This window comes from Cynocephalus volans, chromosome Y (assembly GCF_027409185.1).
Source record: "Cynocephalus volans isolate mCynVol1 chromosome Y, mCynVol1.pri, whole genome shotgun sequence".
NCBI lineage: Eukaryota > Metazoa > Chordata > Mammalia > Dermoptera > Cynocephalidae > Cynocephalus > Cynocephalus volans.
The window spans coordinates 2,019,409-2,130,114 of NC_084479.1; the positions used below are offsets into that span (position 1 = coordinate 2,019,409).

The following is a 110,706-nucleotide window of genomic DNA, read 5'->3' on the forward strand; positions in this document are numbered from 1 at the left end:
TATCGAATTTAACATAGGGAAGGATACAGCTCTCCATTAAAGCTCAAAGCATGAGTTCCGTGTAAATATTTTTCCGTTTCTGTCTTAGAGAAGCCATCCCTCCCTGTAATAAGGCCTTGGAACCTTTGGGAAGAAATGTCAAATGACAAAACGTAGCATGGAACAATTTGTGGCATCCGCCTGTTCCTTTTCTCAGTCAACAAACCCTCAGAGCTCCGTCTGTGAACCCAGTCAGATGTGTGCTGGGCTGGGAGGCCAGGGGGTGCCGGATCCTCACTCTCGAGGGGTTCACCATCGAAGGCTGTTCGGCCTTCCCGGCTGAAAGTTCAGACCAAGAGCCTGCAATTGACCAAGTGGCTGGCTTTCTTCCACTCAGAAACACATTGGAAAGTGGATATTCTAGAGGAGTTATCCAACAACCATTTCTTGGAATCGTAAATGTCTGAGGGTTGCTGCAATACTTGAGATTATCTTGTTTTCTTTATCCACTGAAGCCAAGATTTTAATGCTACATCTGTGTGAGTCTCTTTGGTTAATAAGAACCAAATGTTGTTGGTGGAAATGACTGGAAATTACACTTAGGATCAGAATGTGGGGTTTTAGATTCCCTCTTGGAAGGCAGCACTGAGAAACAAACACACAAGACATTCTCCCTGTAAATCACCCCAGATGTTGCAGCACCCACTCTCCTGCCTCCTCCCCTCCCCTCGTCTCCTGCCTCCTTCCGGCTTCAGGAAGACTGTTATGGAGCATCCTGGGAACAGGCTTCCACCGGTTGGTAGTAAATATCCCATAGTTCAAATTAAACCTCCAACCCCGTCTCTCCTCTGCACTTCTTTTTCTGCTACTAGAAATCTACACCTGTGTGTCCTACAGGCACATGCAAACTGCATTCATTTTTCCCTAAAGCTGCTCTTCTATCTGCAGACAGCATGTTGACATAAGTCACCACCTGGTCCTTGGTGAGAAAACTGGGAATCGTTTCTGATCCACCCGCCCCCCCATGCTGCCCCCACGTCCATCAAGTGCTGACCCTTCTCTCTCTGATTTGGTTCCCCCTTCCTCATCTACTTGCTCCTGTCCTGGTTTGGGATCCCCCTGTGGACCATTGCAGCAGGCTCCTCTTGCAATCCCCCAACAGTCTGTCTCCCACCCCTTCAATCCCACCCAGATCCCACCTGGCCATGGCTCTTTTTCAGAACTGAATTGGAACCTGAATCCATTGGTTTCCTCCACTTGAACTCCACCTTTGAAGAAAAATATAAATGACATCAATATAAACTCATATCTAGAAGTTAGTGAAATGGGGGCCCTTCCAGGAACTGACCAGGACTCTCAGGAAGCAGATGCTCTTCTTTCCTCCTGTCCATCATGTCCTGGATAATGGAACTGATGGTCTGGTGGCAGGGTCTGGCACCTGTGCTGAGCAGGTCCCTGAAGGACATGGAGGTGACTCAGAGGCAGTCCCTGCCAGTGAGGGGCTCTGAGGATGGGTAGAGAATGACTGAAAGGAATGTTTCCAAAAGGGACCAGAAAGGGGCAGACCCAGCTTGAGGAAGACTTTGGAAGGCAGGCCAAAAGTTGGACTGATGCCCATGGGCTGGGGTGTTGGCAGAGCATCAGCAGAACAGTGGATGAGCAGTGCTGGGCTTTCAGGAGAGAAGGCTGCCGGCCACAAATTCTCCCACACCCCTTTTCCAAATCTTACCAGCCTCTCACTTGGGCTTTGCACTCGAGAATCAGGAGGGGGATAGAGACCACCCTGGGCCCCACCATCCCTCACCTAGAATTGGCTTCTTGGGTCTGGGCCAGCATCTCCACAGTGCTGGGAGTCCTGCCTGTTGCACCCTCAAGAGATTCTGATTAATAACAGACTTGTATGCATTTGCTTGGTTTTGCTTTGTTTTTCGAAGGTGGCCAGGAAATAAATATTTGCTGGGTGATTGAATGGCCCCCGTTTCTCTAACAAAGCTCCCCTCCCAGTCTGCCCTGAGATTTCCAAAGGGCAAAGCTAAGAAGAGCTAGATGTGGGTTTTGTCAGCTTGGTGATATCTCTAGTAGAACAATACTAATAACCAATTCTTGCTGAGCCCCTACTATGTTCTAAGCATTTTGCTTGGATTATTTCATGTCATGCAGACAGCGACCTGTGAGCTCCACACTCTGGTGATTCCCCTTTGCAGGTGAGAAATCAGGGCCCTAGTCAGCTAGGTCATAGGCCCAAAGTCACATGGTCAGTGAGGGTTTGAACCCAGGTGGTCTCACTCCAGAAAGCATGCTGTGAAGTATTATGCCGTGCTGCCTGGGCTCCCTGCTCTAGCACGGCACATTCGTACTGCTCATTTTCTTTCTCTCCTCTCCCCTGCTAGATCAAAGACCTGAGCCGCCAAACCCTCTAAGCCTGTGAGCAACTGGAGCGCAGAGTCTAAGGGAACCATGTTGCATAGAACCCGGAGCACAGCTGGAACCAAGCCGGCACTCAACAGATGTTGGCAGAAAGAGTGCAGGGGTGCCTCACCTACTCAGACACCAAGCAGCCCCCACCTCGCCAAAGCCAGGGCTCCCCCATGCTGCACCCCTTGTTTTGCTTTGCTTGTTTTTCTCTGGTTATACCAATACCAGTACCCCTTGGGCAGCTGTAAATTGATATCTGAGAGGGGAAGTCCTCGCTTATCTGTTCATTTAATATAAACAACCCATCACCCTTTCCAAATGGCTGGATGGACTGCTGCTCCCTACCAGCAGTCAGCTCCATGGTCGACAACATTTGTTGAACACCCATGAAACATTCAAATGCTGCAGTGAATTCATCATAAATCAGTGTGTGGTTTTGCTTTGGGAAAGCAGGCGTGGGCTTTGGGCACAGGAGGGTCCCAGAACTGATGGTGTGGTGGCCCCCGCAAAGGAGGCCATCCTGAAGGGCCTGCTTCCAGCCAGCCCTACTGCAGTCACTGCCTTCTCCATGGGGCACTGAGTAATTGGTTCTGCATGGTGTTTGTTACAGTTTATGTTGAAACCAAAAAGGAGCAACTCGGTGGGGAAGGCCCTTGTCAGAGACCACATGGTTGACTCCCTCCTGGCGTCTCCGCTAACCTGTTCCCAATTAGGGGACTGGGGGGCTCAGGGCCTGGCGTTTGTTTGTGAAACTCTTTGACCAAATTCTGCCTCCAAGGACCCTTTTTGGAGACGTCTTTTCTTTTTAAAATGCAGACTAAAAAAGCCCCATGGAAGTGAGAAAGAGCAAGATCTTGCAGTCCCTCTGTACCAAGCTGTGCCAAGTGCCAAGTTTATGGGCTGACATTCCTCCAGCTGGATGCTTTCAGACATCACTGGCCACCGGATTCAGAAAGAGCTAAATGGAAATTTGGTTTTTTTTTTTTTTTTTTTTTTTTTTGTCGTTTTGTCGTGACCGGCACTCAGCCAGTGAGTGCACTGGTCAGTCCTATATAGGATCCGAACCCGCAGCGGGAGCGTTGCCACGCTCCCAGCGCAGCACTCTACCAAGTGCGCCACGGGCTCGGCCCCTAAATGGAAATTTGGGAAGAAGCACTGTTTTCTTCCAGGGCTTGGGCACCATTTTTGCCATCTACAAAAATACACTTTTCTATATTTAGGCAATGCTATTCACAGGCCTCTCTCCCTTTTTAAAAAACTCAGGAATGTTTCTCAGTTTGTTTTTGCCATTTAATATTTTCCCCTACCACCTGGAGAAACTGTCAAGCACTCACATCCCTGAATCAACTTTTCCCACAGCTTGCTAATTAAAATAAACCTCTGGCCACATTACGATGCTCTGGCATAATTTAGGGGTCAGTGGAAAATATTTGTGTGTGTTTTCACCACCTCGGTAGCTCATTGCTGGCATGGATGGGCACCTGCTCCGTGCTAGGCACTGGGTTAGTTGCCACACACACACACATATTTGCTCATTACAGTCTCTGGTCCGCTGTGTGTGCTGGGAAATGTGATCATCACAGATGAGAAAACTGTGTTCCAGGGAATCAGCCACTTGCTTAGGATTCCATAGCCACGAGGCAAGGGGAGACAGAGACCTGAATCCAGGATTGTTTGACTCTAAGTGTACACGGTACTCAGCTTGGAGCTGGGGAAGAGACACGTTTGGGATAGTCACTCCTGAAGTTCAGCAGATATTATTTGAACTTACAATTCCATGAGTGTCTGACAAAATCCTCCTGGAAATGTGTTCCATGGAAAACGCTCTGACCTGGGAGCTTGAGGGTGTGGTCCTCTCTCCTAAGACACTCCCTGCCGCCACCAACACACTCTGAGAAGTCTGCTTTTAGCCTCCAGCCCTCACTCCAAAGTGAAGATGACAGTGAAGTCCCTTCACTGCTCCCAGAGGCCCCAGCACTTCAGGTGTGAGTTAGGAAAAGCGCCCCCTTGACCGCACCTGCCCTGGTGCAGGCTCTCTGGGTGGGTGCGGCGCCATGCCCAGGCATGCAGTTGGCCCACTCACAGCAGGTGGCATCCGGGTGCCAGTCGCTCCTTGGCCTGGCATCTGAGTGCAGGAAACAAGCTTCTCACCATGCCAGCTCTGGCTCCTCTGCTGGGAGCTCATCAGTCTTGCAGGTTATGTCTTCCCGAACCTGCCATTCAGCCTCTGGGCCTGACAAAAGTGATGACAACACAGTGACACTTTCAGTTGATGTAATAGTCAGGGTTCTCCAGAGAGAGAGAGAACCAGTAGGAGATGTATAGACATACATATTGGTATAGGTGTAGGTATAGATATAGGTATAGGTATAGATATAAATATAGATGTAGATATAGATACAGACATAGACACAGACACAGATACATGAGAGGGGGTTTCTTAGGGGAACCGGCTCACGCGAGGATGAAGGCTGAGCAGTCCCATGACAGGCCATCTGCCAGCTGGGAGGCCGCCTGGGAGGCTGGTAGTGTGGCTCAGTCCAAGTCCAAAGGCCTCAGAACTGGGAAGGTGATGGTGTGACTCAGTCCGAGGCTGAAGGCCTGAGAGCCCGGGGGCCGCTTGTGTCAGTCCTGGAGTCCACAGGCTGGAGAGCCTGGAGTTCTGACGTTGAAGGCGGGAGAAGAGTGTCCCCCAGCCCCCAGAGAGACCACTTCGCCTTCTCTCTGTTCTTGTTCTATCTGGCCCCCAGGTGGCTGGGTGCTGCCCACCCACACTGAGGGCAGATCTTCCCCACTAATCCACTCAGATTCACATGCTAGTCTCTGCCGGAAACACCCTCACTCTAGGCATTCCTTAATCTCGTCAAGTTGACATCCAAAATTAACCATCACAGTTGTATTAACTTGTATAATCTGCACAACAATCCCATGAGGTAGGTTCTATCTTTATCCCCATTTAACAGATGAGGAGGCTGAGGCTCCCATCTGAGAATGCAGGGACTGTGGGGCCAAGCTTCTGACCACATCACTCTCCTACCCTTCTGTGTATCCCTCAGTATAAGGTGTGGCCTCCAAAGCCCCTAAGGTCCTATACCCACTCTGCTCCAGACACACTCCAAAAGCCCCCTGGGCCTTTGCACTGGCCATCTGTCCCCCCCTGAATTGTCCTTTCCTACCTGGACTGCCTGGCAAACACCTCTTCTTCATCTTTCAGTATTTACTGGAGCATCTGTGGTTGGGGCTCTTTTCAAGAGCAGTTCCTTTCTTCCTTCCTCTGTGTCCTGCTGTCAGGCCACATTCATCTGTCACAGGACACATTGCAGCTTTTCCATGTTCACAGCCCACCTCCTGTAGTCAGCAATGGGTCCTGGGGGACAGGGGCCAGTCTGCTGTGGGAATCTTGTGTCCTTGGCATCCTGCACAGAGTCTGGTCCATGCTAACTTCTTAGTGAGCGCTTGGGCAGGGCCCAGCTCCCCAACCCCATGCCCAGGCCAGCCTCATCTCAGGGCTCTGGCTCCTCACCCGATTCCCATGCCACCCCATAGTAGGTTCCTCATTGGTAATTCAAACCACAAACTGAATATTTGCTGAAACTAGAATCGCATCTTTCTAGATATGAATTCTGGATGATGTAAGCCAGCTGTTCTTTTCTCACACTTATTTGGTGCCTCTGGTTTACTGGTGTCCTGGGTGTGTGAAGTGGCCCTGCAGAGGCCTGGGGAGAAAGCACATGGACACACAAATCTTACAGACATTGCCATTCATTTTGATAAACTCAGAGCCTGTGTTCTCAGTGAAGCACCAGGAAACAGCCGGCTGGGGATGTGTGGTGAGCATGGGTCCTCGGTCTCCTGCTCCTCCAGGGAGATGTGCTGGGAGTAACAATGACAGCATTCTGTCAGTCCAGGCTGAGGTCTTTCCGAGCTGAGAGAAGTGCTAAGTAGGGACCTCTTACCCCCTGAACACCTCTCTCTTGAATTGCAGCCAACTGCCTTGCGTGGCTGCTGAAGGTGCCTCGAGTAAGCCACGTCGACTGAGTCTAACGCCCAGCTCCCACTGCAATTTCTCAGGGCTGCAGCTCTGCGGTATCTTGGCACATGGTCCACAGGCCACATAGTAATGTCTGGGTGGCACCCGCACGCAGGCCCCATGTAGCCATGAGATGGTGACCCACCTGTGGCCACACCTGGCTGTGTGCACTGGGGTTACAGGTCCTGCAAAATGCTGAGCTTGGCAGTTCTGCCTGCTGGGTGGTCAGTCAGCCTTGGGGTGGGGTGGGAGCTGTAGGGATGGAAGGAAATGAACGGATTTAAGAGCGATGTAGGAAGCCCAGTTGCCTGAATGTGGCATGATGACGGTGGGTGGTAAGAGAGTGGAGGAGGCAGCATGAATCTCGAGGTCTTTCTGGCTTGGGCAGCTAGCTAGGTGGTGGTGTCATTCATCCTGCTAGAGGCAGGAAACACTGGAGGTGAGACAGGTTTGGGGTGAGGGTATGCATATTAGTTTGCTCAGGCTGCAAACAAAATGTCACAGACCGGGCAGCTTAAACAACAGAGATTCATTTCCTTATGGTTAAGTCCAAGATCGAGGTGTCAGCAGGGGTGGTTTCATCTGAGGCCTCTCTCCTAGGCTTGTAGATGCCATCTTCTCCCTGTGTCCTCATGTGGTTGTCCCTCTGTGTGTGTCTGTGTTCTAATCTCCTCTTCTTACATGGACACCAGTCATGTTGGTATTAGGGTCCACCCTAAGATACCACTTTACCTTAGCAACCTCCCTAAAGACCTTTACTCCAAGAATAGTCACAGTCTGGGGATTAGGACTTCAAGATATGGATTTTGGGGGGACACGATCCAGCCCATAACAGAATGCACGTGGTTTTGAACAGGCTGAGTTCTGAGAACCCTGGGACGTCCAGGAGGCGATGCTGGATGTGTGTATGTCAGAGGGAAGGCTTGGCTTGGGCTGTGAATTTGGTTGTGGGTGGCAAAGAGACAGTGATTGAAGCCACAGGGGAGGAAGAGTTGAGCCAAGACAGAGAGTGGAGCAGGAGAGGGACCCAGCACCAGGCATCCGGGAACCCAATACGGAAAGGGCAAGGGCGGGTGGAAGCTGTGACCAGCGGGGTGGGAGGAAACCCAGGGGAGGGGGAGTCAGAAAGGGACCCAAGGAAGGAAGGGATTGCTTCAAGAAAGAGGGGTGGTCGCCACGTTGAATTGGCCTCTGTGGGAGGTGGGACCTCTCTGCCTCTGGTATTCCTGTTTCATGTTTTCCACAAGACAGTGGACAACTTGGGGCAGGAGCTTGGGTTCATCCAAGTCCCCAGCACTCACCTTGGGGGCCTGGTTCAGGAACAGAATAAAAATTGGAATATGAAAATATCTGTTTTCCTTAAGCAGGTGTGAATTTCTGTTTTCATAAAATCATCCTTCTTTCTGGGACTTAAAGAATGAGTAAATATGTCCTTTGATCATAAGAGGCTCACGCCCTCCCCAGCAAATGATTCTGAGCTGACATGAAACACCCAGATGGGCTGTGCTATTTGGAAGTTAAAAAAAAGAAAAAAAACAGCCTGTGTTCCTTGTGGCTTTGTTTGGCCTTTAAACATTGATTGGTCAAAGTGAGTGATGCTTTCCAGATGCTTCCCCCTCCTCTAGCCTGGGGTCCCTGGCCAGCTGGGCTCCCCCCTCGGGCCTTTCCTTCAGCCCAGCCTCCTGTGCAGCTGGCCGGCCTGCCTCGGCCCAGCTTCCATCCCTCCCGCTCCAGCTGTGTGGCCATGGCCTGGCTTCCTGCTGCAGAGGAGGGCTGGGCACATGGTCCCCGTGGACCCTTCCGTCTCTAGCAGTCTACAGTCGTGTGCCTCCTGGGCTTGAGACTGCCTCAGGATGAAAGTCAGCTTTTAACCCAGGAGGTTAGCAGTCACGATGCCCTTTTATTTGAAAAGTAATCCTCAGAGATACCCCCGCATTTGGGTGTCCCGAGCTGCCTGCCCAGCGCCCCCCGACCCCCACCCGGTGCTGCCAATGCGGTTCACGGTCCCACTGCCTTGATAAGCCCACTGCTGGTGACGTGAGCCCCACACCGGCTCTGCCACCGAGGGCTGTCCTGGGACCCCTCCGCCTCTTGGCATTTGTCACACACTGACTCGCATCGATGGACACCTTTCTTCTCTTGGAATATCTTTCTTGTATCCTGATACTTGAGCAAATTAGTGAGACACCAATATTAGAATTTCTTTTGAACTTTTTATTTTGAAGTAATTATAGACTCATGGGAAGTTGCCAAAACAGCACAGAGAGACCTCTACTTCTGAGAAGATGGAGTAGACATACTTTCCCTATCCCTCCTACTAAATACAAATAAAAACCCTAGACGTAATTCGTAAAACAAGTATAAGGAAACCTTAAAAGGTGGAGAGAGGAAGGCAAGCCCATCAGAGACTTTGGGAACCGAGGGACAACAGGGTGGAGGACTCCCTGGCCTTGACTTTTGCCTCATATATTGTTGTGGAAGAAACTGGCATCTGGAAATGCCAACAGATGCAGACAAAAAAATGTCCTGACAAATGTCTCTGTAGCCAAAAGACTAGGGAAGGGGCAGCCTAGCAAGACAGAAACCTTTTAGATAATAACGGCACTACTTTAGCAAAGTGCCACAGAAGAGAATGCGGCCCCATCCATACCCATGTCAGGCCGTAAGAAGGTGCCCCAACCTCCCCACTGGGCGGGTATCAGAGAAGGCTGAGTAGTGAGCCAGGACTTTCATCCGCGCCACCTGGTAATGAGGCCCCTCTCCCTTGCTGTCAGTGGGGACACTTGGGGAGTCTGGACCTCCACCCCCACCTTGTGCTAACAAGGTGCTCCTCCTTTTCCTCACTAGGGTGGTGCCCAAGGAGGCCTAGCAGAGAGTCAGGGCTTTGACCATGGCCCAATCAGGGAGGTACCGGTGGAGGCTCACTGAGGAGCTGGAACTGCCACCCCTACCCAGCAGTAATGAGGACCCCCCCCACTCAGGTGTCAACAAAGGCTGAGTGGGAAATTCGGAGTTCTACCTCCACTGGGTGGTCATGAGACAGTGCCACTCATGTCCCTGGCAGATCACTGTCAGAGAACACCAGCTAAAACAGAAGGTTTGAGTAAGATCCAGAGTCTCGTGTATAATAGGAGGGTGTCCAGGTTTCAAGAGAAAATCACTCATCACACTAATAACCAGAAAGGTCTCAAACTGGATGAAAAAAGATAATAAATAGATATCCACCCAAAGATGACAGAGATGTTAGGTTATCTGACAAAGATTTCAAAGCAGCCGTGATAAAAAATGCTTCAATAAGCAATTACGAATCTCCTCGAAACAAATGAAAAAAAAAGGCGAAAGATTTATGCGATCTGAAGAGAAACCAGAGTATGAAACAAATGAAAAAAGAGAAAGCCTCAACAAAGAAACAGAAGATGTAAAAAGGAAACAGTTTGTGAACAGGAAGATAGAACGACAGGGATTAGTCAGTATGAACAGCAGAGAGAGAACACCCTTAAAACAAATGTGAACAGAGACTTAAGGACCCATGAGATTATGACACAGGATCTAACATTCATGACATCAGAGTCTCAGAAAGAGAGGGAAAGAGAGTAGAGCTCAAATGACAACTGAAAACTTCCCAAATTTGTCAAGAGAAACAAACCTATAGATTCAAGAAGCTTAGCAACCTCCAGACGGGATCAACCTAAAGAAATCCACACCAAGACACATAGTCAAACTTCCAAAAACAAAAGACAAAGGAAAGAATCCTGAAAGAAGCAAGAGAGAAATGACACCTCACCTATAGGAGAAACAATTTGAATTACAGAAGATTTCTCATCAAAACCACGGAGGTCAGAAAAAGAGCCATGACATTTCTATAAGACCAAAAGAAAAAATTCAGAATCCTATACCCAGAGAAAATATTCTTTAGAAACTAAGGGAAAACCAATACATTATCAGATAAATGAAAGCTAAGTGAACTTATTACCAGCAGACCTGTCCTAAAGAATGGCTAAAAGAAGTTTTCTAAACTAAAAGGAAATGAATAATAAAATAGGGAATCTTAAAACATCAGGAAGATAAGCAAAAAGGAGAAAAAATACCATAAGTTTCACTTTTCCTCTTGAGTTTTCTAAATTATGTTTGACAGTTGAAACAAATATTATTACACTGTTTAATGTGGTTTAAATACATGTGGAGGAAATATTTAAGACAATTATATTATAAATGGAAGAAGATAAATGAACCTAAATGGAGATCAGATTTCTATACTCTGTCTTGTAAATGACAACTCCAATGGACTGTGATAAGTCATGTATACATAATGCAAAAAAAAAAAAAGAGAGAGAGAGAGAGAATATGCAAATTACCAATATCTGGAATGAAACAGGGACTATCACTACAGACCCTGCAGAAATCTAAGGAATAATAAGGAAATACTATGAGCAACTCTATAGACATAAATTTAGCACATTAGATTAAATGAACCAATTTCTGAAAAACTCATACTATCACACCTCACCCGATATGAAATAGATCACTTGAAGAGCCCTATAACTATCAGTGAAATTGAATTCATAATTAAACTCCCAAAAAGGAAGCCTCCAGGCCCACATGGTTTTACTGAAAAATTCTACCAAATGTTTTAAGAAGAATTAATTCTACACAATATTTTCCAGAAAATCGAAGAAGGAATACTTTCCAATTCATTTTATGAACAGAGTATTATCCTGATACTAAAACCAGAGAAATAATACAATAAACAAACAAATAAAAACTACAGGACATTATCCCTCATACATATTCACATAAAGATTAAAAAAATCCTTAACAAAATACTAGTGAGTAGAATTTAGCAATGTATAAAAAGAATTACATCATGACCACGTGGAGCTTATTCCACAGATAAAAAGCTGGTTCAATATTTGAAAATCAACCTACCGTATTAATCATATGATAATATCAATTGGTGCAGAAAAAGCATTGAACAACACTTAACCCCATGCATGATAAAAACTCTCAGATAATAGGAATAGAGGGGAAATTCCTCAACTTGATAAGGAGCATCTACAAAAAACCTACAGCTAACCTTATACTTAATGATAGAAGATTGGATGCTGTCCCCATAAAATCAGGAACAAGGTAAGGCTGTCCAATCTCACCATTGTTATTCAAAATAGTGCTGGAAGTTGTAACCAGTGCAATAAGACGAGAAGAGAAGAGGAAATAAAAGGCTAAAAGGCATACTGATTAAAAAGGAATAAAACTGTCTTCATTTGCAAATGACATAATGTTCTATGTAGAAGATCCCAAGGAATCAACAAAAAACTCCTAGAACTAATAACTGAGTTCACCAAGATCACAGCATACAAAATAAACCTACAGAAGTCTGCTTTATTTCTACATGCTAGCAACGAACATGTGGACATCAAAATTAAAAATACAGTATCATTTAAAATTGCTCAAAAAAATGAAATATTTAGGTGTAAATAAAACATGTACAGAAATTGTGCATTGAAAACTATGCAATGCTGATGAAGGAAGTTAAAGGAGATGTAAGTAAATAAAGAGACATACCTTGTCCGTGGATTGGAAGACACAACACAGTAGTTATGTCAATTCTTTCTACATTGATATACAATATTTAATGCAATTCCTATCAAAATGCCAGTAAGATACAGAAAATATATAGATATAGACAAGGCTATTCTAAAATTTATATGGAAAGGCAAGGGAACTAGAATAGCTAAAACAACTTTGAAAAGGAAGAATTAGCTAGAAGGAATCAATCCACCCAACTTGAAGACTTATTGCATAGCTACAGTAATCAAGACTATGTGATACTGGCAGAGGAACAGACACATAGATCAATGGGACAGAACAGAGAACCTAGAGAGCTTATACAAATGTACCTGCGTTGGATCAAATGTCTCCCAAAACTTAATCCCCACTGTAACTGTTGAGGTGGGAAATCCTATTATTGAAAGAATGAGGCCTTGAAGAGGTGATTGGATTGTGAGGACTGCACTCTCGTGAGTGGATTGATTCATTCTTGGAATAATGACCGTGCTTCTGGTGGCTTTAAGAGGAGAGTGAATGAGGAGGTTACTCTCTCTCTCTGCTCTGCCATCCACCATGTGACACCTCTACATCACTGTCACCACCAACAAGGCCTTCACCAGATGTGTTCCCTGGACTTTGGACTTCCCAGCCTCCAAAACTGTAAGCAACAAATATTGCTTCTTTATAAACTACACAGTTTCAGGCATTTCTGTTATAAGCAACAGAAATGGACTAAAACAGTGCCCAACTGACTTTTTTTTTTTTTTTAAATAGATGACCGATAAGGGGATCCTAACCCCTGACTTGGTGTTGGCAGCACCATGCTCTCCAAAGTGAGCCACGGGCCGGCCCCTCCAGCTGACGTTTGACAAACGTGCAAAAGCGATTCAATGGGGGAAAGACAGCTTTTTCTACAAATGGTGCTGGTGCAGTTGGACATTCATTGGCAAAAAAATAAACCTTAATGTGGGTCTCACACCTTATAAAAAACTAACTCAAAATGGATCACAAACTTAAATGTAAAACATAAAGCTACAAAACTTTAAGAAAAAAATAGGAGAAAGTCTTTGGGATCTGGTACTAGGCAAAGAATTCTCAGAATTGACACTGAAACCATATTTATAAAAGGAGAAAATTGATAAATTTGACTCATCAAATTTTTTTGCTCTCTGAAGAACCTTGTTATGAGGATAAAAAGACAAGCTACAGTCTGAAAGAAAATATTTGCAAACTACATCTCCACCAAAGGTCTGGTACCTAGACTATATCAAAAACTCTCAAAACTCAACAGTAAGAAAATGAAAAACAGCAACCCAATTAGAAAATGGACAAAAGACATGAAGTGACATTTTACCGAACAGAATATAGAGATAACAAATAAGCACATGAAAAGATTAGCCATCAGGGAAATGCAAACTAAAACCACAGTGGGATGGTTTATGACACACCAATCGGAATGGCTAAAAAAAAAAAGCATTGACACCAAATGCTGGTGAGGATGTGGGGAAACTGGATCACTCAAACACTGCTGACGGAAGTGTAAAATGGTACAGCCACTCTGGAAAACAATGCACTAGTTTCCTTAAAAAGGTAAATATTCTACTGCCACATGTCCTAGGTATTGTCCTCCTGGGCATTTATCTCAAAGAAAGGAAGACTATGTTCACACAAAAACCTGGACATGAATGTTTATTGCACCTTTATTCTTAATGTCCCAGAACCAGGAACAAGCCAGCTCTTCCCCATTCACTGAGCACGTCTGCTGTCTGTTTACGTGGATGACTTGTATCGGATCGAAGAGTTGCTTTCTATTCCTTGCGTGCTGAGACTTTTATCCTGAATGGATGTTGAATTTTGTCAAATGCTTTTTTTGTGTCTAATGAAATGAGTGTATGACTGATGTCATTGTGGTCGATTACATCAATGGATTTCAAATGTTAAAGCTACCGTGAATTTCTGTGATCACTCCCACTTGGTCATGGATGTATTGTCCTTTTTATATATTGCTGGATTTTACTTGATAATATCTCAGTAAGGTTTTTTGTGTCTATATCCATGAGGAAAATTGGACTGCAACTTCCTTTTCTGGTAGAGTCCTTGTTTGATTTTGGTAAGAAGGTAGTGCTAACCTTTAAAGGGGTTGGGATATATTCTCTCTTCTTCTATTTTCTGAAAGAGTTTCTGTAAAATTGGTGTTATTTTTCCCTTACATGTTTGATATGATTCACTTATTAATCTTTGAATCTTCCTTCTAACCCTCAGTCCCTCTCCCAACACAATGGGAACTCAGTACACGTGGAATGAATGAGTTTGAGCTTCTGGACCAAGAGATGCAAATTTGAATGGCTTCAGGGCTGAGCCAGTAATGTAATAGGTGAAATGGTTGAGTCTGACAATAGGGAGTGGTGGGGCCTGTGGCTAGAGAGCAAAGCATTTGCATTAGTCTGTTTCTGTTGCTTAACACAAGTACCTGGAGTTGCATGCTCCCAATAAAGCATTAAAAACAGGGGGGAAGGGCATTATGGCATCGTACAGCCATTGTCCAGAAAAGGGACAGATCCTCATCCAAAGGTTTAGTCAGGTGGGAAATGCCTGGCTCTGTTCTTCTTGCTGGCCCAGGCCCAGCTGGGATTCTTGCTGGCAGAGCACAGCATTTCTCAGCTAGCAGGCCAGACACGTGCACAAGTTGGAATTCACTCTCTGGGTTGTCCTAATGCCTTCATCATACTCCCTAGTGTTTGGGGTGCAGATTCATTGAGAAAGGGTCACAGAAATAAAGACCTTTTAGCCATTTGTCCTAGACTGCTGGAGTCCTTCTCACATCTCTTTATCCTCCACGTTTCACTCATGCAAAAGGGTCCACCAGCAGACCTTTCCTGTATGTCTGTCCTGGGCTGGGCTGAGTGCTCGGTGCTGAGAGAGGAGTCAGACACAGACCTGCCCTTGAAGGCTCCAGACTGCGTACCACCAACATAATGACCAGAAACCATCAAAGGAAAAAAAAGAAAGAAAAGGAAATGTAATAATCCCATACTTTGTTTCTAAAGGCAAGAGAAGTCGCTCTATATTTTGGAAATTTTTCCACTCAAAGTTGTCAAAAAGAAAAAAATAAAGGCTTGTCACTGGAGGGGTAAGTTTCAATCCTGGGGAAACATTGCTCATGGGGAACTGGCTGTTTTCCGCAAACCCTCGATCAATGAGTTGTTACTAGGTGGTGTTTTGAAAGGGTGGTTGAAATGTTCTATTGCTATAGTGCAGAAGGACACAGGCAACATATTCTCTTGTTTTAAGTCTTAGTGGTGACTTCAGTGTTTAAAAACAATTGTTTTTGGATCAGTTCTAAGGTATTACGAATTCTACGCAACTACGAACAAATTCTTACTTGTCTCTCTAAAGAGATCTCATATCTTTATGGTCTGTTTCGTTTTCCATTAAAGTTTTAAAAATATATTTTGAATTTTCCCTGGCATCAAAATGAAATCATAAGACCTGAGAATTGCCAACAACTGCTCTCTTTCTAGAATGTGAGTATGTGGGGAAGTTTTATTAAAGTGATCTTCGTGTGCAAAAAGAGATTAGGCGTGTATGAAGCCTGCCATAAAAAATACACATTCTCTGGGGAATGTTTCAGTTTTGATTTCAGGGTTCAGTCTTGGTTAGATAATGACAGTCTTTTAATAAATACACATTTTTTTTCTTTTCCAGTTTGGGCTTGCTTTTGGTTTGTTTGGCCTAAGTCCCCATTGTCACTCTAACTTGCCAAAATTTAAACCTGGAAAACTGGCATTTGGGATTAGGCATAAAATTTTGAGATTACATATACCTCCAAATTACTTCATGCACTTTGGATAGTCTCAATTCCAATGTTCTTTTATGCCAATAATGAGCATTTGCTGAGATGCAGTGCATGTTGTTAGAAGTACTAGCCAGACACACTTCTAAAGCTAACCCCATTAGGGCAAGAAAAAGAAATAGCATTACAGCACATTGGCTCAAGAGCCATTTCTAATGGTTGGCCCTCAAATGTCTCTCATTAAGAATCTTCCTTTTCTAAGGGCAGGCCTGGGACTCATTTGCTCTTCAGCTTTCAGCTCCTAGTTCAGTGCTGGGCGGTGTCGGGTGGTGTGAAGTGTTTAACTGAGGTCAGCTAAATGGATTCTTTGAAAATGTTTGCCCCTAAGAGGTTTGTTAGATGAATGAGTTCCAAGAAGTCAGATGTGTGCCTCAGGACAAAGAATGCTGAACTGGACTTTTACTTTCAAAATGGACTTTTGAAACTATGAGCAGAGACATTGCCTTGAAATCCAAGAAGATGCTTGGCCTGCAGGAAAAGATTTCTGAGAAGGGAGGAAGCGAGCTGTGAGTTCCCGGGGAGGGTCTGCACCATGCTCTCCCCACCTCCCTGAGAACAGCTGGTCCCGCACCACAGTGGGGCGAGCTCTGTGGGGCGGAGGTCAATGCAGAGAGGACCTGCTGGTGTCTTCTTGCTGGAACATCCTTCTCTCTTCCCTAGGTAATTCTTACCTGTTCTTCTGGACTCTGGTCAGATATTCCCTCTCCGGAATGACTTGAGCCCCAGTCTGGGTTACCTGTCTCCTCTCCTCTGGGTTTCCTTGTTCCCCTGCGTGTCCATCTGTCACAAGTAATCACACAGTATTTCAGTCCTCTATTTCCTCCCTAGCCTGTGAGTTCCTTTGAAAAGGACCACGTGTGGTGCATTTTTGTGTCTCTGTGGTCGGTGCAGGATGCTCCTGTGTTCCTCAGTGTCGCTCCCTCTGCCACCCCAATTTACCAATGTTTTTTGAAGATAATGTGCCTTCCCCACCCCCACCTCCATCTGCAGTTGCTATTGAGATTTTTTCTTTGTGTTTGTTTCCCAGCAGTTTGACTGTGCTATGTTTAGAATGGGGCTTTCTTTGTACTTATCCTGTCTGGAATGAATTGAGCGTCTTGAATCTGTGGGTTGACTTCTTTTATTGTCTTCAGGACATTCTTGGCCCTAGTCTGAGTATCGCTACTGTCGCTTTTTCTCTCTCCTCTTTTTCTGGGGCTATAATTACATGTATTTAGACCTTTTGACTATGTCCGTTCGTCTTCTCATCTTCTGTTTTGTTTTATCCATTCTTCTTTCTATGCTTCAATTCATGTATTTTCTATCGGCTTCTCTCTGAGTTCACTTTTCTCATGTCCTGCTATATCTAACCTGTTGTTAACCCTTCCATTAAGTTCTTAATTTTCAGTTGTAGAATGTTAATATGGTTCTTTTTCTTCAAAGATTCTAATTTCCCATCGAATATCTACCGTTTACTGTTCTGCCTGCATTTCCCTCTATTTTCTTTGACATATGAATCATTATTATTTTAAAGTCCCTGTCTGCTAACTTCAATATCTGCATCCACTCTGGTTCTGCATCATTTGCCTGTCTTTTCTCTTCGTTACTTGTCATATTTTCTTGACTCTTTTCATGTCTAGTAATTTTAATTCAATGTTGGACATTGTGTATCAAAAGCGAGGAGGATCCAGGTGATGTCATTCTCTCTAGGGATGTTGCCTCCTCATCTTCTAAAAATATTCATGCTTAAGTGACAAAAGCTAAATACAAACGATCCCTATTGAACAAACAGTATGAGAGGATTTTCCCCTCAATCCAGTCAGAAATTGAGTGGGAAAGGGCTGTCTGGCTTGCAGTTTTAGTCATACTCAACCTATCTCTGGGGTGTCCCTGTTCCCAGATGATGTCCTCATAGGCTTCTTATTGAGCACCAGGTGGGACTTTGTCTCCTCAGCCCTGCAAGACTACAAGACAGCCAGTTCTGTCCTTCAGGGGTTCCAGCTGAGCTCTCCCACTTCTACCCAAGTAGCTTTAACACCTGGCAAATGTCTGCAGCAGGGACACTGGCAGTGTGCTTGAGGCAGGTGTCCTCCCAGTTTGGTCTGTAGTTCCCTAACTAAGTTCTGCCCTTTGGAAGATTTCCTTCCAGTTCCCCAGCTTCCTGAAGAGCACTAGAACTTAGCAAATGTGCCCCAGGAAAAGCAGGCTATGCATCTGAATCCCCTCACGTTTCCTTGGCACACTCTCTTAGTGACAACTCAAATATTTGCTGGTTTCTCTTTCCCCTTACAGAGAAGCTCTATCCTCAGCCCTCAAAAATAAGCAATGGCTGGAGATTATCAGCTCACCTCAGGGTCTCCCAACACTAGAATTTAATCTAATCTAAGCCTCATTGTTTCCACAGCTCTTTGATGCCTTTCAAAGTAGGATTTTTGTAATTTATTTAGCTTTTTCCAATTGCTGCAGTGGGAGCACTGGCCTGTGCTGATCTACTATTTACTCCCAATTAAAAAGTAAAAAAAGTCTCCTACATAGCTTAGCCACATACTTGTTTTAAAAACATGCTTATGCCCTAAATGGACAGCTGTGTCTACACTGTGATTACAACCCTAGAACTTTTCAATGCGAGTGAAGAAAAGCTAGGGAGAAATGTGGAAAATTAAGCCTGGTGGGTTGGGGTAGTGAAAATGTGGGCCAGTTTTCCTCTGTGCTTTTGATTTACTTTAATATGAATATAATGCAGTTTATGGAATTTTCCAAAGTATCATTTTGGAAATCCAGGCTCGGCTCTTGTTCTACCTGAGGTCTGCTTGCAAGACTGTGTCCCAGGTTCCCATAAATGGGCCACTGCCCTGCCACTCTACCTATCTGAGTCACCCCAGGTGATTCTCCCCACATCTCATCTGGCTCCTGTCTTCTCCTGATCAGGACTCTTAGAAAGGTGAAGTCTGGGGAGAATTAACCACATTGATCCATTTGAGTCTCCTGTCCACCCTCTGGTGCTTTAGTGGCTCAAGCTCTAGACTTGGAGCCAGATGTGCTGGAGAGAGGAGAGCACCAGGCTCAGCTTCTCACTGGCCATGTGATACCTGGAAAGCCACTGGCCTCTCTGAGCCCCAGCTTCTTCATCTGCAAAATGGGCATGATACACCTACCTCTCAGGGTTGTGGGAGGACCCAGGGCCATGCCGTGTGCAGCTTGCTGGGTCTTGGCTGAGTCTGCATTAGAACCTTGGAGTCCAGCTGAATGGCAGCTTCTCATGGCTCGTGGGCGGGAGCACATGGCAGCTGCGCAGCTCAGGGCCACTGCTGGAGGGGTGCACGTGGCCCGGGGGATGCTGGGATGATCTGATCAGGTACATTCACAAGTCAGGCCCTTCCACACTCAAACAGAACACTCAGTGTGGGCAAATGCAGGACGAATGTGCACTTTCTCTGGGCGAGCCCAGACCTGGGGACCCTGAGATGAACAAAGGGCATCCCCCCAGCAGTGAGAGATGGGTAAACCATCAATGCCAGCACGGGCTGGCATGTGCTGGGACCCAGGGGAGGGCTGACAGGAGAGGAAGCACGCATGCCACATGCTCCCACAGACCACCCAACCTGCATCCCACGTCCACACACTGGTGCACATCGCACCTGCAAACCCCGGAATTCCGGAGGGAGTTTAAGGCATTTGGTGGTCTGAAACCCAAGAGCACATGAAATATGGTCATAAATGAAGTCAGCCTTGTAAATTGTGAAACCCAAGAAACAGGCTGACGTTTTCCTGTATCAGAGTAAACACTGCATGCTGTACATTAAGAAGGAAACTGAAACCAAAGATAAAGTAGGAGCCCGATTCTGTGTTGAGATCTACCACCCTGTATCAGGTGTGCCTCTCAGATCTGGCAGCTTCTGTTTGAGATGGGGGTGGGGTGCAATGCTGAGATGTCCCTCCCCTGACATTGCACTGCTCCTGAGATAGTCGGGAATACTTGGGGGTACCTTCTGGAAGGCAAGCACGGGTTTCCTGTGAAAGGAAGGGCCTGACAGGTGAGGAAAAGGCAGCTGTAGGTGAGGGGAGGGTGGTGAGAGAGGATATTTCATGTCTCACATGGAAAACCTGACCCCCATAGTGTAGCTCCATGGAGGCAGGATTTCTGTCTGGTTTCCTTCTGCACCTAGAACAGTGCCTGGCACACAGTAGGTGCTCAATAAAATACTTGATGGGTGAGTGAATGAATGCATGAATGAGCCATTCACTGGGTATGCAAAGAGAAAAGGCTGAAGATGAAACCGAAGAGGAGAGACAGGGGAGAGTGTCCCAAGGGCCTTCTGTGGCAGTCTGAGGCCCTGGACATAGTCCTGCAGACAGTGGAGAGTCGGCCGCAACGCAGCAAGGCCATTTGCTATTGCCCAACTGTCTCAGGTGCTATGAGAGGGAGGGGCGGGTGTGGGGCTGGCTGGATCTGGACAGTGCCAAGGCCACAACCGCAAACACGCAGCCTTCCAGGACAGCCCAGGGGCTTGTCGGAGCTTCTTGATGTAAAGCTTCTTCTTGGGGTGCCTGTAAGGCTCATCCTGGCCACACCGACCCGCAAGGCCAGGAGGCCAGAGGAAGCGGGAAACAAACAAGATCAAAGCCAAGCAGCAGGAGGGAAGGCGAGGAGCAAGCCTGGGCAGAAGAAGCCAAGCCCAGCTGACAAGGTTTGTGACATCAAGAGGAAGCCGCCATGGCACCCCAGGCAAAGCATGCATCTGGACGCAGGGGGACAGACTCACTGCCTGATGCCCTGGAGATATGGGACCCCTAGTGCCTCCCTCTGTACAATGGCACAGATTTCCAGTGCATGGGCTATATGAGAACCAAGTGACTGACAACGTGCTAACACATGGCTCCATGAAGACATATCTGTACGTACATAGCTGAAACCAGCGATGGAAACGCCTGGCCCACCTGCAGAGGCCAAGGCATCCCTCCCAACCTTTGCTTTCTTTCTGCTGCAGGCACCTCTCCCCTCCCATCTCTGCCCAGTCAACCCTTCACACTATTTCCAGCTCAAGTTTCAGGCTGTCGGGGAACACTTCCAAGGTCAGCTCTCCCCACCACATCCCCCTCCCACATCTGCTGCCTCCTCTTCCTCATCCGTCATAGCTAACACTTATCAAACATGCCAAGCACAGGGCTAGAAGCTTCACATGTATTATCTAATTTAATCCTCCCAACACCAGCATGAACCTGACGTCATTATTTCTTTTTTACAAAGAAGCCACTGCAGCTCAGAGCAGGTAAGTGACTTGCTGAAGGTCATCCAGCCAGTGAGAGGTGGTGGCCATGTCCAAATGCAGGTCTGAGAGAGCAAAGCTGACTGTTAACAATCGGAACACATTTGCCAGCTGGATGAGCCAGTGGATGTGGCCTCCCACATCATCCCTTGGCACTCTGTCCTGAGCCTTTTCCTTTAGCATTTGTTTTACACACTTGTCTCCACCCGGGAAACAGGAGATGAGTTTCTTGATGGCCAGGGCTATGCCCACCTGCCCCAGTGCACCCACGCCCTCCTCTCGTGCTCTCCAGCCCTGTCCCCCTGGCAAACTCCTGCTGGCTCCAGGCACACATGAGCTCCTTTGAGGGACTTCCCTGCTCCCCACAGGCAGTTCTCCTTGGGGTTCCCACAGTTCTCCCTGGTCCTGACATGGCTTGAGCAGGAATCTGTCTCTCCCAGACTGTGAGCTCCTTGAGGGAGCTGGGCCTGACACCTCAGGTTTCCAGCGCCCAGCGGAGAACCTGGCACAGTTTTTTGCTCAGCGTTTGTTGAAGGAATGAATCTAATCCAACGTGGATTGATTCTGAAGTGGCCCTGGAGTTGGAGGGATGAGACCCAGTATTGGTTTTGCTACTTAATAATTGTGTGACTTCAGGCAAGTCCTTTCACCCATTTCAGTTTTCTCATTGGGAGAATGGGGACAATTTGAGACAAAGAGAATTGAAGCACTTCATAAACTCTGAGCTGCTGCATAGCTATGAGGTGAGAAGACCAAGGATCCCTAGCCCAGGGTCCAGGGAGGGACTCTCGCCTGCTCCTTGTTAAGAAAAACAGGCGATTTTTAATGCTCACAGCAATCATAGATTTTCCTAAAACATGAGTCAATGCAAAAGACTGTTGATTTCCTCTAGAAAAACACTCTAATGAAGACTCCCTGCACCGACAATTTAGCTTAGCAAGTTTGCTCTGGTTGTACAGGCCCCAGGGACTCCCCTGTACCTGCAGCTGGAAACCATGGGGAAACTTTGGGGCTTTAATGAGAACCATTTGTCCTTCCAGTGAATGGCGGGTGGCTGGGTCAACCTAGACAGAGATGCTTTTGAAAGCAGTATGTGCCCTTTGACCCATTCATCTGACTTCTGGGAATCTGTCCTAAAGAAATAATCCCAAATATGGAAAAGCTTATGAACGAATAAACGGTCTTTGCAATATTTCTTATCACAGCAAAGAAACTGAAATTGACCTGAATATCTAATACAGGAATAAGTTGATGATGTTTCTCCAACTTGATGGCATTTTATTGCTGACTGGGAAGGAATGGCTGGGAAAGTTTTGTAGCAACACAGAGCATTTTTATGATAGAACGTTAATTAAAGAAATCAGGTTACAAAACTACGTACCCTGAGACGCGCTATGTGAACTATGCATATAAAATACTGGAAATGAATACACCACTATTCCACTTGTGTCAAGAGGATGGGGCCATGGGAAATTTTTCTCTCCATTTTCTCAGTTTTCTGCAACGTGGTTATAGTTAAAAGTATATCATAAACTTAAAAACAAACAAACAAACAAATAAAACACACCAAAGAAACAGTGGCTAGTAGTCCTAAGATGGAGACAGAGCTTCTGAGTTTGTGAAAACAAGTTCTGCAGAGCCACTGGGGTGGCCATTTTAGGTATTTTTTCCCTTTAATGAGAAAATAATACATGTGCAGGGTAAAAAATATTCACTGAAGAAAGATATACAAACATCACCATCCTTTTTCTCCTAATATTCTCCTAATATTTTATCCATATTTATACATATTTTAACAAAGCCTGGTATATGCGAGGGGTCTTCAAAAAGTTCATGGAAAGATTATTATTATCTGTTAATTCCATTTTTCCATGAACTTTTGAAGTATCCTCATACACAATTTTAAGTTCTACTTTCATTTTTGTTTTATAAAAAAAAAAAAAGTACCTTGGTCACAACAGTCTTCATATTTATAAATGTAAAGGGTCACATGATATTCCACAGTGGGGATATATTGTATATACTGAACTATTCCTCTATATGACACATTAATTATGTTTCTATTATAAATCGCATTGCAATACATATAATTGTACATAATAAATAGGTAAAATCTTACAGCTTTCCTTTATATCCGCAATAACCAATTGGAAAACATGATGGAAAAAAATATACCACTCAGAATGACAATAAAAAATATAAAGTGCTTAGAACTAAAGAACTAAGGTGCCCAGGACATGGATGAACCTGGAGGACACTGTACTAAGTGAAATAAGCAGAACATAGAAAGAAAAATGCTGCACGATCTCTTCTATACGTAGAATTTTTTAAAAAGTCAAATATATAGAAACAGAATTAAATGGTAGCTACCGGGGCAGGAGCAGGGGAGAAAACTGGGAGATATAGGTCAGAGGATACAAAGTAGCAAATATGCAGGATGAACGAGTCTAGAGATCTAATGTACAACATGAACACTATAGTTAACAACACAAGGGTGCTTCAAAAAGTTCATGGAAAGATTTATATTATCTTTTAATTCTATCTCTCCATGAAGTTTTTGAAGTACCCTCATGTTGTACTATATTTGGGATTTTTGCTGTGGAGCAGATTTTAGGTGTCTTGCCACACACCCAAAAAGATAACTATGTGAGATGATGGATGTATTCGTTTGCTTGACTGTAGTAACCACTTCACTATGTGCAAGTACTATGTTGAAAACATCATCATATACACCTTAAATATATACAATAAAAATAAAATCAATGAATAAAAAAAGAGTAAGGTGCAAGATCTATGCTTTAAAAAATTGCAAAATTTTGGTAAACATATATAAAAAAAGATTTCAATAATTGGAGAGAATTTTATCATTGATAGGAAAAAAATCAATATTGAAAAGATGCTATCTCAGTCAAATCTCTTGGTTGCAATGAGCAAAAACCTACCTTAAGCAAAAAGGGGATTAATGGAAGGTTTCTAAAGAGCTTGGAGCGGTGCGTAGTAGAATTACCTGACGCTCACTGCTGGAGATTCTGACTTAATCGGTTAGGCTACAGCTGAGCATCAGGAATTTTGAAAGCTCCCTACATTATTCTAAGGTACAACAGCCAGGTTTGAGAACCACTGGATTCGAGGATCTCACAGAGTCCAGGAATTCAATTAGCTAGGGCTGGGGTGGGGGCAGGAGCCACAGAGGTCATGGAATATAAACACTTCTTCCAGGAACCAACCCTGTGGTCAGTGAGAAGAGTGCAGTTCTCAGAGAAGAGGAAGTCATGGGCTGGGCAACCAAAGTCATGTCCAGCTATTACATCCGAGGCAGTGAAATTGGGACACTGTTCTCGGTGTCCACCGTCTTTAAGGGTGTCCATTCCTTTTCTAGTTCTGTAACCATCCCAGTGTCAATCAGGACTCTTAGCTGCAAGCAATGGAAACCCACTCTGGCTGATGTAAATAGAATTTATTGAGATGACATTTGGCAGCTCATACAACCATCAGGAGCACTGCAGACCGAGCCTAGGAGCCGGGCCAAAATAAGGACATTTGGAGTAAAGCCAGGGCTACAGGGCCAGTTGGTAATGACACGGCCACCGTGCCACACCTACTTGATGCTGGATGCCACATCTTACGCCACTGCCAGTGCTGGCCTTGGAAAGTCCATGTCCTTGCTGCTGCTGCTGCCACCGCCCAACAAAGCATCTTTTCCACCAGCCCAGCTTCTCCCCATCACCGGCTCCCAAGTCAGAGTCCAGGGCGGCTCCATCCCATGGGCTGGCCTCGGTCACAGGGCCAGCACCTCAGCGTTACAGGAGGCTGGTGGGGGAGAAGTGAGATTTTTGTGTCTGTAGTGGCAAGGAAGCAGGGCCTCCCAATGAAGCTTTTAAGTAGGGAATTCCTCAAACTTAGGGGAAAAAGGCTGTTATGATTCCACTTCACTATTCTGCAACACGGACTGATCAGAACCCTAAAGATCATTATTCCTAAGCAGGAGATACAGCCAGTGACAGAAGAAATGAAATCTGTCCTGAGACAAACAAAAGCCCATGGCCTCAGCCACACGATGGTTTTGTTTTCCGTTTTTTGTTTTTACCCCAGCAGCACCAATGCTTTACTCTTTTTGACACTGGCTTTTTCCAGTTCCACGTAACTACTACTAGGACGGCCCAAATATCATGCTGCTTTCCCCCAGCACTATGATCTCATCCAGCTTTTCTGCTTTCTGGGCTGCTGTCCCTGTGGCATAGGAGCTTGAGTCTTCAAAGCAGAGTGCAACACCTCAAGAGCTATGTTGTAACATGCAAATGAATGACGGTGGTTTTATTGAACTTGCCCTGATAATTCTTCTGATCCATAGAGTCCCAGAGCAGCCGACGTTCTGGAATGCCCTCGAATGCTGTGCTCTCCCCTCGTCCTTTCTTCCCTGGTTCCAATGTCTATTCACAATGTCCCAGATCCCAGACACATAATATCTCTCTCTCACCTCTAAATTTCTAACTGCATCAGTTTCCTAGCACTGCCACAAGGAAGTACCACAACCTAGCAACTTAGCACAACTTTACTTCTCACAGTGCTGGATGCCAGAAGTCCAAGATCAAGGTGTCGGCAGTGCTGGTTTCTTCTGGGGTCTCTCTCCTTGATTTGTAGATGCTGTCTTCTCCCCAAGTCCTCACATGGTCTTCCCTCTATGTGTGTCTGTGTCCTGATCTCCTTTCCTTATAAAGACACCAGTCCTATTGGATTAGGGCCCACCCACTGACCTCATTTTGCCTTAACTACCTTTGTAAAGGCCCTATCTCCAAACACAGTCACATTCTGAGGTACCGGGGTAAGGACTTCAGCATATGAATTTGGGGATGGGGGGACACAGTCCAATTTATAGCACTAAGCAATTACTTGGCACTGTGCTGGATGGGCACTGTGGGGTGGTGAGAAACGGCTTAGGACCCAGACATGCCTGGGTTGCATCCTGGCCCTGCCACTGGTCCACGTGAAACTGGCAGTTTCCTCCAAGATCTGCCTCCCTGGCTGTGAAACAGGGAGACAGACAGGCCTTCCTCATGGGCTGGCTGTGTGAGGAAAATGAGACCAAAGACCTGGCACACGTGGGGTCCAGGACACATGGAAATCCACATTCTCAGACAGAAGTGTAAGACGGGCCCCCGGTCAGGGAGCTGAGTGCAGCTGGCTTCTGCCAAATTCTTAAGCCCTCTTCAAGGCTTTAGGAGAAGTAGCACCCTGTCCACCATCCATCCTTCCTGTGGCACCTCTGCTCACCTCCCAGCCCCTCCTCTGACCACCTCTGTCCCCACCCCTGCTGAACAACACAACAACTTGAATTCAAAACTCCTTGTCCAGACCTGTACACTGTCTGCTCCCTTATCTGGGATGTCTGTCACACTCCCTGATGCCCGGTACCCTGGCCCTGAACCTGGTTCACTCCTATTCACCCTCAAGACAGTTCTGGTGCCAGTGTCAGGGCACCTCCTCCAGGAAGCCTTCTTTGACCACTGCCTCAGTGCTTCCTCAGCCCCCAGGGTTTCCCCTGTCACTGTCTGCTCCGATGACAGCAGTGGGTTGTCACTAGATGTGGAGGAGCCCCATGAAGTCTAAGAGCATGTCTGAGGTGCCCATCATGGGCCCGTCACAGAGGGTTCACTCTGTGCCCTCTTCCCATGAGAATGAACAAGACATTCAGGAGAGCCTTGAACTGGGTGCAGCGCTGTGTGGGAGGCATGGGTGCGAGAGCATGGGAATTTGAGGAGGGAGCATCTGCTGGTGGTTTGGGAGAGCCCAGTAGTTCTACATATTTTGTGAATATGGAATAACTTGGAATCCCTAATGTTTGGAATTCTCTGCATGGATTGCCCTAGGACCTGCCCAGCAAGGAAAAGACCCTCGTGGAGGAGCAGAGGAGGGACTCAGAAGGGACTGTGAGTGGACCCAGGAGTGGAAGAGGATAGCCCACAGCATGGGGCAGGCTGCCCTGCCAGCAGGGACACTGTCTGGGCAGCCACACTGGGGACCAGGACGTCTGTGCCCTCCCTCAACCACAGTCTCCTCAGCATCATCTCAGAGGTGGCTGTGAGGTCACGCATGGCTCTGTCTCAGAGCTGTATTTCTTACACTCTGCGCAGCCAGCTGCTAGGAACGCACCTTGCTCCATTCACCCACGGAACAAGGGCTTAGTGAGCATCAAAGGTATGCACCATAAATGAGGGGGCCGCAGCACACCCGCAGCCCAGCCCTGTCCTCGGGGGCCAGAGACTGGAGCAGAGAAAAAAATCAACATGTTAGCAAAGAGGTAAAGGAATATGAAGCGGATAAGAGTCATAAAGGAGGCAGGTCACTGCAGGGCAGGGGACATCAAGGTGGGGGGACTTGGTTAGCATGATGGGCAGGAAAGGCTCTCTGCAGAGGTGGCTTCTTGGCTGAGACCTGAAGGACAGGGAAGATCTGGCTGAGCAAAGAGGCAGGGAAAGCAGGCAGGTGCTTGGGGGCTCTAAGAACCGTGCAAAGGCCGGGGGCTGCCGCCAGTGAGTGAGGGTAGCATGGCTGAGATGTGCCTGCAGGGGTAGACAGAGGCCAGCACAGCAGGTGCTCTCAGGAAACCACGAGGAAGGGGACAGGCGGGGAGTACCAGCACCATGTGCAAAAGTTGCAGGAAGCTCGTGCTCCAGAGGTGGGCAGTGTCAAAGCCATCTGTCTCTTAACTTGGGAGAAAAACAGTCTGTGTGTGCCAACAGTGATCTTTCAAACAAATGGAGAACTATTCATCAGGGACAGTGACCTGTTGCTCTGGTCCTCTGAGATGGGAAAAAGCTGGACTGTCACAGCAAGACATAATGAATGACTTCCTGCTTGGAGGAGATTCTGCCGGTGTGTGTCATCTTGCCCAAGACCCGTGGGGTCAGAGGGTGAGGGCCTCCCCGGCCCCCATTTCCCAATGGAACCTCTCCAAAGACCAGTTTCATTTTTTGCAAACTACAAGCAAATGTGCTGCTCATCAAGTTTCTTGACTCTTACATAAAGACTCCGAAGGAGAATGATTGGAATTTAGGGCCAGAAACAACCCTGTCTCTTCTGATAAAGTTATCAGAAAACAAAAACCATATAAGTGGTCATAATTTGAATTTTGCTTTGGTTGCCAGGAAACTCAGGGTCAAGCTGAGGTGTAGTAATTATATCACTCCAGGTTTCTGGCACAATTTTTCCTCCCTGTTTCAATCGTTTCCTAAAACAAAAACAAAACAAAAAGTTTCACTATTCAAACAAACCATCCGCTTTTGTGTGGTTTTCTTTTGATCTTTAGCCACATGAATGTGGCTTCCACGTAGTCAGAACTGCACATTCAGGCTTGCTTCTGTTTTCTGTTTTTTCACATAGTATTAGTTCACAAATACCATATTTCTACTTGGATATCCTTAAAAAAATTTTTTTTTAATTGAAACATAATTGATTATACATGTCTTGGGGTACAGCATTGAATATCAATACCCGTGTGCAATATATGTGATGCTCAAATCAGGATAATTAGCGTATTCAACATTATACAATGTAATCATTTTTCGTGGCCCTTCACCAATTCCTCCCTTACCCCCCCCACTTGGGTGGTCTCTTCTGCCTTTTCAACAACCGCACAATATTCCATTAACTCACTGAGTATTGATATAGTTCAATCCGATTGCTCTACCACAAATGGGCTAGTATTGGAGATCGCATTTTTTTCTAGATTTTCACTGTTATAAATAATACTGCTATTACAAAAATAAATGAGTAAAGATTATGAAAGGAAGTCATGAAAAGAGAAATACAAAGGGCTAAGACACCCATGAAAAGTGTTCAAGCTGTCTGATGATTAGAGACATACACTGAAACAAGACAGCTGTTTCTTTTGCCTGTGGAAATAGCCCAGACTAAACAACAATGTTCCTCAATGCTGGGGAGGAGGCAGAGAGACCCACAGCTCCTGTGTCTCTCTTCCTGACTGTGAACTTGTCAATTTCTAGGTCCAGCGATGACTCTTCTGGGCCATCCATGCTAGAAGCCCTGGAGACACAACTGAGCCTACAGCCTACCAGTCTCACTGCAGCATGATTTATAAGCCTGCAAAATGTAAATGACAGAAAAGTCCCATAATAGGAGAGTGGTTAAGTAAATGTGTATACAGCTTTCCTACTATCCACTCACTAGGTGTGTAATGAAGATTTCTAAGAAGACAGGGATATGTTTATGCTACAGTATTCAGTGAAAAATAGAACCCTAAGTACAAAGTCGCTTTCAGATGAACATGGGACCGGGAGTCAGATGACCTCAATGCAGATCCCAGCACTGTCAATCTCTGTCTGTGAGACTCCTGGGTCAGAGACCAGGGACTTCACTATTCATGGGAAAATAGCAGCCAGAGCTCAGCATGATGGTCACACAAGTTCCCTGTGTCACCTGAGTCCTGGGGTGGGGGAGGCCAAGGGCCCATCATGGATGCCTACACACACAATGGACTGCATTACACAGGGGACACTGAACTTGGGGAATTTACCTCTTTCACAGTAAAGTTATCTGGAGGAAGATGTTCCTTCCTCCCTCAAGGCTGCTTGCTGACAATACTACCCTGAGACATGGATACCTCTGAGCGGCCAGGGCTTTGCATTTTTGGCATACTTGGCAAGAATGTGCAGGGATGCCTGGGACCCATCCTGGATTGCTTCCCATGACATTGAAGTGTAGTTGACAAGAATCTCAGGCCTTTAATCTTCCAGTTGGTCTCTGAAAGCCGAGATCTATCCAGAAATGGAGAAGGGGACTGTTTTAGTCTGTTTCTTTTGCTTATAACAAAATACCTGGAACTGGATAATTTGTAAAGAAACAATATTTATAGCTTACAGTTTCAGAATCTGGGAAGTCCAAAGTCGAGGGAACACATCTGGTGACAGCCTTGCTGGTGGTGATGGTGACACGCAGGGGTCTCACATGACAGAATGGCAGAACACAGAGAGAGATAGCACTCATTCATTTTCCTTTTAACGTGCTCAGAACCACACCCATGACCACCATTAAATCATCAATTTATCAATCCATTCACTAGGGCACGGTCCTCACAATCTAATCATCTCTTTAAGACCCCACCTTTCAATAACCATATAGGATTTCTCACCCTCTTAACACTGTCACAGTAGGGGCCAAGTTTCTAATACTTGGTGGGGGACACATTTAGCTTCAGTGAGTTGGAAGGGATATTCAATCCACAGCAGGAGCCTAGAATCAGCCTGGGATTTGGGGACTGAAGTATTCTCGGAAGCAGCCTGACCCATCTCCTTCTCCTTTTTTTTTTGGCAGCCACGGCTGGTAGGAGGACCCGAACCCATGACCTCAGTGTTATAAGGCTGCATTCTTACCACCTGAGCTAACCAGCCAGCCCCATCTTCATTTTGCAGACAGGGAAATTGAGGCCCAGAGAGAGACTTGCCCAAGGTCAGGCAGAGAGCAAGTAGGAGGTCAGGACTGATGCTTCCCTGCTCAGTTCCTGAGGGTACATCACTGTTACCACCATCGCATGTCACTTGGTGGGGCCACTCCACAGATGTATGTCCCTCGATTCTCACAATCATATGAAATCCTATCACGGGCCCCATTTGACAGATGAGGAAATAGGGCACCAAGGGGGTAAGTAACTTGCTCAAGGCCACAGAGCCAGGACATGGCGGAGCCTGGATTGGAACATGGGTGGTCTGGGCTCAAAGCCCATCGCTTCCTCGACTCTCAGTCACGACCTCTAAGGGGTCCTGGGGGTTCTCACATTGGGTCCTAATTTCCTGACACCTCTTGGCTGACTTTCCAAGTCACTAACCACAGGGACAAGAAGATCTGGAGAGGCTGCGGAGGACAATCCTGGGACAAGGACTGGAGTGAGGGCCGAAAATGGGGGGAGGCTTAGAACCAGAGTAAGCTCCTGGAGGTTTGGGAGAGGCTGACGAAGGTCTCCCTCCCGGCTGCTGCAGGCCTGGCTCAAGCCTTCCCTGCCCAGTGAGTCCCTCCGAGTGTCAAGGGCAGTGCCGATGCCCAGCTGTTTGAATGACAGTCACCCACCCCTACTGTCCTTGCTTCCTCACCCCCTCCCCACTCCATTCTCAGCCACCCATATCCAGGTCACTCCCTCCTCTTCCTCAGAAAGGACCCAGGACACATCAACAGTGGCCACCCTGCTCTAACCCTGGCAGTTCTCAGTCCTGACCTCCCTGGCCACTAGGCTGCACTTGGTACTCCCAGCCAGAATCACGCACTGAACCCTTCTGGGGCGTCTCTTTTTCCTGGCTTCCTCCTCCTCTCTGGGTCCCCCTTCCCCTCAGCCACCTTCTCTTGGTCCTCTCAACTATATCCACGGCATGCTTATTCTCCCATGGCTTAAAAGAATCAAATGAATACCAAAGTCCTAATAAGTCTCCAATCTGTCCCCTGCTCAAAGTTCCCCCCACCACACCCACCTTGCTATCTGGCTCCCCACACCATCTTGGGTCAGAAGGGAACAGATCATCTTGCTGAGCTGCCCAGGACCTCTGGTGCCTCAAGGCCTTTGCAGAGGCTATTCCCTCTGCCCAGGAAACACCTCGCATCCTCTGCTCATCTTCCATGGCCTGTGTTCCCTCTTGTGAGAGGAGGCCTCCTAACCTCGGAAGCAGCCAGCAAGTGGGCCTCTTTCATGAGCTTTCCTAGGATCTTGGCAGAGCTTAAACGCAGGAGGTATCCTGTGCAGAAATGAATCTCCTGTCTTTTCGGTTTTGATTTTTAAATTTAACATTCATTCAGAAGGCACATATCATAAGTGAACAGCTGGATACATTTTCACACACTGAACCCAACCTCGGAACCAAGACCCATATTAAGAGAACAGATCCTAACTGGTCCCCAGAAAGCCCCTCATGCTCCCTGCCGTCACTAGCCCACCCCAGGGTCCTCTCTCTGCTGACTTCTGAGCTGCTCTTGTCCTTTACATAACTGGAATCACGTCCGGCTGGCTCTCTTGCTCTGGCCGTGTGTGTGAGAGCCATCCCTGTTTCATGCCTCACTCACTCTTGTTTACAGGACTCCAGGGTGTGATTACTCCACAATGTGTCCATCCTGCTGTTGACGTTGGGTAGTGCTCAATTAGAAGCCATTGGACAGTGCTGCAATGAGCACCTTCTACCTGTCTTTTTGCCCTTTGGTGAACACGTGCATGAATTTCTGCTGGGTGTAAACCTGGGAATGGAATTGCTGGGTCACAGATCCACCCATCAGTTAAATGGCGTGCCCATGGGTGCCGTCCCATTGCTCTGCACCTTTACCTGCACTAGGTTTTGGGGGGTTTTTTTCATTTAAAAATAAATCTATTCGTGGTTCCAACAGACCAACTCATCCTCAGTAACCACTGACCAGTTGCAGCCTGAATTCCTGCACAAAGACGTGTCTCCCGCAGGCCCAGCTCAAAGGCTGCCTCCTCTGCGGCCTCCATGACTTTCCACATCAAAAGGAATCTGTTTTCCTCTGGGCCTTGGTGTCCCTGACGATCCCACCATATTTTACCTCTACTGGGATGTTGGTTCAGTCGGTCGGCCCCGCGTGACTGGCAGCCCCTGAGCACAGGGCCGGGTCCCAGCCAGGGACATCTCAGGCGTCAGCGACGGGCCTGCAGACCCAGGGCGACGCGCGCGGGCGGGGGGCGCGGGGAGCCCCGAGTGGGCCCCGCAGCTGTTCCCCCTCCAAGGAGCCCGTTCGCTGCCCGCGTCCGGGTCCCGTCCCTTCCCGCGGAGTCGGGCGGGGCTAACCTTTGATCCAGAGCCCGCCCCACCCGTGGGGAGGGGATCGGGTTTCACGGACGCGAGGAGGGGAGCTGGGGTGGGGGTGTATCCGGCCGGAAGGCGCCCCCGCCTACGCCCCCCAGGGGGTTCCCACTCCCGCTCCCGCTCCCCGCCCCGGGCAGCGCGTTCCCCGGAAGTCTGGGGTCCCCGCTCCCGACCCCGCCCCGGGGGTGTCACGCGGGGAGGGGTCCGGGCCGCCGGGGCGGGCGGGCGGGGGCGGCCTGGGGGCGGGCGGCCCGGCAGCCCCGCCTCCGCCGCGCCCTCCTCCCGGGCGGGATAATTGAACGGCGCGGCCCGGGCGCGGTGTTGGCTGCCGAGGCCCGGCCCGAGCGTGGAGCCCGCGCCGCCCGCCGCGCCGGCCGAGCCGAGGAGCCGCGCTCTGCCGCCCGCCGCCCGCCCGCCCGCCGGCCTCATGGAGAGTGCCGCGCCGTCGCGCCGGGTCCCGCTGCTGCTGCTCGGCGGCCTCTCGCTGCTGGCGGCCCGAGGTAGGGGCGCCCAGGGCCCACGGCAACCCCGAGTGTCCCCAGCCCTTCGGGCCCCGCACTCCCGGGAAGTTTTGGAGCCAAGGGGACCCGGAGCCCGTGCGCCGCCCCGCGCGGCGCCCCTGGGGCAGTCGTCGTCCGTCCCCTGAGCTGCGTGGCCGCCGAGGCCCAGGCGACGTCCTCCGTCCCCTCCCCCCGCCACCAGCTGGCTGCGGTCCAGATACCTCCCTCGCTCGGAGGACTTGCTTGAGAGACGGGACACCGCTCCCTCCTGACCTCCCAACACGTCCTCCAGCCCGCCCTCTCGCATCCACCCTCCTGCCCCTGTCCCGGCAAACCGAGCCAGCCCCCATGGGGGGTGGGGAGCGCTGGCCGGGGTGGTCGAGCCCCCTCGGGGCCAGGAACTTGGCACCGGAAGCGCTCTCGGTGTGTCCTTTCTCACTGCCCCCACCGCCACCCCCAGGGAGGGGCTGTTGTACCAGCTTGCTGATGAGACAACTGAGAAGCGTGGGGACCGGGAGACACACGAGGCATAGGGTAGGGGTGGACGGAAGGAAACCAGAACATAAGGGGGGTTTTCAGGGTGCTAGCTGGCGGGGACGGGAAGATGCAAACGCGGCCACCGCCTCCCTGACTGGCCTCCTGGGCCCAGGCAGTGGTTCTGCCAGACTTGGTGCTCAGCTGGGACTGGGGGCACGTCCAAACCTACCCACCCGGTGGCAAGGGGGATGGAGTCTCCACTAGCAGATCCGTCGCCCAGACACAGGACAGATAGCACTGCGATGGTGCCCACCCAGCCCTGGTACTGACAGCACCAGGATAGCGCCTGCCCAGGCTACACCCTTCTCTCTCCCTAATCCTCAAGGCCTGGCTCCTGGGGTGCAACCACAGGCCGTGTGGATCAAAGCAGCTGCGGGGCAGCAGAGCTGTGACCTCTGATTTCTGTGCTGCCCCCGTGGCTTCTCAGGGCCATTAGTCAGGCCCTTCCCCTGGAGTCTTTGTTTTTCCAGGGGCCCAGGTCCAGTGAGTGCCCCAGACCACCCTCGGAATCCCAGATGCTTTATACCTTGTTGAGTTTAGTTTTCTGTAAATTCTCTTGTGACCACCCTCCTCCTCCTCGGTCAAAAGGTCACTCGTCCCAGCTAATGCTCGCCAGGGGATGCAAGGAGAGGCTGTGTACGTGGGGTGCATGGTGGGGGCAGGGGTAGTTCTGCAGAGGCTTCTTGACTTGCTCGCTGCAGCAGACCTCCGAGGAGCTCTGGTTGTTCTGGGCACTGGGCAGGACCTGAGTCACTTTGGGTTGGAGACAGTGTGGGGAGGTCCAGGGCTTAGTGTTGACACCAAGAGCTATCTCGGCCCCTGGAAGATCACAGAAGGATTCCTGGAGGAGATGGTGCTTGGGCAGGGGCTGCTAAGGTGGGCATGGGAGGAAGGGCATTCCAGGCAGCAGTGGGCACTTAAGTGACTGCTGGCTGGAGGGAAAACCCAGAGGAGGTTTTGGAGTCAGGGGCACCAAAGACTCCTGTTGGAAATGGAAGGGACCTCAGAGTCCCCTTCACATTTTTTACAGATGAGGAAACTGAGGTCCAGAGAGAAGGCATAGTTCAACTCTCATGAGCCTGGGAATCCCCACATCCTCCATTACTGTTCTTTTCTGCCTGCTGTTCGAGAAAAATGTTCCCCTGTGCATGTTTAACTTTGAATGAACACCCCGGGACTTGCTAGCCTGGAGTGGCACACTACCCCAGCATTCTTTCTCCATAGAGACACTTCTAACTTATAGGATAAAAAAAAAAAAGCCTCTTAATTGCATGCTTCATACTTCGATGAGAACAGCTGGATTGTCCTGTGGCCCTTTTCGTTTCTGCCTCTGCTCTGCACAAGGCTGTGGGGCCCACAAAGAGACGTGCAATTTAAAAGCGAGTGTGGAAACGGCAATCAGATGGTGAGCCCTTTAGCTGATCTGCTGAAACTCATTTGGCGATGGGCCACCTGGCGACTGAAATGCAGAAGGATACCGATCTTTCTTGCCAAAGAGCAGAGACGGAATCGCCTGTCTGTCCTGTGTCTGTCTGTCCTGCTGGACTTCACTGAGAGCTGGGGTGGGAGGCAGTGGAGAGGAGGAGGGTGTTGGGAAAGAAGATTGTGTTTTCTCCAAGGCTTTCTTGGCCTCTGGCTCCAGCCGGGCAGCGTTTCCGACTGATTAAAAGCAAGTCGTGTCGGGAGGCAGAACAAAGGCGAGAGAGGACTTGGCTGAAGAACATGTGGCCTGTGCCGCTGCGGCTCCTGGGACTTTCCCAGTCAGGCTGTAGGGGCTGGAGTGCCGAATGCATGGAGATGAGACTGGGGTGCCTGGGGGGCAACACTGGGGCCTCTCCTGGGGCGCCCACAGCTCCTGCTCCTGCCACCCTGCTGACACTGCCCGAGGCCCCCCAACTCAGGGCTGCGTTTGCCACGGCGCTTGTGGGCTGGAAGAGGTTTGCATGTCATCCCTCAGAAACGGCCATGGGATGGTTTGGTAGTTATCTCATTTGTGAAATGGAGATAACAAAACCTACTTCTTCAGTTGCCTTGAGGACTGAGGGAGAGAACATAGAGGAAGCTGCCGTGGTAGCTAGATTATTATTACTGTCTGTCATTCGTCATGTCCCCTTTCCTAGGGTAGGACAGTGTCATTTTTCCTAAGACTGCTCTGATAGTTCTGCTAATACTGAATTTCCCCATCCACAAGCCCAGCAGTGCCACAGAACCGGCAGCTGTCAGTGCCAAGCCTGCACTGGTGAAGATCACACAGAGTGGCATCCTTAGGCATTCAGTCATTCATTACTAAATATCGGCAGAGGGACAGCTTGGTGTCAGACACTGTTCTAGGTCTTGGGGATATAGCAGGGAAGGAGAGAGACCTGGTCCTTCTCCCCATGCGGCTCCCATCCTCCAGGGGATCCAGAAAATTGAACGATTACAAGCCAAGCACTACTGCCAGAGTCAGAAAAGACTTCCTGGAGTAAGCAGCGTGCAGACTGGGACCTGAGGAAGGAAAGTGTTGGCTAAGTTCGTGGGCAGGCAGGGAGGATGGTGGGAGGGGTGTTACAGGCAGGGGGAATGGCAGGGCAAAGGCCCAGAAGACAAGAGAAAACATGAGACTTTGAGGTGCTTGCTCGGAGTTCTGCCCCTTCCTCACGACTGGGGATGACTGCAGTGCTGAGAGTCTTCTCCAGCAGCTTCCCCAGCCCTGCGTGTGACTCCCTGAAGGCTGGGCTCTGGGAGCTGTGGGCAAGGTGGGCAGGACAGTTTTGCAGGTAACATCTTATGAAAATCGTCCTAACGAGGCGCATAATTATTTTGCTTGCATATTTTATACAACAGATTTCCTTTTGCAAAATATCAAATCATAACAATTTGATTAATAAATGCTTTTGCAAGCCTCATTTAGTTCCAGTTTCCTTGTAATGATCTCAAATGTGGCCACATAACAAAACAGGGTGGGAGGGGTAAACCCACTGCATCAACTTCCCTGGGATCAGAGACCCCATACGTCGCAGGGGAGCTCAAGCAGTGGCCCTAAGCTGGTTAAGTCACCTGTCCCAAGTCACCTAGCTTCAAGCAGGCATGGCAGGACCAGAAGCTGGACTGGCTCCCTCTCGGTTAACTCCTAGGCTGGTCCTAACTAGAGGCTGGGTCAGGAGGGATCGGGGTGCCTGTCGCTCCAGCTGCCTGCAGGTTACCAGGAGGGTCCTCCACTGTGGAGCCAGCTCTAGAAGGGGGTTAGGACACTGCGCTCTAGTCCCAATTCCAAAAGTGCCTCGAGAGAGCTCAACCTACTCCTGTAACCTCTCTGTGTCTACTTCCTTCACCATGAAAGAGTGCACTCTGCTCTGGGTCGTTATTATAAACAAAGTGTTTTACGTTTAGTAACTAATGTATTCCTCTCAACAGCCCTACCAAGTAGGTGATCCAGTATTGTTCTTGAGCTCAGTTTTCCTTTTAGATCCTGTCACCTGCAGGAGTAAAAATTTAGTATAAGTTTCGCTATCTACATATAAAGTTTTGCTCCTCATTTTGGCCTAAACTTCTCTCCAGACCCACTCAGTGCCGTTCCTGAGAGTCGCTGATGCCCATGGTTGGGTCGAGGGTCGAGGTGCTGTCATTATCGCCACCGTGCATGGGAGGACATAGAGGCACAGCGAGGCCAAGTAGCACGCCTGTGGACACACAGCTGCTAAGTGCAGCACCAGGATTCGAACCTGAAGCTTAGCTGTAGCGTCACCCTAAACAGGACGCTCATTGGCCTCACTTCACTTTTGGAGAGTCTCAATTCTTTAAGTCCAGCTTCAGGGGAAGCCGCTGTTTCCTTTAGAGTTTTATAGTGGGGCGTGTGTGAACTTTAGAGTCCAAGCTGGATTTTAAGCCCACCTCTGAGTTTGCCATGTGGTCTCCGGCAACTTGCTGAATCTCTCCTTGTCCGTCCCCCCCACCCCATGTAGAATTGCTAGTATTACAGAGGTCAATTGCTCATTCATTTGTTCACAGACGTTACTGAGTGACGGGGGCAGGCATGGGTGGGGTGCAGTGGGAGACAGAGCCTGTGCCAGCCCTTGTGGCGCTAACTACAGAGTTAATTATTTGTTTTAAATGCTGGGAAGTTCAGGGAACAAAGAGACCATGCAGGAAAGGAAACAGATGTGTGTGTGCATGTGTGCGTGTGCGTTTGGGAGCTGTCAGGGAGGACTTCTCAGAGGAAGGGACCTTTGAGCTGGTGGCTGGTGTGACATGAATGAGCTGGCCCGAGAGGAGTGGACCAAGGACCACCCAGCTTGTGGAGCTCCAGCTTCCAGAGACCAGGTGCAGAGGATGCGTGACAGGTGGCAAAGAGGCGAGAGGAAAACCAGGGGCCCAGGAGGCCCTTGGAACAGTGGCATACTGCAGAGATGTTGGGGCGGGGGTCATGGGGTGAGGACAGCACATGAAGGTCGCTACCTGGGTCAGAGCCACCTGGAGGGAGTGATTGGGAAGATTCTTCTCTCTGCTTTCCAGAGGTGTGCCTTCCACTCCTCTCTTGCTTCCTCCTTCTGGCCTGTTCTCAACCCAAGACCCCTGTTGTCTCCATGACCGATGCTGGGGTTATGCTCAGGAATGGCACACAAGAGGAATGGGATCACAGCAGCTTTTGTGCTGGGGACAGGGCATGGAGTTCTAAGAGCAGACTAAGGCATGCCCTGCTTCCTCCTGAGGAGGCCAGGTGGACTTGAAGAGGGGACATGGGTCTCTCCTCATCCTGGCCCTACAAGGGTGCAGAGGCACTGGGTTAGCCTGGCTGGACCCCTGCTGGCTTCCCAGCTCTGGGCAGGGGCAGCGCCCCAGCATGGGGTGGGCTGGGTCTTGTCCAGTTCTGTCTGGTTGGAATTTCAGGGTCTCCGTGGTTGGCATCTCAGGCTTCTCAGTTACTTGATCCTGGACACCACGGTTGGGTGGGGTTCCCCTCCAACTTTTTGCTGCAGCTGTAGACAATACTATGGAGATGTGGGGCATGAACCTTGCAGGGTGGCGAGCTCAGGAGACCAGTGTGCATACACAGAGGAGAGCCTGGAAAGCCTGCTCTCAACTGCAGGCAGGCCAAATCCTCTCTCCAGTTTACAGATGAAGGAACTGAGGCCTGGGCATGCAGGTGGAAAAACCCTCAGCTGTGGAGTTAGAACCAGATTCCAGGCCTCAGAGGTCCCAGCCCTGGGTCTCCCTGCTGGGACACTCTGATCAAGGAGCAGCCTGGATGTTGGATTCTCATGGCTCACAGGCCTCTGGAGAACGTGATCAGACAGTGCCCAAAGCCCTGTGATGTTTGTAGCTAGCAGGCTGACATTCTGGAAGCTTCTTCCCGAGGAGTGGTACAGAGCTCCTCAGACTGCCAGCCCAGCATCTGTAGTTTGGGAAAGAACATGTGGCCATATCCCTACTATATGTCAGAGGCATGGCCTCTGTGGGCCATGTTACCTGTGTCCCTCTAAACCATGAGCCTCCACGTGCCTCAGAACATGTAGCGTGCATTGCCACCGATCATAATTACCACAATCCACAGTCTGCACCTGAATCTTTACAAAGGTTTCATTCACCTGGAAGAAACTTAGTTTTAGCTGCTGTCTCAGGTGACAAATAGTATCTGATGCCTGTGAACTAAGCTACCTATCCAGTTGCCCACCAGTTACTATTGTGTCTCTCTCCTCAAGAGACCTGAGGGACATGGTGGGGTGTGGGCAGTCTGGCACCATGTCAACTGCAGCAGTGTGTGATTCTTATGTAAAAGAATGTTCTCCTGATCCTGGTGCAATCCCTTCTCTGTTTAATTTTGGAGATTCTGGTTTTTCCTGCGGTCAAGGTAGCAATTTAGGCACTTTTCCTCGATGGTCTCATTGGCCTTCCTGGCCCTGCCCAGCAGGTGCTGTGACCACACCCATTCTGTGGAGGAAGAAGGTGAGGCTCAGTCAGGTGTCATAAGAGGGGGAGCCGGGTTCGAGGCTGGGCAGTTTTAACCCACAGTGTTGCCTTCCCTCAGAATGTGTGACTCGAAGGTTAACGAGATTTTTGCAAGAGAGTTTATTCTTAGTTTATATTGAGTGTTAATCTTTGCATATCTAATCCACACAGTCAGATGACGAGAATCAGAGATTAAAACTGTGTAGTTGATTGAAATTTATTAGGTAAAAAGGGAAATGATCTGTGAGAGAAGGTTCCAGATCAGCCTGAGGCCCACTGCTCTCGAGAGCACCCACAGCCCAGCTACAGGCATGAAGTGACCAGCGAGTGCATGGTGGGCTTGGGGGGTGTCCAGCATGGGGTTTACCGGAAGTTGTTTTTAGATCTTGGTGCCACTCACAGCTGTCGGGGTGGGTGGGGTGGGTAGACAAAGCACTCATGGCTTTGTTTGCTCCAAATTCCACTCCTGACACACGATATACGGGAGCTGCTCAGATGCAGTGGAGTTTGGGTGCGAGCTGTTTGGATTTCATGCCCCTCTGAAGGTGTTGCCAGTGGGTGTGTGGCTGATTGGATGGTTGTTCAGATGCTGTTAACCACCGTGCAGCTCTTGGGACCCATGAGGTCTGGGGTGGGGGTGGGGGTCTGTTATCCCCAATGCTCATCTTGCCCCAACATGGCCATGAGTGCTGGGCCAGCCCTGAGCAGACACCATGTGTGGGTTTGACAGGAAGGAGCAGGCAGGTGGGGGTGGGGGAGGAGAGTGCCTCTGTGGGCCCCAGACAGTCCTCAGCTTTTGTGACGGGGCAGGAATGCTCAGATAACCACAAGGTGCCTTGACCCCCAGGCCGATGAGCAGGTGGGAGCACAGGCAGTGGTCTGAGCATCAGGCTTTCTGTATCCTCCTCTTCCCTCCCTCCCAAGACACTTTGGGGTAGTGTGATCCCCAGGGTATTTTTTATTTGTTTCTTAAAAATTCTAAAGTCACCTTTATTTTGGTTGCAAAGTTACAATTTACTTTGTTACTGAATATTTTATCTGTTCCCATTTGAAGTCAGATAGCTCGCCGTGTAAACCATAGCATCTGCTATCACACTGGTCTACAAGAACATTCTAAAATACAACTGAGAACGTTAATCCTCTTGCTGTACTCAGGTGAGTGTGTTAAAACAACAGCAAATGAAAGAGGGGTAGGCGAAAGATCCAGTTCCTTATCTATTGAAGGATGGGACGAAACGGCCCATAAATGCTACATTTTCTAATGTATTTTTTTTTATTGTGATGAAATATACATGACGTAAAATTTACCGTTCTAACAATTTTTAAGTGCACATTCAGCGGCATTAAGTGCATTCACACTATTGTGCTGCCATTGTCACCATCTTTCTCCGGAGCTTTCCCTTCTTCCCAAACAGAAACTCCGTACCCATTGAACGCTAGCTCCTCTTCTCCTCCAGCCCCTGGCAGCACCTGCCCTGCTGTCTGTCTGTAAACTTGCCTCCTCCAGCGCCTCGTAGGTAGTTTTGTCTCGGGCCAGCATACCTGTCTTGTTGACCTTATTTGATTGTCATAACCGGAGTAAAGCTTGTTTATTTAAAAGGGCAGAAACCTGAAAACAGCAAAGACACTCTTTTTTTCCTTTCTAACTGCAATGTTTCTTGGAAGAGATGCGTCCAGGGGGGTGGGAGCAGCATGGACTTTTGTGCTTCAGAGAGCCTGGCCTGCCCCATCTTGAGGAAATGCTGGTCAACACTGGGGTGGCTTTACTTATTTTGGAACACAGGTTAGTAACAGACCTGTTCTTGTGTGGGATGCCCACATCTGTTAAAGACCAACGTGCTACAGAATGTGCCTTCATTGGCATCTTGAGGCATGACACCAGGGAGCTCTGCGGGTGCCCCTTGTTCCACCAGACTCCTCTCTCTGCAGCTCAGTTTTCCTCTGATGGGTTGGGGGCAGCCGGTACTGAGACTACCAGGGACATGAAGGCCCATCTCCAAGGTAAGAAAGTGGCAGTTCTGTAGCCTCAGACATTTCTCCTATCTCCACACCCAGCATGTCCCTTCCTTTTGTTGAAATTCTAACTAGCCCTGAACTTTGCTGTGGTGGGCTCCAGCCTGGGGACCTTCCCTCCCTTGGGGTCACTCCCTTCACTCCCTGGGATGCCTGAGGAAGAGGCCTGGGTGCAGGCAGGGCAGCCTGCCCAAGCAGCCTCTGCATTTCAGGGTGGTCGTGCTTATCAGTCCCCAGTACTGTTTAGTTCATACATAACTGAGCCTTGATATTTGTGCTGGGCATGAGCAGGTACTGCAGGGACAGCAAGAGGAGAAATACACCATCCCTGGCCCCAAAGGAGTTTTTAACGCAGGGGGAGCAGAATAGAACAGCTTTGGAGGCTGTCAGAGCCATGCCCAGTCCCAGAACTCCAGGCCCAGGAGTGGCGGGATGAGAGCAGGAGGCTGAAGGTGCCGGGGGCCTTGAGTGTCAGCTGAGCGTTGTGCAGAGCTGGCCACGTGCTGGTTTTGGGTGGGTGTAGTATGGTCGGGGTGGGGACCGGGACACGTTCACAACTCATGGTCACATCACTGGTGACCTGACTCCATTCAGCTTCTTCTGTTCTTAATTCCGCTGGAAGTCCAGGGTCCACGCAGTCGCTGAGGTGACAGTTGGGTGGGGGCAATTATGGTATGCTTTTTTGAAAGGGAGCGGGAATGGGGAAGGGGAAGAAAGGCAGCAGGAAGATTCCTGCCTGCCTTCTGTGCACGCTGCAATTTGGTGGTGGGAGCTGAGGCTTAGATGGGGCAGTGGGCGGACAGGAGCGCAAACCCAGCTCTGCCTGCTCCTACCCGCACCTCCAGCCTCCTCACTGCTGTGTCCCCGGAGCAGCTCCAGCGCTTCCAGAGTGCAGGATAAACACCAGGCGGCATTCTCCCTCTGGGCCCTCTCACTACAGGCTGGAGCTCCCAGTACATCCCCAGACAAATACCTCAGCCTGGACCAGGAGCCCATGAGCATGGGCCAGTCAGCCCTGGCTCCAGCTGGCCGCTGGTCAGCCACAGGTCCTCCCTGGAGACCCTTGAGCCCCTGCTCCACTTGGAGCCACAAGGCTGTGCAAACAGGGCAGCTCCCGGGCAGTCTGCTGTATGTAGCAAGAGTTCTGAAAATGTCCCTGCCTTTGAATGGACACCCCTCCTCCCGGACCTCTGGCCCAAGCAAAGCATCGTGACTTTAGGAATTAAGACTTACGAATCAAGATGTTCCAGCCAGAGCTGTTTGTTCCTTCCTGATAGTGAAAAATTGGAAGCAGCCTATATCCCAAGACAGTGGAAATGGGCTAGGAAAATGTACCACTTCTGCTCAATGGAGTGACCACCGCGTGCTGGGCATGTGATACAGAACAGAGTAAAAAGGGCTTTAGAGGGAGCAGGTGAATGAACGGGTCCCTGTCTGCAGGTCCCTTGTGGGCCAGGGGCCTAGTAATGGGTGATTGTTTGCTGCAGTGAAGCTAATGATGCCTTTCCTGGGTCTGCTCCCCACACCCCTTCCCTGGCACCACCCAGCCTGGCCATGGTCCCTGCTGGGCTCTTCACGGTCTCTCTGATGGGGCCATGCAGGAACTTTCCCTTGGCTGGTGCGGACGGGCATCTTACGCCCAAGGAGGGTGAGCTGAGCCTAGGCAGTTGGGAGGCTCCCAGCTCCACCCAGACGCAGCCCCAGACAGCTTGGCTGTGCACAGGTTCCAGCTCTGGGGCTGCTAAGAACATTTGAGCTGCATTCCAGGGGCATTCCAAGTTTCCAGACTGACTGGAGGACTTAACATTTGATTGTCCTGCTGAGAATAAGGTTCAAAGTGCTCAAGGCTTCCCAGCAGGAATCACTTCCAAACTGTTTCTCCAGGGCCGAGCCCGTGACGCACTCGGTAGCGTGCTGCGCTGGGAGCGCGGCAACGCTCCCGCCACGGGTTCGGATCCTATATAGGAATGACCAGTGCACTCACTGGCTGAGTGCCGGTCATGAAAAAAAAAAAAAAAAAAAAAAGACAAACTGTTTCTCCAGCTTGGGGCACAGAGGCCCTGCCCTGCTGAGCCACTGTGGGGGTCTGTGCTTTACCTGTAATTGCTTTTCTCAGAGTGCAGGGAGGTTTTGGGGCTGCGGCTCATCTGTGGGGGGTTCCACACACCAAGACCGCGCCCTAGCACCCCCATTTCTCACAGGCAACAGCAAGTGAATCCCCTTCCAGCATTTCGCACGTAACCAAGACACTTTTATTAAGAGCTTACTCTGTGCTTGGAACCTTCATAAGCTTTATCCATCCTTTCAGCAGCTCTGGAAGGTATTGTGGGCCCCGTTTTTCTGCTGAGGAAGCTGTGGCTCAGAGAGGTGGAGTAGCTTGCCCAGGGTCACAGAGCAGGACAGTGCTGGAGCTGGGGTTGGAGCCCTCGTCTGTCTCTAAAGCTTAAGCTCTTCCTACTCAACTCTGTAGCTGCTACAAACTGGCTTTTGTGCCGAGGTATAAGAGGACGGGAGGTAGACCCTGCTCTCAAGACATTTGTGGTTGGGAGGGTAAGGTGGACACACAGGATACTAGAAAATGGTGAGATGTGTGCCCTGCACACAGTGGGGAGGTGGAAGCAGAGGGGCACCTGTGCCAGGCTGGGTGGGGAAAGTGGGCCAGGACCGTAGGCAGGGAGCTGAGTGACCCGGCTGGACGGTGGGGTGAAGTTTTGGGGGGGTGGGGGTGGGAGCCGGGGTGGCTGCATAGGGGAGAGCATCCTCAGTGTCAGGCCATGTAGCTGGGTCACGTCACAGTCATCCGGGGAATGAACTGTAGCAGTAGCTTATCTTTAACAGATAAGGTCCTATGTTTCATGGGATGCTTTTTTAAAAAAATAAGTTGGAGCAAAAATGAATGAGCGAGTGAATGCATTAATGATGGGCACACTCAAGGTGATCCCCATAACAGTGTGGCCCTCACACTGATGACTCTCATGCTTTGGTGCTGGGAGGCCCATGACTGCTCCAGCGCGGGGTGCACCTTCCGTGTCCTGCAGATAGCATCGTTGGGGAGTACGGAGCACGCACAGCTGAGGTAGGGCATGGGCCCAGTGGCCAGGTCGCAGTGAACTGGCAGGTCTTGCTGTGGGACAGAGCTTCACCATTAACCACACGCCACCGGGGGAGCCTGTGAGAGAAGGAATGGGGTGGGTACATCTTTCCCTGCAGAAAGCCCGTCAGAGTACCCCGGAAGTCCCGAAGTTGTCATTAGGGGATTTGTTTCTAGGCAAGACCCCCACGCCTGGCCACGTGAAGTGGCCCGGCTGAGCCTCAGCTCATCCATACACTGAATACACCCATCCCAGGGTGTTTCTAGAAGTTTCTCTTGCTCCCCTGCTGAGAGGGGGATGGTGGTTTAGGAAGTCTCTGCCTTACCCAAGAGCAAGCCTTCCTCTGGGACCACCCAAGGGCCCAGCCTGGGAAGAATAATGAGCCCAAACAGAGCACCCATGACTGTCAGTGCCAAGAAACGCTGCCAAGCCTGGCGGGATTTCCCCCATGGGGTGCTGGAAAGCCCCATTTCATAATGTCCTGTCGAGAGATGGCCTCCTGCCAGGCAGCTGAGATGGTCAATGCTAATGCTCTTGGTATATAGGTCCCTTACTGAGAGCACCTTGGCATGTGCGCACCTTGGCACCCAGCATTCCTTCCTTGGGGCCTAGTGGGCTCTGCTCCTTCCCATGAGCTGAGGGGCCAGGGTTTCTGAGGAGGTTGCCCATTGGGGCTGCAGCCTGGCTGGGGCAGGAGGGTTGTTGTCCAGCTGTGAGGGCCTGGGCCAGCTGCTTGATGAATGGGAGCCTTCTACCTGCCCCATCTCCTGTGAGCAGACGATCCCTCCAGGCGGCTGTTACCCCCGAGCCCAGTGCTTTCTGCCCAGCCAGCTCTACCCTCACCCAACTTCTTTTAGCTGTCCTTTTCTGCAGAGGAGCAGGTCTTGTGGCAAGTCAAGGGCAGAAACCATCCCCAGCCTCAGTTTCTTTGTCTCCAGGTGAGGACTGATGGGCCCCTCTACCCTTCTCCCCCGCCTTACAAGTTGCTCCAAAGATTAAAGGAGAGAGCACGGCAGAAGCTGCTCTAGAAATGCTGGTCTCTCCTCTGGAGAGAGTCAGGCCTGTCATGCCCACTGGGCTGGACGGCAGCGTGACCACACCTCTGTCAGTAGCACGTGCCTTTCTTGCCCACTGGACTGTGAAGGAAGGGACCCTGTCCACGTCTCTGGCGTGTGGCCAGAGCAGGGATCCTGCCCAGCTGTGCTTGGGTCCCAGTGCTGAGCCACAGCCCTGTCAGAGCTGGATATGGCAGGTACCAGTTGAGGAGTCGGCCTTTCAGGGAAGGAGCGGGGCGTGCGCTCCCAGGCAGGACCCGGTGGCATTCTCAGTACTCGTTTGCAGAGTGACCGAAGTATGTGCTGTTCGTCCAGCTGCCCTTTCAGACCCAGCCTCATGCTGCAGTGCAGACCTAAGCAAGCGGATTTTCTGCAGGGGCAGCTGGGAGCGGGCACCAGTGGGGTGAGTGGCGGGTCACCATCAGCCTGTTCTCTTCTCTGCACAGTGGGTGCAGACGTCTCCATGGAGGCTTGCTGTGCAGACGGACATCGAACGGCCACCCAGGAGAGGGACTGCTCGCTGCCGTACACCTCGGAATCCAAAGAATGCAGGTACGCTTGGTGGTGGCCACTGTTTTACCAGGACAATGTTCTTTTAGAGGAAGGTGGGGAGGAAAGGACGAGTTGCTCCAAAGATTGAAGGAGCAAGCACGGCTGTGGGCGCAGAAGCTGCTCTAGAAATGTTGGTTCTCTCCTTCTCACCCGCCTCAGCTGGGTGCATTTTGAGGACCCCTGTTTCCAGTTTCTCCTCTGGAGAGTCAGGCCAGGGCACCAGGGCCAGATCCACCCAGGCTGGGGGAGGTGCAGCGGGTGACCCCTGTCCCTCCATAGCTGGGCTCTCCCCTGTGCTCCCACGGTCCCAGCACAGGACTCACTGACCCTTCCCGTGCCACCCTGTGACAGTTGGGGCATCTGTCCCCTTCACTGGGCTGGAAACAAGAAGATCTGGGTTCGTAGGCTTCTCTGTCATAGCTGGGCAGCTGTGGGCAAGTCGGTTTCCTCCTAAGAAAAGCGGGACTGTTGTGGGGTGCAGATGAGATCCTGTGATCAGCAGTGCTTCGCAGAGAGGAACGTGGACCACCTGCAGACCCCCAAAATGTGGATGAGCCGGGCCCAGGGTGAAGAGTTCTGCCAGACCCTTGTTCACCTTGTGCAGGAGCTGGCATCTGGACTGACCGTTTTTATTCTTCTCTCCTGAAATTGACTCAAGCTCCCCCAAAATTTGGGGACAATATAAGCTTCGCATAAATGATGGAAACAAGTAATGTTGATCATCATCATAAAAATAATGGTATAAAAGTAATAGCAAACCATTCTGAGGCACCTACTTTGTGCTGAGCATCTGATGAGCATTTTCTCATTTAACTGCGTCACTCATCCCGTTTGATGGAGGAAGCTGGGCTCACCCCCATGTACAGCTCATCAGAGATGACGTTAGTATCTGAACCCAGACCTGCTGGCCTGGGGAGCAAGCGCTGTCAGGAGGCAGGGGTATGAGAGTATCCCAGCGTTTGATTTCCATTTGTGTTCTCTGCCTCTAACCCGAGTCTAAGCAGCTTGGGTACTGGGAGCTGTGGGGCACGGGGTGGGGGCTGTCACAATGGTTTGCATTTCTGTTGACGCTGAGCAGAGGCTGCCCCAGCCAGCAGGGAGGGAGAACGTAAATCCTGATTGAAGAAATTCTTGAAAAGTCAAAAGCACTATAGACCAAACAAAGGAAGAGAAGACAGGCAGCTCAGATGCTGGAACTGACTGCAAGAGCACACGGTCAGGCTTCACGGAGCAGCAGATGAATGTGAGATGTGATTTTGGCTCCCGGTGTGGCTGAGCACTGGAAATGTCAGAGAGGCCTCTGGCAAGTCCCTAGCAAAGCTGGACGTTCAGCGCCAAGCTGAGCGTTGTTTACAGACTGTGCTGATGAGAAGCAGCCTGGCCCCAGGAAAGACGAGGGCCTGGGAGGCGGGCCGGCCTGGGTTAGATTTCCTGCTGTGTGCCCTGAGCCAGCTCAGAGCCTCAGTTTCCCACAGTAAAGCAGGAACCATCACACCTGCCTTCAGGGTTGTTATAATGAACAGAGACGACGTATGAAACCAGCACCACGAAGCCAAAGGGTGGGAGTGTATTAATCTATCAGAGCTTCCATAACAAAGTACCACAGACTGGGCTGCTTAAACACAGAAATTATCACAGTGCCGGAGACTGGAAGTCCAAGATCAAGGTGTTGGCAGGGTTCGTTTCTTCCGAGGCCTGTCCTTGTGGCTTGAAGTTGGCATCTTCTCCCTGTATCCTCACGTGGTCTTCCCTCTGTGTCTGTGTCCTGATTGCCTCTGCTTGTAAGGACCCCAGTGTGATTGGATTAGGTCCTATCCAGATGACCTCATTTTAGCTTAATTACTTCTTTAAAGGCCCTGTCTCGAAAGGCAGTCACATTCTGAGTTACTAGGGGCTAGGACTTCAACAGATGAGTTGTGGGGAACACAATTCTGCCCCTGACAGGGAGCGCTATTATTAATTGAGATCAAAGACTTATAAAGTGAAGCATCAGATAGGTGAACCCTTCAGTGTGCAGACAGAGAAACTGAGGCCACAGTTTTAGCAGTTCTCTGGGCCCTGCTTGTGAATTTAGATTCTGGTCAGTACTAAATTTATACTGATTTCTACTCACCAGTGTCTTTGATAAATTTTGGAGTTATCTTTAATCCACAGTGGGTCCCAGAGTACATAGAAAATACCTTCTTATCTATGCAGTGGGTGTTTGTTTTATGATCTACATTTTGACCCGGGATAAATTTCAAACACGCATGAAGACATTTCCTGAGATGTAAGAAATATCATTTGAATGACCGAGACAGAATTTCTTCTTTTTGGGAAGTGTGGGTGCATGTCTAGGCTCCCGCTGACCCTTGACTTGTTTTTGGTGATGCTCACTTGGTCACGTGGAGCCTCAGGAAATTCTGGCTGGATGTTGTGAGTTTCCATGTCACGGTGTCCCCAGAACATGTTACTGAACGCCCAGGACACCACTCAAGGGTCACCAAGTTGGAGTGACTGGCCTTTGTTTCACTGAGGCCCCAGGAGGCCAGTTGACTTGTCCCAGTGGACTCACGAGCAGGAGCCACGTGCATGTCCGAGGCCTCTTAGTGAGTTAACCACTAACAGCTGGCTCCACAGTGACACTGTCCTGCTGTCCCAGGTGCTGGCTGCTGCCCTCCAACCCTCCCTCACTCATGTCCCCTTCTCTGCGTTTGTTTCGGGGTTCAAAGCCCATACAGTCTATGGAGATCAGAGGCTGAGCCTGGGCTCCTGGGCTCTGGGTAAGACAGAGTCCGTCTAAGAATTCCACTCGCAGGCAGTGAGTGCTGCTGCGGGGGTCCTTGGGTGAGCAAGCCCCCTCCCCAGCCCTCCACAATGCCGAGCCCCACAGTACTAGGGTGAGGAAGGGCCGTGTGTGTCTGGGGTGTGGCCAGCACAGTGATGCCTGGTAGGAGGGATTTTCTATGAATTCACTATTATCATCTTTAATGAAGGTGGGGAAGGGAGAGAGCAGATCAGAAATCAAATCTGAATTACGGGAACCCTCTTACTGGTAATATTTGAAAGATGCAGGAAACAAGGATCACTAACCTTTTGGTTGGTCCATCATTCTAGCGGATGTTTCTTCTTTTGAAGTGGCATTCTGTGAGGCTCACCTGTAAACGTCTCAATTTTCATTCATTCAGCAAATCTTTATTGTTGCTTGATGCCATTTCTAAGCTCAGAAAGAGGCGGGATGAAGTGACACAGGTGAGCCAGCGCCAGGCCAAACCGCCTAGGCAGGAGTTGAGAATGGGAGACTCTGAGCGTTTCTGGGGGCCCAAAGGAGATGGGATTTGCTCCCTTGGGTGGGTGAGGGGCTCAGACAGGACTGCAGGGAGGAGCCTACCCCTCTGCAAACCTGGGCTGTAGCTGAACAGGGATGGGCTGTCTGAAGCTTTAATGGCAGCACACTTGAGGGTGGCCCAGAGATGGCAGCTCTGCTGCTGCCCCGATTCATGTGTCACTCTGCACTCTAGGCCTTGGCCGAGGCCCAACATCCCTTAGTATCCAAATCCAAATTTCCCCAAAACCTTGGATTAGATTAAACCCACAAGTCCTTCATCTTTTTTTGGAGGAATTTGGATACACACCGAGCCAAAACCTAAAGCAGGTCCCGAGCTGATGTTTTTCAATTCAACAAATCCAGCATCTGTCTGGACCCCTTCATTTATTTATTTCACAAATATCATTGAGGGCCTGCTGGGTGCCAGGTACTGTTCTGGGTGAACAGGGGGTAAATCAGTGAACAAAATAGGCAAAATCCCCTGGCCTTGTAGAGGTTACATTCTACAGGGGAAGCAGACAATAAACCAAATAGTAAGTAAATTTTCTGTTTTATAAGAAGGCCGTATGCACCATGAGAGGGAAAAAACAAACAGGGAAGGAGTAGAGTCTTCTGGGCGGGGCTGGTCTACAATTTCAAGCAGAGCTGTAGGGGACAGCTCACTGGGAAGGGGCCTCTGAGCTAGCACATGAAGGAGGCAAGAGAGAGGTGTATGGGATGCAGGGAGGAGCTTTCCAGGCAGAGGGAACAGCCAGCACAGAGGCCCAGAGGAGAGGCTGTGCAGGTGTCATGGAGCAACGGCAAGGGGCCAGGGTGGCTGTAGGCCTGGCCAGGCAGGAAGCCACAGGGTCAGATGGTAACCATGGTGCCTTGGGGCGCTGTGGGGGGCTGATCGTCCTGGGCTGTCTAGGTGATTTAGAGACTGAGTGAGATGAGAGGTTGCTGGAGGATTTGAGCAGAGATGGGTGGATGCATATCTGTCTGAATGTGCCCTTTAAAACAGACCCTGTGTGAGGAAGAGATTGAGGGAGGGAGGTGGAAGCCGCAGAGATACTAATTGGCTGTTTTGACAATTGGGGGGATGCCTGTGGTTTGGAGCTGGGTGGAGGCAGGGGAGGTGGTGGAAAGGGGACTGATGGTGGACGTGACTTGAAGGCAAAGCACCAGGGTTTGTTAGTGTTTGGAGGGGAGTGGGATTCAGAGAAGTCAGGGATGGCTCCAGGGTCTTGCTCTGGGCACCTGGACAGATGGAGTTTGCCTGGAGGAGCAGGGACGACCATGGGAGAGAAGGTGGAGCTCCTGGGGAGGAGTGGAGTCCGCCTTGGATATCTAAGTGGAGACCTGAGTGGGCGGTTGGGGGCCAGGCAGGAGTGCAAGGAAGAGGACTGGCCAGAGAGAGAACTGAAAGCCATCTGTGTGGAGATGGCATTTAAGCCAAAGGCTGGCTTCCGGTCAAGATGGCAGAATAGACTGTCCCCAGTGTCACCCTCTCCCACAAATCAACCAATTTACAACTATTAAAAAGCAATGACTGCCAAGCGGAAGCTGCTAGAGCTCAGGGGAAGAGGAGGAGAGACCTACAGAGTGCATGAAGGCAGGAGAAGCCGCGATGAGACAAAGAAAGGGTCGCTCCCACCATTTCAAGCCCTGGCCACTTGCAGGCTGGCCCTGGTGAGTGCACGGAGCAGGAGCTGGCAAAAGCTGCAGCTGTGCCCTTCATATGAGGTTGCTTGGAGGTGGCAGGGGAGAAGAGGGCCTTCGTGGCCCCCAGGCCAGCAGGACCACTAACAGGGTTCCCATGGATCCACATAGGAATGAGGAGCCACAACAACTGAAAAAAGGAGCCAATCAGAGGCTGGTGAGTCATTGCAAGGGACCGGCACATGGCCTGTCCCATGGGAAATGTTTGGAGTGCAGGTGTTGGGGGAGATGGGCCCACCGGGAGAACACCAGGACACAGCATGGACAGCTGATCTGCCACCCATCAGCGCAGGACCACTCAGCAGAGACGGGTCAAGAATACAGAACTGCAGGGGGTGCAGTTGCTAAAAAGACTCAGGCCCAGACCAGAGTTTCCACACAACCTGGGTGCACCAGATCTCATCAGACCCGGAAGTAACTATAAAGTCAACCATTAAACCCTGAGCCACTCAAAAAGACTTCCCCAGAGAATCAGCAGCAAAGCAGCAATTTAGCTCAACCACAGAGCTCAAGTACTGGTCCCCACAGGAAGTTCCCCCATTTTAGAAGTCAGCAAAGGACAACAAATTAGTTCAAGTGACAAGTTCAAGTGGTAGGAACAGCAAATAATCCAACACAGAACTGGAAGAAAAAACAAAATACCCACAGACCAGAGACAAAGTTTAATATTAACTAGTAAAGGTCTTACATCACCAAAGAATACCTATAAAGCCTAGATGATTGGAAGTCCCCTGGGCTACCAAGCCAGGGAGGAGGAAGGGCTGGGGGCCTCAGCCATACCCCCCAACACCCACAGCCAGCCCAGTGATGACCACCAAGACTCTTCAGAAAGCACCCCAGGCTCTCCTGAGCCGGGATGGTGGGGGGCCAAGGGCCTTGGTCATGCCCTGCTGGCACCCACAACCAGCTCAGCAACAACCACCAAGCAGTAGCAAGAAGCACTCTGGGCTCTGTAGTTAGGGCACTGGGGGCGAGGGCTTCAGCCACACCCCCCTGACATCTGCACCCAGCTCGACAATGACCAAGGCACTGCTGGAAGCCCTTTGGTCTCCCCTGAAGGAATGAGGGGGGTACCACAGGCCTCAACCCCACCCCTCCTCCTTCCTCCTTCTCCCACCCTATTTCCTTGCCCCTTCTCCTCCCTTCTCCTCCCCAACTGCTCTGCAGCATCATAGAATGTAAAAAAATAATATTAATAAATAAATAAACTTTAAAAAATACAAACAAAACACCAAACCCCAAACAAATTGCATATCTTAAAGTTTTCAGTACTGGCAGGCTTAGCATAAAAATCTGCCAGCTCATTTCCTTGGTATTTAATTGATCCTTGTTCTGCTTGATATTGGGTTAGCAGTTTTATGAACCAGTCACTTTCTTCATTAGCGTACTGGGAATTCTTGCCCAGTCCAAATGGTGTAATTTTAAAGTTATCAGAAACCTGCCCTTATCAGAGTCCTTTCCATGAATCTCTTTGAAGACAAAACACACTTTAGGCTTATGAAAAGTGCCAGAGTAAAGAATTAACTGTCTGTGAATGACAAGACTTAAGATGGCCATGGGTAAAAAGATATGATGAAAGTTTATTGCAATCATGATGCATTTGACAAGGAAAAAAAAAGTCATAGGCTGAGGGGACGGGAGAATGAAACCATGGATCTCTGCACCATGGCGGTGTCGGGGGCACCTGGGGTTGGCTCTGTGCCAGCCTTCCTGGCAGTGAGTCTTCACCCTCAAGCCTTATTAGGGCAAACAGGCCCCTCGCAAAACCCACCAGGTGCAGAAGTGCTTGGGGGTTCTAACCCGGGAGGGAGTGTTTGGGATAGGGGCAATGTTGGGCTCTGCCAGGTCAAGGGGTAGAGTGACCAGCTTCGTGAATCTTCCCCCAAAATAGCTCCTAGAGCCTTTGATTTTCAAACTGGGTTCCCTGAAGATTTAGCAGTTCCTGGGAAACCTTGGCTGCCCGTGGGAGAGGAGGCTGCAGCTGGGTAGGCCCTGGTGTGTCCCCACAGCTCTGCTTTTATCTCTTTTCTCCCCATGCCATTGGAACCAAGGTCCATGACCTTAAACTCCTGTGAGAGCCACCAGTGGTCCAGTTTCCTCCCTGTGCCCGGACAGTGGAAGTACATTGCCCAAGGTCACCCATCCAGGGAGTGAAGGCAGAGCTGGGCCAGGCAGCCAGTTCCCAGTCAGCTTCCTCTTGGCCCTCATCACACACAACACACTGGCCTTACTTGTGACATGTCCTTTGCAAAGCTACTCACAGTCCTGAGGCATTTGGTACTGTGGGATCAGCTGCCTGCGGGGGACTCAGCCCCAGGAGGGGTCACAGCCGTAACGGTGGGTGGAACTTCATAACCTCCAAGGCTCTGCTGTGCCGGTGCCTCCCTGGACCATCCTAACACCTCTGAAGTGCACTGGTGGTGGTGCCTGACCCCACAGGTGAGGAAAAAGGGGCTCCCAAAGGTGAGGGCGCTTATCCAGGTTGACCAGGCAGCAAGAGGAGAGCAGAGATCTGGACCCAGCGCTCCAGACGCTCAGCGCCAGGCTCCTTCCCCCACCAGAGCAGAGTCGAATCCCTGCTGCCCAGAAGTCCCCGTGGCGTGAGGGTTGCTCTCCCCACCAGGCCATTCCTGGAGCCTCCGCACCAGCTTGGCACACAGTAGGGCCACTGCCAATTTTTTTAAATTGTGGTAAAACATATATAACATAAAATTCACCATCTCAACCATTTTTGAGCATACAGTTCAGTGGCAGTAAGTACGTTCACATTGTCATGCAGCCATCACCACTGTGCACCTCTAGATCTTTTTCGTTTTCCCAAACTGAAACCACGTCCATAACCCCCCATTCCACCCCCACACCCCGGCGCCCACCACTCCACTTTCTGTCTCAATGACTTTGGCCACTCCAGGGACCTCAGGTGAGTGGGATCATACAGTATCTGTCCTTTTGTCCTCTTGCACTCAGCATAATGTCCTGAAGGTTCATTCGTGTTGTACCATCCGTCAGAATTTCCTTCCCTTAGAAGGCTGGATAATATTCCCTGGCATGAACGCACCACATTTTGTTTATCCATTCATCTCCTTGTGGGCACTTGGGCTGTTGTAAATAATCCAGCCACGAACGTGGCTGTACAAATATCTCGTTGAGATCCCACTTTCAGTTCTTTTGGGCATAGACGCAGACGTGGACTTGCTGGATCATATAGTAATTCTGTTTTAATTTTCTGAAGAGCTGCCACACTATGTCCACAGCAGCCGCTCCATTTTACATCCCACCGGCAGAGCACAAGGGCTCCCACTTCCCTGCATCCTCACTGACACTTGTTAGTTTTATTGGTCTCTTTCTTTCTTTCTTTTTTTTTTTTTTTGAAGATGACTGGTAAGGGGATCTTAACCCTTGACTTGGTGTTGTCAGCAATACGTTCTCCCGAGTGAGCCACGGGCCATCCCTATATAGGATCCGAACCCGTGGCCTTGGTGGTGTCAGCACCACACTCTCCCGAGTGAGCCATGGGCCAGCCCAGTCTTGTTGGTTTCTGTTCATCCTTTTTTTTTTTTTCTAGCTGCTGGCTGGTAAGGGGATCCAAACCCTTGACCTTGGTGTTATCAGCACCACACTTCAACCAAGTGAGCTGACCGGCCAGCCCCAGCCCATGTTTTTTGAATGAATGATGGATGCACATATCTGGTTGCTCTGTCTAACAGTTTAGTGAAATGCCCGTTATTTGCAAATCCACTGGAAGCGTGAGTGAAACATGCAATAGCACAGCGTAGACAGATCCACACAGGGAAAGCCAGGTGCAGACCTGCCACAGGGTAGTGTGGGACAAAGGGTGGGCTGGGGGCTGCTGGCTGTGGCCGGGGAGTGGCCTGGCTGGGCCCTGCCCTCCGCCCTGGACAGTGCAGGTCGGGCAGCTCTTCCTGCCCTTGCTGGCTTTGGCCAAGGCTGGGGTTATTTTGGGTGTGGTTGGGAGCCACTTGCGACACGCACACCTCCCTTCCAACGCCTGCAGGGCCAGCCAGCGCAGCTCCCTCAGCTGTCACGGCCCTGTGGCTGTGTCTTAGGAACCAATTCTGTTAGGTCGTGGTCCTCCAGTTACACAGGTCCCCGTTTTCCAGGGACTTTTTCCCAGAGCCCTGGCAGGGCTGGGAGATGTGGGCACTGCTCCCGTAGCTGCCACTGTCCCTGACTTTGGGGATTTGGGCAGGCTTCGGCCCCAAACCCTCTGAAGCTGTTTCCTCTGAGCCTAGAAGATGGGGCGCATTGAGAAGAATTCAACTTTAGGAAGGATGTGAGGGTTCGGCCCAGAAAAAAAACCTAGCAGCTGGCTGGGTTTTGCTTTTCTTGACATTCTGTGGGTGAGGCTCAGAGCTCAGAGAGATGAATCCCCTCTCTCGCAGCCCAATTAGGTCTCCTGACTCTGACCCCAGGCACCACTCTGCATTCAGTATTTCTAGCTAAACACTTACTGAGTGCCTTCTGTATGCCAGGCATTGTGTGTGTGTCTCTGTGTGTCTGTGGGGGCAGGGGACAGGAGGCCCAAAAGTGACAGAGCCCTTTCCCTGAGGTGCCTCTGCTCCTGGGCCCTGTGTACTGCCCAGAGGATCCCCCACCTGCAGAGCCCTGGCTCAGGCTGCCCCTCCACCCACAGGATGGTCCAGGAGCAGTGCTGCCACAACCAGCTGGAGGAGCTGCACTGTGCCACAGGCATCAACCTGGCCAATGAGCAGGACAGCTGTGCCACATCCCACAGTGACAGCGCCAGCCTAGAGGCCATTGTTGTGAAGGTAAGGACCCAGGACCGTGTGGGGCCTCTGTCCATCCCCCTGCTAGCCAGCAGGCCCAGGTCCCCTCCCAGCTCAGCAGACTCTGGGCCTCTTCTCAGCTCAGCCAGCCCAGGCCCCCTCCTATTCAAGTGTTCCCTCCTCCTCCAGTCTAGTCAGTAAACCCTAGAGGACACCCAGGGCCCAGTCCCATGCTGGGGAAACAGGGATGAAGTGAGCTGGTCTGTCCTGAGGACCACCCATCCCCAGGCTTCAGGCAGAACGCAGAGGCCAGAGCAGGGGTCATCTGGGGCCTTCAGAATCTTCTCATCAGGGTAGGTACCTCCACCCCTTGAAGGAGGTCTTTAAGCTTCTCTGTCCCCAGGCTAGTTGGGGCCAGAGCTCAGAATGGGCCCCCACCAAGGCCTTTTATATCACATGACTTCTATAACTACTGTAGAGGATGAAACTGAGATTCAGAGAGGCCTGCACTCTGAAGTGGTTTCTCGGCAGCCCTGTTAGGGTCTCACAGCAACTATTGGGGGAGGGTCCTGCACTGAAGGAAAGCTGTGAGTAAATGATGTAATCTCCTTCACTGAGCATCCTGGGACCCCAAGTCCAGGCCAGGTCATCCAGGCCTGCCATTGCTGTGGAAGGTCTGCTGCTTTGCATGATGTGGAGAAGGGCCTGACAGTGTTCTCAGGTTTGAACACCACAAATACACTACAGATGTCCAGGCTGTCCCTCCCTCACCACCTCCCAAGGGAGGAAACAAGCCTGGCCAGGAGGAACTTTGGTTTGGAAACATTAACCTGGTCGGCTGGGCCTCTGTTGGAGGTGCCAGATGACGAAAGTGAATTCCCTGGAAGAAGCTTTCTTGTTCCCGGTTAGGAAGGAGATGTAGTTATTTCGTGGAGCAAGAATCTGAGTGAAGTCTGGATTCTAGGAGGGGGTGTGGGGGTTCCTTTTTGGGGATTCTCTCTCCTCATAGATTGGGCCATGGAGGGAGACTCCGTGTGGAGGACTTGGGGGTCCAGAGCCCCCACCCGCCTTGGCCTGTGTGGGCTTTCACAGGAGGAGGCTCTGGTGTGAGGGAGCTGGGTGGGGTGAGGGTGGAGCGGCCTAGTCTAGGGATATCTGCAGCCAGGACATTGGGCATCCAGTGACTGCCTCGCTGGGCAGGGCTGGGGCTCTGCGGATGCCTGTCAGACAGCTATTCCCATGTCCTCAGACTTGAGAGAAAGGGAGGTGCAGAAAAGCACAAAGCACCCTAACAGGAGTGGGTCCAGATTGCTTTGGCAGATGAGTGATTTGTGTTTCTGGGAAAGGTTACTCACAGTCCAAAGGTGGATGAGGTAGCAGATGCCCCCTGCTCTTTCTGGTCGCATGGAAGACCTGTGTGTTAGTTCATTTCTGTTGCTTATAACAAAATACCTGCAACTGGGTAGTTTATAAAGAAATGAAATTCATTTCTACAATTTTAGAGTCTGGGAAGTCCAAGCAAGGTTCAGGGAACACATTTGGTGAGGGTCTTCTTCTAGGTGGGAACTCTCTATAGAATCCCACAGTGACTAGGTCGTCACATGGTGAGAGTGGGCTGAGCAAGAGAGCTGACCTGCTCATTTGCCCTCCTTATACAGCCATCAGAACCACGCCCGTGATAACCGATTATGCCATGAATGGATCAGTCCTTTCACAAGGGCACAGTCCTCACCATCTAATCACCTCTCAGAGGCCCACCTTTCAGTTACCGTAATTGGCTTTCTCACCCTCTTAACACCGTGGAGATCAAGCTTCCAATACATGAACTTCTGGGGGGCACATTTGACCCCTAGACACCCATCAACCTCCACAGAAGCTAGAGCAAAGCCACACCTCCCTAGCTCCTGCTGTGGACTTTTTAGAAAGTTCTGTGTTCTTCTTAGGGTAACCACTTAATAAGGACTGCAGTGGTGCTTATCATGTGGCAGGGTGGATGTTGTTTCCAGGGCTCAGGTGTGAGGACTCAGGGACTCAGGTGTGATTTTTGGGGTCCAGGTGCCAAGCAGCAACCTAATCCCATGCCTTGCGTGATGATTTGTCAAGGGCCCATGCTTTTCAAACGCCCAATGCTTCCTGAGCCTTCCAACTCCAGAGGGGGAGACAAGGTGCATATCCATTCTTCTGGGCATAGTAGAGAATTCTTTGACCCCGCAAAAGGGGTGGACACTTTGGAGCTCTTGCGTGACCCTCTAAGAGGCTCCTCTTCTGGAGGTGTGTGGGCAGAGCCGGGTGGTTGCTGGGCAGGGCATGGGTAGGGAGGGGAGGTGGAGCTCATGCTGGTTGCAGCCCCTTTAAAGTTTCTTTCAAAACCGAGACCTAGAAGATTTGGGGGCTCAGCTTTCTTTGCTATTTATTGCCGACATTGAGAAGTGGTACCTAAGTCTGACATGTGTCATTGCTGTCCACGGTGTGTGGACACGGGCGGATCAGGGAGGTGTCCCCTGAGGCACATCAGGGGGCCCTGCTGGCGGTCTGCCCAGCTTCTCTATCTGTAGTCTCCGCCTGTGTTTGCAGAAGTGCTGCCATTGCTGCCTGCTGGGGAGGGCAGCCCAGGCCCAGGGCCAGAGCTGTGAGTACAGCTTCATGGTTGGCTATCAGTGTGGACTGGTCTAACAAGCGTGCTGCGTCAAGGGCCAGGAGACCACAGACTTTGCCCCGGGGGACGTCGGGGACCTCCAAGAACCGGGTAATTTCTCTCCTCTCTTCCCTCTGGGGCAGTGTATTAGTCAGGGTTCTCTAGGATGTGTATATAGAGAGAAAGAGATGTATTTTAGGGAATTGGCTCACACAACTGTGGAGGCTGCAAGTCCACAGTCTGCAGGGTGGGCTGGCGGGCTGGAGACACAGGGAAGAGGTGACATTGCGGCTCGAGTCCAAAGGCAGTCTGCCGGCAGAATTCCCTCTCCTTGGGGGAGGTCAGACTTGTTTTTCTTGGGACCTTCAACTGATGGGACGAGGCCCACCCACATTATGGAGGGCCATCTGCTTTGTCAAAGTCCACTGACTAAATATTAATGTTATCTAAAAAAATACCTTCACAGCAACATCCAGACGAGCTTCTGACCAAATGTCTGGGTACCGTGGCCCAGCCAACTGGACCCATAACATTAGCCATCGAAGGCTGTGTGGCATGCGCAGTACCACTGCCCTACTTGCGCAGACCCGTTCTAGTTCTCAGAGCCATTTAATGTTTGTTACCTCATCTGTGAACCACTGTTCTGGAGTGAGGCCGAGCACTCGGGATCTGGGATCAGAGTAATCTGTTCACATCCCAGTCCTAATGTGAAACTTGGGCCTCCATTTCCCCATCTGTGAAATGGGGACAATTGCAGCCCTACTTCATGAGGTAGCGTAAGGGAGGATTGAATGGAGAATGGGTACAAAGTGTCTGGTGTGGCACTTGGCTCCCTAAGCCTCTACCCTCTAGGTTTTGCCCTGTCCCTCCAACAGCCAGGGGCAGCGTGGGTGGCTGCCCTTGCTTTTGCTTTATAAACAAGAACCTGATGCCCAAGGTCACATGGCCGACACGCAGAGGAGCGTGAACCCTGACCTTCTGATTCGTGGCTGGTGTCGTCTCCATTTGGAGCCCAGGGTGTGTGGGCAAAGGCTGGGGACATTGCCTGTTAACAACAGGCTATGTTCTTTCAGACAACAGACACTCACTCGGCAGAGGGGTGTGTGACCCCAAGAACCGCTTCAAGACAGCTCCCAGCTGTGCTTTTCTGACCTCTGTTTTGTCCAAAGCCTTGGGACATGGCTCAGTTACATGTTCAGGACATTTCTTGGTTGATTAATGGTCTTTTTCACTTATGTGATGGTTTCTTGTGCCATAATGGACATCACCCTGGAAAAATGCAGGAGTCCACCCTGCCTGAGCTTGCTCAGTGACTTTGGGCCTGTTCCCTCCTCTTTCTGAGCTTCATCCCCCTCTGTTATAACAGCAGAATATGCCAGAAGGGTTGAAAGGGAAGGGCTCACAGACGCCTTGTCTCTAAGCTAGTCCATCTGTCATGTGGCTTCCTGACCCCGATGGCTTTGGGGTCCTGGTTCAAAGGGACCCATCTCTCACTTTTGATTTCAGAAGTCACAGTCATAAAGGGCGATTGGGACCACTTTCCAGCTTTTGAAATCAGAGATGATATTTTCACATGAAACAAACCCAAACTGTTCATCCTGGTGGAGAATTTCTCCTGTGTCTCTTGGGAGGATTTCTGTAGATTTATGTCTGCTGTATTAACAGTCTCGGGCTTTTCCGCAGATCCAGATGGTTTCTCTTTCCCCATCTTCGATGTGCTTTAATTCCTGCTCAGACTTTTCATCAAATGCTTCCTCCTTTGGGAGGGTTTCCCGTCTTTTCCTCCTCACCCGGGCACGGACTCACCTTCTTCCCTTGCACTGACATGTGTTGTGGGCCTACTGTGTGCTACCGAAGGGCCACAGAGAGGGTCTGCAGACCAGCCCTGGCCTGCAACCCAGTAAGTACTGAGGTCAAGAGCAAGCCTTCAGAAACTAATGTGAGTGTTTGATAGCTCAGCGGGGGGATGAGATTCCACCCATGACAATAAACTTTCACCGTGTGCCTGGCTTTAGGCTTGGAGGATGTGTCCTGGTGGATAGTAAGGCTGACCGCATTGCTGAAATACTCGAGTAATTGGACTCTGTAGCAGCTCTCAGCGTGACGTTAGTGATCACAGCCCGCTGCGCCTGTGCTGCTTCTGTTATAACTGATGTTTCGGAGATTTAACTAACTTATGGGTGTAATTCTCTCTTAAAAAGGATAAAAGTTAATACTTAGCTGTTTGTAAGATTTAAAAATGGGCATTACTTCCTGATATTGACAAAAAGAGAAAATATCTGGGGTTTCTTCTAAGACGAGATGGGACACTGGGGTTGGATAAACGTCTGTCTTGGTCTCTCTTTCCCCCGTAGCTGAGATTTCTGAGGTCGAGGAGGAACAGGAGGACCCCTACCTGAATGACCGCTGCCGAGGTGAGACACTGCTCCTGGGACCCGTTTGGTAGCTAATGACACCCAGAGCAAAGTCAGCACTGACCTCATTGGGAGTTTGGGCCTCAGGTTTGCTTTGGTTCACCCTCAGAAGTGCCCCTTGGCCAGGAGTCAACTGTGAGCCACTTCTGCCCTCGGGGACCCCTGGCCTCCCTCCTTCTCTTCCCCTTCACCCTCCAGAGCTGGGGGCCCCAGCGGGGAGCAAGGCGGAGGGTGGGCTTGTGGAAAAGGGGCTGTGGTGAGAACAGCTTTTCCCTGAATGTTCCGAGAGCTCACAGGCTCTGTGAACAGTGGCCGCTGGCTTCCCCGAGGCTGGGAGCCCCTCAGGGAGGAGGCTACGTGTTACCTGCCTTGGTGTCCCTGGAGCCCAACCACGGTGCCATCAGTAATAGTCATTTTTCTCCCAAGGGAGAGATTTTCAAATTTAAAGTATGGACTCGCAGTTTTGTTTTTCACATGATGAAACTTTATTTCTCTTTAATGGAACATTCCGGCATGTCTAGACTGGCAGATTGGCTTCACAGATTCATTCAGCGGCCCGCCCTGTGGTTGGGGTGTTAATCAGGGAGGCAGTGTAATCACAAGATAATGCGGTCAGCGTACAGTGACAGTCGGCTCAGAGGCCTGGGAGAAGAGGAGACAGGAGGAGCATAGAGCCCCAGAAAGCCTCATAAGCTCTCTAGGGGGAGTGGGAGGGTCTTCCTGGAGGAGAGAAAGGCTGGTTTGCAATGGATGAGGATGGACTGGCCAGGAGAATGACACCGAAAGGGTATTTTGGGCAGCAGGAGTGGCAGTCTCAAACCTGGTGAGGGGTGCAGGTGCTGGTGGGCGGTGGGGGTGGGAGGGGGGCATGGAGGGACAGAGGAACAGGTGGAGAAGCGGGCAGGGCCCTGCAGGTCCTGGGCAGCAGTTCGAAATGTATCTCGCCAAGTCTTTACCTGGTAGAAGCTTGTCCCGGTGAGACACAGTTTGAGCCTACCCACTGGCTGCCCTGTGGTTACAGGGCAGTACCAGGGCTGCTCAGGGAGCCCAGGCAGGGGGCGGCTGTGGCCACAGCCAGATGAGAGGCCACTGGAGCTGAGGCAGCAGAGATGGGAATGGGGTTTGAGAGTTATGTGGGGGCGGGTGGGGCCTGTTCTAGGCCTGCTCCTGCGGGGTCTGTGGCTGTCAGCATGTGGCCACTCTTTCTGCGTTGCCCCTTCCAGCCCCACTCTAACCTTCAGAGGCCGCCCTGCACACCACCGCATTGGTCAGTCCATGGCTGGGGTCTCCTGTGGGTGGGCTCCAGCCCGGGAACGTGCCTTCTTGAGTCAGTCTACACTGTGGGCATTTTCTCTGACCCGGTCTGAACAGACCTAGAAAGCAAAGGTCTCTGGGCTGCACCCACCCTCACGTCTGCTCTGATTACAGGTGGTGGGCCCTGCAAACAGCAGTGCTGTGACACGGGGGACAAGGTAGTCTGCTCGGGCTACCAACTACTGGCTGATGGCGTCTCCTGCGAAGGTAACGTCTCCCTCCCAGTTGCCAGCAGGACCTGCGTGTCACTGGGTGCGGGAGTGTGTGCTTAGGGTCTGAGCAGGGCCTGCCTTGCACACCCTGGGGCCCCATTTGGGGTGGAGAGCAGCCCAGCACTGGCTTTCTGGCGCTCCCTAGAGTTTGCAGCTCCACGGCTCCCAGATAGGACCCCCATCCAGAACATAAACACTGGGGCTGGGAAAGAGGACTGGATTTGCGTCCAAACAGGGTCCAGATCCAGGGTCTGCTGAGTGGCCTTGGGTTTGTACCAGCCTCTCTCAGCCCCCTCATCTGGGAGATGAGGGAGATGCTGCGCCCCTTATGGGGTCCTTGAGGATCACAAAGGGATTGGCACTTACCCAGAAAGAGCAATGGATCTGAAACGTAGCAAGGAGGGGAATCATTGCTTCTGATTTGGTGACATGTCCCCATGACCCCAGTCCAGCACATGCTCCAGATGGGCACAAGGCAGGGCTCAGCTCAGTTTGAGTGGGTGACTTGACGGGCATAGGGAACCAGTCCCACCGTGGCTTCTGGTACATTCCTTCTGAGAAAGCATGAGGATCAGTTCTTGCTGGTTACTCCTGTGTTGCCTTGGTTGCTCCTAGATATCAATGAATGCATCATGGGCAGCCACAATTGCCGGCTTGGAGAATCCTGCATCAATACAGTGGGCTCTTTCCGCTGCCAGCGAGATAGCAGCTGCGGGACTGGCTATGAGCTCACAGAGGACAATAGCTGCAAATGTACGGCACATGCTCCGAGTCTAAAATCCTCCTGTACCTGCGTGTGGACATGGCGCGGTGGGAGGGCCGCATGAGGCTCCTGGGTCTGGGCTCTGGTGGTGGGCGCCCCCGTGTGGCTGCCTGGGGTACAGCGTCCTCATCTGCGGGAGGGATGGGGTCACACCTGCGTGACCAATAATAACTAGGAGTGTCAAGGGTGAATGGGATGAAGAGTGAAAGCATTGGCAGTCATGTTCAGATGTTTAAAAGGTTGTCAGTAGCGCACCGGTACTGGCTAGTTCTGTGTACCTTCTTCTGGTGCTGAGTTGATGGCAAATACGGATTTCTGAAAAGGTTCAGTGCCCGATCATTTTAAAACGAGATTAGGGATGAATTTTAGGTGCTCATATGTGCTTTCTACAATAAAAAAAGAAAAAGAAAAAAAATTCCACTATTTTTGCACAACAGCTGCCTGCCATCTGATTTCAGGCTTCCTTGAAGTTCAAAGCATATCCCCTTCAAGTTCAAAGCATATCCCCTTCCGCTGCTAAAAACATGACATTTCTGGCTGCAGCTTTTCCCTGCTAAGCCATAGATGTTATTTGGCAGATAAGGATCTGATGAGGATCTTTTAGAACATAGTTTTCTGCAGAGAGTTTCAAGCCTTTCAGAAGGACAGAAACACTTGCATAAAAATGATGATCTTGAACTATGAGGGTGACTCAAAAGCAGGGCCCACCCTCCTGACCTCCGAGGGCCACTGTGCAAGTTCAGTCCCTCCACCCTGCACACTGGCGGGCCTTTGGACCCCGAGAGCCCAGTGGCCAAGCTGGCTAGTATACATATTTGAACGCTTGACAGCCATGAACTCCAAGGGGAGAACAGCCCATTGCATCCTGTCACAGCAGTAACCATTGTGAATATTTGGAATATCGTGAAGACTTCAGAATGAATAAGTTTATGGAGACTGCGTTTACTGCCACTTGGATCATTGCCTTGTGATCTAAATTAAACACACACTTAGCCTGAAACGAATAATAATAATGTCTGCCAGGAAAATGCCTGGGTTATTTATTATATAACAGAAAGTTTTGCCTCATAAGAGTCTTGGGGAAAAGAAAAATCAATATTTTTAAGTATTCAGCAACTTGAGCACTATTTGGCTCGCTAAAGCCCTTTTTGTACGTGACCTCTCTATTGGAATGTTTGGGGTTATAGTTTGAGTAATAAGCATTAAAAAAACTTTCTTGTGATCGTAAAGTGTTGTAAGATGCTTCTGTCAGGACTCTTGCTAACAATTTCCTTTTTTTATGATGTACCAGATATTGACGAGTGTGAGAGTGGTATTCATAACTGCCTCCCCAATTTTATCTGTCAGAATACTCTGGGATCCTTCCGCTGCAGACCCAAGCTACAGTGCAGGAGTGGCTTTATACAAGATGCTCTAGGCAACTGTATTGGTAAGACGCCTGCCGCCAGGGCTAGTGGGGTGCTCCAGGCGGGCGAATGGTCCAGCCACAGGCCACGCCTCTGGAATCCGAGGGGCCACATAGTGTGCAGAGCAGGGATTGGTGAGCTTTACCTCATAAAGGGCCAAATAGCAAATATTTTAGGCATTGTGGGCTACGTGGTCTCTGTTGCAATCACTCAACTGTGCTGTTGTAGCACAGACCACAAACTATATATAAACAAATGAGCAAGGCTATGTTCCAATAAAACTTTATTTAGAAAAACAGGTGGCAAGCTGGGTTTGGCCTGAGGGTCATAGTTTGCCAACCCTTGGCGTGGATGAAAGACCTTGGGTTTTAGAGTCAGAGACACCTGGTTTTAAGCTGAGGGACCTAAGAAAATTTCCTTACTTCCTTTGAGCCTCAGTTTCCTCCCCTGTAAAATGGGAGTGATCATAGTATCTGGCTTATAGGCGCGAGGCAAGGATTAAGGGAGTGCTTGCAAAATGCCTGGAACGTGGGAAGCACTCAATGAATGGTAGTTTCCTGCCACAGCTGTTTAGTCTGTTACAAAATTGTTTACAAAAATACTCTGTAAGTAGTTGAGTTCATAGAGACAGAAAGTAGGATGGTTACCAGGGGCTGAGGGGAGGGCAGGGGGCAGTTAGCGTTTCATGGGTATGGAGTTTCAGTTTGGGAGGATGAAAAGTTTCTGGAGACAGACAGTGGTGGTGGTTGCCCAGCAGTGTGGATGTACTTAATGCTGAATTGTACTCTTAAACCGGTTAAGAGAGCAAATTTTATGTTACATATATGTCACCACAATTTTTTAAGAAAACCAAACTCTTTGTTGATATCAGAAGACCAATGTGAAAGGAGAGAAAATCCCATGTGAACCTAGTGTAAAAACAGATGTGGTCTGACTGCTCACAATGGAGGAGCAGCGTGGTGCAGGGTCAGGGAGCGGTGCCTGCTGTGGAAAGACAGGAGGTGGCCCTTGCCTTCCCCTGGGGTCGTCCAGGTTGACCACCTGGCTCGGCCACTGTTTGTGGTCAGCGCCTCAGTCCAAATCTGCCAGCCTTCCCTCACCCTCTGCTTGGCAGAAACTTCCAGATGCTGCTTTTGAGGTTGGAGAGACTTTTCTCCTGATCTGAACTGCAGCTGGCACGAGGTGCCCCCCACCCTACCTGAGGGGTCCACATCCCCCTCCTCTTGACAGGCTGTCCCTGCATGAGCAAGGGACTGTGAATTTGTCTTATCTCTATCTCAACTTTTTCTTAGATAGATCTGTATTGATCATTTACTTGAAATGGTAGTTTTGATTGAAAGCTCCCCCCCATTTTTACTACCCTAAGTTATTTAAAGACAAGTAGAATAGTGACCCTTTAGGACTGGGCCCCATCTGCACCCCACCCCAGCCTTCTCCCCTTACAATTCACCTTTCATCCCATGGGGCTCGGCTTGCGAGTTGGCCCCTTGCCAGTCCCCTGCCAGTGGGCCAGTTGTCCCTCAGCACGGGGCAGTGAGTGGGGAGGCTGCTGGCCCCCCAGGGCCGGGAGGGAGGGGGGTCCTGCTCAGACTTGCAACCTGTTTAGAGGGCTCTGTGGAGGAGGCTAGTGTCTGTTGAGGATGGAAGCCCTGAGTCATGGCAAAATCAGCCCAGTTCCCACAAAGGAACATTTACAAGTCTCAGCATAGCCCTGATGTTCCCCCTCTACAGGGTGCATCACTGAGCAGGGGCTGAGGCGCAGGAGCAGTGGAGAGAGGGACTGTCCCTCACTGTCCTTCCCTAGATTGTGGGGAGAGCCCAGGAGAATGGGCAAAACCCTGCAGAAGCCCAGGACGCTAGCTGAAGCCCAGCCTGGTGGCACGTGGGTTTTCCCGTGACGTCTCTGGGTCCTCAGTGACAGCTTCAGAAACCAAACGTCCAGCTCTGCGCGGCCTCCCTGGTCAGCATCCTCAGGAGGCGGGGGGACTTTTGTGTGCTCCCAGTCCCTGCAACCACAGCCAGGATTCCATTTCTTTTTTTAATTATCTCTTTTTATTTCAAAAGTGATATACATCTTTCTTTACGACGAAGCAAACAAAACCTAAGTGTCAAGAGCAGACACTTCTCCCCTGCCATGTCCTGCCTCCAGCTGGGCAAAGTCTGTGCATCCTTCTGGGCTCTGTGCCCTCAAGACTTTTTATTTTTTATGAAAGTGGGAATGGAATGTTTGGCAACTTGCTGGTTTTCCCACTTGACAGGGTATTTAGAAATCATTTTATGTCAGCACCTTTAGGTCATCTTTATAAAACGATGAGTGCACCTGCAGAAATAATTCTTTCTAAGGAGAACTTGTATCACCATGGGGGATGGTTGCAGGCCGTCTGGAGAGGGCCAGAAAGGCTGTCTCTCCGGTCCTGATCCTCTGATCCAGGGCCTTCTGGTCTCGCGCCTCTGTTGAGGGTATCCTCACTCCTGCTGAAACAGCGTGATCTGTGGTGGGAAGCACGGACCCTGTGTGCAGCCGGAATCCATCTTCCCTGGGCCCCAAGAGTCCTTCTAACCCTCCCCTGGCCATGCCATGCCCATAGGACAGGTCAGGGCCTTAGCAGAGGCCTCTTTCCCTATTATAAAATGTAGACTTTTCCAGGACTTTAAGGTGTGGACACTAAGGGCCTTGAGACTATCACATCTTTGTTGAGTTTTCCTATTTCTTTTTCTTCGAGTGCCCTCCCTCTGCCCACTATCTTCCCTTCTGCTCCAGTGGGGAGGAGGGATGGGCCAGAGCAGGGCTTCCCTCCCACATGCCGGTCTCCAGGTGCTGGGATGTTCACAGGTTCTGACGCAGTAAGGGGTTCTGCTGAGTCTAGGAAGCATCGTCTGAAACAGTGAACAGGGACCTTGACAGCGGGGTCTGCCCAGGCTCTTCCAATGCAAACCCCTAAGAGGGAGAGATGGCAGAATGTGTTCCCAAACTCACTGGACCTTTTATATTGATTTGTTATTTTTTATTCACTCTCCCAATTCACTCATTCGTTCATTCCACGACCACCTGGTCCTTAACCTGGTGGAGGGTACTCCCCTCTCTGCAAAGCACATGTTGTCTCAAGGGACACCATCGTTCCATGGGACAGAGTTTGGGAAATGGGGCTCTGAGAGGAGTGCAGGGCTTATGGAGACAGCAGCCATCACTTTGCTAAAATCTGCATTTGTTCTTGATGTGGGCAGGGGCCGCCAGCTCTTTCTGTAAAGTGCTGGATAGTAGATATCAACTCCTCAGGCCGCCCGGTCTCTGTTGCAACCACTCAACTCTGCTGTTGAAGCGTGAAAGCAGCCATCGGCCACACGCTACAGCGTGGGCCTGCCAGTGTGCCAGTAAAACTTGACTTGCAAAAGCAGGCAGCGGGCTAGATTTAGCCCAAGGCCGTAGTTTGCTGACCCCTGATTTAAGGGACCTCGTGCTGGCTGAGAGGCGGGAGACCCTGGTTCTAGACCTGGGACCTGGTCAGCCCCTGTCCCCAGTTGTGAGCTTGGGAGCCACTTAATCTCTGGGCGCTGTGGTTTCCTGCTTATAAAGTGCAGAGCGTAGCACCAGCAGGGCTTGCAGGCTCGCCGTGGTGGGTGGTGGTCGAGGGCAGTGACAATGGACGTGAAAGCTTTTGTAAACTGTAAAGTGGTGCTAAGGCCCACTCCAGGGCGGGGAGGGAGTCGGGCTGGTGTATCTGGCTGTCTAGGACGGTGGGGCTTGGCTGGCGGGAAGTACCAAAATGCCTCTTTCTGACCTGAGCTCAGGACCCCTCCGCAACGCTCCCTTCTCTTTGTCCCCCCACCCCAGGGGCTTTGTAAGTGTCTTATGAGGGTGATATTTCTTTTTCTTTTGTAACATACACAACCAAATCACAAGCGATTTTTAAAAACTCAGGTTCTTTTAGAAGACTACCTCTAGTAGGAAGTTCAATCTGTGCATTTTCACACCGAGTTTGAGCAGAAGGAGGAAACCCGTGTGTAACCTGGTTCTGCTTGGTCATTTACTGGTTCACACTTCCTCACTGTGTGTTCACCAAAGGTGAACGCCCTGCGGTCCCCACGTAGGAGGCCTGTCCAGTGGAGGAAGGGGAATGCTGGGCTGTGACCTCAGGAAGCCCACAGCCCTTCCAGGCTGGCCCTGAGTCAGCCCAGGCCATGCAGAGTCCAGATGGGGGTATGGCAGGAAGGTGTCTCTGAGGAGGTGGTGCTCAAAGAGGCATGGCTATGTCAGGCAGACAAGGGATGGGCGTCCCTGGAGATGGGACCCGGCATGGTCGCTGCAGGAGCTGTAGGTGTGTTGTTAGGGTGTGAGCATTGAGGGCTGCAGAAAAGGGCTGGCCAGGTGGGGCTAGGAGAACAGGCGTGGCCTGGCCAGTCACCAGAGGAGCCTAGGGCCTTGCTAGGGGCCAGAGAGCTGGTGCAGAGGGGACGGTCCCCTCTGTCTCCTAGCACCATCCCCAGAGAAGGTGCTCCGTCTACCTGTGTGGTGGACAAAAACACAGCAAAACCAGGCAGGCAGGTTTGTCTTTTTTTTTTTTTAAAAGATGACCGGTAAGGGGATCTTAACCCTTGACTTGGTGTTGTCAGCACCACGCTCAGCCAGTGAGCAAACCGGCCATCCCTATGTGAGATCCGAACCCGTGGCCTTGGTGTTATCAGCACCACACTCTCCCAAGTGAGCCACAGGCCGGCCCCAGGCAGGTTTGGATTTGGTGCAGTGAAAGGTGGAGGTGTTGGTTTAGGGCTAAAAAGAGGGACCAGGGAGGTGGTGTTTGAGGCGACGTGTGCTGGCAAATTTGGAAGCCATTTGTGAGGCTGCTGTTTGGTCCAGGGTAAAGGGATTGCAGTGACTCTGCTTGTGGTTTTGCAGAGTGGGGAAGGGGCTCCTTTGGAGATCCGGTTGTCAGGATCTTGGACAACCCGCACGTCTAACCACATTGTCTCCATCTTCCCCCTCTAGATATCAATGAGTGCTTAAGTATCAGTGCCCCGTGTCCTGTCGGGCAGACATGCATCAATACGGAGGGCTCTTATGCTTGCCAGAAGAATGTGCCCAACTGTGGCCGTGGCTACCATCTCAATGAGGAGGGAACTCGCTGTGTGGGTTGGTATTTAAAAAAAAAAAAAATCTGAAATTTTCCTCCTCTGGAAGGGGAGACTTGGTCCCCAAAGCAGTGCCATTCCCACCCACCCATCCATCCCACTGCCAGTCCCCAGGCACAGGCCTTTGTCATCTCACCTGGACTATTGCAGAAGAACACCATCCCGTCCACCGCCTCCAGCCTGGTCTCCTTCCGTCTGTCCAGTTTGTCCAGCTCCCAAATCTCTCTCACCCCTCCCTCCCCAGAGCCCTTCAGGAGCTCCTCACTGGTGACAAAGGACAGACGCCCCTGTTTACATTTCAGTCCTCCTGAGCTGGCCCCAACTTCACAAACCTTACACTTACTGAGATGGGTCTTGCCACTCCCCACACCAGTGCTGCCCTGTCCCCTCTGTGTGGCTTTTTGCTCTTACATGATTCCCTCTGACCCCCTGCTCCCATGTTCCTTTGGATGCAGGGCACCTGGCCTGCCCAGATCCCGGCCAGGGAAGGAGTCTTCCTCCCCATGACTCCCAGTACACTTTCTCAGTGTCTCCCCTGGGTCACTGGGTGCTTTCTGCCTTAACGAGGGTCATTGCTGGCTGGCCAGAGCAGGTCTCCTGTGGGTAGGGGCTGCACCTGGGTCACTGTCCCCCCAGCCTTGGGCCGGCACGTCGCAGATATCAGTGGTGTCTGTGAAGGGTGAGGTGACCTTGCTTTGTCCGTGCACGTCTTGCTATGCTCCATTCTTGCTGATTATCTTAGGGGAAAAAGCCACACTAAAGGTTTTCCATGTGTCTCTGTTTCTCCTTTGCAAGATGTGGATGAGTGTTCGCCCCCCTCCGAGCCCTGTGGGACGGGACATCGCTGTGTGAACTCCCCAGGCAGCTTCCGCTGCGAGTGCAAGCCTGGTTACTATTTCGATGGCATCAGCAGGACGTGCGTGGGTACGTGGGCATCCCTGCAGGCCTTGGGGGACCCAACCAGGTGGCACCAGAGAGGACACTGTCTGTGGCACCTGGAGTGACCATGGTCCTCATCTGAGAAAATCCCAACTGCAGGCAGACCCAGAGAGAGAAGCCCCCGGGTCAGGAGACCCCCGTTCTAGCTCCAGTTCTGCCACTGCCACGCCGTGTGGCCACTGGCAAGGCCCTCCCAGGTGTGAGCCTGTTCCCCACCTGTAGAACAGGTGCTCTGCTTGACGTGAAACCTCCAAGTGTGTATGAGACTCAAGCCCAAGTCTGCAGATGCCACAGTGTTAGTGATTTCCCACAGTGTTAGTGAGGCACCGCTGACATGCAGGGCCACAGGGCCAGAGATGTGCAATTAGTCCAGGTCAGCAAGAGCCAGAGACGGCCAGGAGTGGAGTCAGGCCCTGCCCGTCCAGCGCCTGCCATCAGCAAACCAGGTGCTCAGGGGAGGCTGGCAGCTGTCCCCGGCCTCCTGGCCAGATTCCGGGTGGACCCTCCTTGTGGGCACTGGGCAGAGGACTGCCGGGAGGGCACGTGTTCGGAAGGAGTGCGAGGCTTGGCCAGTGGGCGGGCACAGCAGGGGTGGTCCCGCCTCCCACTGATCTGCCATGCCTTTGGGACAATTCGCTTTGCCTCTCTTGTCTGAGAAACGAGGCAGAAGGAGGTGAGGGACGAAGGCCGTGACCTGCTGCCATGGGCAGGAGGGCACTGCTGCGGGTGGACCCTGCCTGACGGGACTCCCTCTGTTGCAGACATCAATGAGTGCCAGCGCTACCCTGGGCGCCTGTGTGGCCACAAGTGCGAGAACACGCCCGGCTCCTACCACTGCAGCTGCTCCGTGGGCTTCCGGCTCTCCGTGGACGGCCGCTCGTGTGAAGGTGGGGGCGGGGCATGGGGCAGGGCCAGGTGGTCAGCGACCTCATCCATCTCTCCCCTACACTGCCTTCCTCCAAGGATGGCCACTGCTCCTACAGACCCCAGTGGGGCTGATTTGCGTTTGTGTTAAAGCACATGCTAATTAGCATGTTATTGGGGGATCGCCTGCCTGCCCCAACTTCTCCTGATAACATGACCAGGCCAGTGGGATATGGCTATGAGCACAGGATCTGGGGGCATAAGACCCACCAATTATGTGACGTTGGGGAGAACTGACCTTGATCAGTGTCCTCATGGTGGAAAGGGATTGATATAAAAGCGAAACAAGCTGGACATTTGTGTAAAGGCAGTATGGCAGATTTTATTCAGACCACTGTCTGAGACTGCAGGCTAAATTGATCTCTAGTCCTCCAGAGCAAAAGGTGGGAGGCTTTTTAAATGCTGGAACGTGCTAGAGGAAAGTGGCCAAGGACATTAAGGCAAGGTCACTGTGATTTGGCCACCTGTGTCTGCCAACTGACCCTCGTCAAAAGGAAGGCACCTACCCTCCCACAGAGCCTGGGAGATGGGGCCCTGGCCTCCCTGATGATGGAATGACTCCAGGTCCTTGAGAAAGACACTCCTGAGCTGTAGAATGTACATCTCAAAGGGATGGAGAAAGGATTTACATTTGCAAATTTTTCTAAAGTAAATGCTGCTAAGAAAAAAGGAGGTCAGGGCTTGCGGTCAGGTTTTGGCTGGAACACAGAGTACATTCTTTTGGGAGCGCTGAGGTTTCTCAGGCAGGTGTTTGAAGGGGGCCGGGGCCCTCATACTAAAGACATGGGTTTGGGCCAGTAGAAGCCATGCTGAAGCTCGCCAGGTCTCTTGGTGTGTGGACATTGGACAGTCTTTGTGCTGAGAGTCTTGTAGCTGTCAGATAATGCCAACCTCCCGGGCTGCTGGCAATGGGCTGGGATCACTGGAACAGCACGTTCAGCCCAGGGCTTGGCATGTAATAGGTGCTCAGCAGATGTCACATTCTATCTGGGGATCAGGTTCCATGGTCAGCAAAGTTGAGAAGCCCTTGGCATCCGTCACATTGTCCGCCGTGCCCTGCTATGTGTAGTGCAGTGGCCCAGGAGGCAACTTCTGGAGCCAGACTCAAAATGTGGCAGGTCTTAAAGTTCTGGATTAGGAAAGAGTCCTTACTGATGAGACGGTCACAAGAGTCAGATACTCCAGGGTGTGCTCCAGTGTAATAATTCTCAAACTAGGGGACAGAAGGTGTGGCGGGGTCCTGGGTGCTAGGCTTCCCCAGATATTCTGCCACTTGCCCCTGAGAACCAGACCCAACAAGCGTGTATGGGCAAGGAACTAGATTCACGAGTTGGGAGTCTCTTAGACCTGGGTTCAGATTCCAGTTCTGCCATTTTCATGGCCTTGAAAAAGTGACTCCACATTTCTGGGCCTCAATGTTCTCGTCTGTAAAACAGGGATAGTAGGACCAACCTCTTGCAGGCAGGGTCACGAAAATGGAATGAAATGAAGTGTGTGAAGAGTTTATCACAGGACCAGGTGCAGGATGAAGAGCTGGCATTGTGGAAACTGCTGCTGCTGCTGTTGTTGTTATTACTATTTCTGGCTTGTGCTTCCCCTGGTCACTACTAAGTGACTGAAAAGTAGGTATTCATGTCTGCATTAGTGGCCACCGTTGTGGACACAGAACCAGTGCCTGACCAGCCTGGCCATGTGACTCCACTGAACATTTATGAAGCACCAGCCCCGAGTGTGTAGCAAGAACTCGGCTCCTGCATCAGGGAGAGACTCTAGGGTGTGATGAGAAATGACACTGGGCAGAGGTGAGCAGGTGAGCAGGTGGAGGCCAGGCCAGGAGTGTAGGGGCCACAGAGGTGAAACACGGGGTGAGAGGTTAATGGACATTCCCTTCTGTCCTGCTAGGAAGTAGAGGTAAATAAATGTGAGAAGGAGCATCTAGGCCAGGAGGTGGCAAGTTTTTTCTCTAAAAGCCACATGGTAAATATTTCAGGCTTTGCCAGCCACAGTCTCTATTGCAACTACTCCACTCTGCCGTGGTAGTACAAAAGCAGCCATAGACCATGGTAAAATAATGAGCATGGCTGTGTTCCAATAAAACTTTATTTGCAAAAACAAGTGGTGGGCCAGATTTGGCCCGTGGGCCATAGTTTGCTGTCTTTTTTCTCCTCTAGATGAGTGATAGCCCAGAGTTGCTGAGTGGCGCAGTGGGTTCAGAGCACTGGAGTATTAGGAGTATTGGCATATGGGCTGGGTCACCAAGGGCCTTCCTTGTGCCATCATCTTTGTAGGATGTCATCTAGGAGGTGAAGGAGGGAGGAAAGAATTGGATTTCCATTTGAGAACTAGAATGGACTCTGGCCCCCTGGTGGGGGCTAGATTAGAGGGAGCTGAGACTGGACGCTGTTGCTGTCATCCTGGCAGGAGATACAGGCAGTGGCAGGAATGAAGAGATTCCAGATTTGTCAGCTGTGAGGGGCTGGAGTGGGGGCCCTCTCTCTCAGGGTGACCCCAGGCAGGTCCCTAGCCCCACATCCCAGAACCTCCACCCCTCCAAGTGTGGTACTTGAGGGAGGTGGAAAGGAGATGTCTGTTTGCTGGCCCCCAGTGCCATCAGCATGAGGGCTGCTGTGGAGGCAGGGACATGTGATGTGGCTCTGATGGTGACTTCAGGAACCCTCTCTCTTTCAGACGTAAACGAGTGCAGCAGCAGCCCCTGCAGCCAGGAGTGTGCCAACGTCTACGGCTCCTACCAGTGCTATTGCCGGCATGGCTACCAGCTCAGTGACGTGGATGGGGTCACCTGCGAAGGTGAGCGCGCCCCCTCCCACTAGCTGAGCGGAGAGCACCCCCACCTCACCACGACATGGCAACACGGCAGCTGCGGGCCCTGTATTTCAGAGGAAAGGGCCTGCTGGAATTTCTTCACCTGGAGAAGCTTTGATTTCTGCCTTTGAGGCTGGCGGGTGGTGTGTGGATTTCCATCCAACTGAGGTTTATTTGGGTACACTTCACCTGTCACGGAGAGTGAGGACAGAAGGGGCACAAACCACTTCCCGAACTGTTCTTTAATAAACATGCCATGGTGGCGATGGCCAAGTGTACTGGGACCCTGAGCTGCATGTCCCAGGGCATGGTGGCAGCATGTGGAGGAGAGGTGAGGTGAGGAGGGGCTTAGGGACCACCCACGTCCCTGACGCCCAGCTCTGCCTCTGGCCTTTTGAAAGCTCCTCAGCAGGCCTGGGCCACCGTGTCCTCCTCTGTAACATGGGGGTCAGCCCCAGCCTCACCAGGTTGTTGGAGGATTAAACCAGATCACTCGAAAGCACTTCACACAGTACCTGGCTCCCCGCAGGTGCTCAAAGGCAGCTGTTGCTGTGATCGTCACTATTTCCACGTGAGGTGTATTTTTATAGCGCGTTGTTCTCCATTCACACCCGTGCCCCCCACCACATGCATACTTCACTCCATAAACTTGCCATGTGACCCTGGGCTAGTCCCATTCCTCTCCGTGCCTGTTTGCTTTTCTGACCTGATGGTCTCTGAAGCCTCCTGTGTCCGGCCCTCCCTGTCCTGCTGCCCTTCCAGGCCCCCCCCAGGGGACATAGCCTGGCCAGCAGCTGTGGCTGTGGACCAGGACCCAGGGTGCTCAGGTGGGCTTTGCCGTTGCAGACATTGACGAGTGTGCCCTGCCCACCGGGGGCCACATCTGCTCCTACCGCTGCATCAACATCCCCGGAAGCTTCCAGTGCAGCTGCCCCTCATCTGGCTACAGGCTGGCCCCCAACGGCCGCAACTGCCAAGGTGAGCAGGGCAGAAAACCCCGGGGTCGCTCAGGCCAGGCTTGGGGCTCTGCAGTGTTGGGGGCTGAGGCCAAGCTGGGGGATTGTGTTCTCTGACTCAGGGGCCACACCATAGACGAGGTGCGTTTGGGAGGGGAGGCCTCCACATCCACAGCACACAGGCCCCAGCACACCTGTCCTTAGGGCTGACTGAGCCCCAGGTAAGCTCTGTCGGGCAGGAACACCTGAGCCCTCCCTGTGCCCTCAGTAGCCCCGAGAAGACTGGAACAGGGCTGATGGCCTCTGGGAAGATGCCCGCCAGGGAGGAAAGGGGAAATCAGGCCCCAGAAGACCCCATGCTCAGCACAGTGCTTGCCTGTTCAGTCTTTCATTCGGTCATTGGACGAGCCCTTGCTGTGGGCCAGGCCCTGGGTCACAACAGTGAGCAGGTGGCAGGGCCTCTGTCCCGAGGTGCTGCTCATGGTCCAGGCAAGGGGATAGCCCTAAGGTCCTCATAGTTGTGGACACTCACACTGTGAGGGTCCAGCTGGGGCCAGTTGGCTTCAGGGTGGTCTAAATGATATGGGGTCCACAGCATCTGCTCTGTGTCTAGCCCCTGTTTCCAAGAACATTCTGGGGTCACCATGCATCCTGTGACCGTCCACTCGATACCTGAGAGGGTGCTAAATAGATATTTGTTAACCAGTGGTTCTGGGGTGTACACACTGGCCTCTCATCCAGGAATGGCTCCAGCGGCTGCATCTCAGAGGGGTCTGCCCAGCCCCTTCCTGGTGAGCCCCACACGGGCTGTGGGTCCAGCGGCTCTGGAGGCCCCAGGTTCTGCAGATGTAGTTTCTGGTCAGGAAGGAGGTGACTGATCACAGGCAGCCAGGATCTGCAGCGTTTCCTGGGAGGAACCCGCACAGCCCGTCCGGAGCTCTGGATGGAAGCTGCTTTGTTTTCGCATTTCTGACGGAGTAAATGACTTGCCTTCTCCTGGCCGGGCTTCCTCACCGCAGCCTGGGGTCCTGCCCAGATACAGCAAAACACATTCCTGAGCCATGGCCTTTGAGATGGGGAGTGTTTTTTTTTTGCCACTGAGGATCAGGCACTTGGCACCTTTTAATGGGTGCCTCCCAGGCCTGGTGACATCCCCTAAACCCTACCATTTGGCTGCTCCAGAGTGTCTGTGGGAAGGGGGTGGCTTACCTCTCCAGGGCCTTCTCATTATGGTGTCTTGGGCCCCACTCTGGAATCCCAGGCCTGGTTCTGGTCCAGCCCAAACAGGCACTGACCCCAGGACATGGGGCAATATGTATAACTCTTTAATCCTGGTTTCCTCACTGTAATATGGAGCTGGTAGCTTCTGCTCCTTCCCTCCTAGGATGTCACAAGTCACGTGTGAGGTAAGGGTGACATGCCTCGGGAGCCATGGAGAGGTCCAGGGTGGTTAGTGCATGGACTCCACTGCCATCCTGCCTGGGTTCAAAGCTCAACTCTGCCACTTCCAAAATGTGTGGCCTTGGCAGGTCCCTTAAGCTCTGTGAGCGCCCCTCTAAAACGAGGATCATGACAGTGCTTGCCTCATTGAATCGTTAGGATGATTGAGTTGTCCCTGCTGAGTGCTCCCAGGGCCCATCAGGTAGTGTTTGCTTTTATCATTGTTACGCTCATTCCAGGGATTGTAATCATAAGTTAATACCTTATAAATGCAACTATAAATAAAAGAGCTGGCACAGGGCGCTGCTCCAGAAACCAGCCAGTGGAGGGCAAGGATGGCCTGATCCCTGTCCCCGACCCGATTGGTGGGAGGCCTGGTGCCTCTGTCTGTGGATGGGGATGGCTCCTGTGGCCTCGGCCTTCACTGTGCCGCCTTTGGGTCTCTCACAGACATTGACAAGTGTGTGACTGGCATCCACAACTGCTCCATCAATGAGACCTGCTTCAACATCCAGGGTGGCTTTCGCTGCCTGGCCTTCGAGTGCCCTGAGAACTACCACCGCTCTGCAGACACGTAAGTCCCTCTGGCCCTGCCATCGTTTATCTGTGTCGGCCTTCCTGGTGGTCCATCTCTGGGCCTGGGTGGGAGGTTAGCGAGCTGTGACCAGTGACTTCTGGTTTCCAGGCCCATAAACTCCAGAGAGAATGGTCTCAGAAAGCCAAGGGAGTGACTTCAGATGAGTTTGGAGTCTGTAGTCTTGCTCGCAGGCCAGGCCTGTGCATAGAGCCAAGCAGAAACCTCAGCCCTCTTGTTTCCTGGTGTGTCACCTTGGGCAAGCCCTCTGGGTCTCAATATCCTTGTCTGTGACATGCAGATGCTCCAACTCAGAAGAGCAGGTAGCAATGTCTCTGTGTCAGCCAAAAGCCAGGGAGCCGATGTGACTTGTTGGGGCATTGTTGTTAGGCAAACCACTTGAAAGCTGGAATCCAGCTAGCCAGGTGGCTATGTGGGAGAGCACGGAAGATTCCATGTCCTAAACTTGAGGTGTGTGTCCATGTGTCATTGTAAGCTCACTCACTCCCAGGCCACCAGCGTGTCTGTTGGGGTATCCGGGAAGCACCTTCCTCATGGAGTTGTGAGGACCCCAGGGCCATAATTGTTACCTCACAGCTACTTCGCCCTTAGTTTTGCTCAGTGAGTCTCTTGTGGCACTGCTGTGAGTTGTCTCAGGAACTGGTCCTGGGAGTGAGGACTCGTGATGCCTCCCCGAGCCTGGAGATGTTCACGGTGAGTGCACAGCTGGCTGCCTGCTCCCAGGCCTGGCCTCTTGACCTTGAGCCTGTCTTAGTCTTTTGGCCGGCCGCCCCTCCTGCCTGAGGGTCAATGTCCTCCTTTGATGGTGCATCGGGCTCCAGTGTCTGTGGCTCGGCTCACCAGCCTGGCCCAGTCTGCAGTGTGCTGAGCAGCTCTGGGGTCCCCGGCAGCCCTCATGTTCTCCCTGGCCTGGGGCTGCTGCTGCCCTGAGCTGCTGTCTCCCATCATGTGTTCCTGTCTGCTTGGAAACCTGCCACCTCATTTCCTTCCTGTGCTCGGGCTAGGGAAAAGACACTTCAGGATGGGTTTTGCAAGTCCATAGTGTCCCAAAGACCTGGTGGGTTATGCGGCAGCCTGGCGGGCAGTGGTGGTGCTTTCCTCAGCCATTAAGAAAGTCCCATGTCCTCAGTTTGAGATGTGCAGCCATTTGTCATTGTAAGTTCACTCACTCCCAGGCCTTTGTCGTGTCTGGGTTTGAGGATTCTGCAAGACTGGCTGTGGCTGTGACCTGATTGCTAACTTGGCACACAGTCACAAAACCAAAAGAGGAGGAAGCTGCCCTGCACAGGGGTCTTGATGCCTCCTAAGCCCAAGGCTCGGTAGGTTGGCCTTGGGCACTGAGGTTGGCTGGAATTGGTAGAATCCAGCTCCACCCCTTATATTGGCGTGAGCTCTGGAAGCCTCTGCCACACCCTCAGTGCTGGAGAAAGTCATTCCTTCTTGGGCCTACTGTGTGCAGGCAACTGGACAGACAGTGAGCCCACAAAGGCCCTGTCCCCTGTGCCGGACACCAGGAGTGCATGCAAAACAACAATGATGGGAGAGTATGTGGCATGCTGGGAGGGTGGGGAGGACTGTGGACCCCTGCTGAAGGGCATGGACCAGCCAGGAGCCCAGTGTCAGGCGTGGGAAGTGCGGTCCAGGCCTGGAATCCCCAGTTGAGGGCCACAGGAATTTTTACCTTTGGTTGCCCCATCCCAGTCGGCTGCTGTGGGACCACAGGAGCACCGCGAGCTGTAGTGTGAGCTGTAGTGACAAGTCACTGACAGGCATCGTTCCTTTGCCAGTGAACTGACATGGGTGGGACGCAGGCCAGTGGGCTGGGCAAGGAGGGGCGAACCTTCTCTCAGCACTGCCAACCCCTCAGACCGGAGTTTTCCATGTTACAACCCCTTTTCCTCCTCATCCAAAATCGAAACCTGCTAAAGAATTTATTATCTCACCTTCACAAAGCAATTTTTGAAGTCCAAAAGAGGCATATATAGAAAAGCCCCAGCAGCCAGCACTTCTGTGATTAACACTCAGCAGGAGCAGGGCACTCAGGGCCCTTGACAGGCCAGGGGTAAGTCTCTCTCCCCCAGGCCTCAGCCCCCTCTTCCTTCACGCAGCTTCTGGGCAGTGTCCCTGGCGGCCGAGGGCTGGTAACTGAAGCATAACCCTGTAAGCAGGGCCACAAACCACAGGGCTCGGCCTCGCGGATGTGACCAGGCTGTTCAGGCCCTGACCTCACGATTCCTCCTGCCCACAGGGGGAAGTGTCCAAAGCTGTCCCAGAGCCTGCACTGGGACTGGGAACATCCTCTTTGTCCCTCGGTGGGGCCGACCCCTGACTTTTCGTGGCGTTGAAAGCCGGAGCAAAGCTGCTTCCCGGGGAAGGGGCGCAAGTGAACAGCTCTGGGCCTGAGGGTGGGCAGAGAGGGCTGGAGCCCTCAATGGCTCCTCTGCCTTGGCCGATTCCTAGGGCTTGTCTCTGGAATAACAATCACATGAAAGTCAGGAGATGCCAGCAGGGATGGCCACAGCATCAGACAGCCAGGAGGTGGCCAGAGCAGCTGTGCCTCCCCGGAGAAGGGGGTGGCTTTGAGGGCCTTTCTTCTCTGGGGTGTGGTGGCTTTTGACGATCCTCACAGAACTTGGGGTGTTAGGATCAAATGTGTTGAACTGAAAACCTGGGGCCCATTGCTCTGTAGTGAATGACATGACCCAGGATTCATGGCATGGTGAGCATCCATGGAAAGCAGGGCCTGAGGTCCCAGGGGTCTGGCCCTCCATGCCAGGCAGGGACCAGGGAGTGGTCGCCTGTGCCCTGCTCTGTAGTAGATTTGGTGATTACAGCCCGTCCCTGATCTAGACACACTGGCTAACAAAGATTTTAGTGCAGTTCCCAGTCTGACAGGCAGTTTGCCAGATGCAGTAGTTCCGACTCCCAGGTGTTTCAGTCCATTTGGGGTAGAGCAGGATAGGATCACTGAAGTCAGGAATGACCAGGAAAATCAAGGATGTGTTTGTGCGGCGATCATTGATGAAGCACATAAAAGCTGTCGAGCCCTGTGCTGGGACAGAAGAGCCAAAAACAAAACAAAACACAAAGCCGAAGAGCCTCGGCCCTGCCCTGGGGAAGCGAGTGGTCTGGAAGGAGCCAGCGCAGAGACAGCTGGCGGGGGAAGGGCCCAGGGCGCCCTGCTGAATGCTGTGTCATGCGCTGGGGTGGAAGCTGCGAGCAGGAAGGAGCGTCCCGCTCTCCGGTGTGGGACGGTCTCAGGAGCTGCACCAGAACACCGCGCACGCCTCCCATTCCAGGCCTTCCACGCGCCCCGGGTTAACGCTTCCCTGTGACACACCAAACCCTGTCCTTGGTCAGTCCTTGGTCAGCACAGGAGGCGCTGGGGAAGCCGAAGCCCCTGAGGGAGACTCTAGGGCCACCTACTGACCGGGCGCATCCAGGCCATTTCTGAAGAGGCTGCGTGTGTGTGCGTGTGCATGTGTGCGTGCGTGCGTGTGCACACGCGTGTGTGCATGTGTGTGCGCGTCCGTGTGTGTGTGCATGTGTGTGCGCGTGTGAATGCGTGTGCGTGCGTGTGTGCATGCGTGCGTGCGTGTGTGCGTGCATGTGTGTGCGCATCCGTGTGTGTGTGCATGTGTGTGTGCGTGTGAATGCGTGTGCGTGCGTGTGTGCATGTGTGTGTGTGTAAAGGCTTTCACGTGAAAAGGCCGACTTTGAGACCCAAACCTGCCATCTACTTGCTACAGAATGTGGAGTCGTGGACAAGTTAACTGTCCTCACTGAGCTTCTGCCTTCCCATCAGTGGAGGGCGACAGTGAAGCGAGTTAGTGCAGGGAAAGCCCCCGATGTACACAGCTGCTTTCCCGCACCCTGGAGAAGCACAGGTCACGGACCCCAACACCTCCGCCGTTCTCCAGGGCCATCCTCAGTTTCCCGCTCATCCGAGGCCCACTCTGGTAGAGACGTCTCTCAGATCATGTGGAGTGCTCCCATCTGGCCCGGACCTGGGTGTCTCTGGGGACAGGCTAACCCTCAGCAACACCTGTGCCCACCTTCACTCTCTGGGCTCCCTCCCATGCAGGACTCCCCTCTTCAGCGTTCCCAATCCTTACAGGCCTTTAGTGCCATGGAGCCCAGGGCTGTCCTTTCTAAGAGCTCAGGATGGCAAATAGCCAAATAAATGAAAACCTTCTTATCTGTCTGATTAAATAGCCTAGAAATTGGATGTAAAAAAAAAAAAAAAAAAAAAAAATCCCCCCTCACAATAAATGCCAAATGCCAAATAAACCCAAGGAGCCCAATAGGATGAAAACTTAAAAAGGTGAAAGGGAGATGTGACAGATGACCCGGCAGGATGCTCTTGACTAGAGAATCAAGTGCAGTCAAGATGGTGGAACTTCCTGGAACATGCTCAGCCAGGCCCTACGGGGCCGAACATCTGCTTTCAGAGTGCGATGGGCCTGGAGTTCAGGACACAGCAGATAGTTCCTGTCACCATCCTGTCACAGGAAATTAGGATCTGTCATGGGGAGTCAGTGTCTGTCACCATCACCATTCTGAGCCCTTAGCTGGCCCTGTGGACACAGTTGGGGAACTGGGCCTGGAGCACAAGGATTAGTGATGGAGAACAGGGAGCAGACCTCGCTGTCTGCACCCAGATCTGGCTCCCTCACTCACTCTGTGACCTTGGGAAGGCCACTTTCTCTCTGAGCCTCAGTTTCCTTAGCCAAAAATGGCCCTAGTGCAGTTATAGTGATCACACGAGGAATAGCCAAGCACACGGTCAATGGCAGCAGCCCCGATTGCTAGTGGTGGACACGATCACTTCAAAGGTCGTCTTGGAGACCCACCCAAGAGCCCTGTGTGGCCCTGGCCACTGTCTGGGTGAAGGGCCAGGAGCCCAGATGACCCTCAGAAGGCAGAGTGTGCCTGCTGGGGGCGCCCGGGGTGAGCTCTGCCAGTGAGAAGGGGACACGCCTCACTCTGGCACAGCCCTTGACCCCCCGCCATCCAGTGCCCCCTGAGGGTGTTGGAAGAGGCTAGTGCCTGAGTCAGCAGCCCGGAGGTCCTCGGCGCCTCCCGCAGGTGAGTGAGGGCACTCTTGGCATCGGCTGGACTGGCCAAAGGGGCGGCGGGAGGCCCCGCCGCGAGCCCCCGCTGCCCCGCTTCCCCCGCACTCTTGTTTCTCTGCTTGCTGAGTTTGCCCTAACCCCCCTGTGTCTCCCTGTCCACTTTTCTTGCAGCCACTGCAAGCGCTTGCCTTGCCATGAGAATCAGGAGTGCCCCATGAGAATCAGGAGTTCCCCAAGCTGCCTCTGAGAATAACCTACTACCACCTCTCTTTCCCCACCAACATCCAAGTGCCTGCGGTGGTTTTCCACATGGGCCCCTCCAGTGCTGTCCCCGGGGACAGCATGCAGCTGGCCATCACCGGCGGCAATGAGGAGGGCTTTTTCACCACCTGGAAGGTGAGCCACCACAGTGGGGTGGTGACCCTCACCAAGCCCATCCCTGAGCCCAGGGACCTGCTCCTGACCGTCAAGATGGATCTCTTTTGCCACGGCACCGTCAGCTCCTTTGTGGCCAAGCTTTTCATCTTTGTGTCCGCAGACCTCTGAGCACCTGCTTCGGGCCGGGGGGGCTCCCCTTGTTACTTTCTTCCCCTCCCCCTCCGGGGTTTCAATAAAGTCTTAGCAGGCCACCCCACATGGCGGGCCCCGTGTGCTGGGTTTTCTTTGGTGCGGTTGGGAGTCTCCGTGCTGCGTATTACCTGAGCGTGAGCTGAGCACTTGCCACCCCCTGGTGCCCCCCAGGGCAGACCGAGGAAAGTTTTCTGTAAAGGGACATGTGCCTGGGGGCCGCTGTCTGCAGAGCTCACAGTATATCCCCCCAGGGAGCCCAGGCCAGGGGAGAAAGAGGCTCAGCACATCATTTCAGATGAGTTATCTCTTCTTTCTTTGTGTTGAACACAAAGACTAAAGGTAATGACCAAGAAGGGCCCTCAGAAATTACTGAGCTCAGTCTCCCCTCAATTTATAAATGTGGAAACTGAGGCCGAGAGAAAAGGGCAAGGGCTTGGCCAAAGTTCCACAGCCTGTTGTGGCTGAGGCTAGCCAAGGAACCAGGTCACCTGGCCCTGGCTTGGTTCCTTCCTGTATCACTCAGAGCTGAGCATTTAACTGTGACAAAAAGCTCTATCCTGAGATTCTGACCTCCCACTCTGTCTTGATAAAAAGACAAAGACGGGGTGGAAAACACTGAACACGGCTGCAGCATCTTGGACACGATCTCGCTTAAATGGGGCCGGTTGCTCCACTGTGGATCCCAGCCCTGTGCCAGGGGTGAGGCAAAGGACAGCACAGTCCATGTGGTGCTCATGGGAACCACTGATGAAGTATGTGTCACCTCCAGTCCTGCCGGGCAGGTGTATCATCCTCATGGAGACTCAGAGAGGGTGACTGATTCACCCAAGGTCACACAGCTGGCTTCCAAACCCTGGTTTACCAGCTCCGCAGTTCTGACCATTATCTTCTGTCATCAGACCTCCTCTGTGGGCCTCAACCCAACTGCCCCTCTCATTTCCTCCATCATGATTCCAGCCAAGCCACTGTCACCTGTCACCCTTTGTTGGTCTCCCAGCGTCCATTCAGCTCTCTCTATGACTCATTCTCCGCTCAGCAGCTGGAGTGATCTTTCAGCCTCTGCCTTTATGGCTTTCTCTGCATTTAGGCCGAACACCCTAGATCTTCAACGTGCCTTTCAAGACTGTGCATAACTGAGTCCTTGTATGCAATCTCAGTCTGACCTCAGGTTGCTGTCACCTTGCTCACTGTCCCCGAGCCGAGCCGCACCATCAAGCCCTTTGCTTCCTCAGGCCATTTGCATGTGCTTTGTCCCTGGCCTGAATACTGATTAATCCTCAGCTTAAGTGCACCTTCCTCAGAGAGGCCTTCCCTGGCACCTGGGATTGTGTCTTCTCTGCCAGTCTTTTTCGTAACACTTTCCTTTGTGATGCTTACAACAGGCTGCAATTCCCATTTACCTGTGCTTTGCATTCCTCCTTGCCACCATCCAGAAGGCTCTGTGAAGGCAGGGACCGGGTCTGTCTCATTCAGTGCAGTGTCCCCAGCTCCTGGCAAGGTGCCTAGCACACAGTAGTGCTCCATCCACGTCTACTGAGGGAACGGATGACTTTCTACCCACACTTGCTTATGCCTCTAGAATTTCTGTGGCTTTGCTGATGCTGTTTCCAAGCAGAAGCCTGAAGTGGGGAGCAGAACACCACAGTGGAATCAGGTAAAGGATATTGCAGGGTCCTAAGGTCCTTCCTACGATCATGTGTAAGCTGGGCAGGGCGGGATGGCCCGCCTTGCTGTCTAGTGGAGAAGACAGACATATGCTTAACTCCATGCCTCATGCAGAGGCAGCAGTTAACTAGCTGTGGGAGCATGAACCTTATAGCCAGTCATTCCCATGCCTCCTGCTGTTTTCCATACCTCTCTCCGGTCATGTCTGGTCTGGACTGGCTTCCAGTCTCCCATCTTCCAGTGCATTCTCCAAGCTGCAGCCAGAGGACCTCTGTGAAGGACTGGTCTGGTCATGACCCTCTTCTCTTTAGACCCTTCCATGGTTCTCTTTTCTTAGCAGATGAAGTCCAAATCCCTTGGAATTGCATTCAAGGCCCTGCCTGATCTGGCCTTGGCCCACCTTTTCAGCCTCATCTCCCTGACTCCAGCTCACCCCATGTGCTTGTATTCCAGCCCCACAGAGTTGCTTGCCCTTCCCCAAATGTGCCTTCCTGTGGCTTTAGCATGTGCCGTGCCATCCTCCTGCCAACTGCCATTCTCCTTGCAGACTTAGCTCAAAAGTCACCTCCTAAGGGAAGCCTTCCTCAGCCTGAGCTCCCTGGGCTCCCAGGCATCCTCCATCAGAGTGTATACCCATCATCTTCTGGTTTTACTTGTTTATTGTCCCTACTCTGGGGGATTTTGGGAAGCATGGATTGTATCTGGTTCATTTCTGTGTTCTCTACACCTTTGGAACGTCTGGCTTGAAGAAGGAGCTCACTAAACATGAATAAACGGATGGATGGATGGATGGATGGATGGAAGGAAGAATAGATGGATGATAGATGGAAGAGTGGATGGGTAGATGGATGGATGGATGGATGCATGGATGGAAGGGTGGATGGATGGGTGGAAGGGTGGATGGATGGATGCATGGATGGAAGGGTGGATGGATGGGTGGAAGGGTGGATGGATGGATGGAAGGGTGGATGGATGGGTGGAAGGGTGGATGGATGGGTGGAAGGGTAGATGGATGGATGGATGGATGGGTGGAAGGGTGGATGGATGGGTGGATGGATGGGTGGAAGGGTGGATGGATGGGTGGAAGGGTGGATGGATGGGTAGATGGGTGGATGGATGGGTGGAAGGGTAGATGGGTGGGTGGATGGGTGGAAGGGTGGATGGATGGGTGGAAGGGTGGATGGATGGGTGGAAGGGTGGATGGATGGGTGGAAGGGTGGATGGATGGGTGGAAGGGTGGGTGGAAGGGTGGATGGATGGGTGGAAGGGTGGATGGATGGATGGATGGAAGAGTGGATGGATGGGTAGATGGGTGGATGGATGGATGGAAGGGTGGATGGATGGGTGGAAGGGTAGATGGATGGATGGAAGGGTGGATGGTGGGTGGAAGGGTGGATGGATGGGCAGATGGGTGGATGGATGGATGGATGGAAGGGTGGATGGGTGGATGGATGGGTGGATGGATGGATGCATGATGGATAGATGGGTAGAAGGAAAGAAGGAAGGATGGATGGATGAATGGGTAGCATTTTCGAGGCTTGGTTCAAGTGTCACCCCTGTGAAGACAGCAAGGCACTGCAGGGATCTGGTTGTTCTATTCAATCATCCGTTTGTCATGGTTCAGGTTATTCAGGCCAGAAGGAGCACTTTTGCCTTCATGTCCATAGGAACATTAATAGGTGGAAAGCTGTCCAGGGCATTTGAGGCCACCCAGTAACTTCCTGGCGCATCAGACCGCCTACAATATACTGAGTGACTCTCCGGCTCTGCCTGAACCCACCTTTCTTTGTGGAACTCCCTACCTCTTGAGGTGTGGCTGTCTGTGTTCAAGGACACCTTTGGTTTCTAGTGTGTGCACTTGAGTGCATGCGTAGGGGTGAGATCTGAATGACCTGAGCTCCCCGCTGCCCTGCAGTTCTGGGAGCTGCTGAGCTGTGCTCCTAGATCATGCTCCTGATAGGTGAGACAGTGCAGGAGAAATGAAACAAGAAACAGGAGTTTGAATCTCCTTCTTGCTGTTTACTAGTTCCATGAACTGGGGTAAGTCATCCACCTCAAGACCCCTGTCGTGGATAACTTTGAACATTATGTGAAACAACATGCAGTGTCTGGTATACAGTAGGCAGTCAATAAGTGTAAGTGTTGGTTTCTCCATTCATTGGAAGGTAACTGAGTGTTCTTTTGGTTCCTGATTTAAAGGGGGGTGAAGGTTCAGAGGATTTGGGCGTGTCCAAGGTCACTGCTATGTACAGCTGCCAAAACTTCTGATCCTAGACCTATGCTTTTCTGGCTGTGTCACTGTAGTAAATCAAGCTCCTAAGGAGAAATGATAATAATGATTGTCATTATCATGACGATAATAATGACAATGATGACCGCTAACACATAGTGCTTCCTATGAGCCAGCTCTGTTCCAAGCACTTAACTGCAAGTACTGTTAACTTCCCCATTTCACAATGAGGACACAGGGGGCACAGAGAGGTTAAGTTACTTCCCCAAGGTTCCACAGCTGGTATCTGGTGGGGCTGGGATTCAAACCCATGCAGCCTGGTTTGGGGTCTGTGCTCTGAGACTCTGTCCTGTGCTGCATCAAACGCCAGGAAAAGGACAGCATTCTTGGGATTAGTTAGATTGTTACTTTAGCCTATCTTACAGAGCCCTGGGTATTAGTCCTCCTTCTGTAATTCCCGAGTGCAGAACAGGATATTTTATTAGCTAAAAGAAGAGGAGTGTGGTGTGGAGGAAAGAGCGGTGTGGATGAGATGAAATAATCATGTGAAACTTGGAGCGTGGAGACTCTGGAAAGATGCAGCAGCAGAGTTTTTGATGCTCTCTGGACCTCAACCAAAAAAGACACAGAACAACTAGATAGGAAAACAAAAATCCATGGAAAACATTCACAACAAAACAAGATGACAAGGCATCCCCACAAACCCCAAAATACAGTTCATGCCCACCTGCATGGTATGGGCATCTGTGCAGGACAGAGCAGTGGGAAACAGTTGGAGAACCCCCAAATAGTCAACAGGTGTCCCAGGAAAGTGCAGTAAGCAATGTGGGAACAGCACCTGGACCTGGAGTTTCTGAAACTGAGCCATCACTGCTTCCCGTAAGGTCAGGGACTCACACTAGGAAAAAACTGCTGGGAGTGAAATGAAAAAGTGTGTAGGAGAGAGTAGAGACTATGACAAAAGAAGGTCTGGTGAATGCAGAGGTGCGCCAGAAGGTAAGCTGCCAGGCATAATAGACTGGAGATCTCTGCAAAGTCAGGAAAACCACTGGGAATATTCTTTCTAAAATCTCAGGAAGATGAATTTCCCATAAAGATGATCAACCAAAAAGCATCGAGGTCAAATTCCTTTATTAGTTTCTGTAACAAAGTACCACAAATTAGGTGGCTTAAAATAATAGAAATTTATTCTCTCACATTTCTGGAGGCCAGGAGTCCAAAGCCATGGTGTTGGCAGGGCCACACTCCTCTGAAACCTGTAGGGGAGTTGCCCTTCCTGTAGGAGTGTGCGTTTTTCTAGCTTCCGGTGGTGTGTCAGCAGTCTTTGGCATTCCTCTGCTTGCAGCTGTGTCACTCCAATCTTTGTCACCACATGGTATTCTTCTTGTATGTCTTTGTCTGCATATAGCCCTCTTTTATGAGGACACCACTCATATTGGATTAGGGGCCCAGTCTACTCCAGTGTGAACTTGTCTTAACTAATTATATTTGCAATGACCTTACTTCCAAATAAGGTCCCATTCTGACCTACTGGGGACTAGGACTTCAACATACCTCTTTTGGAAGATCTATGATAACACAAAGTTATGGTTGAATTGTGTCCTCCCAAAATTTATGTTGAAATCCTAACCCCCGGTACTTCAGAATTGATTGTGTTTGGACATAGAGCCTTTAAGGAGATAATTAGGGTAAAAATGAGGTCATATGGGTGGGCCCAATCCAATATGACTGGTATCATCATAAGAAGAGGAGAACAGGAAACAGATATGCACAGAGGGAAAAGCACGTGAGGACAGTGAGCAGGTGGACTTCTGCAAGCCAAGGAGAGAGGCCTGAGAGGAAACCAAACCTGCTGACGACTTGATGTTGGACTTTCAATCTGCAGAACTGTGAGGAAATGAATTTCTGTTGTTTAAACTACTATGATAAAATAATAGTATTTTATTATGACAGCCTTGGCAAGCTAATACACAAAGTAATTATAAGAAAAAGAGAATAAGAAGCAGAGTAATATCCCTCTGGGTAATGAAAGCATACCAGAAAGGCAGGCTCACAGAAGAAATCAAAACTGGAATATTCTGTCTCAAAACAAACCAAAAGTGTTAAGAAAATGATCAAAATATGGAAAAAAATTGTAAGTCAGAATTAGGAAAAACTGAGGCATGAATTAGTAGACTTAGGAAATAATTAAAAATTTAACAAGTGACTTCAGGAATAAGGATGCAACAGGGAAGAAGACAAAAGTGAATAAATACTTAAAAGAAATAGAAGTTGAAAAGAACAAAAATTTTTAAAAATCAAAAAAGAAATAACAGAAGATAGAAAAGGCTTGAAGAAAAAGTGACAGATACTCAAAACAGGCAAAGAAGATTCAACATACAGATAGTAGGAATTTCTGAAGAAGAAACCCAAAACAAGGGGGAGACATGATAGCATAAGAAAGCTTTCCATAAATTGAAAAAAAAATTTTAAATTCCATTTTGAAAAAACACACCACATATTTGAAAATATCAACCCAGAAAAACCAAGACATATTCTAGTAAAATTACTGGACTTTAAAGAAAAGGGTTGGGGGGAGTCAAACTATAGACATATCAACAAAAACAACAAGTACTTAAAAGGGAAAAATATATATTATTATCAGATTCTTTTTTTTTTTTCTTTTCTGATTGCCCGGTACAGGGATCCAAACCCTTGACCTGGTGTTATCAACACTGCACTCAAACCAACTGAGCTAACTGTATTATCATCACACTTTTGGACAGTAATGCTTTATTTCAGTAGAAAATGGAATTAACATACTTAAGATAATCAAGAAAATGTAAGCCAGTGATTTTATACCCAGCAAAACTGACATTCAAATACAAAGGGCACAAATTGCAGTCATGTGTCACTTAATGATGGGGATACATTGTGAGAAATGGATACATTAGGCAATTTCATCATTGTGTGAACATCTTAGAGCGTACTTACACGAACCTAGATCTTATAGCCCACTACACACATAGGCTATATGCTATGGCCATTGTAATCTTATGGGACCACCGTTATATATGCAGTACGTCATTGCCCTAAATGTCATTATGTGGCACATGACTGTGTTATCAACATGCAAACATTAAACAAAGTTTTATACACACACACACACACACACACACACACACATGTATGTTTAATATATATTAATCTGTATTTTACTTGTACAACTTCAACTAAATGAGACTTATAAGGGAAAGAAGACAGTATGAATCATTGTATGCTTAGACAATGTAGATATAGCACATCTATTTAAAAACTGAGTAGAACAGGGAGAACATATCAAAAAATTATTTTCAGTAATTATGTTAGTGATGGTAATTTTAGTATCATTTTTCTGAGACGACTGTTTCATGTGGGACAAACTAAATGAATAATTATGGGGTAATCTACCCTTGCCTGTGTTTTTGTGAACCAGGATTTCTGATGTGGAAGAAAGAATATTCTGCTGTAATACAGAGGAGATTAAGTTAAAAACCATGAGGTCCTTTTTTTTTTTTTTTTTTGTCATTGTTTGAATTCACAGTGTATTTGTCTCTAAAAATGTCCACCGAAGAGTCCTAGAAACAATGACCAGCCCAGTAGCACTGAGCATCTCTTGTATCTAGAGTGTGGTATTGAAATACTATTCTCCACTAAAAACAAAAAGCAAAGAAAAAAAACCCCAGGACTTAAAGGGGAAATGACTGATCCCAGATCTGGGACAGTAAAAGCATAAGATGAGCTGGACCTTCTTGTCATGTTGGATAACAAGAAAGAGATGAAAGACTACTAGGGCCAGGTGGAAAGGACCCAGGAGACAACGTCATGTTCCCTCTGGCCGAAGATGGGAGATTTTGAGCTTGAATGAAGGATAATAATTGCAGTGGATCAAACCTCATCAAATTGGTTTAAATCGTGAGTTCATACTGATATTTTTTTCTTAAAAATTTATTTGGAGAATGATAGAGAGTTCATTATCCTGAAAACTCATAAATACAAGGAAAGAATCAAGTATTGGTCTTGCTTTTCCTCTGTGGAACTATATTTCCTGGTAACCAAATATCAGTAGCACATGAGGAGAAGCATCTCTTTATAGCAGTATTTTAACTAATAAATGAAAATGAGATGATAGAATCAGACAGCCAGCATTTTGCAATCCCCACTGAATCATTGCATCTAATCACAGCATCAACAGCTGCTGGCATCACAGAAAGAGAGACAACCAGACTCCATGGGCCCTGATGGAAGACAGACCACCCCTGTCATCCTGCTGAAGGGGCTGGGCCTGTGTCTCATCAGGCCTCTGGATCTGGCTGCCAATGTGCAGGAAATGCAGAGGACAGAGGAACATGCTGAAGGGCACCATGAAGATGCAATCAGCAAAGTCCAGACCACAGGAAACTCTACAGCTCAACTGCTTTGGATTCTTTAACAGATAAATTGCATGGAAAATAAAGGGGTGGAGAGGAAACCCATAGATTAAAAAAGACTTAACAAACAACAAAAACTTGTTCATGGACAAGTCTAAATGACTGTGTCTGGAGATACACACTTGTGTGATAAAACTATGAAGAAACCCAAATAGGGGATTGCTATGGGACTCAGGCCAGGGGTTACGTTTGGGATGTAGGAGGGGGTCACATCAATCTGGCACACACGAGGGGACCTCAGGTGACTAGCCGAGTTCTCTTTTTTGACTGGGGTGGTGATTATAAAGGCATTTGCCTTATGACAACTTATTAAATCATACCTTCATTTTATGTAGTTTTTGCATCTGTGTTTCATTTTATGATAAAGAGGTTTAAAAAATATGTCTAGCACAGTGCCTGGGACGTAGACCTATAATAAACGTCGGCCTCTTGTCCTTCCTCCCAATCATTTGGCGATGGGATTTGACTTCTTCGTGCGGGTCCCAAGCTCGGCACGTTATGCACACTCCCTCACCGGTTACCCCTGCCCCCCACCAAACCGTGGGCTCCAATAAGGCAGGATCGTGTCTCCCTTGTTCACTTTGGTTCTCCAAGCGCCTGGTGCCCAGGAGGCACTCAAAACACACTTGTTGAGCAAGTGAATCTATGAGTGTGTTTTGCAGCTGTAGATGCAGTCGGTATGTGTCAAAGTGTGCTTATCCACAGCCAGGGCAGATGGAAACCAGAGGGTGTTTCCCATGTTTGGATCCTGGTGCAGTTTGCTAGGAGGGCCATGAGGAATTCACATGGAGCAGCTGGGCTGCAGAGGTCACCATGGTTCTCCAGTGGAGCTGTCTCTGCTCCTCCACGGACCTTGGTCCCTGTGGCAGCTGTGGCCCAACTTTCCCATCAGCCTTGTGTGCTGTGGTTCCCCTTAGGCTCCGCCAGGAGAAGACAGACACCGTGCGCTGCATCAAGTCCTGCCGCCCCAACGATGTGGCTTGCATGCTGGATCCGGTGCACACCATCTCCCACACTGTCATCTCGCTGCCCACCTTCCGCGAGTTCACCCGCCCTGAAGGTGAGTGGAATTGGTCTGGGAGGCCTGTCCCCCCACCCCTTCAGGGCCTCCCTCTGCTTGGGCTGAGAGCTTGGCTACAGGAGCCATTCCTTATAAGATGTGGTTTGGGATTTGAAGTGTAGATCCTTCCCTGCCACTGCATCTCCTCCATGTACCCAGATGGCATAGCTCCATTTCAGCCCATTTCTGGGTCTCAGTTCAGGGGTCTCTTCTCATGGGTAACAACTGTTCTGCAAATAGCTATAAAGCATTCATTCTGTGCTGAGCGCAAGGGAGTCAGGGAGGGCCTCTGGGAGGAAGTGACTTCCACGCTGGGAACTGTGTGGTGACTGCATGGTGAGTAAAGGAGAAGGGGAGAGGAGGGTGCCAAGCAGAGCGGGACACCGCTGAAAGGTCTGGATGTATTTAGGGGCAGTGTTGGCATTTGAGGAACTAAGCGAAGTATTTGGTAAGAGATGGACTGGAAGGGTAAGCAAGAAATTGGAGTTGGGGCTTTGGGGAGACATTGAAATGTTGCAACTGATGAGATTTGCATATCGAAACATCCCCTGGGATAACTGGGGGCAGATGTACTGGAGGGGCTGGACTGGGAGTAATGTGGTCGGTGTTCCCATGCCCCGGCCTGCTCTGAGAGAGCTTGTGGCATGCTGTATAGACCTGCCATCACAGCACCCTTTCCCTGGTATGAGGCCGGGCTGCATGCTCCAGAGCCCCACAGAGGCTGCAGGTGGAGCTCTACCCTGCAGACCTCGCTTCCAGGTTGTGCAGCCTATGTGCTGGGGCTGGTGTGGTCCCCAGCCACCCTCTCCTCGGTGGAGTCTCCATCCCTGGCCTTCAGAGGAATATTAGTTCATTCAGCAGATGACAGCTGAGCCTCCTGCGTGTCCAGCTCTGGGCCAGGCTCTCGGACATGGTGATAAGAAAGAGCCCTCAGACACTCCCGGGGAAGACATACAACCAAGCCAGCTGTGACAACACCTGTGTTTACACTAGGACAGAGGAGCCTGGTTGGTGATGGGTGGGGAGGGCGGGAGACCCCGAAGACATGGTTGCTGCAAAGAGCAATCCCAAGCTCGCAGCTACCTACCCGCTGGCTCATTCCTCTAGAAAAGGAAAGGCAGGCAGTCTTCACAGGGAGGCACAGACTTGCTTTGGAGAAAATCACTAGCTGGTATTTGCCTTGTGCAAAATGATGGGGTTTCACCAAACCACATACAAATCCTTCCCAAATCCCTAGTGGCTGGTTTTGTGGCCTCCCTGGCCAGTGCTGATCTGTGGGTTGGTTACCCATGGAGCTGAGTGTGGTTAGAGACACCTGTTAGCATCCCGGGCCCAGAAAATCCAGATCCTGACCTTTAGCATTGAAATGACCTTTAGTGGGCAACAGCCATCTTCCTTCTTTACAGATGAGGAAACTGAGGCCCAGAGATAGGACTCCCCTGAGATCACCCAGACCAGGGTGGATTCTGGGCCTTCACTCTTGGCTTCACTGTCAGGTGGTCTGGGAGATGGACGCAGCCACCAGGCCGCCCAGCCCACCCTGCGGAGTGGCTTGTCTGACCCACGGCACTGCAGGCAGGACAGGGGACTGCTCCTTTGGCCTTTCTGCCCTCTCCCTGTGTCCCCTCATCTACCTCTTTCCCCCCAGCTTCATGAATATTCATGACTAATTACCAATTCAGCGTTGATTAGCTCCCTGACCTGGAGGAAGATCTGAAATCTCTCTAGACCTGACTTTGCCCACTGATAAACACGGAGAGGCTGTGATGTAGGCTGCTCGGGACCCCACCTTCTCCACGCAGGGGTCATGCCCCGTTGTGAACGGCTGCTTGTGTTAGGTCCTCGTTATGGCAGGCGGGTCCCTGGGGTCGACTGGGCCCAGCACTGCACCCTTTCCCACGCCCTGCCCTCTCGCTGCAGAGATCATCTTTCTCCGGGCCGTCACGCCACTGTATCCTGCCAACCAGGCTGACATCATCTTCGACATAACAGAATGGAACCTGCGGGACTCCTTTGATATCATCAAGCGCTACATGGATGGCATGAACGTGGGTGAGTGGCCGTAGACATGCCATCTGTCCAGACGCCCCTCCTCCTCCACACCCAAAAGATTAGCCGAGGCCTCCTGTGCCAGTTGGGCAGGGAAACCTCTCCAGAGTGGTGGAGCCTGCCCAAGATCTGATCCTGGCTGTGCCACCAGCTCTCCTGGTGACCCCTCTTGGCCCCACTCTCCCCACCTAGAAAAGGGGTGGATTAAAGAGACCGCTGCATCTCACAGCTGTGAATTTCAAACGATGTCACACAAGTGAAGCACTTATCCCAGGGCTTGGCACAGTCCCTCACTCAGTGGGAGCTGATATGATTCTCTTTCTGTTGGTGGAAAGTAGGAGTCAGAGGACCTGAGCTGTAGGCACAGCCTCGAGACTAACTGGACTTGCTGTGTGACCTTGAGCAGGTCCTCGTCCCCTCCCCACGTCTCAGTTGGTATGAGAACCAAGGTCCGATCGTGGCTCACAGCCCCTCTGAACGCGGAGCCCGCTGCCCTTGCTCCCGAGATTCGGTGTCAGAGGTGCAGAGAGGAGGGCTGGGGCGGAGGTGAAGGACGCCTCTGTGGAGGTGGCTCCTGAGCCGAGGACTTGGGTGAGGAGGAGGTAGAAAGGGTGAACCAGGCAGAGGGACCTGCTCAGGCCAATGCCCAGAGGGAGAAGTTAGTGACTTCAGGAAAGGGCACATAGTTCACGCTGGCTGGAGAGAGGGAGGTGACTGTAGAAGTCCTATTGTTTACAGGCTGGGGACATTGTATATAGGCTGGGACAGGACCCTCCATGTCTGGAAATGGGCTTTGATTAGAACCTGCACATCTGAAAAGACATCCAGAGCCTCTCCACTTTGTGAACTTGTTTCCGTCGTTCATAGTACCTCTCCTGAATTGTCACATTTTAAATAATTTAAATTATTGGACAATGAAAACAGTCACCGCTGCCATTTTGGACTTAGATTTATACTCTGAACACTTTGATAGCAGCTAGGCAATGGAGCGGCAGTCCCTGCCCTCACCTGGGCCTCAGTTTCCCTGTGTGAATTGGGGAGAGTGTGCTTCATAGTCTCTTAGACTCTGGATTCTGTGAGGTCTTGACCAGAACCAGCATCCAGGCGGTTGCCCCTGGGGAGAGCGTTTTGGGGACGTGGTCTCCAGGTGGCGCTGTTGGATCTCAGAACCTTAGTCCCTACCGCCCCAAACACGACGATGGTTGTTAAACTGACAGCTGGAGAAAGGGAATCGTTATTCCCCTCTTGCCAAAGAGACATTTATAGCAACTTTACAAGCTCTTAGATGGGTTTGCATGTTGTAAACATGACTGAGTCATTTGGGGGCTCCCCACCCCCAGCCTCCTCCTCCGCTAGTTGGCAGCAGGAATAATTAGTTAATTACAATTAATGGTACATTAGCCCTTGCTGGGATTCCAAGGGAAAGAAGCACATTTTGGTTGTCAGTAGTCATAAAACTTGCTTCTTGCCCCTGAGTCCCTGCCCTCTCTGGGCCTCAGTTTCCCCATTGTAAAATGAGAGTTTAGATAGAGACCTTAAAGTACCTCTGGCCTCCTGTGAATGAGGGCGGACAGGAGGAGGTGGGGTGTGTGCTGCCTCACTGGGGTTAGGGGAGAGCCCCCTGACACAGGCACACAGAAGCCCACCATGTGCCAGCCCTGTTCTTGACGCTGGGCCTGCAGGTGTGGTGTGACACGGCCCCGGCCTGGGGTGATTCCCAGCACTGGGAACCGTAGGAGTTTGGAATCATGAAACCTTCCAGTTTCTGAATTCTTCCTGAGCTGAGTCTGTACCAGACCCTGGGCCAGGCCTTGCAGATACAGAGATGGATAAGTAGCTCCCAGCGCCTGCCCCTTAGGGCTCTGCATCCCAGCAGGGGAGATGTCCATAAACGGATCATCAAAATATGATGCTGAGACAGGCATGCACAGAGAGACCCCTAGGGTGCTCTTGGGGGCGGCTTCCTTGAAGTTTTTGCATCTTCAGTTCTTTAGTTCCAGCCAAATTCATCCTTGGGGTGGCCTGAGTCAGGAGATTGGGCAGCAGCCAGGCCTAGAAGCAGCACCCACCAGTGCCTTTCCCTGTCTGCACTCCAGACAGAACCAACATGGGGGTTTCTGTTTCTCAGCTTCCCACCCACTGGGGCAGAAAATCCTCCATGTCAGAGCCTAGAGGCTCCTGGAGACCGTCTCTTCCAACCCTTTCTTCTGTAGAAGGGGAAACTGAGGCCCAGAGAGGTGAGGGTACTGCCAGTCTTCTCACAGTGACTCAGGTACTGCGGGCCATGGAACGGAGCCCCAGGGTGTGAGAAGCGACCACAGGTGCCATCTCCTGCAGAATGCTTCCTGGGAATGGAATGTGCCTAAGGCCACAGGGACCGAGTGGCTTCCCCTCACCGCACTTGGTCACGGGTGCCCTGGTCTTTGGAATTCCAGGCTGGGGCTGCATGGGGGAGGGCCCAGCCTGGCCCTTGAGAATCCATCCTGCCCATAGCCCGTTTAGCAGGTGGGCCCCCAGCCCCTTGCACTCCTCAGCATGTTGTAGATGTGCCATCTGGCTGGGCTCCTGGAGTTTACCTGGTGCCAGTGTCATCTCTCAGATAGAGGACTGAGCCAGAGGGGGCCAGGTCCCACTGAGTGGGTAACTAGGCCAAGTTTCTGGGGGTGCTCCTGTCTGTACCCACTGGTTGCTCATCTTGTTTCTCCTTCCTGGGCTTCCTTATCCTCTACCTCCTGCGCTTTCCTCTTCTGCCTCAAGTAACTTCTGCATGCCCTGGGAACTTCGTCCTAGCCTCTGGAGGTGGCTCTCCCAGCACCCAGCTGGACTCGGGCCCAGGCATGAAGCAGCCCTGGGAACGTGGGGTCGAAGCCTCGCCGGCCCCTTGCCACCCATCCCTGAGCGCACTCACCCCTGCCCTCATTCAGTCCTCACAAGTACCGCCAGGAAAGGGACCTGAATGTCTCCCTCCCTCAGGCAAAGGAGGGAACTGAGTTAAACGAGTGACTGTGCGCTGGAAGAGCCCACAGCCCAGGATGTTTTCAAGCTCGTCAGCAGCGTAGTTCTCATCTCAGGCAGCGTCTTGGACAGAAACTCGCTCCGCCAGTGGAGAGGACAAGGCGTTTTCCGGGGCCTCTCAGGCCCACATCTGCTGCTCCCTGCTGTGGCGTGGGAAGCCCCTGAGCCCTGGAGACCTGCCCACTCACAGGTGCCCGCTGAACACCTGCCCACTCTAGGCCATGCCTTGTGTGGACACTGGCAGTGGGGTCAAGAAGGCTTCCCGGGAGAGGGGAGGCCTGAGCTGAGTCTTGACGTATGCGAGGGAGCAACCCTTCGCACCCACAATGCACCAGGAGCTAGTGTTTCGTCACCACCATGGCCTTGTGACGCGGTGGGATTATCCCCACTGACAGATGAGGGAGCAAAGGCCAGAGAGGACAGGAGACTTGCCAAGGCCACTTGGTACCAGGGACCAAGTGGACCGGGAGCCCCCAAACACTGCACTTTCCCTCCGCTGGAGTCCACAGATGGCTCGTGCTGACTTGGGCAAAATTGCTGCGAATTTGGGTGTCCCAGAAAAATAACCAGCATGCAAGCCACCAGATTCCAAGGCTACTGTGCGCAGTCCTCCTAGAGTAACAGAAGGAGGAGGAGCAAACGACCCCAGTCGACTAAGAACCTGAAAGGGCCAGGTCTTCCTCTAATGTATCCTTTAAAGACCAGTTCTTAGTGGGGATCAGGAGACTGTGCAGCAGGGGCTGAGCTGCTGTCTTTGTAAAGCCCCGGTGCATTCCTCTTTAACCAGCTGTCAATGAAAAATGATGGATGCATTTTCAACCTGTGCAAAAATGCTCTGTTAATGCCTGAGGTATTCTCGGGCCACTACAAAGCCTTCCTTACCCAGCTCTGGATTCATTCTTAGCTCTGAGGGTAGAGGCTGGAGTTGGGGGTGCTCCAGGAAGGGGTCTTTCAGGTAATAACTCCTGATGATGACGAATGGGAGAGCCCCAGCCGTGACAGGCACAGGCCGTATATTATCAGCCTGCGGATAGTACCAAAAGGCAGCCTGGGGCCACCTGGGCTCCCGGGGATGCTGGGCTATAGCTGGTGTCTGAGCCTCAGCCCTCCCTCCACCCTCCTGATCACCATCTCTTTTTGACTCTCTGCTCCTCTAGGGAAGGCAAAATCCGTCTATAACGAGGGAAGGCTTTGCCAACATTTCTGTTAAAACCTCACCAAAGCCAAGAGGAGCTAGAGAACATTGAGGTTAGTTTATTTGTTGGCCCACTGCCTAATTTTGCAGGTGGCCTGCCTGATCCTTGGGCCTACAGGGTTGTGACCGCGAACAGAGCTGACTTAGCAGCATTTTGCCAGCCAGCTGTGACAGCAGAGATGTGACAATGGAGCAGTCAGAGGAGGCTTCTCAGAAGAGGTGACACAAGTGCTGGGTCTTGATGGCCAAGTAGGAGGGTGCCAAACAAGGAGGCATTGCTGGGCCAGGGCAGCACGGCGAGAGGCAGGGCCATGCCCTGGTGGACGTTCCTGTGAGCCATGGGGAGCCACTGGAGGTCTGGGACGCTCCTTGGGAGGCATGTACTGCCCATGGCGCTTCTAGGTCCTGCTGCTATATTTAACCTGCCAGCCTCTTGCAGCACGAGATGGTGGTTATCCCTACTCAGCAGAACAGAATACTGAGGCCAGGGGAGCTAAGTCACTTCCCAGGATCTCCCAGATGGGGAGTGTGAGAACCAGGGTTAGATCTGGGGCCACCCAAGTCCAGGGCTTCTCATCCCTGTGGCCTGTGTGAAGTCCCATTTTTCTCTGGTCTATCTATACCGGCTGGTGTCTACAGCAGCTGGCAACTACACTGGCTGGTGTCTGTTGGCATACTTGGGTCTGGGTCCCTGGCAGACTTTATAAACAGTCACAACACTCCTGGCCATGGGGTCTTGGGTTCTGGGCCACCCCTTTATGAGTACAGACCTCTCTTAACGTTCATGCGGTCAAGATATGAGGTTCAAAATGTCACTACTCTGAGGAAGGGATGAGGTCCTGGAACGTGCCTCTCCAGTCCTTCTGGCAAGTGCCAGCTCATCCTTGCTTGCACAGGCAGCTGTACCAGGGGCTGCTGCCTGGACCCCTGGGCCTGCCTCCTCCCCATCTGCTGGCGGGGGCTGGTGGGGATCGAGGTCCTCCAGGAACCCTCTGAGCTTGTGTGGCAGCACCACCCCCATCAGGCAGATGCTGGGGTTAGCTTCAATTTAGGGAGGTTGTGTATAGGCTGGGGCCGGATCCTCCCTGGCTGGGAATGGCTGTGATTACAGTCTGCACATCTGAGACGACATCCAGACCCACTGCATGCTGCAAATTTGTTTCTGGGAAAGGCCTCCGGTCTGATTTGGGTGGGGGGCTGTGGAGGGGTGTGTATATGTGTGAGTGTGTGGGGGTGAGTGTGGTCGGGTGGGTGAGTGCGTGTACAGACAGTATTTGATTTCTGAGATGTTTTTTGCTCTCTGCCTTAGAGAAAGGACCACCCTACATTATTGAGGCCCGGCCTCATGTCCCCAGCCTGAGGCTTCCCTGAGCCCAGGGACAGGATTTGGAGATTTTGCTGACATTTTGCTTTGGAGTTGCTTGGTGCCACCCATCAGTCTCTTCACCCTCCAGTGCCCAGAGCCCCTTCACAAGCACCATGCCTTAGCTCCTGACATGGGCGAAGCTGGCCAGGCACCAAGGCAGCCAGGAAAGTCTGAACGAGTGAAGAATTGAATGACCAGCTGGCTCCCCTTAGAGACAGTTACCTATATTAGGTTTAGGAAGTAAATGCCCTAAGTACAGACTCCCGTTAATGTGGTTGGATGAAGCAATTTATGTGAGAGCTCCTGGTAGTGCTGGGTGCAGAAAGTAAATACAGCTGCAGTGAGATGCTGTGGGCTCAATTCTTGGTTCTGTGTTTCTAGCTGTGTGACTTTAGGCAGGTTACACGCCCTCTTTGAGCCTCAGTTTTCTTCTCGGTGAGCTTGCCATAGTAATACTTGCCTTGTGTGGCTGTGAGGACAGAGGCAATGCTGTGTCTTAACACAGGATGAGAGTGGCCCAGCTCAGGAGTTTGTCAGGAGGATGAATGAGCCACTGGGAGGAGGCGGAGTGGAGCTGGAGGGCTGGTGAGAGCTCAGAGCCCCCTCAGGGAACGGCAGGCCAGAACAAGGACCACGGGACTGTGCCAGGACCGTTCACCCCGGGGTGGCCTCAACCGCCTGGGGGCTTTTAATAGGCATGTCCCACGGCCTGGGCCGGTGGGTCTGGCCAGGCCTGAAGGAGGACGGTGGAGGTCGTGCTCCCAGGCCTGTCACCCTGGAATTATATTATTCACTCAGCAAGAACATCCTGGGTCTCTGCTCCATGCCAGGCCCTGCCCTGGGTGCTAGGGAGCAAACTTATATCCAGGCCCCAAGATCCTGCTTTCCAGAAGCTGCCTGCTGGCTCCCCAAGCATCCTGCCGTCTGAGTTCCTGCAGCTGAAAGTGCTTGTATTTCAGGGGTTGGCTTCGTCCCCGCTAATGTCTCAGTTAGAGAGAAGTGGTGTGTAGCAGGGTTGCCACGTACAGTTGGATGTGCTGTGTGCTGCCAAACTCTAGGGGGCACCATTCACAGCTTAGTCTATGTGCAGTGCACACCCTGCTCAACTGTACACAGCAGCCCCAGTATAAGGGCTTGTGAGCAAAGATACGTACCTAGCTGTCCCTCTCCCGCAACCAGGCCAGGCCTCAGTCAAGCCTTAACGCCTTGCTTCCCCGGCCATCTGGCTTCAAGTCACCATCAGGCATCCCAGCTCGCAGGGCCCAGATTGCCTCTTTAAAATCATTACCTCTTAAGGGGTTAAACATGAGCTGCTGACCCTGTACTGCAGCCTGATTTGGAAAGTTTGGCCCGGGATCAGTACACATTACGAACGAGATTCAGAAATTCCACCTAAAAACAACAGCGTAGCCGTCCCTGCCCAGTGATGAGTGATTGGCCCTGTCCCGGCTTTCACGGCAAATCCCAGGGATTAAGTGCTTTCTCTTCTCTGGGAGGCACAGCCCTGTCACCCCGGGGGCCACACCCTGGCCCACAGCCAAGTTGTTTCCCAGGGTGATGTGCCCAGCCTCCTCCCGGCCTGGGATGGCTGCAGCTCGATTCTGCCTTGAGGCTCGTGGTGTCGCTGAGAGTGGCGGGAGGTGGAAGACAGGTCAGGAGGACCTCTCAGAGGGGACGAGACAGCGGGATGGAAGGGAGCAAACACCTTCTGTGCTGCCTCTGCTGGGACCCCATGGAGCAGAGGTGGGGTCGAAGGTGTCAGGCCCGGTGCTGTACCTGACTGCATGACCGCATGACAACTCCAAGGCGACAGCAGTTATTCTCCAAAGAGCTCTGAGGAATGTCAGGTTCAGAGACTCTCAGAGGTCACCCTGGTCACACAGCTGGTGACCGCTCCCCCAAGCTGCAGCTGGCCTCCTCAGAGGGTTTGGTGGGGTTTAATGGGGCACAGCCTCTGCTTTTGAGCCCACCTGAGTGAGGCACACAGGGGCCACAGGGGGCCACCCCAAACCTCCCTGCTCCTGCCGTGGGCAGCCCTGGCCGGCCTGTGCTGCACCTACAGTGGCACGAATGGCATCCGCTCAGGGGCCAGGGCTCGGCCCGAGGAGGTGCCTTGTCCATGTGAACGCTGCACTCCAGAGCAAACCACAAGCCACAGCCCAGGACCAGGCCAGGGAGGGTCACTGGGGTGCAGCCTGCCCCAGCAGCCCCCCAGCGGCCACCCCTGAAGGAGAAAGTGTAGTGGGGAGAGGAGGCCGCCCCGCCCATGCTGAGCCCCAGGGGGTCTGCCGCACAGAGACCACGTGGCCAAAAGAGTTTGGGTAGTTGCACAGTTCTGCGTTGGCAGTGTGCCATGGCGGGGACTGTCACGGCCCGCAGGAGGATGGAAGGGGACAAAGCTTGAGGTGCAGAAGGTGTCTGCAGGACAAGGGGCAGCCAAACTGCATGAGTGCCGCTGAGAGTCAAGTCACATGAGAACCAAGGGGTCACCGTGGCGAGGCTGCTGGTGACACTGACAAAGCCTTTCAGTGGAGCCGGGTGAGGGAGGCTGCACTGGAGAGGGCACGCCAGAGGCAGTGCTCCTGGGGAGCTCCTTCTAGAAAGTCTGTCGTGAACAGGAGCAGAGAAGCATGTGTGCCGGCAGGAAGGACAGAGTGAAGGGAGGACGCTGGGAGCAGGTGTGGCATTATGAGTTTCTCACTTGACTTTCTCTTCCACCACACTGAGTCCCTGGAGGGAAGTCCCTAGAGCCAACATGGGGTCCATTTGTACAGCGCTCCCCTCTGTTGCCCTGCTTGTCTTTGTTTCTTGCACACACACGTGTGCTCACACACAGAGCAGACACATCCGCTGGGAGGTAACCCAGGCCCGGCTCCCGGCAGGTGCCCATGCCCGACTGCAGGATCCCACACACCTGCTGACTTCCAGTCACCAAGGGGTTAAAACAAGCCCCAGAGCAGCCTCTTAGCATCTCCAGAGCGCCTCACCGGGATGGTCTGTGTCCAGCTGGAATGATTTGTGACCCTCTTACTGCTTCTGTTTTGCACCTTTTGAAAAGCCTTTGATATCAACAGACACATTCATAAATTATTCTGTTTTTTAAAAAACGAAATGTTTTAGCTAAACAGCAATAGACGCATGGTCTGCAAAATTAGAAAAAAAGAATCTGGTGATGATGTGAATCTTCCGACGGCCTTGCCTGCCCACCGTAAATATGTTAAAGGACCCTGACAGCCACTGTCACAGACAGCATCCTGTGGCTCGACAGCAGAGGGGGATGTCAGGTGTTTCCAGATGGACTCTGTTAGGAACATTCCCTCCATGACCAAGGCTGAGAACTCCGAGTGTCACAGTCCTCAAATTGATGGCAAATCCTCCATGGCACTTGCTGTGTGCCAGGCACTGTTTTGAACATGTTATGTATACATTTATGTCACTTGCTTCTCATAGCAAACATATAGGTGATTATCCCCATTCTCCAGATGAGCAAACTGAGGCACAGAGGGGGTTCCAGCCCACGTGACATGACTTCAGATTGCACTCAGCTTATTGGGACTCAATATGGCGTTCCTACTGTCATGACCTTCCTGGGCAACCTCGGTCAGGAAAGAGGTCTACTCTTCGAGGCATGGCCCAGCCCTGAAATCTCACAGCAGTCACCTCTGCATCCCTGACAGCCATGAGCATGTTCCGTACAGTAGGTGCATAATAAATGTTCAGTCAGTGGTGAGATGATCCTCTTTCTGAGGATTCTGTGTGCGTGTCTCAGGTGCTGGGAGAGCAGCTGTTGTCCTGTGTTGGACAACAGCTTGGATGAAGAGACACTGATCTTGCTCTAGCTTGGGGGGCTCTGTGCCATGGCCCTGCCAGCGGGAAGCCCCCCTCTGTCCTGGACCGGCCCATCAGTGCCCGTCGGGAAGGAAAAGAGAAGGTGATGTTTCTCAGCAAACCTCACATGTCCGTCCTTGCTGAAGTCCAGCTCCAGGGAAAGGTCCCCACGTGATCCAGCCCCTGCCCCTCGTCCCCGCGTGATACAGCCCCTGCCCCTGTCCGCGTACGCCTCTTCTCTCTCCCCTCCCTCCTTTACTCTTGTCCACTCGGGGAAACTGAGAGCGCCAGCTGCCTTGTGCTCTCGCCGCTCCCTCTGCATGAGCCCTGCCCCAGCCTCTTTCTTGCCTGGCACCTTGTCCTTCAAAGTTCAGCTCAAGGTTAGCCCGTTGCTGAAGATTCCACAAGCACCCAGTGACCGGTTTGGGGTGAGCGTTTCTCCCTAGTTCTGCTAAAGCACCTTTGCTTACCTCTACCCACCTGTTCTGCCCCTCTCACCTGTGCCTGCTTTCCCAGTGGGCCGAGAGCTCCCCGAGGACTCAGACCAGAGCTGGTCAGGGTCCGTAACCCCAGCACCCAGCACCTGCCCAAGCGAGTGCTCTGTGCCTGCCAAGTGAATAAACAAAAGAGTGCTCTGCTCCACCAGGCAGGCTGGGTGTGGGGTCCCTGCTCTGCACTCACTAGCTGTGTGCCAGGTGAGCCTCAACCCCAGGGGACCTTGATCGTGTCTGTAGGAGGAGGTAGCACAGCCTTAACTCCTGGAAGGCAGAGGCAGGATTTGACCCTCTCTTGGGTTTCTGGGTTTTTTATTTTATGTCAAGTTGGCAAGACTTATTCTTCTGTGCCCTTTGTGGCCCCTGTCATCTCCGGGGGATTATAAGGGGTTCGGTATGGCTGAAGCAGGTGTGCTGAGAGACAGGGCTGGCCTAGGCCTAATAATTGAGGCATCTTACTTGCTGGGGGGGGCAGTTTAGACAGAGCCACAACGACCCCATGGTCGGATTTGTGTCCCAGCTCTGACCACAGTGGGACGTGCGTGGGGATGAGGAGGCAGGTGTTGTCAGCATTCGGGAAAAACGACGAGGCCTGAGAGAGGCAGGGTGGGCTCGGGCTGGAGAAGGGAGGAGAGGCTCAAGACACCTGCAGATAAAAGCATTCGTCGGCCTTCGTGATGACAGAACATGGGCGATGGAAGCCAGTGGCCTGGTGGGGGTGACCCCACGCTCCTGGCTCAGGGGCCCTGGGTGGAGGGTGGGTCTGGGGGAGGTGGGTGGGTCAGTGTTTGGGGGTGTCTGGAGAGATTTGAGTAGGTTGAGTTTGGGCCTGGGGCCTGGGAGGACCTCAGCAGGTAGGTGGGGGGCTGAGGTCAGGGTGGAGGACACAAGGAAGGAGGGACGATTATTTCTTAACCCTCCCATCATAGTCATTTTTAGCCAACTTGGTAGAAGTAGGTGCATCAGATGGCAGATCCTTCTGGAACACTGCCCAGGCCTTCTCTTCCTGTGGCAAGGCCACAGGGCTCAGTGGAAGGGGCAGTGGCCCAGGGTCTGGGTTCGAGTCCTGTTTGCTGCTTGCTGGCTGTGTGATCTTTAGCAACTCACTCACCCACCCTGAGCCTTGTTTCCTCCTCCATGAGCCTTAGGTAACAACAATGCCAGCTGCCTGCGGTTGAGATGGAGGGAGAGACGGTTGGAGTGGGCTTTCTGATAATGCAGTGCTGCAGGAATGCCAGTTTCCACGTCACACAGGAAGGCTGAGGAGGTTTAGTCCAAGCTGACATTTCTCTGTGCTCGGGGGGTGGGGGTGTCTCTCTTTTTTAGCTACCGGAAGCTGTCCCCTCCAAACTGTCTGGTTTAGCTCACGAGACACCTGCAGAGGGAGCACATTTATAATAATCAAGAAATACAGATGACGAGTTTTGCTGAGACATGTTGAGTGACATTTGGTATTTTAAATATGCAGCCCAGACACCTGTCCTCCTTCCTCGCAAGCGTTTACAACGTTGCTTAGGGCGAGCAGAGAAGACAGGGAGCTCAGTCCCCTCCACCGCACCAAAGACAGGCCCAATTACTCTGTAATTCCTAGTTCCTTGCTGCTGTTTTGCCATCTGTTTACGACTCAGCTAAGGGCCGCACATTCTGGAAGTGTCCTGCATGTCACGTGCACGGTGAAGAGGGAGGAGATGCTGTGGACGGAAGCGCTTTGGGGTCAGTCCCAGCTGGACTGGAACCCGTGGTCCTGTGAGCTGTATGATCTGGGGCCTGCTGTTCTCAGCATCATTTCACTCCCCAGGAAAATGGGGGCGATAATCTCCCCTCCTCCGCATCGTGGTGGGGACTGAAGGAAGCCTGGGCATGTGGCGCCCTTCAGTTTCCAACCACCTTCCTTGCTGTGGGGCTTCTCGCCCAACCTGGCCACACTAGTCCGTCTCTGTGCAGGTGCTGACAGCGCCTCTTCCTGCTCCTGATTGCTCCTCTCCGCCTTTGCTCTGTGTGATTCATCCCAGCCTGCGGGGACTGTGACTTCTAGCGAGGTGGATATACTGAGGTCTGGGTGACTGCCTCTTTCCAGCTGTGTGAGGGGCGAGACCGCATGGCTCTGCTCTCGGCTCCCGGCTTCTCCATTCCAGCACCTCATCCACAAGGCTCCCCAGAGTGGCCACCGAGGCCAGACAGTGAGGTCTGGCTCTCGCTTGCTGCCCTTTCCCTTTCCAAGTGGTCAACGTCTAAAAACAGTGACCTTTGGCTACTGGCCATTCCTTCCCAATGCATTCATTTGTGGGTGGTAATTCTCAATTTCATGTCTTAGTGCTTTAATCTTTCGTCCATCTATTCATTCAACAGCCATTTATTGGATGCCTCATATGTGTCAGGCACAAAGTAGCAGCAAGGACCTACTGTGTGTCCCAAGAACTAGGGACTCAAGAGTAGCCAAGAAAGAGAGTGCCCATGGCCTTGGCCTTACATTTTAGTGGGAGACAGATGATAACAAGGAAGTAAATGACTCCATAATGTGATTTCAGGTGGGGACAGCTTCCTGTTCTATGATGTCACATGACTTTTAAAGTTTTACCTCTGCCTTTCTAACTCAAATTGCTGTCTTTTAAAAAACACCGTTTCCACTGGCATGAGATATTACACAATCTCTTGGTTCATCATCTTGTTTGCTAAAATACTCTTTGCCAAACCAGTCCGCTCCATCACACTTTGTCGGCTGGAACCACAGGGCTCTCGAGGTGGAGGCCGAGCTTCAGCACGGATGGCAGTGTGCGTGAGGTGACGCAGCTGGTCAGTACAGAACCAGCACAGGAGCCTGAGCTGTGACTGCGTCCTGAGCCAGAGACAGCAGACTCACGCGGAGCCCCATTCATCGCTGATTTTCACCATTTCATACAGTTGATGGACAATCGGATGCAACTTTGAATAGCAGAAGCTGGCTTCGGGGGCCGAGAATGGGGACCAGAGACCCCAGGAGGCAACGAAGACCTCCCCGTTGGACCCACGTGCTTCGTGTCAGGATCCTGGATCCCCAGTCCATTAGCTGCAACTGACAAAGCAGAGCCAAGACATGAAGGTGAAGTCCGAGGGGCCTGCATTTTTTAACAGGAAAAAAAAAAATGCTTAATTATATCTTTAAGAGGCACAGACACGCCGAGGAATACCAGCAGCGTCTGAGACCCGAAGCAGAAATGCCAGGGAGGAGAGTTTGAAAGATTAACACAGTTGAACTCAGCACCGTGGCCTTTTTTCTTTTTTCCTTTTTTTTCCTGGGGCTTCAGAAAGGTGGGAAGGTAAACACCGCAGCAGGTGAGAGGGACAAGCCAGGCATGATGGGACACACCTCTTCCTTGGTCCCGCATTTTGCAGCTAGAGTGTCCATTCCAAATAGAGCCGCTCTCACCCAGAGCCTGCAGTGACTGCCCCTTCTTTCAGGACGGAGTTTCATCTTCCTTCCAGACTGTGGGCTGCTAGGACTGTTTCCCTTCTTCCCCGTCTCCTTCCTTCTTTCCCCTTCTCCAGCCTCCATCCCACTCAGCAATCATGGCTGAGCTCCTGCTGTGTGCCTGCCCAGCCCTAGATGAGGATGGCAGGGCAGAGACAAGCACGATGCCAACCCTGCCCCTGGACGGGGAGGCTGACTGTGAACGTCCCCTGCAGTGGACAGAGGCACTGTCACAGTGGCAAGACACTGGGTGCCAGGTGACCCAAACTGGGGCCAGGGAATGCTTCGCCAAAGAAGACTTGAGCAGTCCAGCTGGTGCCAGTGCCTAGCTTATGACAGAGGCCAAATAAATGTCTAGAACCAAGTGGATGGATGGGATTGAGCCCCTGGTGGTGGCTTTCTGATGCTTTTGGTGCCACATGTGGGCAGCGAGTGTTCCTCACTTCCTCTCCTCCAACCCCACTTGCCTCCCCGCCATAAAGAAGGTGTCAGTGGCTCTGAAGGGACACTGGTCTAGGATCGATGGTGGCAAGGAATCTGGGAGACGTGAGGCCCCTGGCCTTGGTTCGGGCTAGGTGAAAGCAAGGAGGTGAAAGTCATGCTTGAACGAGCCTGGAGGTGGAGGAAACCAGAGCTCCAGGGGTGTATACTCACAGAGGAAAGGCCATGTGAGCACTCAGGGAGAAGGCGGCCATCTGCAAACCAAGGAGATGTCTCAGGAGAAACCAGCCCTGCCCACACACTGATCTTGGACTTCCAGCCTCCAGAACTGTGAGAAGTAAATAGCTATTGTTTAAGCCCCCCAGTCTGTGGTATTTTGTTAAGGCAGCCCAAGCCGACTAATACAAGGACTTGGACTCAGCTTGGCAGGTTTAGAAGAGCAGCATCTTGTTTTATGGAACATCTTTAATTTTACTGCACTTTGATAAGTTTCACAGATGTATTTAAAGTACATCTTTCACGAACATGGTGAAAGTTGAGTGGTCCTAAACAGCTTGAGTGAACAACAGTTCCAGCTGTATCCCTCTTCGCCACCCACCTCTCCTTTCAGGCAACCACTTTTCCCCCCAGGGTTTTGTTTTTGTTTGTTTACTTGTTTCTTTTAATTAATAGACTATTTTTAGAGAAGTTTTAGGTTTACAGAAAAATTGAGCAAAAAGTACAGAGTTGCCATATTCCCCCTCCTCGTCCCTCCCGTTTTCCCTATTGTTAACATCTCGCATTAGTGTGTTCTATTTCTTGATGGAGCAATACTGATACATGCTTATGAACTGAAGTCCATAGTTTACATTAGGGTACACTCTCTATATTGTACATTTCTATGGATTTTGACAAATGCAAAATGTCATGTATCCACCATGATAGTGCCATACGGAATAGTTTCACTGCCCCATATGCATCTCTCTCGCTCTCCTCCCACCTCCTGGAAACCAAAGATCTTTTTACTGTCTCCATAGTTTTGCCTTTTCCAGAGTGTCACATACTTGGAATCAGACAGTATGTAGCTTTTTCACACTGGCTTCTTTCATTTAGCCGTAGGCATTTAAGGTTCTTCTGTGTCTTTTTGTGACTTGATAGCTTGTTTCTTTTTATTGCTGAGTAGTATTCCATTGTATGGATGTACCACGGTTTATTCATTCACCTATTGAAAGACATGTTGCTGGCTTCCAAGTATTGGCAATTAGGAATGAAGCATGAAGCATACATCCTCTAAGGATAACGGTATTTTTTACAAAATCATCAAACCGTAATTACACAAAATTAACAATAATTCAATATATCATTCAATATCCAGTCCATATTCAAATTTCAATCCAGAATCCCATCAAGGTTCACACATTGTATTTGGTTCTGTTGCCTCTTTGGTCTTTTGTCTAGAACAGTTCCCTGCCTTGTTTGTTTGTTTGTATGTTTTTTATGGCATGGATTTTCTTTGACAAGTCCAGACCAGTAGTCTCTTTTTATATTTACCTGATTCCTTCCTCATGATTCAATTTGGTTTCAGTAGTTTTGGGCAGCATTCCAACACAGGTGATGCTGTAACGTCAGCTTTTCTGACTTGGTTGATGTTAAGCTCAACACCTGGATGAAGTGGTGATGATCAGAGTCTTCTGTTGTAAAGGGACATTTCGATCCTTGCACATAATCAGTATAACAGTACTTGAGACCATGTGAATTTTCTGTTTTTAAGCAACATTTACCCAATGGTTTTGCTATCCATTGATAATTATTGACTAAACTAATTATTATGTTGGGGCTTGTAAAGTGCTGACCATCTAACTCTGTCCTGCTTTCTCGATTTATCAAGTGTTCCTCTCCAGTTTTTTGGTTGTTTGTTTTCATCACTATAGAGTCATGACATTTTCTTTCCGTGTTTTTGTAATCCATGTCATCATTAT

At 51.2% G+C, this 110,706-nt stretch overlaps 1 protein-coding gene across 1 annotated transcript; it reads left to right on the forward strand.

The window, feature by feature from the left end:
• Positions 1–39,775: 39,775 nt before the first annotated feature.
• LOC134368953 (fibulin-1-like) lies at positions 39,776–98,194 on the forward strand. Its single transcript, XM_063085191.1, is given in 21 exon segments — positions 39,776–39,845; positions 41,778–41,849; positions 42,707–42,896; positions 43,409–43,509; positions 46,455–46,560; positions 56,223–56,358; positions 58,891–59,062; positions 61,306–61,365; positions 62,794–62,886; positions 63,507–63,644; positions 64,946–65,083; positions 70,045–70,188; positions 70,983–71,111; positions 71,888–72,013; positions 74,739–74,858; positions 75,720–75,851; positions 77,720–77,843; positions 92,770–92,912; positions 94,833–94,964; positions 97,719–97,894; positions 98,033–98,194. Coding segments are annotated over 21 exon segments (2,664 nt in total).
• Positions 98,195–110,706: the final 12,512 nt, after the last annotated feature.